Source organism: Polyodon spathula, chromosome 1, assembly GCF_017654505.1.
Source record: "Polyodon spathula isolate WHYD16114869_AA chromosome 1, ASM1765450v1, whole genome shotgun sequence".
In the NCBI taxonomy this organism is placed as follows: domain Eukaryota; kingdom Metazoa; phylum Chordata; class Actinopteri; order Acipenseriformes; family Polyodontidae; genus Polyodon; species Polyodon spathula.
Genome location: NC_054534.1, coordinates 20,158,120 through 20,288,817, shown reverse-complemented (window position 1 = coordinate 20,288,817; position 130,698 = coordinate 20,158,120). Strand labels below are relative to the sequence as shown.

The following is a 130,698-nucleotide window of genomic DNA, read 5'->3' as shown; positions in this document are numbered from 1 at the left end:
ACATAGCAAGTAATGCTTTAAAAACTAATATGCATATTAAATTGATTACATTATTTATGCATATACAGTAATAATATATATATATATATATATATATATATATATATATATATATATATATATATATATATATATATATATATATATATATATATATATACACACACACACTCACACACATATATACCGGCTAACTTCACTAAAACAAACCCTTCTTATAACGAGCACCTGTTTTTAACGATCCCAACAGCAAGAACCGATTTTTTCAATGCAAATTATCCCTATTAGAACGATCACGTACAAGATTGACCTGGATACAACGATCTCAGTACTGACTGACACCGAACTTTCTCCAGTGTCAAGTGTGTTATTCTCTCAGTGAAAACACAGACAATGGTTGACCAATTCAAAGATAACGCTAATTCAAAGATTACCTAATTGAATACGAATCATGCATGACTGCCTGTTCGTCAACTTCACATAAACTGCAACCAGGCAACGGGTGTGAGGAGAAATCTATGCTGAATAGTTTTTCAAGAGAAAGGACATGTAATTACTGTATTCAGCATGTAAGTGCACATTCTTTCCTTTTTCATTTCTTTACTGTTTTCTTTTAAACATACCTGTAGCAGTGTATTTGCCCTGCACATACACTGCTACAGGTACTTTTTTCTTGCCATATTATTTTAGAAAACAATTGTCAGACATTGAAAGGCAATGTGGCTCGGTTGACACGGTATTTGTAATTCCATCACACGCTTTTAACTCTTAACAGATCCAACCCCATCAGTGAACACTCACAGGGGGCGGGGCAGGGAGGTGACAGGGGGGAGAAGCTGAGCTCAATCGCATGCAGATTCAGCAAATCAGACCTGAGGGGAGCAGAGAAGCTCTGCAGCTTAATGCAAAAAATAATTTTAATCTTTTTTTTTTTTTTTTTTTTTTTTAAATAAAAAGAGCTTTTCTTTGCTTACACCCTTTACACAAAAACGACACATAGGTTTCACTATCGGTAGTTTTCAAATGATACGATGCATCCTCAGTCTTACTATGTTACAATTAATATTATTTCCAAGGATAAACAGACCAGTGAAAGAAAGCTAAACCTTTGAAAATAGTCCAAATATACTGATTTTGACTATATGATATGGTGACTGAGTCAGATCACATTTAAAAAAAATCTTAAATATATTGTTTGTTTATACTGTAGAAAAGTCAGGTATTTAGGGCAGTTTAAATTTCCACAATGCAAACTAAAAAGTGTATGTGCACGGGACGTGTGTTTCAACTTACAATCCACATGAGTGGAAGAACCACAAGTACAGTACAAGGCCATTCAAACTCAAGTGTTACTGAGGACAGCAGAACTATGACTGAAATACACAATTTTTCCTATAATTGACTAAATATATTGAATACATTTAATCCTAATACTATTATTTATAGTAATATCAGATATTAGACTTTTTTTTACAATATTGTAAGTTGCTTTATTTCTGCGCAACTGCAATCAAAGCAAATAATTAATAGCAACTCATTTCATATTTTAGTTGTTGCCTATCCCATGAAAATATGAAATAAAAACAAAAAACTAAAACACTTACCCCAGTCTAAGTCACTTATTCTAGCAAAAGAATGGTCTCACAGAATCCTACATAAAATGGAAAGATTATTAAAATAAAAATTAGAATTATATTTAAATTATATTTATTATCAGAATGTTTTTTTTTTTTTTTTTGCAAGATCAAGAGAAATTAAGATTCATGCATATTTTCACTTCTTTATGTTGTGGAGTTATAGTGTCTTTGAAAAAAAAAAAAAAATAAACTAGGTTTGCCTGCTTCATAATTTCCTTGATGAGACAGCAAAAAAAAATTAAAAAAAATTCTATTGCATAAATAGTTTTCAGGCTTTTTAGAAAACATGTGCATCAATGTCCAAATAACTGAGAAGTCATGCTTGTCAGCAAGATTTAAGCAGAAAATATGACTACATAACAAGACTGTTTTCTTTATGAAGCTTGAGGAAGCTTAATTTTCTGCACATATAGCAGACTATTTATCAGAGATCTAATCAAATCACACTGTGAATGCCTCTTAGGGTATACTTCCCTACGCACTGAACTGACAAGTTTACCTGCTGTACTATTCGAGCAACTATTCATACTACAAGATGTCGCCGCATTACCTTGGGTCACTGGGATAGGCACTAATATAGTATGCCACCCTGCCATATTCACTTACTTGACAGACTTGTAGTTTATTTTACAAGGGGAAAATAGCTTTTCTCTGTATGTTTACCTCCTACACGTTCAATTTATATGTCAGGATTAACAAGCACAGATCCTAGCAGGATAACTTCAGAGAAGCACTGATGTGACCCAGATTGTGACTCTCACCAATTTAAATACAAACAGGTGCTCTCAAAAAATAAAACAAACAAAAAAAAATATATATCAGCTTTCATTGCCCGACACAAGAGAGTAGATTCACACACAGCAACAAACTAACTAACTAAACAACTGCTAACTGGTGTCACCTCTACCTTCGTGGGGCAACAAAAATAAGACATTAAAAATGAAGGCAACTTTGAAGACAAGACATACACGACACAATTGAATTGACTGGATTGTAAATACTGCAAGTTTTTTAAAGGATGCAACGCTGCGAGATAGGTTAATGTTCCAAAAGAAAGACCATCCCAGAGGCAAATGGCTTAGCGACACAGGGCTCTAAGAACTCTGGCGTGGAGGCAAAATAAGAGCTAATTAAAAATCATGAACATCCATTCAATTGCACTGATATTGTTGGAACATTTTTAGGACTTTCAATGTTTCCATTTGAAATGCAAGCAACTTCTCCATCAGGTATGCCACAAAACACTGACTTACCCTGCATTGTTAATTACAATATCTCAAAAACAAACCAATTACAAAGGCAATTTAGAAAAAAAAAAAAAGCCCTCTAAAGTCATGCACAACTGTGTAAAGCCTAATGTATGTATAAATAAATTAAACACATCAAAAACCTTAATTAAAAGAAACTTTTGGCTTCCTAATACTACAGAATATGTGATATTACTGACTGGGCATTGCTAGCTTTCTGTTCATATTCATAAATAAATGAGAAGATAAGAATAGAGAGGATAAGAATAAAATAATTATCACCTGATCTCCCTCTACTTCGTTGCCCCCCCTCCAAAATCTCCTCCCTTCACTCTGGACTTAGCCTCTGCCACCCTATGTACAGCGCTACCCCCTTCCCTCAACTCCCTAGCACCCCCAAGTCCTTATTCTCCTTCACTTAGGCCTCCTCAACATGGCTTACCCATTCCCTTAAAACGGACCGACGTTCCTTGCCTCGGGCCTAGCGACTCTGGAAGTCCTCCCCCTAACCTTTGAACCTCCAAGCCTACCACTTCCTCCTCTTCAATTTCCTCTCTGCTCTGGAACTAGCCAAACACGATTACTTCCTAACCCTCATCATTGCTCTGGCCCCTCACCCCTGTCAGCTCTTCTCAACTATCAATAAGCTACTCTGTCCCCCTCCCTCATCTCAATCTCCATCCATCCCTCCCAACCCTCACTGCTAGTGATCTCTTACTATTTCACCATCAAAACCAGCATCAGTCACAACTGAAGAACTAGTTATTAGCCATACTGAAAATAAGACTTGCCGTTACTATGCCTCTACTGAATTAAAATGAAATGAAAATAAAATCTTTACCAATTCTCCCAAATGCATCCAGTGCTGTCTGAACCAGTTTTTCTCCATTCTCCACAGAATCTGTACAATACATTTAAATATTTGTTTAAACTGAAAAGAAAAAAAAGCATCACATAACATATATCTTTCTTAACCTTCTTATCCTGGATACACCTGCAGGTGCAGTTGGTGTTACAACTGTTTTTGTAGCAAACAAGTTATTTTTGTTTGCCTGTACTATGCATCTATTGGGTAGATTTCTGCAGAATTTGGGGAAAAAAGTTAACATCATTTTTGTTATTTGATGCTTTCATAAACAAGTTCATTGCATAATACTCATCAGTACAGCTGCAGAAATATTCTTCCTTCATTATTTTGTTAAGCTCAATAAACTATTTAAATTGTATTTTTTTTTTGACTTATTTTTTTCGGAGTTATTTTCTCTACAACATCAATGTGAGCCAGGATAGAAAAAATAAAACAAAAAACACAGAATACACAACATAAAATAACCAGAGTAAATGGGATTTACTGATTTTAGGCAACTGACCCCACCCTGATAGCACAATGCTGTAATGTACCTTTGTTGCCTGCAAAATATGTACAATTTAAGCGTGTTTGGGACCAGGCAGTAGTCAGGTTAATTGACAATCCAGTTAATAGACAGAAATAGAAAGGTATTACTCATTTAAACAACTAGGCAGACTGACATATTTACATTACTGGGATGAACATTATTTTGTCAAATTAAATGTGGAATATTAAAACAATGCAGACTGTGGTTTAAAATTCAGCACACAAATAAGAACCTGCTTCACACCGTTTTGGAACAGGAAACTGTAAGCCCCATTACACTCAGAACAGGTGAAACTAAACCATGTATTACACATGTGTAATGTAGGATGTTTGGTTCACAATTTCTAGAACCATTACAAAAAAAGCTCATCAAAACTAGGGAGGCTATGAACACCATGCATCAAACTTAATGTACTAAAGAAAACTTAAACTGTACCATAATTTGCCACAGCTTTGCCTCCTTTAGCTTTTATTTCTTCAACAACTTTGTCAGCAGCCGATGAACTTTTGCCCTCTCCTTTAATATCACCCCCAAGGTCATTTACTGTAAAGGATAAAAAAAAATTATATATATATATATATATATATATATATATATATATATATATAAATATATATATTATATATATATAATATATAGTAATCGACTGAATATAAATCCTAGGACTGAAAATAAAGGAAATAACCTGTTAAATAAATTAAAAATAGGACCAATGCAGCTTAATAATCCAATTCAAGCTATCTTCTAAGAACATGGATGTATGTTTACCATTTAAACATCATCAACATGAAATACAGTACATTTTATATATAAAGTGATTGTCTCTTGACTTAAGCTAATAAGTAAGGGATAGTCCTTCAAATGTCAGTTTCCCATGGCTGATCGAGACAACTAAGGTTGCATACTCAGTAATGTTCCTTAATGATACACAATAACTCAAAGATTAAAAAATGATTTTCATTTTATTTAAACAAACACAAGAGACTTTTAATCTCCTGTTTGTTTAAATAAAATAAAAAAAATGTTTTATCTCTTTTACCTTACTGAGGTCGGCACCATTGAAGCATTGTTGTGCACGAACACTATACTGTGAACTCATCTATTATATATATATATATATATATATATATATATATATATATATATATATATATATATATATACATATATACACACACACACACACACACACACACACACACACACACACACACACACACACACACACAGAGTACTGTGCAAAAGTTTTAGGCAGGTGTGAAAAACTTTATTTCTATTGATTTGATGTAGATTTTTCTTCTGTTCTCTCACTTTGCATTTTGTTAATTGATAAATATAAACTATTAACATGTCTATTTTTGAAAGCATTCTTACATTACAGCATTTTTTCACACTTGCCTAAAACTTTTGCACTGTACTAGGTGTGTGTGTTTATATATATATATAAGAGCCAAAACAACATTAACAAAAAATATTGTGTCTGGTGGGTCTACCATGTTACTGTTTTTTTTTTTTTTTTTTTTTTTTTTTTTTCTTAACCAATACCACCACCTAGTGGTTCATCCTGAGATACTTTTTTTACCCTTAACAATATTGTCTATTACTGTAGTTATGTGTGTTTTTTTTAATGCACTGTAAAGCAGCATAAAAAACATCCATATTTGATATTAATGTAATACTTTTTTTGCAGCTGTTGGCTCTTGACAGAAGCCAGAGAGACATTAAACAATTATTCTACTGTTAGCTCCCCAGAGACCTACAGCAATATATACTGCAACAGCTGGACAGCGTGGTTTGTTTGAACTGCTTTTTTTTTTTTTTTTTTTTTTTTTTTCCCCCCTTTGGTTTTCATTATCATTATTTTGGAGGTTGTGGACAGGTCATTTGTATACGGAGTGATTGTAATGTCAGTGTGCCACTTTGCAATACAGTCGTTGGGGGTTGGACAGTCCTTTGTATTGTCGAATTTCAGGTAAAACTTTCCACAGGCTGTTATGAGCCTTTGAAAGCACACATTGACCTAAAAGGCAATGCAGTTATTTCAAAGAAAATGCTGTAGAACTACAAATGCTGCTGCTTCTGGATACCAAATCATTTCCAATGTTGTAGCTCAGTTTCTCTCAAATGGTCTCGATGCAATCAGATGCCCGTCACAAAGTGGGTGACACAGGAAGAAGTTGGCAGTGCAGAAACTCTTGGTAATAGATTGTATTTTATTTGGCTCAACAAAAAGGCTCATGTTAAACAGATTTCTGGTATGACGACAAAGTATGTTTCAAGTTTATGTATTGAAAACTGTACTGAGAAATTATCTGTACATGTTTCTTTGATTGTAAGAAAATATGCAGAAATGAGCAGTCCTTACAACACAAGGAACAAATGAGAGTAAGTAGACTTGCCATGCGCTGACAGCACAGCTTTCATCAGTGCATAACACAGCACTGACACAGCAATGCGGATTGAAATGGCACAGAAACTGCAAATAGAAATTAGAGGCTTTATATCAAACTCAAATAATAGAGCTATACTTTTTATGTAAAATTATGACTAAATACAAACTGCTGGTAAAAAAAAAAAGGCCATGAACCTTACACTGTGAAGATTGTGTATTTCTTTTTGAAATAATGATATATTGTTATCCAATCATAATTCTCATAAATGTCATGACTGTAATCTGATATGTCATGGCAGAATATAATTTGATTAATGTTTCATTACTGCAGGGTTTACCATGTGTGTTAGATATCAATTTAAAATAAAAACATATATAAATCAAAATGGAATTATTACTATAGAAAATAAGAACTAATTATCAAGTAAAAATCCAACAGTAACTCTTCCAATTTAATTTCTAGCACCAAGAATAATAATAAAAAAAAAAAAAAAACACATAGCAAATGTTATCATTGTTTAAAAAATGTATTATTTACAGTCGGCTATACACTGATAAATAATCCCAACACGATTTTCAGATTGTTGTTCATGTGTTGTTCACCCTCGAGGCCCCCCCCCCTCCTTAAAGTGGTGTTGGCACATTTTGGACCATGTGCTAATTGGATGATGTTAAGTTACTCAAAGTAAGCTAACAGTGGAATTAAGTTATATTTTCCAAAAATGATTCTTTCCACTCAAAATGTTAATTGAACTAAACTGGAATATTTATTGGAATTAAAAATTCAATTGGCGTGGTCGTCGAGAGGGGCGCTAGGCCAGAGCTGTTTTTTTTTTTTTTATTGGTTGCTGTGACCGATTAAATCGGCATAGAGGACGATGCCGTGAGCACGCCGAGTCTCCTTACAGCACCACAACAGCTCTCCACACGGTGTATCAACTACACATGGTCTTGTGTAGTGAAGAGAGTAATGGCCGCTCGTCCAATACCTTAAGAGGGGGTCGAAACCAGCTCTAGTCAGAAAACTGACGCGAGAATAAAGTGGGAGCACTCTTACCAACGCTCGAGAGCGTAATTTTACCATGGATAATTAAATTTATTTGGTCAAACCAAACAAATCAGCCAAATGTGGTACCAGAAAGCAAAAGCTATCTACGACCTGTCTCAGTGTGATGAAAGAGAAAATGGCGATGTGCTGCAGTGCGGACGGGGGGGGGGGGGGGGGGGGGGGGTGGGGGGGGGGGGGGGGGGGGGGGGGGACTGGGGATCATGCCAGATCACTGATGTGACTCATTGCTACCAACTACTGGTCATAAAACAGAACACAAATATTGTGTTATTTCTAAATGGACTTGTATCTCCCTATATCCTTTATGAACTCAATTATTGTATTTTGTTTTATTTACTTTGTGGTAATATGTTTTTAAAAAGTCTAAATATTCAAGGCTTGTCAAGCCTTCCTGCCTCAATTTCCCCATCATCTTTCTTCTTTGTGGAATATATTTTGTACAATTACAAAAATAATGTTCACTGGATTCTGTTGTTTTGCACTGGTCACAATCTCCACCATCATGTTTGCCTAATATATTAAGGAATTTATTAATGGTGCAATGTCCTATTCTAATTCTACTCAAAATTATTTCATCTCTTCTATTTTTACATCTACTGTGTACCTTCCTGTCAGTCACTGGACAAATGCTAAAACAATGTCTCTCATCACTATTCCACTTTAAAAAATCAATTCAATTTTATCAAACCTTCCTCTTGACATACTGTGTACCTCTCTCCTACCCAATGAATTGTTCATGTGTATTGTACTTCTTGTGCTGTATTTTTTGCCATTAAATCTGCTCATTTAATTTCCCCTCATTCGGAAATGTGCAGGAATCCAAATAAAACACACACCAATTCCTTTATAAAATAACTCATGATATAGAGGACTGATTCCCCATACTAAATCCTGTCTATCTTTAGATACTCCTGATTCAATTGCCAAAATAGACGCCATGGAGTCTGAGACTATTATTGCTCTGTCTGGTCTGACATCATTTATCCATTCCACAGCTTCAAATCACATTTAAAGCCACGGGACAGGTTTAAAGCAGTTAGATTGCTCTAATAGTATAGTATGATATTTAAACTGAGTGTTATTGTTGTTTGACCAGTCCAGCTCTTGTCATTAGTGCAATTTGAAACAGGACAGGTTTTTGGTGCTGGATTACTGGTTCTCCTGCAGTCCCTCCATTCTTTATGCACTACATAGAGTTCAGTTTATTGCCACTGTTACATACTGTACAGTGAATTATTAGGTTCAGGAAGCAGCTGTTTAACTTTAATTACTGTGTTTGAAAAAATAAATAAATACATACCCAGAAGAAGCGAACACAAAAAATAAAAATATCAGAATGGGACAGTTGGTAATGCTAATATAAAGTACAAATGGTTGAAATATTTTCTAAACATGATGACTCTATTCAGTGTTCGGGACATTAGAATTTGCTGCACATTTCCACCCTAAGTTTCCTTGATGGGGTTATTGGCAGGGATCTACAAGGGGCGACCACATATTCCTCCAGAACATTAAGAAAATCTGTTCTGTCCTGGCAAGCCCTAATCTAGTGTTATGCAAGGATTGTCTACGTTACTGCATTTGAGCAGTACCATTCTGTAAGGGTTTTTATATGTGAGGATTACATACACATGCACAATACTAGGTTTTTATCTGTAATAGGCTACACAAGCAGCAATCTGACATTAAGTCTGCAAGTAGATATCTTATCCCAGACTTCTATATGCAGCACTGAAAAAGTGAATCATAAATCATCTGGTTTTACAGATCCCAAATGCACTAATCTTGGACTAACATAGTCCAAGATTGTAGTAGCCCTTATTGTAGTAACTTATTCTAAAGTAAGCAAGCTTATCTAAAAAGACTGTGACTCAGTGCTTTGTTAATAATAAGTATTGTTTCAATGCCACTAATACAGCATGTTAAAATAGCTTATAAAAAAAAACTGGTGTGTAATAGTATACAAAACAATAAATCTTTATGGTTATTGGTTTTACACTGGACGTCTGCACCTTTACTCTGCTTGGCAGTGCATAGGTCACGTTAATTACATAATGTAGTGCTATAATATAGAGAACAGAGTCAAGCTCGTTCTGGTTATAAATGGAGACCTTGAAAGGTGAGATATGCATGTGTTCATATAATTGGCTTTTGTTTTAGGAAAGCAAATATATATGTCAGATCAATTTACAGTTTATAACCTACTTTTGAGTCATTAGAGGACTGGCTAGTGGCTGCTGTACATATTGTTGCAGAAAGGTCATAGGCGGTAATACAGATTTTGAAAGTTATAATATTGACACTTTTTGCCCCCTGCTGGATATTCAGCTCATTACACCTGTATACACTTTAGGCATGTTCAAAACTGATCAGGTAGGTGGCTTAAGTAACTGACAAGGTTGCAAGTTCAGAGGACTGGACTTTATTTTCTCTGGCAAATACAAAGTGATAATACTTGACAGAAGTGTCTGTGGTATAAACAGAACAAATGATCACCCTACTGCATGTGCAGTACAATGCCCTTTTTTCCTCCAAACAGCTAGAGAAGAGGATTTTATTTTTTTTTAGGAATTGCACAAACCATGACAGTGCTCCATTAGCCTGGTTTCAGGTGTCTGGTGTTTCTAAAAGTTTCTAATTCTTAAAAAACAAAACAAAAAGAACACCACAATTTTACCACTCATAGTATAAAAGGTCTCTTGCCATTTTGCTTAAGTTCGCCAGTCTTCGTGTTTTTACTTAGTCCAATTTGTCCTGCCACCACACTACACATTTATTTGCTTTGCAATATGATCCCATCAGTTGATCATATTCATAGTTAGACTCAATGTGGGGTCTGGTGGGATCATATTAAATCACATGGCGAATTTATAGTGTAACTGCTGCATACAGTGACTATAGAAAGTCTACACCCCCTTGAACTTTTTTCACATTTTGTTGTGTCAGTGCCTCAGAGTTTCAGAGATTGGATAAGGCTCCACCCCCCAAGTTAATACTTGGTGGAAGCACATTTGGCAGCAATTATAGCTGTGAGTCTGTTGGGATAGGTCTCTAGCAACTTTGCACACCTAGATTTGGCAATATTTGACCATTCTTCTTTACAAAACTGTTCAAGCTCTGTCAAGTTCCTTGGGGAGCGTTGATGGACAACAATCTTCAAGTCATGCCACAAATGTTCGACTGGATTTAGGTCAGGGCTCTGACTGGGCCACTCAAGGACATTTACCTGGGCCACTCCAGTTAGCTTTGGGTCGTTGTCATGCTGAAAGGTGAACTTCCTTCCCAGTTTCAGCTTTCTTGCAGAGGGCAGCAGGTTTTCCTCAAGGACTTCTCTGTACTTTGCTCCATTCATTTTCCTTTCTATCCTGACAGTGCCCCAGTCCCTGCCAATGAGAAACATTCCCATAACATGATGCTGCCACCACCATGCTTTACAGCAGGGATGGTGTTCTTTGGGTGATGCGCTGTGTTGGGTTTGTGCCAAACATAACGCTTTGCATTTAGGGCAAAAAGTTCAATTTTAGTTTCATCAGACCACAAAAATTTTGCCACATGGCTACAGAATCTCCTGTGTTTTTTTTACAGCGTGGGTCATACTGTTGGTAAACACTGCAAATATTGAGCTTTTTTTTGTTCTAAAAGGCGTGCTAACTAAAATTGTACCTCTTATTAACTCTCATGATATTTCCACTGGTCTCCCATTTCTTATGTTGAAGACCTTTTTTGCTTGTATTTTATACTTCAAATTTGGAATATGAGAGTATTTAAATTAAAATCTATGGAAGCAGAGGTAGCTACTGTTTCTTGGTACAAACTAATTTGTAGCTGCAATAAGACCATGCGATTGATGACACAGGAAGCAAAATTAGATTCCAGGAAGAAACAGTTTAATATATATATGTTTTTCTCTACAGTTTTGTACTTGAAAATTCAGTATTTTCTGAATTAACGCAAAAAAGCAAAGAACCAGAATATATATATAAAAATAATAATAAAAAAAAGTAAAAAGGGGACCATTCATAATTCTTAAATATTGTAATAAAAACTAAAGTGTAAAAGGCACTTAACCTTTAACGTTGAATGTGGCGCACACACACACCCATACAAATAATCATGCTCCACTCTCTCTATGACATTTCGCAATTAAGATGGATTAGCATTACTTCACATTGGGATCTATGACATCACATTAAAAGAAAGAAAATGGCAAAAAGAAGGGTTAAAAAAAAAATCCTTGAAAAAAATACCCATGGATTTAATTTGAAACATCAAATTAAGGAAAAATATATTAAAATCATTAAAACAGTAAAATGCATACAACAGTTATACTTGAAAACTTACGTTTTTTTAGTTTTTAGTTTTTTAATAGGTTAGCCCCCTCCCCCAATTGTTTTATATATAAGTACAGGTTTTGCTTTAATAAAAATGTATTAGCTTTACAGCATTGACCAGCTGTGTTTAATTTTTTTTTTTTTTTGTTAGATAACATCTGAAAAACAAACACTTAGTTAAACACTCTCCTATTTGCAACATAATATTTCATATTACAGTATATAATTTTTATACTTGTTTTACTGCATCACACAGTATATTTGCTTGGAGGTCACCGAGTTTCAAATCCAGAGTACTTACAAAAGGAATGTATTAGTAAAACTCTTTATAAATATTTAAGTTTGTAACAACAAAATACATTTTTGGAATCATAATGAATATTACACAACAATGTACTGTTTTAGATTTAGCAGGACACAAAATCTAACCATCTGTAAGACAGGGCAAAATAAACTGTACAGTAATACTGAGACGTGTTACTTAATTTTTGGTACTTTATGTTTTTTTTTATGGATGGAGTCAAGTTTGACCAGTTTTCCTCAGTGCTAGTTAGCCAAGACCCCCAGTCTAAACCACTATTAAAAGCAATGCAGTAAAAATATATATATATATATATATTATATATATATAATATATATATATATATATATATATATATATATATATATATATATATATCTTTTCAGCATAGCACAGCAAAGAGGCATTCAGGCTTCTGCACAACAATACATACATTAGCATATATAACCTGATCACAAAGAAAAATACAGCAAGTGATCAATTGTAATGTGCACAGATAAAATACAGCAAGTGATCAATTGTAACGTGCACAGAATACATACAGCAAGTGATCAATTGTAACGTGCACAGAATACATACATACACTTTATTTCCTGAAAATGTTCCTTATTCTCTCATACGTCTGCAGTGTTATTTATGCAAGAAAAGTAAATCCGTAGAAAATATAGCAAGTGCTCATATGTGCCCCTCGTCTAGCATTTTGTTGACACCATCACATAGTTTCAGCAAATGGTGTTTGTAAGGTCCAAAGGGGTTGTACAAAACAGCAAGAAACTCGCAATCTGAAAAATGATCAAAGACAATATTGACTCGTCCATGGGATTTTACTGTTAGATGGCGATTGATAACCTGGTGGAGTAACTCCCTGCATTCATTCAAAAGTTTGGACAAAACATTCCGGTCAAAAGTAAAATCAACTTGGTGGAAACTGACGACAGTCATGGCCAACCCATGGACTTTTTTCTTAAACTTCTCCATGAGTGCTAGCTCTTCTTGGTTGAACTGGTTGTTCCTGAAGAGAACGGCCAGTTTGATGATTATCTTGATGAGGTTTTTGGTGATCTTCTCTGCCGCCTTTTTGTTTTGCGTGAACTCTCTGGTTATTCTGTACAACTCATCCAGGACCTCACTGCTGGTGTCGTCTATCAGTATTGTAGCGATTGACTTGGAGGCCATTTTCCCCAGTATCTTCTTCTGAGCCTGAACTGCCAGGCTCTTGGAACTAAAGACATCTGTGGCCACTGAAATAAATAAACAAATAAAAACATTGTTCATATAATGTCCCAGTGTTGTCTTTTCTTACAAAGCAAACAACTATAATAAGAACAAGGTCTGACAAAGAAAAAAAAAAACTATCTAAACTTAATTTCAGAATAATCACACAACCTCCTGCTGAGTTTACAAAAAAACATTTTTTTCTGAATTCATAGCTAATATGTCTGTTTAAACTGAGTCAGCCACCAGAACTTTCTGCCAACTTCCACTTTGAGCAACATTTACATTTGTTGAAAATCTATATTAAAGGTTCACTGGGTTGAGAAACAATGTATTTTTGTAAATGAATTAATTAATGCTTAATAAAGCCGATGTGGGACAATGGCAGGCAAGTCAGGCACAATGACGGCAGAACACACCTTACTCTTGACGCTCTCTCATTCAGTCCTCTCAAGCAGCAACTGCAAATTAAGTGGAGGTTTTGTGATGTAAAGACTAATGTCTTTCGGGGGCTACATTGCAACCACCATAAGTATTCCAATATCAATACCCAGCCTGACATCGCAAGGAATCTTCCTAGCATCTGCTAATTTCTACCTCAGTCTCCTATCCTGTTCTCCAATCACCGAACACCCAACCGCGAGTATGTGAAAACGTGCCTCTATATATACTGTTGTGCTGGGATTCAATTACTAATCAATTATTCACTTGAACCCCAGCATGTGAATTAATTATGTGCAACCTCGTGCTCACATTTAAACTACTTTAAATTTACGTGAAGTGATGTACAATCCCGTGCCTAAATACAAATATACATTTTAAACACTCGTGTTACAGACCCGTTTATATCCCGTGTACCAATGACTATACACCAACATTTAACACACCACACGCAACATATGACAGATAATATACACAGGGGCGGGCACTTTGTCACAAGTTCATATAACTGTTTACAAGCAATCATAAAAGTAACATGTACTGTATTTATTCTCTGAAAACACATGTGTTTAGCCCATCAGTGGGCTTACTGCAATAACTGACACCTACTAATCACCCAGAGTCTCTGCTTTGCAACATAACTCAATGCTCTAAGGATGCAACGATCACGCATTTCCCAAACCGACATCATAATATTCCAAACGGAACAATACCAACAAAAGATAAAACCAAAAACAATTTTTCTGTTCAATTAAAAAAAGCGGTAGCACATTTTGCTGCATGTATACAGATCATATTAACATCCCTTAATTTTAATATGGTAACATACATTAAAAGTTAGGACAAGACTTAACCGATTGATTCTGACTGCCTTCAGTAGGAATAGAAGTGGCTTCGTACTTAGTCTGAGCGTTCAGGTTTGTTGATGAAAGGTGCTCATGTTACTGTAGTATTACCAGACACAAACTCACTTGGCTGAAGCTGTATGTTTGAGTTAAAAAAAAAAAAAATTTAAAATTGTTAACTGTCGTGTCTGTTAAATTACTGTGTAGACCAAATACAAATACAAATGAAAATAATGATGCTAAACTGACTAAAACAGCCAAATACAAAAGTATTGAAAGAAAGTAACATGCTAGTTGATGTCCCGAACCATTGCAAAGCAGGAAAAGCAGTAAACTGAGCGAAGCTGCAAAACAAAACGACAGGGTATCTGGAAGCTGCTTTAAAATGAGATGCTTCTCTGAGCAGATTAGTTTACTCATTTTAAGGAAGATTAATTTACTGTGTATGTATTGAAATGAGTTTGGTTTGTCTGGTTCCTTTCTTGCTGCATTGTAAAATCAACATATTAATTGCATTAAAGTGTAAAGGCCTTATCCATAGAGCCATGTGCATTATAACAACAGGCTATATATAATAAAAAAGCATACTATACGACATCTGCATATGTTTTTTGGGGAGAGTTCTAAATTAAACGTGAAGTTAATATTTAAATAAATAAAACAGAAAAAACACCAAACTCAATGCATTTCTTTAACAGCAGCAATGAACTCAAGCAACTCATCACAAAGGCGATTGCCAGTAAGGACGTTTGCACAGGTGTTGAAGGTGAGACGAATAGTTACCTTCTCACCTCTTGTCACATGTTGAGGGTGCAACAATAATTGTGGGATACTTGTGGCTGCCGTACTGAGCTTAAACTATCAAAACAAAAAACATTTTCAAAAAGAAACAAGACAAGAATTGGAAAACAAATGACGTGAGTAAAAGAATAATCAAGTTGGAAGATAAAAGGGCTTCTGTAATATAGATATAAAAAATAAAAATATAAAATACTTTACCTGGAGGATCTAAAACAATAAAAATGTGCACATTAGCAAGTGTATCTTTCCTCGAACTCACAGTATTCTGGACACTTAAAATGTATTATGAAATAGAACAGTGAATACACCATCTTAACAGAGGAATGCAGAACACAGACAGGGTGTTATCTAAATATTTAAATAGAATTTCAATATTTTTATGTGCAAATCCAACTTGATTTTTAGTACCCCCGCCTTCATTTGTCTACAAGAAGTGTCTGACCTTTCGCGATACTTCAGCTGTTTTCCACGTATGGTGACGTCTGATAATTAAGAAATTTTCTAAGAAAAACACAGACTTATTTGGAAAACTACATGAATATGAACCTTGTCATCTGAAAATGTAACTGAAGACCCACCCAATATACTTTGCCAACATTTCTATTGCACAGACAATTCCAAGGCACCTGGGATGTGCTAATCATGTCCTGTAAGATTCATACATTTAAAAATTGCTGCAATTAGAGCACAACCTTTTTTACATTGAAGATATTTATATTAAACCACATTAGGGTTGCATTGAGTCTACAAGGGGAATAACTACCTTCTGCACAATGTTGGTAGAGGTGCTAAAAGCTTTTTTAAAAATCATGACAAGAGACCTTTATCTAAGGCCAGGACAAAATAATGGAGGTCTAAACATGTTACTAGCTAAAATGATATTGGGATTGAAAGAACTCTACCCACTTCAGCGGCTGCCAGGCTGAGTAAAGAAGCATGACAGGCAGTTTTAGCAGGCATGAGTTTCTGAGCTGATATTTGTTATGAAAACAATGTCAATAAAAAAAATAAAATGTCAATATAGAAATTGTGGCATGGAATATAAAACACACTTGAAACAGTATCATGCATCACACATATTCACTTGACAAATATACAGTCATTCGTAAGTACTGTTATCTTTGGCAAAGCACGCATATCCCAGGTGACAGGGATATACACTAAGGGAAGATGTCTATAAAACACTGTACATATACGTAATTATTACCCATTTTGTACTCCCTACTAGAGATTCAGTTATCCTTTGTAATGAAACTTGAAAAAGGACCTTTAATTTAGCATATGCCTTTAGATCTATGTGTAATAGATTCAACTGTAATGCTGGTTTCACAGACCCTGATTAGCACTAATCTTGGTCGACTAAATCCAAAATCAGGGTCTGTGAAACCAGCCAGAAAACCTTTTGTGTAAACAAAGACTAGATGAGAGATTTTAGTGTGTTTTGGTTTATGATCAGAATAAATCACTGAATCTGAACAAGGTCTGGTACCAACTGGTTTGGATTAGCAAGAGTAATTTACAGTACTGATCCAATGTCATTTGATCTACACGTAATTTAAACTCACATGTGTGTGTTAATGTTCTAACTGACTTGCCGATCAAGCATATACACACACACGCACGCACGCACGCACGCACAGGAAATAACAGAACTCAAGTTCCTCATTATTAAAGCACAACACATGTGACTGCACAAATATGCCTGAAAAGTTTGTTTTTCATACTTAAGAAAATGGATAATTATTAATCCGTCACAATACAAATATTCCAAAATCATATAAAATGGCCTAAAAACTATAATTTGTATGTTATCAAATTTTACATTATGCTGTACAAACCCATTTTCTTTAGGATGCCTTATTTAAATAAGCACAGTTTAAAAGAATGGAGACATGCTGAAATGTTTCTGTCAAATGGTTGGACTAGCAAGTATTTTTTCATTTTTATATGAAATTCAAACCCAGTGATTATTTATTTCTCTCTGTCAAGTGCTCAGTTATATTCTATTTTCATTGTTCATTTTTTTCCATGGTTCCAGATATCAGTGTAAAAACAAACAAAAACATTCATTTTCACATATGAACAAACCCATTATTTATAGGAGTCAAACAGATCTAGACCTTTTATAAATCTGATGGCTTTTTCTTTTTTTTTTTTTTACATAGTTGGCTGTCACACAGCACTGAGCCTTTGTCACATACATAATGTGTTATCAAAACTGTACTGTGGCCTGTTATGGCAGGATAGCAGGATTTCAAACTATCTCAAAAGGCCTCTTGTCATATAATTAAGAACAATATGTTTTTTCCTCTATATAGAACAGACAGCTCCACAAAACAAGGGCCCAGGGGGTAGTGTATGCTGCACAAACAATACTAACTGGAGTGGGGCTGATTCAGTCTCTTCTTGGCTTAGCAGTGTGGTCAAATGGTGTATGGCTACTGAAACAAAACATCCAACACCACTTCATCCACCAACAGAAATCAAAATATGTATTTTAGCTAAAGCATAATCATGACACCTCTGACACATTTACATGAATATTTTTAAGCAGAACTTGAATCTGTTACTCAAAAACAAACAACGTGCAGTATATTGGAGGGGTAGTTACTTTTTCATGTCCCCCCCCCCCTCCCCAACAATGTTCATTTCTTTACACCAACTAGTCATTACTGTGTTACAGGAACCACTTTTTTTTTTTTTCTTGCAATGATGTTCATTTTCAATTATTGTCAAGTTTCTTGACTGCAACCGAATTTTAGAAGAGCTCTCAGCTTGCAGTCTAACTATAGTGTAGACAAAAACAGATATTCTTCAGAGGTCAGATTGTAAATTCAATTCAGCAGTTAACCTTGTCTGCCTGCATTATCATTTCAGGAAATTCACATGTGCAAGAACAGAAGTATGTTTTTATATGCTGTGGTAAGCCCCCTCGGATTAAGGTTGGGCTGCGCCCTTGAAATGTTACCCAGACTAGAAAACTGTGGTTTAAGCGCTCTTCTTCATTCATCTCCCTCTCTTTCTCCACTTCTTCACCAGGGGTATCAAAGTCCAGTCCTCGAGGGCCGCAGGGTCTTCCAGTTTTCATTCCAACAATTGATCTAATTATTTGTTCAAGTGACATTTAATATTTTTCAAGGTCTTTTACAGTTGGTTTTAAAAATGCATTTGATTCACGGTACTACCTATGAAACATTTTGAGGCCTGAAGAGAAGTGACCACTGAAGTAATTCAGAGCTCAGGTGGAATGAGAGCCAGAAGACACTGCGGCCCTCCAGGACACCCCTGCTCTTCACTCTTCATTGCTCTGCTACGCACTCTCACAAACAAGCACTCTTCTTCCTTTTATACCATGAGGCCACGGGTTGATCGACAATGAACCATTCAATCACCCACCACCTGGCCACATTCCACACTCTTCCAATCAACTAATAAAACAGTCTAACAAAATACCAATCACACAATTTATCACTTAAACAGTTAAACAATCAAACAATGCAATGGGCTGTCAAGATGGAGTCAAGATGGCTGCCAGCCACCAAACACGAACCCACACCCACACCCACACATGTACCCATGCCATGAGCCTCTGCTCTCACATATACAGTAACAAACTCTGCCACGACTTTTTTTTTTTTTTTTTTTTTAAAGCCTGGCTGATCGCTAACCTGCTTGATCTGTGGCACTGAGATAAACCAACCCCAGGTGATTTTCCTCCCTAGCCCACAGGAGCGCAAAGGCCAATAACAGCCCTCTCTGTGGCTCCCTAGACAAGACCAGGAAGACCAGCTAGCTCCAGACCAACTGTAGTGCTTTTACTACTGTAGGCCAGCCTGAAACAAATGCATTGCAACAATTAGACCTAGTTCTCAATAAATGTAACATGGGAAACAGATCTGACATACAGTACTATATTTCATGTTAACTATGCATAAATGATAAACTTCACTGTTCTTAGAAGAGAGCTTGATTTGGATTATTAAGCTGTTTGGTCCTATTTTTTTATTTCCTTTATTTTCAGTCGATTATTAACCGGAATACAAAAAGGTTTTGAAAATATGCCCACAAGTTTTGTTATATGCAGTACCTTGTAAGATCCTTCAGGTTTGAGATACATACATATACATATATACACATATACACGCACACTCCTTTTAGCACATATAAAATATAAAAGAATACTCTTTTCTTAGATCAGTGTTATTTATTTTCAACACATTACACTTTAATTTTACTATCCATAACTACCTCCTTACTTCTGCAAAAAAAAAAAAAAAAAAAATCACATTAACGGAAATGCAACAATTTAATGATAAGAACTCTGCAACTATAATGATCTGAATCTTTCAGCAATGTATCGCTACTTCCTCAGAATAAAGCACCATTTCCCCAAAATGTCCCCTCACTCTCTCTTATACACAAACAGAAGCTCCCTTTGTACATCCAAATATTTCCAGAATATTAAAACAGTCACTAGCAGTGAACAATTGTGTTTTTGTTGGACACATTCCATAATTCAAACAAGCTGAACATCATTTATATATTTTATTTACCATCATGTATTCAAATAAACTGCTAAATAATATCGCTGCAAGTCATAATAGTAGTACAGTATTTCATGTACTACTATGTCACATTTTTCAATTTGTTAGTTTTTTCATAAGTATATAGAAAACTAGAAAGCGGTATGTAATTCAATTTTGAAGCAAGATCAGATAATTCAATAAGGTAATGCAAAACTTTTGGCCATAGCTGTACCTTAAGATAAATGTCAGCACCTAAAAACATATGTTAAAAAGCTCGAAACTACACATAAATCCCTTGGGCTTTTACCTTTCCTTGCTCTTTCCCTTGATATATAAAATACATAATAATAATAATAATAATAATAATAATAATAAGTTTAGCATTAACACATAATCCTAGGCTATCAAGTACTGTACACTTTTCTTTAAAACAGATTTATTACAATAGGGTTCAATTCAGTGCTGGGCTAGAGCAAAATATGATGTGGAAGTGTTTTCTGAAAATAAATACAGCTTACCAACAGAAACAATATAGTTGGTCTGACTTAACAGCTGCATAAACCTTTTCTTTTGAAACACAGAAGCAACTATAAAGAACATTCTTAGCACAAAACAGATTTACCTACAGACCCTTATTCCTGCTTCCAACAAGTTTACAATATTGAAAACATACCTTCTTTTGATTCATCAGCTTCTGAGCCCATGGTTTCAGTGTAACTCCCTGGAGACTGGATTACAGGTTATGTGCACTTAAAGCAAAAGAACTTCTCAAAAAAAGAAAGAAAACAAAAAGAGCCTGAGCTGGATAATTCTGTGATGTCAGCAAATGAGAAATTAGCTCAGGAAAACTGATTCCACTTCCCCTCAATTCAACTTCCAGCCAAGCGCCCGAGACAGTCTGCTGTTTTCACGTGTTGACAAAACGGCAACAGATTCTAGTTCTTTATCATTCTGCTACTCCAGTTCCTGGATAGGGTGGTGTTAATTTGTCAGTGCTTTTTTTCTGGAGTCATCACTATGAAAGCAATGTATTAAGTAGAAGGGTAAGGAGGCTCAGCAGGGAGTGCCTTCCTCGCAGTTTAATTACGCTCAGCACAAAAGACTTCTGACTGCAAGGGAAATACATTAAATACTTCCGTTAAATTGCACCTCTCAGCAATGCCAGCTATCTGGAAATGTGTGGCATTTGCCAACAGCAGACTTTTAAAAAGAAGAGACGTAGTGAAGAAGTGTCTAAAATGCATTAAAAAAAACAAAACAGCAGACATCATTATCAAGAAAAACAAACAAGGAGGTCTGCATATAATTGTTTTGTCTACAGTGGATTACCTTCTTTTTAAAAGTTGATCAAAACATATTCAGATGTGTAAACCATAAAATTACTTTAATAAAAAGAAAATGTACAAAACACTATGAAAACTTGAAAATGCTGAAGCCTTTGAGGTACATTTATTTAAATATATAATGATTTAAATATAACACACTAAATATGGTGGTTGTTGGAAGCTTGTGTGTTCACTGGATTTTCCACGTTACAGAAAATGTAGCTGGTCACAAAGATCACCACGGTAACATTTCAGTACAGTTTATCTGGATAAATAATGTTGCTATAATTTCTGCCTTGTCCCCATAGAGTACATTGGCTGGACTGTGTGGGTATGCCGCCATACCTGCTCTGTTGATAGACAAAGGATTTCAGTCTAAAAAGCAGTGGCTCTGGCACCAATCATGAGCACTACATTAAATCACTAAGATGGAATGTGACGTTTCTGTTTCATTGTAACAGTGTTCACTCTCATTACAATTTTACTTATATGGGCTACCTGTTAGCTCTTAGTCATGAATTAACAATTGGTGAGGATTGTTTTGTAATATCGAAAAGATACGAGCATATTGACCCTGCTAAATATAGCCCTTCCTGAAGGGGAAGTAGCAGAAAACCAAATGTTCTTTACTATTGCCATCAGCCTTCAGCTTGCAAGCATTTGTCAAATTGACATTTACTAATTCCAAAACATACTTGTGGTGCAGTACATTAGTATTTAAAAAATGTAGAGTATCTGCTGTTCAGAAAGGCAGATCTAAGGTCAATTATAGTTACTGTACCTTCCAAGTGTCTTTGAGTTAGACAGCACAAACTGTACGGTACTATTCATCCTTGCCAAGTGATTACATATTGCACCACCCTGCAGATTCTGCAGCCTACACCACTGTTGTGTCATAAACAGCATTATATTGTTGCTTTTTGATAACGTAGCATGTTTTATTATTATTTATTTATTTATCAGATATAGTCAGATATTCTTATTTTTAAACATTTCGTTTGCACTGTACTTTACCAGACCAGAAAATGTATTTTTCACCATTCTGATCACAGATGGGATGACCAGTTACTGTTCAGGCTGCTTTTCCCCATATTACTCAAATCTCAAAACACTAAGTGATTACACAGTCACTTTGGTGGTCGTTCCATTTTCAAGGTTTTATCAAGAATACAAGCTAATTTAAACCTCCATAGGACCATATCACAAAGACAGCCGGAGTGGGTGACGTCAGCCCAGAAACAGGAAATAAACAAAGAGGTGGAGTTTGGTGGAGCTGAGCGAATGGCTTTGCTCAGCATTTAATGAGTGAACAGAACAGACAGAAAATAAACAGTTGTAACAAACAAAAAACACAGGACACAGCACATTAACCAAAACAAAAGAGACAAACAAAACGGACTATCACTAAACAAAACACGGTGAGCTTCTATTTAACGTGTATTATTCTTCTTATTATTCTTATTACCTCCGTCTCCAATCCCGTTCTCCACTCACCAAACACACAACCCCGAGTATGTGAAAACATGCTGCTTTTATGCAGCTGTACTGAGACTCGACTGCTAATCAATCATTCAATTGGAGTCGCAGTACACGTGAATTAATAAAGTGCAATTCCCCGTGCTCATATATTATTACTTTTTACTTGCACGTGAAGTGCTGTGCAATCCTCGTGCCTAAATACAAATATACATTTTAAACACTCGTGTTACACAGACCCGTTTATATCCCCGTGTACCAATGACTATACACCAACATTAACACACAACATATAATACACACAGGGGCGGGCACTTTGCCACAGACCAAAAACAATTGATCTCTGAATCAACCTGCATCGCAACTGTTTCAGCTAAATAATAACAATGGTTCCAAACACTTTCTTAGCAGCAATAAAGTGATTTAGTGGAACATACTGCACTCTTTTTGAAGTCTACACAAACATGTCAGTCATGCAACATGTAAGTGCCTTGGCCTGAGCCATCATGGGCAGTCAGGAAGGCATTGAGTCATAATGCAACTCCATCCTCAGCATTACTGAGTCTTAATTCTTCATGAAAGTTGGGACTAAAACGAATCACCTACAAATCAGAATCAAAGCCTGTCAGAATAGCTCTCTCTTTAATAGTTCACAATCTACACCATGTTGCTACATACTGGCTTCAATGACAGTTTTGACTTCCCACAGTCAGTACAGTGCTACTGGACATCAAACAGGACTAACACTATAACACATCAGTCACACTAAGGTGATTCACACATCTACACTTTGAAGAAAAAATGCGTAAACACTTGGAGACAAATCACCAGAATATGTCTAGCAGTAATAATAATAATAATAATAATAATAATAATAATAATAATAATAATAATAATAATACTAGACCTGCCAGGCAGTTTTATGGCTCCCAAGCCCCAGTATCAGTACCTGTCTAAGCGTGTTTAGTTCTCAATGCGCCAAGTTTAAAATCAGCAACTTCAACAGTTCCACAGAAGGTGGTTTTGAAAGTTTTTTTTCCCAAAAATGCATCAGGCGGCCATCTTGTTTAACACACAAATGCCATTTTTGAAAATGTTAATTTTACCGACACAGGAACCATGGTTTCCAAGTGAAGTGTCTCAAGTGAACCATTTTTAAACTGAAGCAGTTTTAAATATAAGAAGAAAATGTAGGAGTGGCAGCCATATTGTTTCATGAAACATAACCATTTTAACATATTTGTATTCCGTTATCACCGGAACGATGACTACCAAGTTTGGAGTCTGTTGGTCAGACGGTTTTCAAGGCGCGTTTCGGTGAAATTTGCGGCAGCCACTTTACTATTGAATTGTATCACAGCAGCTTCTGCTTTGCAAGCAGGTTTGGTTGGTGATAATATCTGCCAAGTGTCAGATCAATCACTTCAACTGTGCCAATGAAGAACATTTCGGGAGGTTTCAAGAAGAAATACGTCACATGGCCATTTCAGTATAACACCAGTTTCTTAAAAGCCAGTTGTATTGCTACAGTGTCAAGGATGATGCTTGTGAAGTTTGGAGTTAGTCAAGTAAATTGTTTGTCAACTGACGCAGGTTTAAATTTCAAATGTAAACGTACAGCTGGCAGCCATCTTGTTTTATAAAACATAACCATTTTGACATATTTGTATTCCATTGTTACTGGGACAATAACTACCATGTTTGGAGTTTGTTGGTTAAATGGTTTTCAAATAGCAACAGTTTGCTGTTAAGGGCGTGTTTCGTTAAAGTTTATGGCAGCCATTTTGACACTAAAGTTTATCGCAGAAACTTCTGCTTCACAAACTTGATGCAGGTTTGGATGCTGATGATATATGCCAAGTTTCAGATCAATCACTTCACCGGTTCCCAAGAAGAAGATTTCAAAAGGTTTTATCGAAAAATGAGTCACGGCGCCAATTGCAAGAATGCAGCAGTAAAAAATTTTCAGCACCAGACAGCCAATGTATCCAGCTTGTTAGCTGCCAAGTCAGAACCTGATCAGTCACACAGCTTCAAAGCAGCAGCAGTTTAAAGATTTGGGAAGGAAAAAAAAATTAAATAAAAACAATAAATAAATAAATAAATAAAAAGAAATCTTAACAATAACAATAGGTTTCCCAGCCTTTGGCTTGCAAGCCTAATAATACCAAACTAACCATGGTTTCTATGGTTTGACAGATACACTACTACATTTCCGCTTCAAACACGAACACAAATTTTATAAAATAAATATAATATGTGTGTGTTTTTTCTATGGCTTTACACCATGTCAGTGTTTTCAGAATGAGCACAGTTTATGGACTGTTTTTAGTAAAGGCATCAGCCTTACTATTTTGTACTTAAAACCAACGTAATCAGCTGATCAACAGCACTTACAATCTTTCTCTAATTCTGTTTTAAATGCATGTTTTTTAATTGATTGTACTTTAAACCTCTTTACACTAGCATAAAAACACTCCTTTCTGGTGAATATCTTTATTAAGCCAGTTTATGCCCCAGACCAGTGGTTCGGAACCTCTGGTCCATAAATAAACCCCAGGTGGTCCGCAAACATCTCCCAAAGTTCGGTTAAGCAGTTCTAGCATAACCCCATTTCTACACAATCACACATAGTACTGCTGCAAGACCTGTATTACTAAGCAACACAACAAACAGCTTTAACCACATTATATAGAATTCTAAGATATGTATGTAGTCTGTACCACCACCCCCCTTATCTGTTTTATTTTAATACAGCTGTGTTTACAATTTATATTAGCTCCCATTGATGCAATACCAAACGTTGTCTTCAAAGCCGCCATTAACTGAAACAGCTTTTTAGTGTGAAACAAATACTAACTAAATAGCTGGCACACTTGTCTTGTGCATCTATGTGACCAACAATAGTCACGTAAATGCACCTCTTTCTAATCTGTGCTCTCATTCTACTGCTTGTTTTCACGGTTCAGGTGAAAAAAAACAAAAACAAAACAAAAACACTAATCTGTTTCCAGCTTTTTCACTCCGCAAAAGTAGCACAGTATTCAATATTCCTAACTCGGTTGGAATGACTAATAAAAAAAATAATAATACATTAATTAAAAACCGCAGTGTTTGTACATTTTCAAAAATATAAATGATGTGCCACAGTGTTGCCATATAGGACTATTCCTATTATTTCCACATTAGACATTTTTGGAGAGGTTAGCTGCATAGTAACAGAGATTAAGGTGAAACAAAAATGATCGATTTCATGTTTAATTTCCATGTTTAATTTCTCACAACACTATATGTCAAAAGGAGATTCTCTTAAAACTTCCTCTGGAAATAATGAGTACAGTCTGTTCTTGAAGCGGTTATATTTATCCAAAACAGGAATTGATGACTCTCAGCCACAAGCAAATAAGGCCTCTGTTTCAATTACAATCCAGAATATTTAGCACCTTATTTGTCGGAGGTTTTATCAAACAAAGCTCTTAAACCTGCAAACTTGAGACGTCATTTATCTACAAAGCATTCAAAAAATGAAAAGAAAACAAAACAAAAAAAAACTGGACTTTATTAATTTATTGTCTACATGTATTTATACATATACACATACAAATTAGTTTAAAAATGCTGTTGTGAAATAATACATGGCAAGTGGTCCGTGGGAAAAAATCTAAATACCAAGATGGTTCCTCACTGAAAAAGGCTGGGAACCACTGCCCCAGACCAATGGCACTCTGTCCCATGATATATACAGGAGTCCAACTCATTGTATATGTTCCAATCAACAATTAAAGCTAACCTTTTAAAACACTCATGACTGCACAGGGGCTTTGCTATGCTCAGTGATTTGGGGAGTTTGTTTCACATTGTCATTTCATCCCTTAACAGCTACAAGAGGCAGTTCTCTTTTACTGTTTCACAGTAGGTCTCTGTGGTGCCAGGGTATGACCACATCAAATCAGCTAATGCAAATATTTTCTGGTAAGTGCATGGTAGTTGCATGTGACATTTTCAAGCAAAGTGACTCAAATTAGGACTACTGAATTTCACAGACAATAACTAAATTCCTTCAACAGGTGTCTGAAGGTTCCACTTACAATTACTAGATTTTCTATGAAACTGTAACACGTTGTAAGTTCACTGAAATATTCAAAATAAATGGCAAGGTATAAGCGAAGATCTTTGCACCACTCTTCTGACAAAAAAATGTTCCTAAAACCTCAGTTCAGTTTTGCTAAATACATGACAAATTACAGGATCCTGGGAACCTAAAACACATCCAGTGCTAGTCCTTACCACTTACTGTAGACACAACGGTGCCAGGCCTTCAAATAAAGGTAGAAAAGGCCATTCCACTCCAGGTTTAACAGGTGCAATTATATATAGGGCTTCTGTTTTTCGGGTTTTATTAATTGTATTTCTAAGTGCTTATTTTTTAGCTATTTTCGAGTTTTATGCAAATTGTTTTTTTTTTTGGGGGGGGGGGGGGGCTTTTGTTTTTGATACACTGTATGCCATTTGTGTTTTCGGTTACTTTCCAAAATGCTTGAGCCTTTTATTTTGTGTCAAAATATGTACAGCAACTCGACAGTACTTGCACACTTAAGTTGTACCCTCTTTCCTTCGCCGTCTTCCACAATAAAATCCTGATGGTCACGGGCAAATTCTTCTTGGGTTTTTGTGTGTAGGCATTTCTGTACATTTCGTCACAATTCTGTTTTAAAACCTCCATATCGTTATACAGCTTTAAATCCCGCTAACAAGCCTCCATCCTGATTGTAATCTCGTTTTAAATCTTGCAAGCAGAGTCTCCAATAGAAATGTAGGAATGTGCTGTCACTCAGTAGTTGGGGCAGGTATACAGTATTCAGAACTAATCAATGATAGATACAAGTCAGGAAGGCCAGACATTGCCCAGCAGCACAGGGAAATGTATTTATTATTATTTTTGTAGTAGGTTTTATTTATTTTTTTATTTGAAAGGGTAAGGTCAATGTGAACAGATTAATTTCTAGTTGTTATAGTGTTTCCTGTCTATCCACCGATTAAAAGCTTTTTGTATCGAGGGTGTCTTATCGGGTTTTATCGGTTAAAACAGAATATCAGAAAAGCCCTAATTATATAATTAACTACTTCAATGTCTGGACGAAGGTTTGGCCACTTCAGAAATAAGGTGTACAACATTAGATCATTTTTTTCACAAGAGGTATCACTCATGCTATTTGGTTTCCAGTTCTGTTTTCATCACATTCTTGAAACTATTTTTTAAAGTTTGAGTTTAGCAAGGTTCATAGCTTTGTGTACAGAGCACAACATGATACTTCTAGTTAGTTACCTATAAATACTCTTTCATCAACATAAAACTAAAGGTAGTAAAGTGAGACTCATCTGATTACTAGTCTCACCCTCTACACCTGTGTGAGCCTCCTGCTGACAACGACATTCCGATGGACTAGCCGAGTTCATTTCAGCTGCTAACGAGATGCAAGGAGTCTTTTTTTTTTTCATTACAGGTAAGCTCACACAAACGTGTAATGAATACTGAGTCAAAGCAATGGAAGAAGTGGAAACCAAAGAACATGATATTACGCAGGTGTGAGAATTATTTCAGTTTGTACTCCCTATTCATTCTACCTTTAAGTATCTTAAACATGAAACAACGCCAATAAAACAGCCAACAGTTTAAAAGGTGAGAGGGAGGTAATCTGAGTACACATCACTGAAGATACATCTGGAATCAATATAAACTAATTATACAGAACCCCCAAAGCTAGTAAGCCTATCAAACTATTTATATGCTTCGTCTGTGTAAATAAAACATTTGGGGGGGAGACTCAACATTGCTGTATCAACAGAAGAACTGGTGGCAGCACTACAGTACTGTATAGCCCTGGTTAGATGCAATGCAAAAAATAAAAATTATTAATAATAATAATAATAATAATAATAATAATAATAATAATAATAATAAATAATAATAATAAAATACTGAAAATGAGAAACATCAATTTGGCTATGTTGCCCCTTCTTTCCTGGAACAAGCAACTATTGAAGCTAGTAGGAGCATTACAAGGGTCTCAATATCTTAAACCATTAAACAGAAACTCCCTTTTTAAGCTGAGCATCTGTTTTTAATACATGCTGGTCTCCATGTGGTATTGTATTGAATAAGTGAATTAGGAGGATTCTTTTTTTGCAGTAGCAGCAGCAGGACGAAACACACTTTATTGGTGAAAATAAATAAGTAAGTACATTAACATTTCATATTATAATTGTTTTAGAATTAAAGTGATGGATATTATGTAGCGTAGTAAAAAGGTGAGACTTATTTTTTACATGTAAACAAAGCTTATGTCACAGTTATTCCAATGTGTTTAATTTACATTATGCTAGTTAATTCAAAGAAGCATTTGAGATTTTTTATAACATTACTTTTTACTGTGTCAGCTTCACTTTAATGTGGAGTTGATGTGAAGCAAGTCTGAATATTTATTACATTTTCCATGAAAATGCCATTTCAGTTGCAGTCCTAGTTAATTCCAAAGGGGGGGGGGGGGAGCCATAAACACAGGCTGAAAGGGATCAATGATAAAAATAAAAATAAAAATGGATGCATTTGCACTAAGTGCACACACTTTTGTGCACTGGAAATGGGCTTTTCTTAGCATTAATTTGTGTTGTAAATGACATCCCCTTTGGCTAATGTAAGATATCAAAGATATCCTGTTGCAAATCAGTTTCAATCACAATGGACACACCGGTCACTGCATAATGGAGGGATTGACATGTGATCGTTTGAATTACTGCAGTATATGGTTAAGCATACAAGTTCAGTATAAAGCAATTTTATCAGGCCACTATCAGTCTATCCATGACAACAACCGACAGGCTGCATAGGATCAGAGGATGATTCAAAATGAGAGGCAGAACCACAATAAATGTCTTGTTTAAAGTAAACTGTAAAATTGTTGAAATATTTGTGTTGGAATATGCTTTCAAAATTGTATAATGCAACAAAAATATATATTAAAAGTGTTAATGCGTTACAGAAGGTTTCTCACTGATAAGTTACCTTTTCTCAGTCAAAACAGCAAGTTTCTCAGTATCTAAAAAGCTCAGAGAGAATGCTGATTATGCATTATATATCAATGCTAATGATATTGTTTTGTTTTACTTAATCAATGGGGTATGGCTGCTACCTGACTGATAACATTTTCTCGTACACAAAACCTAAATCACCTAGTGAATAATAAAAAAAAAAACAGATGTAGGTTAAAATCAACTTCCAGAGTTTTTGTTTAACAAATGATCACCGCTATATTAATGACTGATACAACTGCTTTAACAACTTTACAGTTAGAGAATCCATAAATGTTATTATTTATTATTTGTATTTTTCTGTTGTCTGTGTGTGTCTACATATATATATATATATATATAAAAAAAAATCAAACCATTATGCTACCTGTACCAAAAAAGTGGACAAGAAATTAGAATTTCACATAGTGGGGTACATAAGAATACCAACAGTATGTTAATTCAATTAACCTTTTGGATTTAACCATTATTGGCTGTACAGGCAAAACGAACAGTTCAGCGTTCCTTTTTCTAAACATGATATTTGCTAACTATAAGCCCAAGTGAGATTTCTATAGTGCTGTTCTTGTTCACATAAGCGTGCTACAGCAGCTGTCACATTCCAGACAGTGCATGCTGCACCAGCTCCACTATCAATACATTCCAGTGCATGCTGCACCAGCTCCACTATCAATACATTCCAGACAGTGCATGCTGCACCAGCTCCACTATCAATACATTCCAGACAGTGCATGCTGCACCAGCTCCACTATCAATACATTCCAGACAGTGCATGCTGCACCAGCCCCACTATCAATACATTCCAGACAGTGCATGCTGCACCAGCTCCACTATCAATACATTCCAGACAGTGCATGCTGCACCAGCTCCACTATCAATACATTCCAGACAGTGCATGCTGCACCAGCTCCACTATCAATACATTCCAGACAGTGCATGCTGCACCAGCTCCACTATCAATCATGCTGCATCCACTATCAATACATTCCAGTGCATGCTGCACCAGCTCCACTATCAATACATTCCAGTGCATGCTTCCACTATCAATACAGACAGTGCATGCTGCACCAGCTCCACTATCAATACATTCCAGTGCATGCTGCACCAGCTCCACTATCAATACATTCCAGTGCATGCTGCACCAGCTCCACTATCGATACATTCCAGACAGTGCATGCTGCACCAGCTCCACTATCAATACATTCCAGACAGTGCATGCTGCACCAGCTCCACTATCAATACATTCCAGACAGTGCATGCTGCACCAGCCCCACTATCAATACATTCCAGACAGTGCATGCTGCACCAGCTCCACTATCAATACATTCCAGACAGTGCATGCTGCACCAGCTCCACTATCAATACATTCCAGACAGTGCATGCTGCACCAGCTCCACTATCAATACATTCCAGACAGTGCATGCTGCACCAGCTCCACTATCAATACATTCCAGACAGTGCATGTTGCTATTAAATAAGTCATTCAGAAATATTATGCAGTCCAATAATGCATGTTGGTCTCTCCGACTGCGAAGGACATAGCAGTAGATTCTTAACATCTAGCCATATACTGCTCTCAGTATTTTACTTTACTGTACCAGTGTTGTAGCCTCTGCTGTAGAATGCAATCATTGTTTATTTTTATTTTTTTAAACCGCAAATTTCACTTTTAATCTGTATATGTGACACTAACATAATGAAAGGATACTGAACAAGAGACCTGATCCACCATTTACCCTCTGTATGCACGTAAAAACGGATATGACTTAAACAAATCCATAATTGACACATCACCCTAAGGTGTTTTTTGTTACTGATTATTGGTTAGGCAACAGCAAAACTGACTATTAAAATATTTGTCAATTTGTGAAACCTGACATACATTTAAATACTTAATGTAGAGTTGATGTATAACTGTGTTTATAATTGTGATATTTTTGCTGATTATCTATCTAAAACATCACTGCACAACACCAGCGTTAATAAGAATGCATGTATGGTTTGGTGATATTTTAAAACTTTTAATACATTGCATAGAGGAAATACCTACAGTACTTGTTTAAACTACCTTGCTCTGGGCATTCAAATGGCAGCAGCACACAAAGGGATTTATGCTGTAAATATTGCATTAACATCAAATATTAACTACTATTATAACATATTTTAATGCAAGGAAATGTAAATCTGCTAAGTAGGTGTTACAAATAAATGATTTAATGAGACACCATTACTTCAATATTTGATTACTTGGGCACAAGATTAACCATTTAAAGAACATTTCTCTTAAAGGAGTGCTATCAGACATTTTAAAATTATTTCTTTCCTCCTTTTTCAACATTATTACTGGTACTCACTTCACTGTGGACCAGTGATAATAATGCTAGCGCTAAATCGATTTTAACTACGATTTTTACTACGCCTGTAGTACTCCTTTACCATTCATTTGAAATTGTAATCAATTTAATTTATTACCTTTGTCAGTGACTGACCTTAGCTTAACATATTAATTTCAATGGACAGCCTTCTTTTGTCTCTCTAAGATCCACCCAGACACCTGGAGAGGGACCACATAACTCACTTCATGTATGGCCACCGTGGGCTGACAAGAAGGCACTAATCTGACACCGAAGCAGGTCTGAAGGAGTCCTGTTAATCCTTTCAGGGAGGCTGATGCTTTCATGCATTACGATATAAATACAAAAAAGTAGACTCTTATGTTGCTGAATGGCTGCTGAAGTGACACGATAAACAAACACAAAAAATCCCTGACACACACTTGAAATATTTAACAGAGAATGGTGCTGCATCTGCTCCTACCACCTTTTGCTTTCTTTTGTTATTGAGTACCTAGGCATGGCACAATGGGAAGCGGAGGGGCTGGGATGTTTGCAGTGGAACAGCAAACACAGCTGATATCCATCTCACCGCTGCACTGACCCTCCTCCAAGAGAACAATGGTTTTCGTGCTGTTTGCATTGACTTTTTATTCAACGCTTTGTTAGGATTTAAGACCAGTTTGTTTTATACCTGCTTGTCACTCACCTTCAAAATCTGATATACTGTTTTCTGCGGGAGATTACAATAATAATACAACTGCAGTGTTCATAAAAGCAAACAAATCTGTTTGATTATTGTAGTTGTTCCACATATTTAAATGAATCTGAAAGCTGTAACCGTGGCAAGTTGTAGGCGTTAAATATGAGTGTCTCTGTTTAATACAACTGAGGAAGGAAGCTGTCCAGGATGTGGGAGGCCTGCAGTAAATTCTTACTTCAGAAAAGACACCTTTACCATGACTCTTATCTTTAGTCATAAGCACCTGGTATTATACTGCACAATGTATATCTTTTATGCAATACTATATCTTGATAAAAGGCATGTATGTAAAATAGTACTCAAGCATGAAAACAATATTCATTGTACAATTCATTTCTGGACTATCTAAAATAAACTGTATACCATATTCAAAAACTCTGTTAGCTGCCCCAACCCAAGTTGCCCCTTAGAAACTTGCAGTCTTGATTTTCAATTGGGCTTTGGATCCTGGTTCTATCTGACATTTTTTTTACTAAGTACCAGGTGGTTCAATGAAAATTAGTCAGAGTTTTTTTTTTTTTTTTTTTTTTTTTTATGGTAATGTTGCTAGTGGCACAGATTTTTTTTTTCCCATGCACACTGCACAGCTGCACGGTGGAAATGTTTTTGCAGAAGTACAATGTAGGGCTGTACAGAAAATAAGAGTTTTGACCTCTTCTCACAGCAGGATTTTCAATTAAAAAGCAAAGCAATAGTATTTGTTCAAATAGCAAAACACAATTTATATTACATCTGTCTTGCAAGGGGTGTTTTTTAAGGCTTTATTTTATTTGAAGGAGTTGAAATGCACACTGTAAGGGGTATACTGATGGAATACAGGCCTGAGTGGTCGCAGTGGCTCAATACAAACAGTCCTTGTACGAGAGATTCTGCATCACAAGATGTACCCATTTAGTTTGTTTCTCAGTTGTGTTGCCGACTGGGGTCTGAATTTACACCAAATGTATTTTCTGACGCAGTGATTTTGGACCAAACCCTTTTTTGACAGTACAAAGCTGTGTCTAGAGCTAGAGATCTAGCTTGCATAAAAGAGAGTGAAAGTGAAATATTGTAGATACTTCACAACTACTAAATTTGGAAGTGGAAGGCTCAAAGGCCTACTCCTCCATCCTGTGCATTCCTCTGTTGGGGTAGATTAACGCCTCTGAAATGTGCTAGCAACTATAAAACGTACCAAATAAATCATTATTAGGATATCACATAGATTTTTACAAGCACTCTATTTATAGTATACTGTCTGTGACAATTATGGCATGGTTTAGGTTTATTTATCATTAAATATATTTGCATGTGAACACCACAAATGTAAAACAACCCATGTCACATTACTGGGGGTTTAACTTCATGCCTGACTCTGAACTTTCAGCTTTCAGGTGACTTGACACATCACTTTATACTAGGGCTGATTAAAACAACAATCATGATTAATCTTGAGATTTAAAAAAAAATAACCTCATTTAATCTTGGTTTTAGTCGCATATTTAATTGATACACTTACTGCACTCCATCTCATTTAAGTTTGTTTCAATACTGGTGCTATTTTATTATTATTATTATTATTATTATTATATTATTATTATTATTATTATTATTATTCAAAAAACACAACCTAGCATAAAAATCCTGTTTTCCTATTTTCTGGATTCTCTTTATAGTTTTATATTTATTTACAATCCAGTTTGTTGTTAAATTGTTTGAACCAACTGCTAAATCACAATGGAGTCAGTTTATTACACCCCTTACTGCATTTACAATGATCAATTTCCTTTACTCTTAAACTGATGTTTTTCATTGCTGTTTAAATAATAATAATAATAATAATAATAATAATAATAATAATAATAATAATAATAATTTTAAATTTTATTGATAACTTGAAATTGCCTAAAGAAAACAAAACATTCACTTAGTAATGGTTACATCCTCCATAATTGTAAAAATATCATTTAAAAATAAATGTAGTTGAAATAGAACAAAGCTACAATTTGAATGGGTCTGCAGTCGGTATCTCTCCAACAGCACTGTTGTTGTATTTTTGTCTGTAACAGAAAAAACTACTGGACTGTATTTTGAGAAGTGAAAGCATGTTTAGCACGCAGGTGGTACAGCAGACTAGATCCACGCCTGTGATACTGGAACTCACTTTGACAGTGGATACAAGTAACTCTTGTTATATCCAGCGAACCATCAGAAAGATTGTAATTATGGTATGCCAAGAGGGACAAGAAAAAAAAACAAAAAAAACAAAAAATGTACGCGTTAATCGCAGAAGTTAACTGTGATTAACTGGCAGCCCTACTTTATTCAGTTTTGACATGGCAGTGGCTAATACATTTAAATTGGGCCCTGTTGGTTCCAATCTGTTTAAATTCACCCAGCTGATTTTACCATTTGTTTTGACAATGGAACATGTGATTAGATGCCCATATTCCATAGTTGGAACAGTTGCCAGTGTCAGCTACAAGTCCCTTCATTCACGATCGCTGCAAATCCATGAATCAAGCCAAATATGATACTATAAGTATAACCAGTGCTGTTGGATAGGTACCAACTGCACAAGTCGACTGAGAAGTTGCTGAACAGAAGCTAGGCTTTAATTGTTGAGCAGTTTTGTCTAGTGTTTAGAAGTGTTATCTGAGGCTTATAGTCTAGCAATATTCTTAATGAAAGCTGTTTTAATTATGTACACCATGTAATGTAACAGAGCACTTAATGAAATGACTAGTAGTCTTGTGATGCTCTGTTTATTCAACTTCTATATTATGTTTACCTTTAATTTAGCTGCTGGTGACTTTGCTTAGCAACTAGGGCCATTTCAGTATGGCTAGATTTTTTTTTTTTTTTTATTTATTTTTTTTATTTTTATAAGGAATCTTATAGAATCTTGTATTTCAAAATATATCTCAAGGCTGAAACCATAAACTGTTACAAATTAAACTTTACAATGGCTATTTTTGATTTCTTAAAAAAAAACAAAAAAACATTAAGACTGCAACTAGGCCAATCAAGTGTTCAGAAATATTTATTTGTAGTATTCCGTAAGGGGTCTGTCTCTTTCTGATGTTTATGTTAACTGTACTTTCATAATAAAGAACACAACTAAATAAATAAATTGCATATATACATACATATGCATTTCTCTCTGAGGACCAAATAAAGCAAGTTCCTTTCCATTCCTAAAATGCCATTCATTTTAGTCTCTGTTGGGCAAGGTAGTAACAACTGATGCAACTTCAAGCCTATGTGTTGAAGACTCATATATAAAGAACACAATCATGTGTCTAGAAGGGAAACATTCTGTGAGTGTTAAGTACCTTTATAGTCTCAGCATGTAAATGCCTTTCTACATAAACTAGAGTAGTTATTAGTCCACAAACCACCCATTTAACACGTTTGCATACCCCTGTTACTTTTGACATCTGTACTCCTTAGAAAACATAGTTAATTAAAACATCCTTCATACCATTTCCACGCTGACCTGAATGCTTTGAAATACTGCATAGCATTTCAAACAAGGACAAAAATACATTTATATCTCACCTGTGAGAAAAGGGTGTAGTGGACGATTGTGAAACATTTTGCTTTAGCAGCACTTACTGAATCACATGTTGACTACAACTGTACCCATAGTAGAGAGCATCACCAGTAGAGGATCCTGCAGTTACAACACAAATTAAATATGCAAACCCTTTAAAAACAAGTCGTAGTCCCATAGCCTTATGCATGCAAAAACGCATACGTTACGAGAGTGAAAAAACAACTATTGTTTTATTCGTCACAATGGTTACGAAAACAAAACAACAACAAAAAAACCATCCCTAATGGTAAACACACCTAGATGCACTGCACAGCTGTCCATACACGTTTTTTTTTTTTTTTTTTTTTTTAACCCTTTCCCATGCAACATGTCTGTATAGCCCAACACCGGGGTTTTAGTCATGCAAGTTATGTATCCAACTACCCATAAGCTAAACTGACATGAGTGAGATAGAAATTGAGACTACAGTTCTTTTTATTATTATTATTCATAAAGTTAGCATTTGTCAATCCAAAAATATTCTACTTACACACTGCTATGCATGATATTGAAAGGTCAGTCTTGTTACATGCCCGAACAGATTTAGCCTCACATAGTGTGTGGTTATTGTTCTTTTCAATCAACTTTTCGAACAGCACATCTGTCTCCATAAACCACATGCCCCAACAGGTCATTTACATTGTCGATTATGCTGGTAAACAATCTCATTGCAAGCCAGGGCGCAACAAACAACAATCTTTAATTACAGCAGCCCGCGTCATTTTAATTTAAAGTAATCTTAAAACATACATTTATAAAGCATACGACAGTCTTTACTCAAATAACCTTTCACGATACACTTTGCATTGCAATTGAGAACTTTTATTTTATCAACATAATCAGAACGTTTGAGAAGTATCTGCCAGATATACACATCTACTTTGATTACAGTATTGCTGACCCAGTGCATTCAGACGTACACTGACACTACCATACAAAGCTATATGTGTGTTCGTGTTACTTGTTATCACGCTAAAAATACAATATGAGACACGGGTTTCCAACACCGAAAACATACTCCTTTTGAATTTCTAAAAAAAAAAAAAAAAAAAAAAAAGACAGTAATAATAATGATTTAAAAAACAAAAACAGAAAAACCCAAGAAATTGCATTTGGTAAGTACTTACTCTGCTTGAGTTCAGCAAAGTTCGTTTAATCCAATTAAGAACAGCACGAATTACACCGCTTGAAAAAAAGTATAACGTCCCAGCTCTGGAACCCGATGTTCCAAATATGAATGTCTGTGTAACTTAACGAGAGCAAATGGGCGATTCTGAAGTTTGACAGCGGAAATGCCTCCCCTTTCCAGAAACCCAATAGTACCCGACTGACAATCAGCATCACCAATCGACGTTTTGAATGTACTTTAAACCAATAAGCAGACACGGTGGGGAAGAAAGAGACAGCTGCAGACACTGAACGTTTTACAGGGACTTGCCGGAGTTTACCGTGGCCTTCTGGCTATGCCATGGAATAGTTTTGATATATTGTGTATGCTTTAGAAGCATACTAGTTTACTAAAAAAAAACAAAAAAAACATTAAGTCTATAATTTATTAAAACAAAAATGTGCAGTAACAGCCCGACATGACTTAACATGACTTTTAATTATATGTTTTGTGGGCTGGAATAACTCTTTGAAGCAATAAGTTGAACCACATCATTAATCATACCTTAAATGCGTCTTATGAAATACTTTCAGCACAGTATGTACCAGTATTCTTCAAGGCCTATTTTTATTGCCATGCTGGTTAGTAGTTATGTTTACCTGTTTTCTTCAGCCTTTTTTAAATTACATTTTGAAGTTAGGCTTGTATGTGTTTCAGATGAATACATTGCTAAGAACTGTTGACCCATCAGAAGGAATGTCTGAATGAGGCAGGGTTAAGCCATGTGGATTTGATCCTGGTATCAGACTCTTAAGACTTATGAATGGTCCTTTGTATTAGGCATCAAAATATTAACATGTGTCCTTGTTATATACTCAATTACCAATGTCAGTGTTGTTCATTTTTAGAACCAAGCAGCAGTTTAGTTTGGTAAAGTATTGATTGACTGCATTGAATCATTGCAAGATGCAAGCACAGCAAAATGTGATCACCACTCTGTTTTTCAGGTTGCGAAAGTGAGGACTTCCATACATACATTCTGTAGTAACAGCTGTTTTTCAGAGAGCCTACCACTCTGCCCTGATCAAGATCACAAGAGCAAAGTGGAGGGTACTTGTAGCACTCACAATGTAAGCGGCTTATAGTTCCACTTGTCCCACAGTACTGTATGTCACTCATATCCATAGAATAATAGCAGAAAGGAAAACATTCTCTCTTCCCCAGTGTTACATAAAAGCTTGGAATACCTATCATTATGTATGAAGACATTACCAGGATTTCAAAACGAAGTAATATTAGACTGCTTCTCTCCCAGACCTTTACCATATTAATCTGAATTGCAATTGCCAGTCAACGTAAGAACCTAGTTTGGCAAGCTTTATTGTTTAAATATCACAAATCACACTTAATGCATGTATTTACAAAATGTTCACCAATTTGGAGATGGTACACAGGGGCATGTGAATGAACCTTTTAGCTGGATAATAATGTTTATGAAATGAAAGATTAAGTAGCTTCTCATTTGAAAAAAAAGTCCCTTTTTTATGATGTTTGTAATCATTCTTGGCATGTATTACTATATATTATATGATATATTATATATATATATATATATATATATATATATATATAGATATATATATATATATATATATATATGCGTCGTATCCGGAGATCAGACAAAGGGCTAACAAAGTTATTTACTCCAACTGGCCTTTTGAAAAATGTTTAATGAAGGAAAAAAAACACCACATAATTGAATTCTAAAATGACTAAGAAAAAAAACAAAAACAAGTAGGACTACTTACACACCCCTATGTTTAATTAATTTATTAATTATTTCTGGTTTGACAACTTTATTGGGTGTGTTTTTCCTCTCTTAAAAATGTGCCAGTGACAATTTAGAGTAAAAAGTTTGGAGAACCTTGCTGAAGTGTCTTTATTGAAGTGCCTTCTGCTGACCTGCCTCTTTAGGCTTCCTTTTGTGCTCCTATTTCTGAAGCCCCAAATCTTCTATGGACATGCACCCTATTCTTTACAAAGGATAGATAAAGAAATCTGGTAAGGATCAATTAACTAGTTTTGTTATTCTTTGTTGTTTGGCTGCATGCAACAAAAAAAAGAACAAAACAAAACAACACTACAACACAACATGTATAAATGTAAAACAATGTTTGTATATTTTTTTTATTTAAATGAATGTGATCTTGATTTTTGAACACCAATCACTTACAATATAATTTACAAGATTACACTTTTTAAAATGAAAAATCGTACTTGTGATTAAAAAGCATTATTAGTTTCATTTCATAAGGTAAATATCAGCACAAAGTTACTTTATATTTTATACTACCCTCCACTGTTTGAATTATCTATATTGTATGTTTATACACATTATTTAGAATGCAAGAGTTATGTATTTACAAGGGCAACATATTCTTCAATCTCCATTTTAAATGCAGTTTACTACAATAATTATTCTTTCAGATGACTCATTTAACAGTTAAATATTGTAACCCTATCCTACTCATTGTTCTGTTTCAATGTGTTATTCACCTACAAACTTTTTCCTCACTTAGTGTTTGCGACCTTTACATATACAAGTACAATTTGTATTCTTGTGATGAATTTACAAAACGTATTTAACGCAAATGATTTAGTTAAAAAAAAAAACCAATAGCCTGAGATTATTTACATACAATGTACTTTCACTGCAGCAAACCATTCACATATTTAACACCTTTTCTTTTTTTCTAAATATTGCAAATCAAACAGTTCCTCCTTCAATAAAAACAAACCTCACCAAGTATTTCCATTAATCAAAATGACAAAAATGTTAAATTTGTTGTATAATAAAGTGACTGTTTGTTGTTACTTAATGTATTTGTAGTTTACACTGGTTCATCACTATTGGATTAGAGGTTTATAGGTATATGTATACAGTACAACTCTAAATTGTGACATACCGTATGTAGAGATGAACGTCCTACTCTACTATATACCCTTCACAAGTAAGATATATCCCTAGCGAGGTCTAAAAACTGAAGATAGCCCACTTTGATCATAAAAAATACTAGCAAGACTGAATTATGAATTATTGGAATAAATGAAGGAAAATATATGCAATGTAGTAAGAAATCTAAATTATGGCGTTGTGCAATTTTAATGTGGTCAAAACTCTCTATAAACAAAACAAAATGCACAATCACTGCTTGTAGCACTTGCCAAAACTTACATTACAAGCTGACTGTTTACACAGAAAACCAATGTCACTTTCCAAATTAAAACTAATAGAAGTATCCAAGACAAAGACATTTTACAGTGTTATATACGTTATATATATATACGTATGTTTTACAGTGTTATTCATATTAGATGTGCTGTGGAGATTTAATATATCATCTCAATGGACTTTGCTCAGAAACGTGCTCAAGAATCATTGTCATTTCCTGTCAGTTTAAAGGCCTTGGACTTAATTTTCAGGCTTTCTGACACAATGTCTCATGTTAGAAAATAAATTAAACAAAACAATAAAGAAATAAGTTATTGAAATATTTTTAAAAGCCATTCAACATAATACTGCGACTGCCTACAAACATGATGAACATACTAATAAGGTATCTAATAAGAATATATATACTTAAGAGTTTTATTTATGTTTCTATTTCCCCAAACATTCAAACACATTTATCTACACACCTGTGTCTGTTGGCCGATATACACCCTACATAAAATAGCTGACTAAGCATTCAAACAGCACAAGGTCAAAACAAAGTATATTCACAGCCAAAAATGAACAAAACTGTTCCATAAACTGGACCCGTAGACTAAAAGAATAAACAAACATTGTTTTGTCTTAGTTTTATATCACTGTATTTTTTTTTTTTTTTTTTACAAATTTAAATGGCAAACTCAGAAGGTGTAATCATTTCATTATGTTCTTCAAAAGTAAGACTGTAAAACTGCCACTTGCATACAACCGAATCTTATAATAGTACATATATATTACACAAGTTATTTTTACACTTTCTAATTAAAAATATGTGTAATCAATGTGCATATTCCTTGACACCACTAAACAAAGTCAGCAGCAAAAACATTTTATTTGCAAGTTTTTTTTTTTTTTTTTTAATGTTTTTTAGAGCTTTACTAGTCTTCGAATCAAATGTACCCTTAACAATCATCTTAAGGCATCAGTGTTTTAAAAATAAACCACATTACTTCAAATTAAACTTTAGCTTTAAATGTTTCTTAATTATGTGGCACAAGTGTATGGTACATAATAAAACTCATTACATGTATGCATACTATGATGATCAGATTTTTCTTTACTATATTACACAGAGCATTATGCATAATTAGATTACACATTTCACATCATTTTTCACACCATTCATTGTGCTAAAGCAGTCTGGCAGAATCCTCATCTTCACTGTGCCGTCTGCTCCGCAAGAGAAGATGTGGTTTGCAAGACCAGCCTCTATCTGCATTACCCCAGTTCCTATGTTTCTAAAGATGGACTGCCGAGCATGCTCATTGATGAAAGTGTGAATCAGACTGTGCGTGGATAAGCTCCATACCTGTAATAAAAAGTAAAATAAAAACAATAATATAAAAAAAAAAAAATAGACCAAGTAACCACTGTATGTCTGGCCCTTGATGGTGGCTGCTTTCCTGAAGATTAATATAGTTAAATTTGAAGAAAAAAGCAAACACTAATGCAGACAAAAGTTTCTGTGCTACCAAGGATTGAAGCATATTTAAAAAAAAATAATAATAATGATAATAAAAATAATTGTTTTTCACACACACACACACATATATATATATATATATAGTAAGGGATTGGTCAGTTAAAAAACGTAAAAGACAATGCAAACAAACTGGTTGGTAAACAAATTAATTAATATAAAGTGTTTGGGATCAAAACTAAAGATGGGTTAATGAATACACTGTTAATTGATAATGGTTTGTTAAATAAGGGAGATTAAAAATAATCAAATTAGGTTTAAAATAAATAGTTCTTATTGTGCATAGACAATACATGGGGGCATTAGGGCCAGGTAGAAGCTACTGGAGTCAGGGGTTGGCTCCAGTTCAACTAATTATACAATTTATGTCCTGTCAATTGTCTTTAACAATGTAATTGTTTAGCATTTAAAAACTCTGTTTTTGGGTGTTGGATGAGGGTGATGGTAGGAGTTTGGTTGGAGAGTTGGAGAGAAAGATCTGGTTATTGTGAGATTGGAAACGGTATTTGGTTTACGGCTTTGGATTGTGAATTGGTTTTTGACGACGAGGGAACAGGCTTAGCCTGCCTTGTTACTACTTAGAGAAAGAACTGTTTAGATAGGGCCCGAGAACAGGTTAGTTTTGTTTATTTTTCTTTTTATTATTGTAAACAAACACACGTTACAGCATTTCCTGGCATCCTGTGTTTAAAGTGTTTATTTGGAGAAGAAAAACGTAATTTCTTCGACGTGTCTCGTTAATCCATCACTAATTATATATATATATATATATATATATATATATATATATATATATATATATAATATATAATAACGTAAGTAATTTAGATCTTCTATTTAACATTGTGTAGGAAGTCATAATAGTAGTACAGTACTTCATGATAGATTTCAAAATGTCACAAAACTACAAAGCATGTAATTCAATATGTATTCAGCAGGGGTGTGTGTGTGTATGTGTGTTTTGTTCTTCAGAGAATATAACAGAGGAAAATTACCTGAAATTATGCTGGTCTGTGTTTCAAACAATATAATTACAATGGCCCTTTATTTCCATTGATATTATACAAACTGTTAAAAGCTCTCAGGAGACTCGGTCTCTGTTCGATAAAGTAATCTTACCTTCATGCTCCCCTCTGCAGAACCAGTAATAAAGTACTCCTCTGTTGGATCTACAGCAACAGCTTTAACGGGGGAGTCATGCGCCTGAAAAGTCTGCCTCTGCTGCCTCTGATGGAGCTCAAACACACAGACGAAACCCTTTCTGCCACCAGAGATTAACAACTGGTGCTTTGGAGCATAGGTTAGCACTGTGGCTCCACTATCGTGGCAGATAAATGCTGGAACAGGGAAAGAAAAGATCAGATTCAGCTTCATTGAAGCTCCAAATATAACACAACACAAACCATCCCAAAAGCAAAAGCTAACTGCAATATTGTAACCCTCACAGCGACCCACAACCATTATAATTTCATGCCTATGCAGAATCAGATTGCTCTAATGTGTTTAATACATATTGGTTTAGCCTTGAAATCCTAGAAAATTAGATTCTGGGACTTCTGTCTAGGGACTACTGGAAAAAGCCATGCAGAACATGCACTGATAGATACTGTGCATGAAGATTGTCTCCAAACCATACAAAAGTGTAGCAAACAGGCTGAAAACATGTATAATATTAAAATATCTTTTACCAATATTCTATGAAACATCAGCCTTACCATGAATTATGGGTAACATGCTTCACATGAATATTGGGTACTCAAAGAAAATAAAAAAATTATAAATTGTTCAGTGTAGATGAATTCAGTCCTCGACTTCCAAACTAACACATATCCAGGATAAACTGACCTACCGTGGACCAGACTGTTGGCTGGTGTCACCAGAGTATCCCACAGACATACATTTCTACAAAAAAAGGAAAATAGAATATTTAAACCGAAACACAATTACATCTGTAATGTGTATCACTTCCTAATACCCATACCACTGTGTGCTATACTTAAAGATACAATAGTCTTTTGTCGACATTTTTATCTATTGAATGTTTTTTTTTTTTTTTTTTTTTAGTATCCTAATAATTGTCTGCCTGTGTTCATGTTGTAGAAGGTTGCTAGGCTATGATGTCTTCTTAATTAAAGAAGCTTACCTGTTATCACTAGATTGTCCTGCGGTTGCTATCAAGGAGGATGAACCCACAAAAACAAAGTCATTGGCTGTTTTGTTATGACACTGCAAGGTCTGTAAAACAACAAAACAGTTCCACTGTCATTTTTTTATTATTACAATTATTATTAAACAAAGGCATTTGAAATCAATAATATGCTTACCAGATATGGTTTTGGTGTGCTTCCTATTGTGTTGGTCTGCCAAAAGCTCAAACATCCATCAGCATCAACAATGCCAAACTACATTAAAAAAATAAATATACATTTTAAAAATGCGCTCTGCTTTGTAAAATTAAAATATGTGTTTGTTATTTGAGTTCCAAATGCTTTTCTAATTAATGTACAGATTTCATTTTTGACACTGACACATTTTTTGACATTGGGAAGCATTTAGTTCAAGGATCAAACTGTTCAAGGTTATGTGAATTGTGAGCTAGTATAAAGCAGGACATAGTTCCATATCTTCATTCAGGTTTACCCATGCTTTGTTCTTGTGTATCTATGAAGCTACTTGAACTAACAGTAGGTGTTTGCAAGCCAAGTTAACAAATGATTGTGGATAATGTAATCTTATATTTCTGTCAATCTATTGGAGATATGTGCGCTGAAATACTACAGGCACAAGAGCACAATGTTTGAACAGGATGTGTAATACACACATACTTCCTGAGTTTTTCGACATCACTAAGACACTTGTAAAGTAAAAGCGAAATTGTCTACTGTACAAGCAAAGGTGTTTTCTCTACCAAGCTTTCACCCACATCAGACAAGGCATGTATTTAAAACATACAGCATAACACTGAGGAATTTTTTTTTTTTTTTTTTTTTTTTTAACCACTCAAGCTAAAGTTTGCATGAGTTAATAATCAAAGTGATATTCAAAGAAGTGAAAAAAGTGAAGAAGTGTACCTTGTTACCCTGATAATTAAACCGTATCCTTGTGACCCTTGAATTTCCTGGAGGTCGAAAGCAAATAATCTGCTGAGAATGACCCCACTCAAACATCCGAACACTGCCATCTTGTGCACCTGTGAGATCTAAAACAATAAAGGACCAGTAAGTAAAAGCTAGGAAGAACCACACAGACACAAACACACACCAAATTAAAAAAAATAAATAAAGTATAGTACTGCAAAATAAATTACAGTTTTGAGCAGGCAGGAATGTTTTTCATAATTAATGAAAAGATACACGCACACACACAAGGGTAAGCATCCAACTCACAGTATGGTAATGTTGGATGAGAGGCCATCCTTCTTGCATTGTTTATATTCCTTTTGATCAACTGTTTAAAAACAAACAAAATGTTCATAAATTGCGTATCGCAACAGAGCTACATTGCTTGCATACCTAGTAGAGGGTGATGGGATTTTTAAAATTTTTTTGATGTTATCACAAAATACTGTAGTGATGAAATGAGGCAAAACACAATCACATGTTGGCACTTGAAAATGCAAGTGAAAAAACAAAACAATACCCCCAAAAAAACAACATCAACACAAAATTAAAATGAATTCCACAACAGTCAAGCGCACAATATTGTACGAATTGCAGCCTTCTCACCCTTCACTAGTATGACCCTAGAAAACAGAAGCAGAACTATTTCACCGTACATGTAACAAGTGGCCAAACCTCTTCACTTACTATACAACACTGCCTACACATACCTGAATGGTAAGTGCTCCTGGCTACAAGCTTACCTCCTTTGTCAAATCCTTTCTGATCCCATTTAATTTAGCTGAATATTCCTGAATATTGAATGATTAGCGCAACACAGAGGAAGAGGCATGTAAAGAAAACAGAGGTAAACAGAAGTGGTTTAACTAAAAGGGTTGAGGGAAGACAAAGTATAGAACGTGGAAGGAAGCAGCAAACAGTACATGCTGTCATTCCTGTAGGAACACAGTTAACAGGGATATAAAGGGAAGTAATGAAAACAGAGAAACAGGGAATTTAAAACTTTCTAATTTTTCACACAGAAGCTTAAGGAAATTTTAAAAAATGTTATTCTACACAGATTTAGTTGCACAAACCAATAATACTTTCAATACTGACTTTAATTGGGCCAAACACGAAGTTACTAGGGTATGAAATATCATTTATCTTAACTATGTGTTTTGCTATTCAAATTGACATACTTTTTAAAAAGTTTAGAGTGTAACCATTAGAAATCACTAGGCTTTGATGGTTGAAATTATATAAACAGAATCTAAAAAGACATTAGTTCAGATAACTCTGATACGTCTCTGTTTTTTGTTTAAGAATTTATAAAAATTTCACTTGTTTCTCATTCTGGGAAGGCTACACCTACATCACCTATTTCCATATGGCACCTCCTAGTGGATGCTTTATAAATACTATGAACTAACTGTACTCTTATTCACACATGCAAAGCAAAAATATATTGGGGGGCATGTAACCAGATCGACCGACGCAGAGCTAAATTGGCTGAGTATAAAGTAGCGCTCTTTCATTGCAAAATTTTACTCCATCCCGAATGTATTAACTGGCTCAAAATTAATGAGGTACGGCATAAGCTGGCACATTTAAATGCATAAATACCCTGTGTCTGTGTCCTGAAACCCTCAAAATGAGCTCTCAGTAGCACAGATTAACAGACTAATCTGAAAAACAGCACCTCCTCTCCGAATGGGCTGCCTCAACTGAACAATAGGTAGGTAATCTGGAGAGGCTATGAGCCGTGTTGACTAAGTGTCTTGATTTAATAAAAGTGTTATTATTATATGACGGACCAAATATACATAATGAAAAGGATATAATGAACCAAGTTTATTATATGACGAATACAAACAAGTGTACATAATGAAATGGCTGGTATCGAGATATAATTGTATCCTCAGGGAGATCAAAAAGGGTAATGCAGACCCTAAATACTCCCCCTTCTTCTCAGCACTCTCCCTCTGTTCCTGGGTTGTTCAGGGAGGTTAGGAGTCTGTACTCTCCATCACTAGAAAGGCCCCTGTAAATTCACGATATCACAATTTCACGGAAATCGTGTATTTGACTGCCTACCGTGAAAAATATGAATTTTATTTTCCTTACAGTATTTTACATTACTGTACTCTTCACCTCCCCTGTTAATTGTTTTTTTTTTTTTTTTTTTGAGCAAACACAGACCATTTTAAAATGACTTGTTTCCAGCAGAAGTTTGTTACATTTTTAAAGATTGTTTCAATAGTGACTCGAGTTCCAATGTACATGTTTAAAGAGTTGACTCAGTAACAAGGCTATATGTTAAAATGTTTCAGCCTTGGTTTTTGGGTGATGTTCTTGATGAACTACCAATGATAACACATTTTAGGCAACTTGCACAGTAGAATATAATGCAAGTAAAAAATGTGTTTTTCTTTTAAATAAAATGTTGGTTTTGTGATACTCTAAAATTATTATTATTTTTTTTTTTTATTGTCATTTGTGAATTTCCTTTAGAAATGCAGTTAATTTTTCCAGGCCCATAGGATTGCTGCCATAATGCTCATTCCTATCAGGTGCTTTCTTATTTGGGCGCAAAGAAAAAGTAAGACCAATTTGAAATCTGCCTTATTTGTGGACCCTTTAATGGCTGGCATTGCTGTTCTGCTTCATAAATCTAATTTTAATATCACAGACTTCTTTTACAAATGAGCCCCACCTACAGTTGCCTATGTATATAATTAAGGAGTAACATGCCTTACAATGCATGGCTAATGGCGCGGTGAAGCGCACTGCACGGTGGAGCGCATTTTGGCAGTGCTAACACGGCCTTAACTTGCCAAAAGTGCCATGATACATACGGAGCACTTTTAAGGCCGGCATAAACTTGGTACTATGGCCTTAATGCTTGATACATAAGAACATAAGAAAGTTTACAAACGAGAGGAGGCCATTCGGCCCATCTTGCTCGTTTGGTTGTTAGTAGCTTATTGATCCCAAAATCTCATCAAGCAGCTTCTTGAAGGATCCCAGGGTGTCAGCTTCAACAACATTACTGGGGAGTTGATTCTAGACCCTCACAATTCTCTGTGTAAAAAAGTGCCTCCTATTTTCTGTTCTGAATGCCCCTTTGTCTAATCTCCATTTGTGACCCCTGGTCCTTGTTTCTTTTTTCAGGCTGAAAAAGTCCCTTGGGTCGACACTGTCAATACCTTTTAGAATTTTGAATGCTTGAATTAGGTCGCCACGTAGTCTTCTTTGTTCAAGACTGAACAGATTCAATTCTTTTAGCCTGTCTGCATATGACATGCCTTTTAAACCCAGAATAATTCTGGTCGCTCTTCTTTGCACTCTTTCTATGTCTCCCTGTTTATGTCCCCCAATATATTAAAAAAATAACTTTATATTTCAGTTTATCCTCCATCATTTATCATACATTTGTTGTCTGTTTCAAAGCTCTTTTCAAAATGTGTGCTCTAGTGCACTGATGTTTCAGATCTGTCCTCTAAAAAAAATAAAAACAAAACAAGTGCTCTGGATTTTCTGTTCCGTACCACGTCATGGATTGTTACTGCTGTGTTACCTGTTTGACAATGTGGGCAATAATCCTTATGTTATCAGAGCACTAAAGCAGACAATATAAAAAGAGCTATGAAACAGACTTTAAAGTTCTAAGTGTAAAAAGTTGCCAGGATGTTATCAATGAAAATAAATTATAGGTCTGTTATTTAAACAGGTGTAGCAACACGTAGGATGTGTAACGCTTTCTTCTTCAGAAAACCCTGCTACTTACTCTTTAAATGACTGCTGTTACATAACAAGTGATATTGAATGCAACGGTATGCGCAGTTCTGTAAAATACTTACCGAATAGCAACACCGTTCTGTTACATTGTGAATTTACTGTTTACGTGTTTCAGTGGTTTAGATTATCAGTGGAGCGGTTTCACAATACATGCATGCAACAGTTTTATCAACTCTTCTAGAATATACAGTTCACACCTGTAGCAACCACTTATGTCTTCAAAGACAGTTTGCCATTTAAGTTTCATTTAGTATTTGTAAAATTATTATTATATATGTTTTTACTGTTTAGGTGTTATATCTGTCTCAGTACTATTTACAAGTCTCATTTTTACCTACCAAGAGACACTGTTTTATGTAAATACAATCTGACCAATTAGATGATCTTTTGGATAAACCAAGTCCAAAAATGTGTCATTGCTGTTGGTTGCTAGAGTGCTAGATGTATTTAAATCCAAAAAAGACAATCTTAACCCTAAGCTCTACTACTTTAATGAAAGTATCCTTTCATCATTTGATAAATACAGCTAAGCTTAGACCTATTATCTCTGGATCTGATGCTGAAAGACTAATGGATACCTTTGTTCCATCTAGGATTCATTATTGTAATGCACTTTTCTTTGGTCTGCCAAAATGTGTGGTGTCTCACTTACAGCTCGTTCAGAACACTGCCGCAAGTATTCTAACTATAACCAGAAAAAGTGTTGTCTTTGGATTCCCCATTCCACAAAATAATGTGTGACTGGGAACTCTGCTGCTTCCACTGGCTCTATAATATAATATATTCAACTAATATGCTAATCTTCAGTCAATTCTGATATTAAGAACCCTTACCACAGAAGCTCCTCTGCCAGTCTGCATGCCGCCAAGCCAGGGCATATTAATGGGTGTTCCAGGACTGCTGTGTGTATATGGGGTAGTACCTTGGATACAGCTGAGATCATCACGTGCATGAATCATCAAGAAATCCTCACTGCTGAGAAACAATGCAGCAAACACACAGAGGACACAACTCAATAAATATCCCATTAGATGCCTAAAATGGAGCTGTGATGACTGTGGATGGCCAGCAGGTGGCATTATAAAGGGCTGCACACATTTTGGCTTCTCAATTTTCTTAGAGAAATAAATATCCACATTATGGTTACTCAGACAGATTTTCTTTTTTTTTTTTTTTTTTATTAAACTATTTGTAAAAGAAAAGAAACTCATTAAGAAACCACGTTTACAAGGGAAAAGACAAAGTCCTACAGATACTCTTTTATCCAAACTGCTCTGGAAACATTACAGAGGTTTGTATAAAAGGACATTCAGAATTATTACTGGTGGGAAATACAGTTCAAGATAGGATAAGATAGTTCAGATAAATGGGTTAAACTAAATGGTACAGCAGCATGTTTAGACACAGTTAAGAAACAGTGAAGAAAAACTATTCACAGTGTATGTTGTAACATTGACAGTCAGTTACATTTCAGTACTCACCCTTTATTTTCCAATTCTACCTCATCGTCGACCCACGTTAATATCTGAGTTGCGAGGATTGCAGACACGTCCAGCTCCTGAATGTCATGAGTGGAAGCTATTGCTATGCAATTGCGGTTAGCCTGGCAAAACAAAGGCACGTTCAGCATTCAAATCATTAAAATGTCAAAACATACTATGGGGTTTATTCAACTGATCTAAACAGCAGAGGTATTTCAATCTAAATACCGCCCCCGTGAAGAAAGATCAAACTTTCAACAGATAAAGTTAATCTCTTAAGTTTATTCATGTCTACAAAAATTATGACATGATTTATATTTGCCACTGTTAATTGAATAGACCTATGTGTGTTAAATTGGACATCTGCACAACACTTAGATGTGCACTTGTGGTTTCTTGGTTGTTTTACAGTGACACATTTATTATGTGAACTGGGACCAGTGGATGTTTGTAAAATTGATTTGTTCTGATAATCAAATTACTGTATAATTGTTAATATGGCATTCCAATCTACCAGAATGCCACGAATAACTTCAGTACAATTGTACCTATAAATATAAAATGCACTGTTCTGTATAATATTTTAAATACAACAGAGGGCTGGTTAGTGCACTCTCTATGATAACAGGGCAAAACAGCATTGCACATCACAGGTTACCAAGGGGCTGTTAGAAAAACAGGTCATCTTTATGATGATACATACACTCAGCTTCTTTCTCAGTTTTTTTCTTAAAGTTTACCTTATTAATAGCAAATGCTGTAATGATGTCTGACTCTTTATGGATAATTCTTGCCTTTCCACCAGGATATCCAAGATCTGCTTCTATCTGTGGTTAAACAAACACAACCTCAAAATGTAACTTGCAACAAGTAAAAGCCTTTAAAAAGAGCTTTTTGTTAAATTCTGAAAACAATCTTCCTTGTGGAGCTACAACAATAAGACAATAGCAAATACTGGGTCAAATGCACAAAGCCTTTACTGGGAAAAACATAAAAACAGGGCTCTTCAAATAACCACTGAATTATTCATTTATACGAATCCACTGTAAATTAGAAAGGTTTTAAGAAAAGTTAGAAATGCTGTATCATCTTCAAAGAAAGAATTGAAATTAAAAAAGAGAAGTGGTACAAATGCAGGGCTGGATTAATGCTTTGTGAATGTACCCAATATGTTTCTATAAAATGTTCTGTAACAGTCATTCATCCGTTGTTTGGTACTGTACACAATGGATGGATGAATCGATACCCACCAGTCACTTCTCCTCTAGACGAATGACAGCTCAGTCACCAGTGTTTGTCCTACTGGTACTTATTTTTTTCTCACAGAGATGCAACAGTTCAAATATCCAATACACATGTAATCCTTTTTCATTTAATTCTGATAACTGCACAATACTTTAACAGTTAATGTGTCTATTAGATAAACATTATTTCCATGTATATGACTGACTGTCATTGTAAATAGTGTAATCTCATATACTTCACACACATGTACCTGTCAGTATCTAAGAAGTGTGTGTATTTTACAAGATCCTCCAACACAATTATGTGCGAAACAAAACACCAGAACATACTTACAAATAACACATTATAATTATATCTTAAAAGGATTAAATGTATTGTTGTATGAACATAACACTCTGCCACTTACAGTGCAGAGAAAAAAATTGTGAACCCCAACAATAATTGTGGAAATTTCATAGTTTTACCATGACAGCCTTCTTGAATCAAAACCAGTCTTTTCTTAAATATCCAGTAGGGTTTATATTACACAGTCCCATGTCTTTTGAAACAAAATGATGTATTAATTATACAAACAATGAGTAATTAAGCTTCAGAGTATGTGAAAAAGTAAGTGAACCCCTGGTTTTATCAGCTCAATTAAGGGGATAATTACTATCAGGTGCTTACATAATTAGCTAGATCTTCAGGGGTGAGTTTGGGAGGCCCCACCCTATATAATGATTAGAAACTTGTGAGTTTGGTCTTCACCAAACACATCATGCCATGATCAAAAGAAATCTCTAAGAATCTCAGAAAACACAGTTATTGATGCTCATCAGTCTAGAAAGGGTTACAAAACCATTTCTAAGGATTTGGGACTCCACCAATCCACTGTCAGACAAATGGAGAAAGTTCAAGACCACAATCACTCTACCCAGGAGCGGTCGTCCTACCAAAATCTCTCCAACAACAAATTGGAAAATCATCAAGGAAGTCACAAAGAACCCCAGAGTAACATCCAAGGATCTGCAGAATGTTCATGATTCAACTATCAGAAAAAGAAAGAAACAAGAAAGGTGTTCATGGAAGGATAGCCAGGAGGAAACCACTGCTCTCTAAAATGAACATTGCTCCCCGTCTGAAGTTCACCAAAGAGCACACAAATGATCCAAAAGACTTCTGGAACAATGTTCTCTGGATAAATGAGCCAAAGGTAGAACTTTTTGGCCTCAATGAGAAACGTAACATTTGGTGTAAACCAAATACTGCGTTCGAACAGAAGAACCTCATCCCAACCGTCAAGTATGGTGGTGGAAGGGTGATGGTTTAGGGCTGCTTTGCTGCCTCAAGACCTGGACGGCTTGCTATCATTGACACAACCATGAATTCTGCATTGTGTCAGAAGATTCTAGAGAAGGATGTCAGGCCATCAGTCCGTGAGCTGAAGCTGAACTCAAAGTGGGTCATGCAGCAAGAAAATGATCCTAAACATACAAGCAGATCTACAAAAGAATGGCTGCAGAAGAAGAAATTCCACATTTTAGAATGTTCTAGTTAAAGTCAGGACCTAAACCCCAATGAAATGTTGTGGCAGGACCTGAAGCGAGCTGTCCAGGGAAGGAAGCCCTCAAATGTGAGTTGAAGCAGTTCTGTCAGGAGGAATAGGCCAAAATTCCTCAAAACCAATGTGAGAGACTGACCAACAGTTACAGGAAATACTTAGTCATTGCTGCTTAAGGGGGTGCCACCAATTACTGAATCTAAAGGTTCACATACTTTTTCACACATGGATATTGAATGTTGAATCATTTGTGAATAAATAAATCTTGAAAAGTATCATGTTTGTGTCATTTGTTTAAACAGGTTATCTTTATTTATTATTAGGACTTAGAGTGAGATCTAATAACATTTTAGGTTTGAAATATGTGAAAATCCTAAGGGGTTCACAAACTTTTACTCGGCTTAAAATTTCCAATAAATCCATTCATAGAATTCTTATTATACTGTCACTTATTACTGTTACTTTTAATACCTGCAATTGTGCCCAATTAGATGCTACTGAAGTAAGGCACTCACTGTTAATATTGAATTAAACTTTAAAAGCACCATTGGCAAATCACATACATTACTCTGCTGCCTCAATACTCAATTACAATTTACAAATCTACACTTTAGAGATTCAGGGTGCAGGACATTTCAATTTATATAAGCTGTTAATGGGATTCTTATATCAAAATTACTTTTTACTGGAAATTGTAAGCTTTTGACATCTACTTTAAAATTATCATCAGGTTGTACCTTATTGATGTTAGGTTCCTCCATCATAGTATTTTTGGCATTTTCATTGTGGTCCTCTATCAACTATATCATAGGAAGAATACCCACATTGTATAAAAGAATGAGATGAATCATGCAAAGCAAACAGAAAATAATTAAATCACTCAGATTGTATTAATATTACCTTTTTTTAAAAGCATGCAATATCCGGATGTGAAAGAGAAAAGATCTTGCTTAAGCTTCACCACAAATTATATAAAGGTGTACACAAGCAAAACACTTAAATCACAGGAAAGGGTAAGTAATCCGATGGTGAGCATAATTTTCTCTAGAGGGAATGGCATTCATATTTAACTTGAAACTTAATGCATGCTAATCAGAAAAGCGTAAGGACCATGCAACAGAACTGTTAAATGATACGAGACAGAAGGTACCCATGTAATTAAAACATGCTTTCATATGTACCTCATTTTGACCCCTTTTCTTGGTGAATATATTTCGAATGAAGGTCTCCTGCACCTCGTCCTGCTTCACCAGGTATTGCCAAAGCCTTTTCACTGTGAGTGCAGAGCGTTGCTTTGACCTGAAGCAAAGAACAATATAACGTTAGCGTGCAATATTCAACTGATTATTAATTAGTGTGCAAGATATAGAACACTGTCTATTTGTGATGGTCATTCATTCTGACTAATTCCCTGTCACTAAGAATATTTATTTTTTTATTTTTTTTAAATGGAGGGAAAAAACAACCTGCAGACTACTTCACTAGCCCAAACCTTCTAGACACCCAAGTGATCTCAATTTGGCTCCCAGTGATCATAAGTCCAAGCTATACGGCACAATTTTATGGCAGCATTTGCTTGACAGATCAAGAGTGATCAGACTTCAAATGTCCACAACTGCACAATACCTCCATCACATTTTCAGAGTAAAAATCAGACCCTGCAATATCACAAGGAAGAATATGAACATTGGGAATGCAATAAAATGAACGCTTACTCACTTGAAAGGAGTGTTAGTGGGCTCCAACAGTGCTTTGTGGCGGAGGATGGCAGGGCCAGGTGATACTGCATCTTCAAGAGTGTGTGAGGAGATGAATTTGGAGGGTGGGCCACCAAAAATCTCCAGCCTCTTAAGAAGCACTTGCTCCCACCTCTGCAGTGTCTTCAGAATTGAATGGCAAAGTGGGGAGCCAACTGGCAGTTCTGCATGTTAAAAGGACAAAGATTTTACAGCATATCTAGCTGAAAGAGTAATACGAATCTTGTGGCAGAAAGGAGTGTGCCAGCTACAATTAAGTCATTGACAGAAGAATTATGAGATCATTGACAGAAGATTGAGATAAAATTGATTTATTAAACAAAATACATTCTACCTTAAAAAAGTGTGTACATTAATGCAAAACCATTATTTTAATTATATGGCACAAGGGAGTCATGGATGTTACCTGAAAGATCATGTCCTGCTATAGGATAGAAAGTCTTCAAGTTGTAAAGAACCATTTGCACCATGGCCAAACGCATAAGTGACCAGCTGAAATAGAGCCATTAATTAGCAACACTCATACGTGTAACCACTAAAACAGAAGCAACCTAATCCTGAGCTATGAAAGAAAATAATTCCAAATATACACTTGCAGAAATAAAACAGATTGGTAAAATAAAAAATCACCTTAGCATAATTTCTTCAAGCACAATTAACTAGATTAGATCATGTCAGTCTAAGGGGGGGGGGGGGGATCAACTAATGAGGGACAAAGACTTCAGTTAAAAACAAAACAAAACTATCAGATAGTACAAGCTGAAATACAATCCCTGTCTGTTAGTACCTATGTTTCATAATCCAAATTAAATCAGAACATTTTTTTCTCAGCAGGTTTTACAGTATCAGCACACATGCAATATTCAGCATTGTATGTAGTTTACTGTTCTTAAACCACTGTAGACATTTCTTATAATATTAGTAAAAATGTTGATCTTGTTAAATTACTCAGGTGCACTGTATTGCAACTGTCCTTTTATCACTAAAGCAGCAGATGATGATCACACTACAGTTCCAGTTCCATTGAATAAATAAAAAAAATACCTATATGAGTTGGGATTGGAATGTTCTTGAAGTTGGGTTTCTGAAACATAAACATCTTCTTCTTCATCATCATCATCTTCGTCGTCACTACCTTGGCTCTCCTCAGAGTCATACTCCACCCTGCTTTCCGATGGTGGAAGAAAGGGCTAACAGAGACACAGACAGATATCCCTTTAAGATTGGCCTTTGCTTTCTGGACAATTAGGCTAATGCCATTTTTACATCACTATTTAAAAAAAAAAAAAAAACACAATTTGTAAATGCTAGCAATACCTTTGCTATGAAGTAATCCCAGATACTAAGTTCCGGCGGAATGAATTTCTCTCTGAAAACAGGCATTTTCTGGTTCACGACTGGCGAGGTCGGGCTCTGTAGACTTTCTCTGCTTGCCCCTTTTGTTGACAAGAGCTTGAAACGCTTGTGGTGCTTCTCCGATTCATCATTAACAGTAGTGACTAAAAACAACAGTAACAATGTAATATACACATTAAAATACCATCATGCAAAGAAATACAATCTGCTTTCACATCCTGATAGTTGCCCACACACTTGCATATGCACATTAACTTATTTCCTGTTATACAACAATTAGGTGCCTGAAGCAAAGCAACATTCTAATGCTACATGCTTACCCATGTAAAACTAGGATAGTGTCCAACAAAGCATTTTGTAAATATTAATTTCCTATTAGCCAAATACCAATGAAGGGCATATTTCCTTATTACTGAATTTTTAAACTTTAAGAATTACACCTTTCCTGACATTTGACTTACTGCTGTAATAAACTGCAAGGGGCAGCTAGGTTTAATAAACCTGTTTCTGATTATCCAAAATTTGTCATTCTTAAAATTGTCCTTACTGTGGGTAATTTGTACTTTCCTGTTTTGCATTCCTGCAATTTTGTTTTACAGAACTGGAAGTATCACTGTATCTATGTCTTAATACTGGAAGTAATTATTTGCAACTTTATCTACTATACTTTGTCTGATGTATTTCAGTTCCTTCAACTCTTTTATAGCTATGGGGGAATGGGAAGATAACAGAATTCTCACAAAGGAAAGATGTTGATTTCAAGATTCTGTTTTATTACAACTTTTATGGCAATGAGGACTGACGTATCTCTTAACATTAACCGGGAGTTAAACCAGGAGTACAGTGGCTTACCTGGTTTAATTGCTCATGCATTAGTTTGAATGCGTTTTCTGCTTACTTCAATATTTACACTGTTTTTAATTAGTCGATAAAATGACAGCATTTTAATAACACAAGAAGGAATAGAAAAATGAAAAAAACACAAAACGTTTAAAAATCACAATATTTTCACAGCACTGCTTATGTCAGGAATGCATACTTTATACTTCCTTGGAGAGGAAAATAACAAATGATAATAATGTTCTAGCATTTCCTAGTTTATATTTAGCCTGTTCAGAAGAAATGAAAGAATATTTTACACAACTATGGAGAAGACCAACACATTTAAAATCCATGCACATGCAACAGGAGAGTTCAGTGTATGAATACAACGGATAACAACATTGCATGTTTAAAAACAATCATTTTACAAAATACACACACAAAATACCTGATACTGTTCAGCCTGGAAGCTTTTAGCCCATCAAAAATAATACTGAATCTGAAATGTGCAGAAACACAGTACTACAGTACCTGACCAAATCTGATGAATAATTTAAGCTAAGTGAACAATCTTTTTCTACATAATTTGTAGATTCTGTAAATTAATAAAGACAAACCTTTAAAAAAAAAAACATACGTCTTTAACTGATATTTGTATTACACTGCAGTGTGTGGCAAAATGTGTTATAAAATTGTGAACAAAGTCCATTAAATTAAAGATACTGTTGTGCTATTCTTTCTCTCATAAAATACAATTGGCAAGGCAGAACACAATAGAGCATATTATTTTCTTAGCAAGTCTAAACCTCTGTGCAAAACGGCAATCCTGACAGCCTACTCACCAGCATCTCCAAAACCCTGTGCTATATCAGTCTGAGAGAGATCCCAGGCAACTTCACTGTCTACTTCTTTAAAAGTAACAGAAAGTAAGAAAGTAAGGATGAAGAAAGCAAGAACGGGGGTTTATAGACACAGTCGGCGCTGCCTAATTGGGATGGTGATGGTTCTTCCCAATGCTATTTATGTTGTTTAATTGGGATACAGCATTTTCAAATGATGAATGGAGATTGCTTTCAGAGCAAGACAAGTTCATGTAGCATAGTGCAGTGAGTACGTGAGTACGCTGTGACTTGCATAAATTACAAGTCCTGACGGAGATCCCTGTGGTTTCTCAAGCTGCTGTGGCTAAGAAAGTTGTAAAATAAAAAACTAATTCATTTTGTTTAGGTATAAAAATAAAAACAATTGACTTGTATTTTAAATTATGCATTTAACATTTAAATTATTTTTCTTTTCATTTAGAAACAAAAAAGCGTGACTAAGGTTGTCTCAAATGCCTCTCATTTAATTGGGACAGCAGCTTATTCGGGATATTTTATCCTGATATTCCCGACAAAGCAGCACCGACTGTACGAAGAGCACATTCTGTGATTCCAGAAAACATTCAAAAACATTAAGTCACACGTATTTTGCACAGTTCAAAAATTAAAATAAATAATCACTAAACATAATGGTCACTATTCACAAACTAACTTTTATTTTTTATTTAGCTTTGATTTATTAAATAAAGATTTATATAGGCTAACCTTTATGGTAACTGTTCTTTCATAAATAAACAGAAGTCTACAACAGCTTCATGGAATTCAAATGGTATTTAAAAGAGAAAACCGTATTTGACTAATTAAAAAGTTAAGGGTGTATCCAAATGCTTTAAATGTAGACAGATCTACAGTAAATGCCACTGTCCTTTAAGTCACAAAATAGCACCCTTTCTGACATCTGACACTTCTCCAAACAGAAATGCACTATTGAGATGGAACTGTTTGGTTTTTATAACCTTGGTACACAAATTCCAATCAAGTGACGGTATTTATATCCGTCACTGTTAAAATCAATTGAATGAACAATGTCTTTTACGCTTCAGTCATACAACTTGTAAATTGTGCACAAGTCTGTAATGTTGAGTGTAGTCCTAGACTATATTACATACTCTAGACCTCTTTAGATGTTTGCAGTGCGTGTGCGTGTGTGTGGTTATGTGCGTAACTTGTGAGTTAAAGCTTTGTGGATTGGTTCCAGTGATGACAGGTTTCCAATTAAACTCAGCAGAAAAATAAATATAAAACTAGAAGAAAACCAATAGCAACTAATTATATATCAAGATAAATATTTTAAAGTCAGGAATGGTATATCTAACTAACACAATACAGGTTTAACAATGCTTCCTCTTCATACTCCAGCCTTTAAAATTGTCGAACTAATACAGTATGTGTTGTTTATTCTTGTCACTTTTTAGAAAAGGTATCTGGATTCACAGAAAGTATTTTTAAATTGCACAAAAAGACACATGCCAAAAAGGAACATGCCACAGGTCGCATATGATCACATAGACACAAGCCTTCAATGGGATCAATACAAGACAAAGAATAGCAGCCACTCCACAGCAAGCACGGTAAGAATGATTTTGTAACTGGTAAGATTTGTTCATTCCATTCCAAAATAATTCAGCTACATAGTGCTGTAACATTTGTTTTTTTCTCTTAAAAGAATTCCCATGTGTTTCTCGCCTTGTCAATCTGCATTTAGGCACTCAAAAGTTTTGGAATTGATCTAAATCTTACATTTTTAAATGCACATAATGTTTTTATTTATATAAAAAACATGTCAAAGAATTGCTTCTAAAATATATCTTCCAATGTATGCTCATTTCAGTAACTACTACTTTTAGCTTTTAAACAGTGAAATGCAATAAAGTAGGTGTCTTATTTGTGTTGTATGATGCAAGGCTTTCAAGAAACACTGAGAAATCCTGTAATAAATTCACATAGGGTCATGCACACAATGGGTAACCAGTCTTCAGCAAGCAAAAGGAGGTCTCTAAATACTGGTTAAATCATTTGAAGCATTGGTTTAACAAGGCTGTCCTCTTTCTACACACACACACACACACACACGGGCTAAGACCTATATCTGTGATCGAAAGTCTTGCCTGCGGGACTTGTTGGTCTATGGGTACTGATGGCTGTAAGGGATTTAGAAAACCCCACACATTCCATGGAGAACACTACTACCTGATGAGGGCTAGGGATAGAAAAGGGTCTTCCTGCCAAAACAGAAAATACATTCTTACACATATGGTGTTACAGATTCGCTACTAGTGGCAAGCACCTTAACAAAGGATAGCATCACATTATGTTAAGACAGTGTTTTGCTGTACTATGTGATATACAGTTTAACAAGTAAAACAAAGACTGAAGACATAGTACCATTACAATGTGTTTTTGTAAGCCTTGGTTAATACAAACATGATTCTTTCTTAGTCATTTATTTCCTGTTTAAGGATCTGTACCTTTTAAAACAGAAGGCTAGTCCCAACTATTTCAAGGAAATATTTGAACACTATCCTTTGGTAACAAATTAAATTGTAAAAGTTTATGACCAGTCCTTACAGGGATACAAGCATGACATGTCTTGTCCTCAACAAACAAATTCAACACTAGATTTGCTAAGCCTTAACTGATGTGGAAAAAAAGAATGGTTAAGATTCAAAACTTTAATATTAATATTAATTTGGGGCTCCTTTGTAGATTTACAAAAATGTATCAGCAAAAAACGTGCTAAATGCATAATATTTTTTGTAAAAAAATAAATAAACACACATGTGCAAAGCAAGCAGCATTACTTCAAAAAGGAAAACAAATTGGTCATGTTACTGTACAGTATACAAATAAACAAGAATAAGCACATTATTAGCATTACATATTGTTGAGAAAAAGAGTGGTGCAAAGCATGTACTGAAGCAAATCTTTAGTAAAGATTTCATGTAGCCCTTTTAAAAGGTATGTTTTGCTGTACATATTCATTTATTTAACTTTGTTCTTTAACTGTTAATACTAAACAAGTATTTAAAACTAAAGAGTGAACGTCACAAAAACATACAAATGCAGGAAAGAAGGGTACCAACCTGTGGCAGGCTTTTTCGGGCTCTGTTCCTTCACAGGAATCCGGGCTCCACCTCCAAACACTGCAGCCCACATCTTGCTGTTCAGTGGATGGGCTACAATGCGAAAGAGCTCATTGCTGGAATGTGTTGCAAGCCCATGTACAAAGAGACTCAGAAAAACTGCTGTTAAAATCTCACAAAGCAAAACAGTTAATCCAGGCTGGTCTTCTTTTCCAGAAGAATTTAGAAGACGTATCAGGGCTACAATACCTGGAAAGCAAAACAAACATTTTTATTTTTTTAATGAATAAAACAAACAGTATTTATAATTAGAAAAGTACACCATTGGCTATCTTTGCAATGACTTCTGGCACCCAGAATGGAACGTTCTATTAAGATTCATGATGTCATAAAACCATCATCGTACTTTTTTTGATTTTGGAAATGCGTGTTCTAAGTGTAGGCCAGTGCCAGTAATCTGTAATCCCATTGCAAATCTTTTATTAAGGAATGCATATCGCACTACACCAAAACAAATAACAGAAGGGCCAATGAAGGGTATAAAAAAATGCCAAACAGGGACAGGGCAGAGCTACATCAGTCATCGGTGCTTGCTTGCGATTATCAAAAGTGCATTCTCAGGAATTTCAGAACATACTTTGTCAGAACAGGTTAATCTGTTTATTCTGTACATTATTTTATACATAAAAATTCTAAATGCAATACACAAGTTGACATACAGACTGATTAATAAATCACTAAAAATCACAGCAATGAGCTGAACTCTCAAATTAAGACCATATCATTGAATCCTGCTGTTGAAAAATGTTTTAATACAAATACTTCTCACAATAACTATAGTAGTTCTGTTCTTTCATTTGAAAAAATTGCTGACTTAAAAGTTAATTGGACATCTTTTACTGGACACATTTTTATGGAGTTCAAGTTACAGTGTAGCAATCTGATATTCGTAATGCTGAATAAACTTCATTTAATTAGTAGTAGCAGTAGCATGTTTGCACAACTTTAGCACAGCACATTAAGGAATCCTTTTTGTGCTGTGAGACATTTAACAAATATTCACATTTAACCACCCTTGAAGATATAAAAAATCAGAGATGACCAGTAGATCTGTTGTAAACTCGGACGGTCACAGTTAGGTAAGCAGAATTGGAACGTTTCTGCAATATCATTCTAATATCTTACAAAAGTGTTGTAAACACCCTTTGTAAAGCAATGCGTGTTTAACTACTGGTATGTTCTTACAATGTGTGTTATATGAAATATTAGCATAGCCCCACCTTAATTATTATAAAATGACACCCACTGGCATGGCACTTGCTATAAACCCTTGTCAAAATAAAAAGGACAGGGTCAAGGTGTGAAGGGGTCAAGCCAGCCCCCCCCCCATGTAGCCATTGAAACTTAAAGACACACAACTATCACACTATTTAACATGTTAAAGAGTAATGGGGTAGTTGGGTTCTGAAAAATATAGCGTAACACGTCCTCAGATGTACACTGTTTAAATAACATAGCTGTACAACATCTACAAAGTTACACTGAAGAATAGAATTTAGGAGGTATATAGACATGTTCTTTTGTTAAATCATGTATTTATTTGTTACCTGGCCATTGGGCTGGGGATGTATTGGGTGTTACGGTCTCATCCAAACTCATTGTTCTCACAGGATGCTGATGTGTCAGCAGAAAGCTCTGGTAGATGATTCCTGTGAACTGGTTTGCATGTGAGGCACTGAATAAATAATAGAGATAGTCAGCCACAACAGATAACTGGGTTTATCATGAAATCCAGTCCAGGCAGAATTTCTAAATTACTCATTAGTCATTCAAATATCCCTCATCAATCCCAGGTCAATCGTATAAGCAAAGAAATGCAGGAATACACGTCATTTTCTTTTTTTTTCTTTTTCAAAACAGACATAATAATGAATACAGACTGAAAGCACTTTGTTTTCTTATGGGTTTCATTTAGTTGTCACTATTGTACCAAGAACAGAAGCACCATTATTTTTGTGAAAATGTTTGGCCTCAAATGGTGTTACCTGTATCTACCCTGCATATGATTCTGCCCAGCAATAACCACATATGTAGTTCAGCGAGAGAGCATTAGAGAAACTGCAGACCAGAGAGAGACGCAGAGCAAGAGCTTTATCCATTGTGTCTTGTGCCAGACAGGAACTGCTTTACAGAGTGGTACAGAAAGTAATGGGACATGGCCTGAGCATGTAAAATTGTAAATAGTTCTCTTCAGTGTTCCATATACTGTTTTGTTAAAAAAAAAAGTGCTAATAAAACAGTAGATTTTCACCCAATTTGCCTCATTTCATACTGAAGTTCAATGGTGCAGTATTTTTTTTTTTATTATCTACGATTGCAATACATATATAGCAGTGACCAAACATGATTTTTTGTTTTTTGGAAAAGCGTATTTTTTGTTCATATATTTTCATCTCTACCACATATAATGGCCTTTCATTTGATGTAAGTTGCCTGCATGCAGCACAAACTATCCAGTAGTTACACATACATAAATGAAAACCGTGAATAACAGGCCGAAATAGGGCTAAATGTAGAGTGTAAACAAATCTGAAAAAATGAAGCGTGCAGAGAAACAATTACCTGTAGCTGTGACTATTACAAAGACACTGGTAGATACAGGCAGAAAGTGATGCTGCTAAGGTGTGCATTACATAGACCTGAAAGAAATACAGGTTTGAAATATTTAGAAAGCGGCCAATGATTTTTTGTTTTCTGTAACTGAAATACATGTACTAGAATACATAATTGCAGTTTAACATAAAACATTATCTGAAATGACCTCCATGGCAACCATCTCTTCATCTGAATTCATCCTCCCTTTTCAGATAAGAGGTCTGGGTTATATACAGTGTTAACAAGGAATGAACTACATAGCACTCACCTTGTTATTTTTACTGTCTGGATGTGGTGGGGAGTCCAGGTCTATTATCGTATGTAGTATGTCATGAGCGAGGTTGGTCAGGTATACTACAGGATTGGCAACAACTGTTTTTGCACTGGCAGTACATGCTAATAGTAGAGGTATAGATGTCTGGTGTGGTACAGGGCTAAGGGCAGTTTGTGTTGAGCTTTCCTAGAAAAAGATGGAAAATTGTTGTTACTGCTGACACAATAGCCACAGCACTCCACTGCAAAATAGCACCTTAGCAGAAACAAGCTGACACTGGCCAAGAGTCATTTGTGCATGTGTCACATTTTTTACATGAAAAAATAAAAGTACAGTACATCCTCCACCTACTGTTGACATGTTAATATTTAATCATGTGTATTTACTATATTAAGAATACAAAAAAATAACTTAAAACTACAATACTGTATTTTAGTGGTTTGTATTCAGGGACAGCAACATATACAGGTAGACCAGTCGTGTACAACTCGGTCCTGGAGGGCTGGTGTCCCTGCAGGTTTTTATTCCAACTGCACCCTAAAGTACTTTGTTGGACCTTATTAGAAGCTTAATTGAACACCAATCCTCCATGGCCTGAGTTGTGCACAACTGCAGTAGACCATGGTCAGCCCACTCCCCCAGCCTGCTCTGACCTCTCGAGGAGTGGATATTAGCTTGTATCATACTTAACCCTATACAAAGCTGAACTATCATTAAAGGGTTACACAACTATACAGTGCGTATTGCATAAAGGCCCATCCATTATCAAAAGCCAAAAATCATGTACATGAGCTACAGAGAATGAGATTGTCTATACGAAGTGCTATCACAATTCAATTAGCAGTGCTGCAGACACCTAGTGTGAAATGCATCCTCCTTCATGTTAATAAACTATTAAAACAGAGTGCACGGTACAGTACCTGCTGGGACTCTTGTAAAAGCAGAATTAATTCCATTCTGACTGATCCAAGCCCTCCGCCGTGAGACCCATGGAGACTGCAGTAGCTGAGAAACATCCTAAAGAGAGGCTGGTTCTTAAGAAGCCACAGTCTCCTTTTTTGAAGATAATCCTTTTGCTGTATGGATCTCTGTTGGTGAACAAGATCCTCTGCTGACTGTCCTGTGACAGTTTCATCAGCATTTCCAGCTATCCCTTCTTCAAGATCCTCCAAATCAGGGTTGTAATCACAAGCCTTTTGCAAGGCCACAACCTCCCTCTCTAACCAGTGGTATAGTTGGTACCTAAGCTTACCACCATCAACCTCATAGCCAGTTGATAACGTTCGGAGTTCTGTAGTTAGGATCTTAAGACATGCACTGAATTTCAACTGGGCAGCTATCGTGTCTTCTGAGGGGGTTATAACGTCAACCTCACCAGCTGTGCGAGAATCTGTGTAGGCAGAACTATTGTCCGGTTCCCCTTTGATGATTATGTTGTTATTTTTAGTTTTTATGTCTTTCATGGACAAGCCAGATTCCTCATCATCAGTCTCATGTTCTTTATCACTGTCCCAATTTAAATCCAAAGCTTCATCCTGAACAATCAAAGAAGACTGGCTCCAATCCAAACTGAGAACAGATTCTGACTGGCCGTTTGTCAAGCAATGAGAAACCAATCCAAAACCATTTACCACTGTCTGAGACCAATCACAATCAGAGTCTTTTTCCTGTTTTGTTTCTGGTGAGAGCAAAGAGTCTTTGGTGCCCTCAGAGAGGCTGGAACTTTCTTTACTCAGCAGCGGCTTAGATTTCTTGACCACCTTTGGCATCTTAGACAAGACCTCTAGTGCCAGCATAGGGCATCCAGCTTTAAAGTGAGCATGTGCGGCTGTAAAGAACAACCTCCTCTCAACCAAGTTGATTGTATCTGCAAAGCTGTTTTCAACAGTTAGCCCCATCTTGGTGGAAGGCTTTTCTGAAGAAGCAAAATGGCGGCGCAGTAGAAGAGGATGGGTCCGTAAGTAATTGTAAAAGTTGAACACCATGGGGTTACAAGAGTAGGACATGGTACCAACACCTAAAACCAGTAAACATGAGGGGTTTTATTTATCCATTGTGGGTTAAACACATCTACTGTTTTGCAAAGGTTAAAAACATGAAACATGGCATAATATTGAGTATTACCAACTTTTGCTGATATAAATACAAACACGCCGAGTATGTTAGTAACATACATCCACTGACATGTATGCACATAATATATGGGCCAAATATATGTTCTCAAATTTTAATATTAACAGTAGCTTGTGAAAAAGAATATCCTAAGCAATCACAACTGCATTAGCAATTCTTTAAGAGGCAAACCAAACTTTTAATGTGTGAAAATCTTATTTATCTCCAGTGGGGGGGGGGTAATTAATAAATAAATAAATAAATCAAATCAAGCAAAACCATGTTTGTTGTCTAGTTTACCAGTGTGTCCTGCATCATCTTCCTCTCTTACAGGTTGCTCCAATAGAGTATCAAGAGCCTTGCTATAATCCTCCAGTATCCAGTAAGCCATGCTGCGGAAAAAAGGGTCCTGGTGCATCTGGGAGAGGGTGAATGTTCTCTCATGAGAATCATACCCCAAGATCCGTTTCTGCAGTATATTCTTGTATGTGGACGACACCTCAAATTCAGACTCATACAACCTTGATATCACCAGAGCCAGCTGAATATCATTCATTTTCTCAAGGCAAACCTGAAAAATAAATTAAAAGAAAAAGTTCACATACTGAATGTTGATGCAGGTTGTGAACATTATTAGCTTCTTCTAGGCATCTGCTTAGATAGGGCCAATGTTTATTGCAACCTCTTAATCCTGCAAAATGTAGTGTTTAAAGCAAAGGACTAGGAACCACCAAATTATTATTATTTTTTTATTTCTGAAGTAAAAGCTAACTGTCAAACTGAGAAACCCTGTTAAGTCTTGTTATCTCATCTAGGGATAGAGGAAGGGAAAACATACAATCTAAATATTGGTAAATAAACCTATTAATCCTTTGCGATCCTATGTCAGTCCAGGTCCGACATTACATTTTTTCCTTTCCGGTCCAATGTCGGACCCGGTCCGACATCATCAAAAAGACGTCAAGCACAGGTCTCTAATAGTTTTTTATCCGGAAAAAGCACAGAAAAGCTTTCAATTGCCAAGTGAGGCCGATAGAAGCCGAAAAAAAAGGAGATGGATCCGAGCAATATGCATAGTCCCTTCACCACGGACATAACAAGGACACAAACAAACAAGATAGCTGCTTTCGCATCCGGCACTCAAACAATATCACAGACATCTGCCAAGCTTTTTGAGATGTTATAATAATAAAATAATGACTTGGTTAGCATTATTGAGGAGTTTGGTGATAAAACGAGTGATCAGGAAATGATTTATCAGTATGCAATACTATGAAGAGATAAATACAGTGAACAAGGGGTGAGGCGGGGCTGGAGATGCAGTACTGAGTGTCCTGTTGATATGCAGTGCCTTTTAAAGATTTTTTACTATGAATAAAATCACTTAAGCAGTATGTGTGAAAATAAATTGGACCTGATGTGCCTGACAGGCACTGACTGCAAAGGGTTAACCTATTTGCTAAATAATACTTGCAGTCCTGCTTGTTGTTACCACTACAATGCACTGGTGAGACCGCACTTGAAATCCTGTGTCCAATTCTGGTGACCACAGCACCAAAGGGGCATTGTGGCCCTGGCGAGAATCCAAAGAAGAGCAACCAGACTAGACTAATCTCAGAATGTAAAGGACTGAGCTATAAAAAAAGCCTGAAAGAACAGTCTATTTAGCCAGGAACAAAGAAGAGTCAGGGGGGGGATATGACTGAAGTCTTCACAATCTTAAAAAGAGATGGCATAGTTAACCCAAAACCATTACTTTAGGTGTAGTACAGAAACCAGAAACCATAAATGGAAATAGGCAGGAAGGAGACACTTCACACAGAGTGGTGAGGGTATGGAATAGACTACCTAGTCATGTTGTTGAGGCAGAAACACATGGACCATTTAAAACACAACTTGACAAAGTCCTGAGATCAATCAACTACTTGGAACCAAATAAGCATAGATACGATAAATGGCCTTCTCTCATATGCACATTTTCTTATACTGTACATGTACCGACTACAAGTTATCCTAGTGTAACCAGGGCCATGACAGGTGAAATTCCTCAGTTAACAAAACGAGACAAAATGGTTTTGAACGCTGCCCTTACTTCTACACCAATATTGCCATCTGTATTATGGATTATTAATTTACCTCAACTGCATCGTTTAAGGAACCAGCCAGAAGGAAGAAAGCTGCAGAGTGCTCAAAGCGCTGCTTTCCCAACAGTGCAAAGGCATTCTTTAGTGCTGCCTTCCTCCACCTGTCTTCACTGAAGTTGTTGTTGAAAAATGGAGTCATCTTTGAGTCCCTCTGAGACCTGAATGTTAATGTTAAACATAGTGTAAATTAATGCAAAACAATAGTATACCTTTTCAAGTTAATCATTTTGCCTGCATTCCTGTACTGCATTCCTTTGCACCAAAAACAATATGTATAGCTGACTACTTGGCAGGATTCACAAACAGCTCAATGACACCTTAGGTAAGGTTGATCAAGATTAGTTTGAATCAGGGTCTATGAAACCAGTCTGTAGTTTCCCATAGTATAGTCAAATTAATCCTTTTAAAAGTTATACAAGAATAAGGGCTCCCGAGTGGTGCATCCAGTAAAAGCATTAGTGTAGAGTGCAGGATGTGCCTTATAGTCTGGACGTCACCGGTTCGAGTCCAGGCTATTCCTTTGCCGACTGTTGACAGAAGCCCCCAGGGGCAGCGCACAATTAGCCGAGCGCCACCCGGCGGGGAAGAAGGGTTAGGTTGGCCAGAGCGTCCGCGCACCAGCGACCCATGTGGTCTGGCCGGGCGCCTGTGGGCTTGCCTGTAAGCTGCCCAGGGCAAAAAAGTTGGTGGCTAATGGCACACGCTTAGGAGAACAGCATGTGTTCATCTTCGCCCCTCCCGAGATGGGAGGTAGCAGTGAGCTGAGATAAACAAAATAATTGGACACTACTAAATTTGGTAGAAAATAACAAAAAACAAACAGACGACTCCTAAAAAAAAAAAACAAAAAAAAAAACAAAAAAAAAAGTTCTGCAAGGATAAATAAAATTACTTTGAAAATGAACAGCTTAGCTATTACTGGTATTTGAACATTGTAATCTGCTGCCTGTCTGGAAACGTACCTGTAAAGACCCCAAACCACAGCTTTCTTCTTCATAGCGAGATAATAAATAGCTGCATCCAAGGGATCATTATTTCTCTGGAATGCTGCTTTTGCTACCTGTTGGTAGAAACAGAATGACTAAATGAAGTGTCTGAGGGATCACATTTGCTATGAGTAATATATATTACCATTAAATAGCATGTATTATTCAGGTACACAGAGAAGCTGAGAAGACAAACATTATAAATAGATTTGTTTTTACTCTATGCATTACAGCACTCAGCAACTTAATTTGCATAGCAGTGATTATTGGGACAATACCACACAGTTTTGTTCTTTTTCCTCCTCATATGACCGATTAATGTATTATACAAAAACCATACATTTATTCTTTAACATATGAAGGCTGCATCTCCTTGTTGCAAGCCAGACTCAGTCAAGCAAAAAAGACTTTGATATATAACTTTGTTACATTTTGAATAAAGTTTTTATTACAGAAATAATATTACAATGTACCCCCCCCACCCCCCACAGCATACCTTTTCTATGCATCTTCGCAGTGTGTTGGTATTTCGTACCCACCAGCCTACTCCCATAGCTCTCAGCTCTGACCAAGTAGGGTTTCCCTTCTGCATTGCAGGCAGCATGTTGAGCAGCTCCTCCTCTGCCTCAGAATGAAAGGCCCAGGAAAAATGGCAAGTAGATAAGCCTGGAGCAGAATATTTGAGCAAAAAACAATAATCTTTAATGTGAAAGACCATCATATTCATTTTACACAATACAACATACACAGCATGTCAACATCTAACAACCACAACATATTGATTATGATTAGAATCAAGAAATAAATACATATGTAACAAACCTGACTTCCCCATAGTATGGACATAATGTCCAAGTGAGGACATGTTTCAAAAATGTAATTTTTCTTGGTATAAATTACCTTGGTGAAGAAGCTGGGATCGATGGGCAGGGGGCAGAGATGTTAGAAGAAAGGTATGAAGCCGCATGGCTAAAATGAACTTTAGTCCACATTCATCAAGAGTCTCGCCACCTTCAAACCAACAAACACAAAAATATATTAATAAATGTTGTTTCAATATAATTGTTGTCATTGATAATAATAATAATAATAATAATAATAATAATAATAATAATAATAATAATATACATTCTTTACCTGTACTTTTATGTCTGCTTTCTCCAACATCAGTACTGGTGGTTGCAATTGTATCAGCCAAAGCCATTAAAGACATCTGCTCCATTCGGGTAAGTCCAGGTAGACTAGAATGCAAGAGATGACTGGAGAGAACTTGAGCATGCTCTGGGCCAAAGTAGGTGGGGCTGTACTGGGAAAGGTCAATGACCTTTGGTTTAGTATCTTCTTCATCATCAGTATCCAGGAGTCCAAAGTCATCAGTGCCCAGACTAGGAGTCTGGAACAGCTCATCATAATCATCACCTTGGGCTTCACGGTTTTCCTTGTTCATGATGGAGTTTGTGGACTTATCTATTACCTTATGAGAAGTATCCTCATCTGCTGCTAGCAGTGCATAAAGTGGGAGGGGAGGAATAGAGTCAATCTCTGTGTAATCCGAGTTTTCTGTTTTGCTAAATGTTTTGGGGTCCCTGGCTGTACTGCCGCTGGCACTGATTGACAGAGACCGGAGGCGCCGTTCATGATTTGTGCTGTTGTCCTTTAGAGCCACTACTTCCCCTGCAATGCACTTGACCAAGTGAGAGAGGATGGCCTTGGCCCTACGAACCTTGCCCAAGTCCATCAGCTCCATCAGCTGAACAGGGTGGTACTGTGGTAATGTGGGGAACAGGTCATGGGCTGCTTCAAAAAGGCCATTGTCTTCCATCTCAACAGGAAGATCGTACATGGTCTTCATTCCACTTAGCTTTTGAGCAAGGCTTGTCATTGATCTTGTCAGAGTCTTCTTGGCAGGCTTTTGGTTTACTCCATTGGCATGACCTTGTCTTATTGAAGTTATTAATGACGTGGTGCTACCACAGTCAGTCTCTGCAGTTGTTAGCTCTGATTTGGCAGGTGGTTGCCACTGAGAATAAACGTGCATTTCACAGTCCATACCAACCACAAGGATACCGTCTCGCACCCATGACAGAGAAACAGGCAAGGGAAGAGATCCCTCAAATGAGGCAACAAGATCTACAGACCGAAGAAGTACAAATCTGGAGTAAGAATGATCTTTTGCTCCCTCCCACATAGGCAAAGCTGAAGCTGCAGGCCCTTCTTTACTGCCTTTCTCTGGAATTTTTCCAGAGAGCTGTCCATACAACAGGAGTTTGGAGCCAATCCCCACTGTTAAAATGTGTGACCCATCTTCTCTTGAAACCCAGTCTAAGTAAATCAGATGCTTGGCACTGGGCATTACATGGATGTCACTTGACAAATACACATCTTGTTTGTTATAAACTGTTAAATTACGATCAATGCTTATTCTGGGGTCCAACATTGTGCTTGGTTCATCAAGGTTAAGTGTCTGTTCAAGGATCCACTGTGACCCACCAGTAGATTCACATTCAAAAATACCCACGTGCATTGTAAAGTATTTCCCACAGTATTGAGAGGATGTCTGTTTGTAAGCCACTGCTATGCGGCTTGTGTTGCAACAGCTGACCTCAATTGGTCTTCCCATCACACTTACTGTACTACTGTTTAGAAAACCATCCTCAATCAGCAGTGGCCACTCTTCCCAAATGTACGTATAGCTGCACCGTCCACTGTCCTCTACTTTGGAGAATAAGGACTCAGGGTCAACTCTGCACCTCCAGAAGCGAACTTTTCCATCAGAACAAGAAGTGGCCAAAAGATAGGGAGCAAGGCCTGTTGGATGTATGGAACAGGAACTCAGGTGCCCTGAAAAAACATTGTTGACATTTAATGCTGTCCAATACAATAGACATATACTGTGACATATACTGTGTGCTTCAAGTGTTTGCAATGTATTTGTCCAATCACTGCACATTTATTTTTTGGTGCAATACAAACATATTCTAACCTGCTGAAGGTGTAGCTCGAATAATTTCCACTCTATCTGGCAGCTTCATTTGTTGACTGTAAACTCTTTCTGAGATGAGAGTTAGCCTGCTGGCACTATGTAAGTTAGTCCTGCAGGCCTTGTACTTTTGAGAGAGGGGAGAAGAGGACTTTTCGGGAGAAAAGCTATTCTGGCCATCTTGTGGGGACAGGAGAGATTGCGGCTCAGTTTTGTCATGCTGGTCATCTGAAATGAAAAAAAAAAAGACCTGTCACTTACTTACATGTTTAAAACATACAGCAGAGTAATAACTCTTAGGGGTTTCGTTACACAAAGTGGGCTGTTCTTCTGGCTATTACCACATTGGCCTATGACTACAGTATATGTTATGATGATGCTGATGCCGATGCTAGAACCCCTCCCCTTTAGCAGAAGAACATCATGTGGTATTTTGTTTGTCAATAATTCAATTACGGGACAGCAGTGGCCAATGTGTTAATACTCCATAAATTGCAGTTTGATGAATGTGGCCTATTGTGTTTAGAACATACACATTAAAAAGGCCTTTAAAAGAATATGGAAAATGTAACTTGCCTTCAGTGATCTGGACTGACTTCAGGTGCAGGTGCCACATGTGTAGTAAAGAGCATCCACTCTGAGTGTACTCAATAACAACCAAGTAGAACTTCTGAGAGAATCCCTTCTGGGAACCTGCGACGAGCACAAAGCAGGCAAAAATGATTAGAACTGGAACAGTAATGCCATACAGCAAAAGCAAAAGACAATTACATTATGAATAATTAATAGTATTGTTAACTTTGGAAGATCATGTATTGCACTCAGTTTTGCATGTCATTCCTGTTATGAGTTTGTTGAATTACGTGCTCCTATGGAAAACATGAACTGCTTCTTTAGACTATATTCCTTTGCATACTTGACATAGCAATGAGATGTAATGCACAACAGGTGGGCCTGAAGAAACTGTTTATCAAATGTAATAGTTTGGTACTGAAACGTTGAACAATACTGAACAAAATGAGGTTTCAAATTCTGTGAACCGTACTTGCTTAAAGTAAGCCCTTCTGCTTATAGTAAAAGCAAGTTTTTTCATATTTTCTCATCTCTCTCCCTGCACAGCTTCAGGAAACATTAAACAGTATATTTTGTTTAATTTTGTGTTTAGCATTTCATAACAATAATTGTGGTGAAAAGGGGGGTTTAACAGTTTTTTTATTTTGTTATCAAGTTGGACAATATTTTTGTGAAATGTATACCTGTTTCAGACGATGCGATTTCCTCAGTTTCTTGAATCCCATCTCCTTTCATCTTTTTACCCAAGATAAAGTCTTCTTCAAAGACATGGAGGAGCTGCGTTTCTCTCCCATGCTGAAAAAAGCAAATTATAAAACAGACTATGTCAGCGCCTTTGTGAATAATATGAACATCAAAATAGCAGATGAGCATGTATCCTGTACTGTACATTTCAGACAGTTACATTATGAAAGAAAAAAAGTGCAGTCTTATCAGAACTACAAGACCCTAAAACAAGAGAGGTGGTTAACAGTATATTACTAGTACATTTTCCATCTAGATGATTATAATAAACTATATTATAATAAACACTAATGTCTTCAACTGGAAATTGGATTGCTAGTAAGACTAATTAATTTCAACATATTCCAGTTGTTTATTGTAAATAATATATATATATATATATATATATATATATATATATATATATATATATATATATATATATATATATATATATACACACATACACATACACACACACACACACACACACACACACGATTAGAGTTTAACATAATATTGAAAAAGAATATTAACCAATATTTGTACATACAAGAGCGGTGATAGCATCAAGTTCTATTATGCATCCTGGCCTTGCAGTTGATTGTTGACTTACGATGTTGAAAACCTCACTAACATATTTCTAAAATGAAAAGAAAAGAATTATAAATAATGCATTCAACTGCATTTTTTATGTGGGGAATATTTCAAATTAAGATTTACTGACTACAGTATATGACAAAGAACACTTACAAAACATAATAAACCAAAATTATTTTACATTATAAATAACGGTTCTTCAAACAAACAAAAATAGTTTAAAAGAACAGCAACAAAGCTTTTCTTACTGAAATGTCTGGGTTAGAGAGCTCACTTAACAGCGTTTTGGCCTCAATGACAGCCTGGTATAACCTCAGTGAACGTCCATCACTTGCAACAAAGCAGGCAGATGGGGAGTTACCATAAGCCCCTACAAAAACAGAGCAAAACTGAATTAACAGTAAAACAGTATTCCTTTGTCCATAGTCCCCAAGATCCCCACAGTAGATGCAGCATGTCCATTTTCACCCCCTGCAAAGTGGATATAGCGGAGGCAGTAATACACGTATGACATTTCATACATGTTTCCATATATCTGGAGAATTGTTTAGCCAGTTGTCATGAAATGTGGTTTTAACATTATCAGAGATTTTTGATTTTATAATACCAGACTATGGATATAGGGGGCCTCTGTCTTCCACACATCCATCCATCTGCATGCCACACTTGCAGTTTCTCACATGTCTAAAGAACCACTAATTTTGACAGCAGTGGCAGGGGATGCATGTTATAATACAGACACAGGCATACTTGTTTCTGCTGTAACTGCAAAGAAGCAAGCTTGGGTAGCAAGGCAACAAATACATTAATATCTTTCCATTTCTCATAAACCAGTAAGGTTTTGCCTATGCATACTGTACTTAATATCTAGCAACAGGCAAACTAAATTAATTACTGAACAATAAAGTACATTTAATTTATATGCATTCACATCCAAATCTGTTTAGGAACGAATGACAGCCACAGTATCAGGCATTTCCATAAAACACTGTTTTATTTTTCTTCCGACAACTGCTTTACCAGCTTTTCATAAGTACCCAAACAGTAGCCAACACTAAGACAAAATGTGTTTAATGGCATTTTACAGCACATAGCCTAAATATAGAAAGATTTTCAACCACAACCAAATAGTTGACTGTAGCCAAATGAAGGGATGTATCTTTTACATTTTAAATTTACAGTAAATATTTCTGATTGTTCCAAGTGCAGTGGAACTCGTCAAAACACTCCTAAAACCGAATATCACATGAATGGCGTATGAATAGCATAGGCACTGTAATACCAAATGATGTAAAACCATGCATCTGTTGTCCATGACTAAATCATTCACTGTTTTTATAAACAATTCAGGACTTTGACGAGCAACTCATCTACCTCAAAAGCTCTCATAGAACCAAAATGATCAACAATCAGCAAATTGATACGATCAGATTATGTAATGTAGTATTACTACCTACACTAACAGTAACATAGTTAAAAAAAAAAAATAGTAGTAGTTTATATATATAGATCATGAGTGAGTGATTAACATGGTAGATGTTAAGTTCCTTTGACCTCAGAGTGAATAGTAAAACACTGCCATGTCTACCAGTATCCTTTCCTGTTTCAGTAACACTAATTCCAAAGCACAAAAGTTCTATTCAGACATTTTTTGACAAATATATAATACTACCATGTGACATTTAATTAATTTGTAAAACGTCCGGGGACACTGCATCTATATTCCACATCAGTACTGTACCTCAAAACCCCGTTTATCAAATAGGTTTTTGTTCCAGGGAACCTTCCTCATAGCATTTTTTTTTTAAGACAAACACTTACCTAAACAATCGCTAGGGATCAATGTAGGAAGCCAGGCCACATTGGAGAAGGCAGAAACATGCAGCGAGTTTATCCTGGCTAGCTCTGAAACTCCTCCGGAGAATGACAGTGGTCCAACTGGATCCACTCTCCAAAGAATCAGCTCACTGTATATCGCATGGGGGTCCTGGAATGTTGCATCCACAGATACTCTGTTAAGCCTCTTTGAAAGTGGGTCACGGGGCATTGTATTGTCAAGACCCCTGTTATCATTCATACTGTCCACCTCTGGGGTCCTGAGTGCATTGTGATGGGACGTTGTTAGCAGCAAAGGTAACACAGAGTGGCAGGCCAAATCATTGAGGTGAAAACGATGACCACAGTATCTAGATTTGTGAGAAACACTCAGGACCGTAGAAAAGGCAGATTCCTCTGCAAAGCTGACGGCCCACTGGTTCAGAGATCCATCTGCATGCTTTGAGATCATAAGGACGTTGGGAGTGAAGATACTGAGTTTTAGACTGCTGGAAGATTTATTGTTGCCAAAAGATATCAACATTGAAGAGGAGCGGATCATACCAGGAGGCTTCTGTTTGCCCTGCTGAACAGCAAGGTCCACGTTCTTGGTGCAGGCGTACATTACTATGCTTCTGCTTAGGGAATTGGCATCACCAGTTGGAAATGCTACTGGGATTCTAGAGACGAATGAGACCTTGAAACACATGAAAGAGAAAAGCCATGAACACTTGACAAACACCTCAATTGTTTCAATAAAAAAAAAAAATACATTTGTGAAATTCAACATCTATAAAAGTAAATAAGATGCTAGGTTTGGTCCTATTTTTTTATATTTATAGTCTTTAGATTGTCAATTGTCTAGATCTACTGAAGAGAACCCTATGATCAAAGTGTCCAAAAAAGTCTGCTAAATTTTTTATTTATTTATTTTGCTCTTCCATTTTAGGCAGGTGTGATTCATTTTTTTAAAACTATTTTTCAGTTTCTTTGTATTGTCATGGATATAACTTAGGAGAAGATTATTCTAGGAACATTCTTTGTTGCACACTAAAAATACATTTAAAAAAAAAAATAAATAAAAAAATAAAAAATCAACATTTGCTTGTTTTACACAGCCAAAACATAGTTACTTTTTAAGGCTTTGGTCACTATACCTGAACTTGGCGAAACATGCCAGGCTGGTACTCATCGAGCCAGTCAACATGCCATACTAATAAAGAACCATCCATGGGATGAATACTAAACATCATGTCTGCATTCTTGTTCCACTCCGCAAGCAGTATTTCAATCTCGTGATCAATAGTGGCAGCAGGTAAAGGCAAGGCGCCAGCATTCAAATATTCGCTCTTCTTTGTAGATCCTTTCTGTTCATCCTTGTAGATTGCATCTAAAACAAAAGGCAGATACACTCCTAAATACCATGGCATGACAACTGAATTAAACAATCTACTTTTCCTTTTACTCTCCTCCAAGTAGTAGGGGGCAGATTCATACACAGCAGTTTAACATTTGAGGTTTAACATTGTTAATCCAATCCTTTTCTCTCAAAACCTGGCTCATAACACAACAAATGTAGATTTCCATCCAATTTAAAGTCAACATTTTTTGAGAATATGCTGAGATGATCAAGAAAAAGTTTGCTTTGTTGACAGCACAGTTCTGTACAATTACCATATATCTTTTTGGTATATATTTTTATTACAACATCTGTTCTCAAAGATAGTATGGTATGTGTCAAAAGTAATATACATTTGATAAAATTGGTGGTGGATAAAAAAATAAAAAAACAGTGACTAAAACAGGTTTAGAAAACACTGAATTTGATGCTGACTTGTGCCACATACTGTACCTTCATCTGGCTGACAGGGCTCCTCTCCGCTGGTCTCAGGAGGCTGCTGCTCAAGACTCTTTCGCAGCTGCTGTAAGAACACTTCCATGGACAAAGTGAAGTGTAACTCTTTGTTATTCAGCCAGTGCACTACAAAGGGCCCATTCTGGTCTTCACCATCATCATCAAGGCTCATGGATGTTATGGAGGGAAGCAGTGGAATGTCTACAAAAAAAAAAAAAAAAAAAAAAAAAAAAACACATATGCACAATGAAAAGATGTAAATGCCCAACACACACAAAAAAGAAAATCAGAATTATCTGAAATTATCGGAAATACTATATACATTTTACATTACCTGTCTATTATCCTATTACTAAGATTCTCTGCTAAGGTCATTATTTAGCAGGTCTGTAAAATCACGTCTTTATCTGGAAAGACCTTTAAAAATGTGACCTTCTAAAAGACCTTTTGAATTGTTTTCAGTTACTTTTAAAATGGTATAGCTAACTTGAAACATGCAGCTGTTAAAAGCTGGAAACAATTCAAAAGGTCTAATTAACTGAGAGCTCAGTTGGAATGAAAACCAGCACACAGGGGGTCCAGAACTGGAGTTGGGAATCACTGAGATAAGCAGACAACCACTGAGCACAAAACAGCTAAGAAATAAAATGTATATTATATAAAATACACCTTTAAAAGGCTTCTCAAACTCGGTCCGGGGGACCCCCTGTGGCTGCTGGTTTTCATTCCAACTGAGCTCTCAATTACTTAACTAGACCCTTAATTGAGCTGATAATTTGCTTAATTAGACCTTTTTATTTTTTTCCAGCTCTTAAACAGTTGCAGTTCAAGTTATTTATCAAATGTTATAACTAACTCGAAATCTGGTATGTTACTTAAAAATTTACTAGCAAATGTGTTCCAGACTTCACTGAAAGGAATATTTCCTTAAAGTATGTTATAAATTTGTTGAGGTGAGGTGGGGTCACAGGGAACCTTGTGTGCATCTTGAAGAATTTAGTGAACCAGTCAAGGTACAAGGCTAGATCCGCCCCTATTAATCACTAACTGATTGACTGTGTTCACTGTTAAATAAAACCAAAATGTTGTGTGTGTTTTGTGCGTTGGGAGGGAGCAAGTAGATTTTTCTAGCATTTTGTCCCTTAGACTACAAGTTTTTATCAAAAATTACACACCCCTGATATACTGAAATCAGTCAGCACCATTAATTTGATATATTTAGGTTGGTCATTTGTAATAGCCGACTTATAGACTATAGTTGCAGTATATAGATTTATGATGATGCATGCATTAACAAAATTGTGCAGATGTATAATAATAATAATAATAAATAATAACAATTATAATAATAACAACAACTGCAGATTATTCTCAAATCAATTTTAAACTCTCTGCACTGTGAAACAGCAACAAAACAGTTTATGCATGCATCCTGTTTATTTTAATCGAAAATGTAATTTTGAAATTATCCTTTTCATATTCATGTGTCTGATCAAGTTTTTCATTAATAACATTAGTGTACAGTTTTGTGTTGCAGCAACGAGTGAAAACGGCTTGCCTTGGTTTGAGTGTCCATAAACACAATGAAATTCTCCTGTTCCTGGAATATCTGAGAGAGAGGAGCTCATTAAATGTTTAAAAACTGTCTAGTTTTTTTTTTTTTTTTTTTTTTAAGCACAACAGTAGACCTTTATGCTGCACAGGAACACATAATATCAGTGGTTCCTGCTCATACATGGTTACTACTGGTGGAATAAGTGTGTGTCATGGTGTTGCCATTTAATTTTGTTATTTCCAGGTAATTACACTACAGTGATCAGGAAATACCTGGCTATTGCCCTGTAATCTGATGCGTTATTATTGATATCAATTCACATGATCATCTACTAATATATATATATATATACACACACATATAGACACACACACACCATATTGGTAGATCCAAGTGTTCTTTCTGATTTACTGAATCACAACCGGAATCCTGTTCTCTCCAGTAATAAGTAGATGTGTACCACCATAGGAAGCCATTCCTTTATGTACTGGAAATTCATGTCCAAGATTACGGATGCCAATACTGTTTTATTTAAAAGTTGAAACAAATTTATTCCCCTTTGTTTTAACAGACAACTTTTCTGTGAGGTGCTTTGTTAAGATAAGACAGTATATAATCCTAAAATGATGTTGACAACAGTTTGTCACAATGAGGATCAGGGCTAAATACAGCTAAAGAAGAAAGTGTTTGAAGCAGCCACATTTCTGGACTTTGAGACTACCTGCCTTAGATACTAAATGTTTTACCTGCACAATAGAATACTTTCTTTGACAAATAAACACTTTCAAAATGAGAAATACAAATGCTTTTTTTTTTTTTTTTTTTTTTTTTGTTTTTTTTTTTTTTTACCTGTTGCAGGGTTGATGCTAGCAGCTATGTGAAAGTGACAAAGTGCATTTGCATGTACGCTTGAGTTGTTCCTATGGGCCTCATGGGTGTCCTGTTGGTGAGGTAGACAGCCTGTGTCAGCAGCCATGGCAGGAGATTTCCTCCCTCTCCTGGAGTGCTTAAGGTTGAGCTATAAGGCAAATCATTTGTATAAAACATAATTTGCAAGAATCATTAGCCAGCAATATTTTTTCCAAAAACGTGTAATAAAAAAAACAACAAACTAAATAAATAGATACTTCTAAATATTCTGCTTTTGTTACTGATATAGTTCAGACAATGACAAAAGAAATATATAAAAAAAAGAAAATAATAGTCTTATGTATATTTAAGAAGGTATCTAGCATTTTAATTCCATAAATCGTACCTGTTGTACAATTGTTACATAGGCTCCAGTGTGCAGAAACATATTTTCCTTTTAAAACAACATGATGTTTGCAAGCCATGCTTTCAGATGGTCTTCCACCTGTTCAACAGCTTCTTTCTTGCAGGTGATATGAGGCTAAGAAGTGCAAGAGTAACAGACTTCCTGGCATGGAAATTGAGAACTTTCTTAAACCTAATGTGTATAAGATATCACATGAAATACAGTTGGTGCTGCCTAATTGGGATACTGATAAATCGGGAAGTATCCTTAAATGGGATACAGCTCTGGGAGACGGTTCTTCCCAATGCTATTATGTCGTTTAGTTGGGACTTCACAATTTTTAAATTGGATACAGTATTTTCAAATGATAAACAGAGATCGCTTTTCAGAGCAAGACAGGTCAAGTAGCACAGTGCAGTGAATACGTGATTACGCTGTGACTTGCATAAATTGCGTAAATAACATTGAACTCTTGAAGAAGGAGGAGTCTCTTGTGGTTTCTCAGGCTGTTGCAAAGAAAGCTGCTGTGTATTTTTTCATTTCATGAAGAAACAAAAAAAAACAGCGACTCATTTCATTTAGGAATTAAAAAAAAAAACATTGACTTGAATTTAAATTATGTATTTAACATTTAATCATAATGTGATGTGATTTCATTCTTTTTCTTTTCATTAAGAAACAAAAAAAATGTAACTAAAGTTGTCTCAGCTGCCTCTCGTTTCATTGGGACAGCTGCTTATTAGGGAAACTTTTCCTTCTCCCGAGGCATCCTGCTAAACGGACACCAACTGCACAAATAAAATTGCTATGATATGTATTTCTTTCAAAACTGCACTATTGAAACTTATGCACCTGATGGAAGTGCAGAACAGAACATTATGGTGGAACTCTTTGGTTTGTTACCATCACTTTTTGTGCTCAGATCTTTTCTGCAAGACACGTACTTACCTCCAAAGCATTCTGTACACGGTGTTTGTTGGGGGCATGCCTTTTCAGACCACTTGTTGATGTAACGGGGTCATTACTTTGGCTGGGGCCATGTCCAGACAATAAGCTGTCACTGGGCAGCAACGTCTCTGCCCAAAGCCGACAGACACTATCTTTGCAGCAGGTGACCAGGACATTACATACAGATCCCCTGAAGGAAAGGAGAATGTGATGAAACCCCTTATGAAACAGGTAAGTATTACATAATGATGGTGATGTACATTTTAAGACAATTACAAAATGACTAATCATTTCCCCGTTCAAAGCACTATAGTACATAAGGCCTAAAGGTGTCAAATGGGCAAAAGCAAAGACTTCAGACTGAAAGGGGCACAACAGTGTTTGCCTTACTGTACCACAAGCTGAACCTGTACTGGACAGCCATAATCATGCCCCTGTCTGACTCAGTAAATATTTATCATTTTACAGTCAATGTCTGAACTGGTAACTAATTTAATCCTTATATACAAAAAATTCACAAAGACACGTGTAAAACAGCATACCAACGTTAACGTCTGACCAATATTTGTATTGGGAGTTCAGAGCTTTAATCCCAAGTTAAACATGTTAATAAAGTAGAACCTGTCATATGCAATCCTTTTTATTAACCAATGGACCTCAGGTATGTGCTTGCAAATACAAAAAGTACAGTGTATATTTAGATAAGAAAGTTGAGAAGTAAACCTACAAAAATTGGAGAAAGTGTAATACAATTGGCCAAGACAGTCAACAGAATCAGAAACTAAAAGCAAGACAAAGATCAAATTCAGAATTAACGGTACACTGCTGTATTACAGTAAAACTACAGTATTTTACTGACCGTGGCATATATTTACTTGTTTTCCTCCATGAAAACCCTGTAACTGTGCGTGGATGGGCCAGATACACAAAGGAGTAGTTCACTTCTCCCTGTGCTGCTTTCTCTGGAGGGCTATTAAGTGATGTCACTCCAGACTGCCAGCTGCTGGTATGGTACCACACCTTCACCAAGCAGTCATCCTGAAAACAAAATGGTGCCATATCAATTCACAACTTTCCCGAGGGTGGAGTGAAAATGTAAACATCTTACTTATTAAACACACACACTCATATGTATATATATATATATATATATATATATATATATATATATATATATATATATATATATATATATATATATATATATATTAATATATATATATATATATTATATATATATATAAGTACTTGTATGTGTGTGTGTTTTTTATTTTTATTTTTACTGTATTACATTAGAGTTACTTTATACATTAACTTCTACATTTTCGTAATTCAGTTTCCAACATGTTTAATAGCCTATTTAAGTTCTTTATCTAGCAGTAAAAACACATGACAGAGGAGTCTGCACAGGCTACATACAATCACATGTTAGCAATATTTTCTTGAAGACTAATTAACCAACTAGAGACAATATCGAAAAGGTAAAAAAAAAAAAGGGTGTTGGAAATTGAAGATTTCATATTTAAATTATTTTTTTAGAAAGCGAAATAAAAAAAGCCAAGAAAACAATCAGACAATGTATTTCTATTTACATTAACATGACATATATTTTATACACACACACGTAGTGGACAAAAAAATGGAAACCCCAATGCAAAGTCACTTAATAGGGCGTTGAGCCACCACGTGCGGCCAGTACGGCCTGTATGCGCCGTAGCATAGAGTCTGCCAGCCTCTGGAATTCTGCAGGAGTGACGCGGCACCATTCTTCCACAAGAAAGTCAATCAACTCGCCTGCCTAATGGAGGTGGAAAGCGTTGTCTCAGGCATCGTTCCAGAATATCTCATAAATGCTTAATTGGGTTCAGATCTGGTGACTGAGAAGGCCATGACATATGGATAACATCAGTGTCATGCTCACCAAACCATTGGGCGGCCATAAATGCTCTGTGGATGGGGGCATTGCCAACCTGGAAGACCCCCCCACCCCCCACCCCCAGCAGGAAAGAATGGTGAAGGATGATTCATCTGACCATATCACATTTCTCCACTGCACGGTAGTCCATCGCCTGTGCTCTTTGCACCACTCAACTCACAAACGTACATTGCTAGGTGTGATGTGCAGTTTGTGCACTGCAACCAGACTATGGTATCCTGCTTTGTGGAGTTCTCGGTGGACTGTTTTTGATGAAACTGGCTGCTCACGCCCCTGGTTGAAAGTTGCAGTCAATTGATCTGCAGTTGCTTGCCTGTTTTGCCTTGCACTTCAAATTAATGCACGGATATCACAATCCTGGAGTATGCAGTTCCGCCCACTGTTGCCCTTTGCTGATGATGTCTTTCCCTCGGAGTTCCATGCCGACATCACCTTAGACACCGTTGCTCGTGAAACATCAAGTTGAGCTGTCTTGGTCACTGAAGCTCCTGCCAAATGCACCCCAACAATCACCCCTCTTTCAAAGTCACTGAGGTCTCCTCTTGCAGCCATGCTAGCCATAACTGTAGGCAACCAGGCCTGTCTAGCATTTTTATACATGACCCTAAGCATGCTGGGATGTTATTTGCTTAATTAACACAAGAGCCACACCTGTGTGGAAGCCCTTGCTTTCAATATACTTGGTGTCCCTCATTTACCCAGGTGCTTCAATTTTTATGTCCACTACCTGTACATATGTATATACAGGCTCTCTTGAGAAAGATATGTACAACATATTAAAACATTGGGCAGCTGGCCCTTTGAGTGTATGTATGTATGTATGTATGTATGTATGTATGTATGTATGTATGTATGTATGTATGTATATACACACACATATATATATATATATATATATATATATACACACACACATACATAATCTCAAACAATTAGTACTACTTATTCCATCTTTGAAAGGATCGAAAATTATGTAGAATTCCTCACATAGGGTGAATAAACGCTCCCTAAGTAAATGAGCTGATCGTAGAAGTCTTGTGTAGCAGTAATGAATCATTGAGAAACTTCAACAGTTAAAACCATGTCCTATAATGAGTGCACCGTTTTCAAAATGACCTATATAAAAAGAGACACTGGTGTTTTTGTTGACTCAGCAATGTCTTCATCTAGACAATGTGGGGAAACTCGGATATATTGTGAAAAGTGTTGAATTTAACTCAAGGTAAGTAATGTTAAAACTGTACAATGCATTAGTAAGACCTCATCTTAAATATTGTGTTCAGTTCTGGTCACCTGCAGACAGGCTAAAGAATTGAATCTATTCAGTCTTGAACAAAGAAGACTACGCGGCGACCTAATTCAAGCATTCAAAATTCTAAAAGGTATTGACAATGGTCGACCCAAGGGACTTTTTCGACCTGAAAAAAGAAATAAGGACCAGGGGTCACAAATGGAGATTAGACAAAGGGGCATTCAGAACAGAAACTAGGAGGCACTTTTTTTACACAGAATCGTGAGGGTCTGGAATCAACTCCCAAGTAATGTTGTTGAAGCCGACACCCTGGGATCCTTCAAGAAGCTGCTTAATGAGATTCTGGGATCAATAAGCTACTAACAACCAAACGAGCAAGATGGACCGAATGGCTTCCTCTCATTTGTAAACTTTCTTATATTCTTATGTTTTGTGAACAAAGTAGTACTCAAACGGTGTTGAAGCTTTCCTTGTGATAAATCCTTACTGTCAACCCAATTCACATCATTGAGCTTTGTTGGTTTCAACTTTAATTTGGTTACTTTTTCAAGATATTTCAAGTTACAACTTTCCAATATATTGTTTCTAATAATAACCCTATAACCATCAAAATGGTAATATCAACCCTGAAGTAATGAATCTTGCTTTTCAGAACTCCGAAAGGAACTTCACGTTTAACTATAGCATAGTTTTTACAGCAAGGGTATTCTCAAACAGCTGCTTTAATACTATAACAAGGGCATAACGCAGTTCATGGGAAGTGGTTTTATACAGAACTGTAAACCCACAAGAGATATACAACATGACAGTCCAGACACAGCAAAAAATAATAAGAAAAGCTGCCCGCATCATCTTTAAGGTGAACTACACCACTGCTAACCATAAAATCGCTTATCAGCCACTACTTTTTGCCGTCTTGGAATCCACAGTAACAACTGACCTGCTCCCTTGCAATATTTATAGTTAAGGATAAACACGCTCATTAACATTTACATGTGAAATGCAGGTTTCCATGCAAAACTGGGTGTGCATTTTCCTGTGTAAATGATGAAACACACAAGCAAATGAGATTTATCCTATACTTATCTTTGGCCATTTTCTTCAGCCACAAACCTTATTTACAGGAGTAATTCTCCCAAACATGCACGTGCATCGCCATTTCACGTGGAAATTGACCCGCATGGAAACCCCATGCATGTTGTCAAAAGCTATTGTTAAACATTTCAATCTGCTGAAGGCAACAGCAGTCAATAAATGGAAGAGAATTAAGAGACACTATAAATATGGGTAAGTATTCACTTCCACAGGTCACAGGGCAATGAGGTCAGCAGATGTAAGTTTTGTCATCAATTGTATTTTCTATAAAAGGTTTTCTGATAAGTCTCATGATAAATCAGTCTTCATTATGAAGCTGCAATTGGTCTCAATGGACTTTCTGATTTATTTCTGGGATTTTTATTAAGTGTAAAGTACACACACTATTAATCCTGACTGTAGGGGTGTTCTATCTAAAATGTATAACATTATATTGTCTTACATTGCCCTTCTCTGTCTACACTGAAAAATGTGTGGAAAGAGGATTTAGGCTCCAACCTCACAGAAGACACTGGTAATCCATTCTTGCCTGTGTTCATTCCTCTTCAGTTTGTACTCGACATGGGCTTATTCAATTTGAAGTTTTACATTGCCTCCACTTGTCAAAGGTCAAACTTGCCAAAATCTACCCTGAACTGGATCCAACCTGTGACAGATGCAAACTAGCTCCTGCTCCTCTAATCCTCCTGTTCTGGTCTTGTCCCAGGGTGGCTCCAAACCTTACAAGTGCCCATTGACCCTACCCCATTCATTGCACTTATCGCTAATGTTAAAGCTAACGTCTCCGATTTGGTTTGTACCTTTGGGATGTAAGGATCCCAAATTAAAACATGTATTATCCTTTAGAAGGCAGGTTTTTTTGTTATTAAATAAGCCCAACGAAGAAATCAATGTAGCTTGGACCTTCAATGTAGAAGGCAGTCATTGTGTAGTTTTTGAGAGCACCGGTACATCTTCTGTAATTTTCCTTTGAAAGAACAAAGTCAGTCTCAGTCTCTCTCTCTCTCTCAAATAAAAACAAACTTTAAAAAAAACACATACACATTAATCAAAAACAACTGCCAAAAAAATGAATGACAAAAATGCCATTTTAAAATTCCGAATGATTCATTATCAACTTCCTTTCCTTCCAGCATAAGTCAGAATTGAATTGCCCTCTGTAAATTTGCTTTCTACAAAAAAAACATAAAAAATTGACAGTCTTTTTGCCAAGAAAGCTTCCAGGGTCTGAATGAAAGTTTTAAAGTGGATTCTGTGTGGTCTGAAAATCAATTCCCTATATCACTACATCTTGATGTTCTACATCTATGGCAAAAAGTCTTGCATCACCCTATAGAACTAAATCTGCTGAATGTTACAATTTACATATTGAATTACATACCCCTTTTTAGTTTTTCCCACATTCTTCAGGAAAAACTTAAAAAAATGTGACATTTCTAAATCTAACATGAAATACTGTATCAGTATTATGGCTTCCAGTAGACTTTTATGATATCATTTAGTAGTTTCTTTGATTACATCATGTTAAATAAAATAATGTTACAAATTATGTTCATTATTATTATTATTATTATTATTATTATTATTATTATTATTATTTTTTTTTTTTTAATTAATGTCTCAATCCAAAAATTCTAGGTGATGCAAAACATCTGGCCACAGCTGTACAGTTTCACCTCTCTTCACAGGTTTAGATTTCCATTCTGCATTAACTTTAGCAGTCTTTCTGTCCTCAGAAAGAAATGGATTTACAACACAGTCCCATCACGGCAGAGGCTACTATAAATTTGCAGGGAATATTCTCCATAGTTCAGAATTTAGTTTAATACTTCAGATGACAGAGTTCCGCTCTTTCAAATCACACAGCAACTTCTGCTTCTGCTTTCAAGAATGTTTACAGTGTGCTAACTGTGGGGCAAGGGCTGCAATCATTGCTGCAATTTATACTCATACATTTTACACAAATGCATACCATTGGGGCTATTGTGCAATTCTTGAGGAGGAACACTGTAGTTATATTAGCTTACCTTTCCAGCTGTAGCAAAAAAATCACCTTCTGGAGAAAATTTCATTAAATGGACTGAAGATGCAGTTCTGAAAAACAGTAAGAAAATAAAGAAAAAAACATTAGCAACATGTTCAAATTGGTCCTGTTACGTCTTTTTTTTAATTAATGCACACACAATTTCACCACTCCAACAATGACTTTCATAAGGTATCTTGTATTGACAGAGTATATAACAGTGGTGTACTTATGTAAATGAAAGCATTAATTGTACAGCTGTGCAAAAAAAAAAAAAAAACTCAGTTAAACTGTAATATTACTAGATAATAATGACATGCATGTCCCAGATGAAATAGGATAATACACCTTCAAAAGCTGAGCTCTAACACTACTTGCAATGAATTTCAATAAACCGACTGAAAATGAGATGAGCATCCCAATATACAATTGTATCATTTAGCTGAAAAAAATGCCATGTTTTAGGCAAAGGCAAAGATGTATCTCCATTTGTCTCAGAGAGCTGAGATTAAAGGTGGCTTGTCCCTGTAGTTTTGAGAAAATAAAATAGACTTTTACTGAAAGAACTTATTGCTACAAGCACTTGGTAAAATGCATGTTTATCTAGTGCTTGTGAAGGGGACCATCATTTTGTGTCCTTCAACTTCACCCCAGGCTTCACTTTGCCTGCCAAAAGCCCTTGACAATGTGAGCATACTTGCAAAACTTTGCACAACAAATGATGTATAAACCATAGAATGTTGAGACCTGCATACCCTTAACATGCATACCCCCAGCAGTACTGCTTCCTGGTTCAATGGATTCCGAAGAGATATTTTAGTTAAAGCAATGTTTAAACAAATGAAAAAAAAAACACCTTCCACCTCATACTGCTCCAAGAAGGTGAGTCTTGACAGAGAGAAGATACTGTAGCTCAGTTCTAAAACTGAACTAGGGAAAACCAATATGCGTACACATTACGGATGGCAGATAGAAAATTATGTAAAAACAGTCAATCTTTTGGTTATCTGCCAATTTTCCTGTACTATAAATTATTTAATTGTTCAAAGACAAATTTGTTTTCTTACTTCTATTGCTGGCTTTTTAATGACTTTAAATAATATCCCTCTTGCTCTCCAATCTCCAGCTCCTCTGGCTGGCACATTCCGGTACATAGCTGCAAGCTCTCACAAATTCAACAGCTGATCTATACATTAGGCCCGATTTCAGAACTCATGTGACAGTAACACATTTTTTATTTAGGATCGTTCTATAAACCCAAAGTATGTATTCCGTTATAAATGAACCTGTTGTCTGTTATATTGATGTGCTACACAATCATATTAATAGATATTTTAACATATACCACATTCTGCCGAAGGGGGCTTAAAGTTGCTATTAAGACAAACGTGTGTGTGTGTGTGTGTAGGTTAGATTTAGGTAGATGGATTAAATTTACAATTAGGCCAGATTCAAAAGGTAGAGCACAGCACACAGTCAGGCTAAAGAATCAAGAAGAGCAGTTAACGTATTTATTGACTGGTGAAACACAATTCCAAAGCTGCTGCAGTATGTCCACTGTTTTATCATTTCAAATATTTTCACAAAACAAACATTAAACTTTAAGGCTGCAGGGTAAAAGCACTTCATGAAAAAAAACATTTGTAGGTGAAAAACGCTAGAATAAAAGGTTGCCACATTTAAATAATATAAACACGTGAAATTTCCAGTCCACTAAAATAAATGGCTTTACATAATCTCTGTAAGTAAGAAACTGGAGTGTCCAGTGGAAAACACAACATGAAATAATAAATTAACCAGCTTCCAAAGTAGCACTATAGCATTAAAATGTTCTCAATACAAAAAATAATACCTGAGTTACAGGCTGTTGCAGAGTCTAAAAAAATAAATAATCCAAAATATGCGCATGGTTTTTTAAATGTTACATTCAGTTAAAAGTTGGGGAATCCAGTAATACATAAAAATAATCCAAGAAATACATCTTTTAATAAATTAAGGTCTCTTCAAAAAGGATAATACAGCAGCGTAAAAAATGCAGGCTGGCAGAGAAATGCGGTGGTAAGGATGTTTCAAGCAAAATAAAAATTAGCAATGCGAATCAATAAAAATGCCAAACTTTCTTACTTGGAAAGCCAGATGCATTTCCAGTTGCCAAGGCCATTGTTGATGGTCATTGCCTGTTTCTCCTCTTCTTCGATACATGATCTTAAGCCAACATTGGACCAGAGCTGTAAACTATTGGACCCTGTTAGGAGATTTGTTCCTAAAAAAGAAAGAAGAAAAACACACTAACACACACACGTATATATATCTCCAAATGTTTACTACTGTAACTCCAATATGATTATAAAAAGAAAAAAAAAATGAACTTATATTTTTAAATTAACATTACTTTTCCTGGATTGTTTATCCCATCAATGTTGTTGTCTTTTCTATTAACTATTTTCAGCAAGGAGTACATTAAAAAAAAATTACACAGATGTATATAGATAAAACTTGTTAACACATGATATTTTTCTTCATTGCAATTTTAGGGTGTTTTTTATGCTTGCTCGGCGATTAAAAAAAAATGTAAAAAATCTGCTGGGTTCACAGTGCAGCTCTTTCAACAAAAAGGTGCGGAATAAGCCTGAGCTTGGGGGTAGAACATTATTTAAGATTTAAGCCTTTTTAACAGATTACAGTAAATGGCTCTGGAACAAAAAATACAAGAAGTTACACAAGCGAGAAGTTATATATTTTTTTTTAATTTTATGAGAAGACTCAGCCGAAAGCTCTGAACATCTCAGGGTTGCTCCGAAACCTTCCATATACTGTATAAACGAGCAAGTTACCATTCTGAAATAGAGTTTATAAATGAGATATAAAAAGAACAGATAACAAGTTATGAGGACTTCTGATATCAGGAAAATTGCTATGTAATAACTAATACAAAAAAATCTAATTAATATTTGCATGTAGAACAGACAGCATCTATTGTCTGGTGATCATAATAAGTTACCTCATCTTATACACAGCAAAAAGCAATGATAATTCCACTGCATTTACTCAAAACTGGTTATTATCTTATGAAAAAAAGGACCATGAACATTCACAAACAGTAAACAGCAAAATACTGGACCAGAAAAGAATGCACACAGTGTCCTGAACTCTAATCTCTTCTGCCAAATGCACTTTTCCTTCTGTCTTTTGACTGTACTCATTACAGTATTTGATGTGGAGCTACAGCCTACATGGGCATGAATCGGAAAAAGTGCAGACCACTTTATCTGAAGTCACTGCTTCTCTAAACCAGAGGCAGTGTGCAAGATACAAGAGCAAAGGCAACATACTTCACTTTAATGTTACTGCATAGTTACATTTTACCCATATACACATATAACTACACAATGTGATTGGAAATCCCCTGTTCGCTTTCAGCATAATCAAATTCAAAAGCTACTGCATGCCTCATTGTGAATGATCAAGTTTTCTGCAAGAGTTCAGTCTCTTACCTGTTGGGTCCCATGCTAGATTATGCACTATAGACTGCAATACAAATTGGCCACTCCTCTGCCATTGACAGTTTATTCTCTAAAATAAAAAAAAAGAAATATGTTATCATAAATAATATGGTTAAACTGATAAGAGGCAACAGAATAACAGACATACAATTAAATTATTAGAACTACAATTATGTTGTGTGTTTGTATACAGTTTACACAAAATAGAACTAGGCTCAATGGACAGTGAACAATTTATATGAAACAGTTTAAATAAGTTTATAATTTTTTTGTCTTTATATTAAAGGGTGCAAAATATACATTTTGAAACCATTTTAACCATGTTAGTATACATATGGATTCATGCAAAACACTTACTGATGAATCTGTATTCTTCCGATTTAAGAGTTGCACAGGCTCAAAGATGCAAACCACGTTCCCATATGATGCTGCAATCTGCCAAGAGAGTGAAAAGTAAAAAAAAAAAAGTTTAAAATGTTTAATGTTTAAAAAAGGAAAATAGACATCACCTCACTTTATGGCATTACAGCATGTTAGGCTCAATATGTAGAACAAGTGACTTTTACCTTGGAGCAACATGAAATTGTTATACACTGGAAAAAATATATCAATTACAGTACTACTTAGGTTATTCAGATAGTTTACAAAATACAATGGTAAATGCACGCATTTTTGAAGGATATACACCATACCTATGCCTCCGAAACAAAAATAATTTCATCTTGCAACCAAGCTGGAAACTATACTGATCATTTAAAAAAAAAAAAAAAAAAAAAAAAAAAAAAGGAGGAGTAATGCAGGCAAATCTCCCTCATGATTATGGGTTGTCAAAAAAACACTGTTTTTTGGCTTGTTCAGCAACCATGTGGCAAAGCAAAACTGATTAAAGAAACAACAAGTTCAGGATCTCATGAACTTTTCATGTCAAACTTTTCATGTCATGTTTATTTGGAATAAAAGACCAGTTTGGGATTCTTGCATGTTGGATTAAGATTTGGTGCACTTTGAAACGATTCATGTCAGATTGATTTTGAATAAAAATTCAGCTTCAAATTTGGGATTTTTGCTTTTTGTACTGCATTTTAATTTAACGAATAGGATAAAGCAAAGGCAGAATACTGCATATATGATGCAAACAAGTACATGTGATTCTACTTGTATTCATAATCTCATCTCATTAACACACTCCAACAGTTTATCATTCTGTCCTTTCGCTATAGCAAACCCCTCGAACAAAAGGCTTGGACTCCCAACAGGTTTGTTCTAGCCAGAGTGTACCGTACTTCTCCAATACAGTATGCATATAGTCATTCTGGGTGTTTGAATAACAGAACAAATTTTGGTACAGCTCTACAGTAAACAGCTAAATAAAGTATTATACAATGTTTTACAGGATCAATACAATATTTAAACTAATGGTTCTTTTAAACAGCGCAATAATTATAGAAAATATTCATTGATGACGACAAAATGTAGTTTTCAAATATTCTGAATGGCTTTAATGACATGTCCCTTCTCAAGATGGTTACCAAATGATGCTTATTATTCAAGATATGTTCTGTAACAACCAAATAACACATTTTATTATTATTATTATTATTATTATTATTATTATTATTATTATTACTCTACAAAACTTCAAACTATAATAAACTGGTTATTCCATTTTCAGTTAAAAAAAAAATACTGAAGCTTATGGTTTTTACAAACAATTTAATAATAAAAATAAAAAAAAACACATACTAGCATATACATTTTCTGAATGGCTTATTTTGAAGTTTTGTTTTATTTGCAGACAAACTGTGAAGGCACTGCCTTAAAAGATGTTTTAAAAAGATGCCCCGGGAAGCTGACTGCACAACAGCATTCAGTTCAACCATTTTAAAAAAGGCAGGCTGCAGGCGGTCTGAAGGGCTTCATCAAATTACAATCTTCTCATCTTGCTGCTGTTTTACACAATTCATGGTAATGATTTTGCAGACAAAAAGAAGAAAAAAAAGCCCCTCGAGTTGAATAAATGAATGAATGATTGTGTGCAATATTACCATATGCATTGCTCACTATTACTGTATACTACATCGTATTATAGTAATAGTGAGCAATGTAACCCCCCCACCCCCAAAGTCTTTGGAAGCACAGAATCAAAGGCAGCGTTTGGGAATCTCTTTGGAAACAAACATACATACTTTTTAATTATAAATCATCTAAAATAGTCTGCACTGTAAATGTTTATCACTTAACCATTTACTTCCCACCTCAACATAATTGTGTGCCGTTTAAAATGTTTACAATATCAAAAACATTAACCTCATAGTAAAACTATAATAACTAACAATGATAAACTTTTTGTTAAAGCCAATATAAAAATGATCCAAAGGGACTTTGTACTTTCTGTAGACTGTCGTGTTTTCTTCCTTTGTTTTTGTAATAAATAAATGTATACATTTTTTACTCAAGAAACGATACACAGGATAATCTGGGTGTACTTTTATCAAACACCGTAAACAAATTCAACCAACAGCAGTACTCTGGTAGTTCCTAAATGTGTGAACAGTTCTGCTGCAGACCTGCTAAGCTGCAATCTTGTATTTCTCATAAACACAAAAGGAAATGCGTGTGGTTTGTAAAATGCACATCTGCATAAACTGGTGTTGCAACAAAGTCAGCCAAAAAATACATTTCCTCATCTGCAGTCCCTGTATGTCTATAACAATGTTTGGCTTAAGTACAACACTGTAATCTATAACTGCAGTCATCTTCATGAAGCCATAAATATGGGTTGGAATTGTGCTAAAGGAAAGTAGAATGAAAAACCTTTGTGGTCTTAAAAACACAGTACACTTAGTTAAATCAGGTTAAGACGGAACTCACTTGTTTTAACAGTTTGTTTTAAGTTCTGTGTGGTTTCAAAACATCAAGAGATGGCTTTGGTGTCATGTGACCCTTTATATTTAGGGGTCTACCTAAATCGCGATATCAGGAAATTGAGGGTTCACCACGAAATTCACCTCTTTTAGGGGCCAATGCATACCGGACAAGTACAGAGAAAAAAAAAAAAAAAAAAAGAAACCTCATTTAAATTAACTACTGCACAAACCAAGAGACGCAAACTACGTATTTCCCTTCTGTAGATTGGCTTTTTTAAATTTCTTCGCCATTCTGTGTGCATTGCACTTAGGCAAAAAAAATAAAAAATAAAAAAACACATCCTAATAACACTTACAAAAAAATACTCCAAAGCGGTTAACATTCTTGTTTACTGTTCAAATGACAGAGATGCTTTAAAATCAGCCTGTCGGTCTGTGTCGTAATCAGAGCTGGCATTCTACAGAGGTCAAACAATGGTTTCAAGCTATAGCTAGCAGTATTTATATGACTGCTTGGTATTAACTATTCAACCTCCAAATCTACGTTACATGGCAAACCAGCAAACATAATTAAGGAGTCTTTTGTACTTTACCAGAATTTTTATACAAGCATCAGTATTTATGATGCAAAAAAAAAAGACAAAACAACCGTGGACACAACCTTGGTGTCCTCATAGCTAGTTACGGCCATGCTATCAGTGCACCTGCACTGGCATTTCTGTGACCTGTACTGTACAGTAGGGGGTGGGACAGAGTCAGTGCTGCATTGTTTTGATTTAGGTTGCTAAAATCTCATTTTCAGCATTGGAGGTAAAACAGCAGAAACACGATCGATAGCTATTTCGCTTCAGAAATCACACATTAAAAGGAAAGGCTACTACAGAGGCTGCTGAACAGAACATAAAATAAACAGCTTTCAGAAAACAAACGAAAGTCAGCTCAGACAAAAAGTATTGCTGTCGGCTGTAGCCAGGTTAAATCAGTACTACAGGTACGACCTAGCACACCCATCTCACTTCAAACAACCTGTTGTTTACTTTTTAAATGCAGTTAGAATTTTAGACCCGAATAGGCCCGTTTTCTTTGTTTTGACTCTGTACTAATAAAAGTGATTATTGGACGGGACAAATAACATGAGAATGAACGTGCTGCATATATTGCTGTTATTAAAGTATGGCAGATGCCCTTGGGTAACCGAGTTTTGACACTGGTACTAATCAATTTCCACACCTGTAATAACTGGCAAAGCTTTGCCTTACACCTTCAACCAATTCAGTGGATGCAAAATGTGCAGTCTCAATGTATGGGCAAGTCCACACCAGACATAGAATGATAGAATGTCGACAGCAACTGGGGGATGTTGCATGCTTGCCTTTAACAAATGACAGCACTCTGTTTTAGTAAGGAACCAAGAAACACTATTTTTAGGATTTTATAGTACTCTGAAATAATTTAATAATGTTTAAACAGGTCAGTGAAAAGTCTGTGAAATCCTAACTTTATTCCATAACCTACCCACGAAAAATATGTAAATTTACAGCCATTTAAGTAGATCCCTACTTATATTAACACATTTTTATACCTACAACAATCAAACCACAGATAACCTAATCAGTCTTATGAGACTTAAGCTCTGGATTTAAATTAATGCAGGCAAGCATCTAAATATACAAGTCACACTAAAGCATGACTGGCACAGGACTAAAAATCCCCACATAAACAGGTCCTCTGATTATTCTTTTACAGGACATATGGACCTTCTCTAAAATGTCAAACTCAAACATCCTGTGTCTTTTTACTCCTGTGCGAATTGACCATGTCAGTGTTATGTTACAATTGATATAGCATTTCCAGGGTATTCGCCTCAAAGCAATAATAGCCTTCACAATAAAACCATAATATAATATTAAATTGGGTATGATCTGTCATGACATTCTACATTTCAGAAAAACGCTATTATTGGGCATAACCAAATTGGGGACGGGCAAAAATACAAAACATAATTGCTTTTAAATGGTACATTTGAAAATATGTATGGAAATACATATCACTCAAAGTACAAAATGGTTATAGTAGCCTTTGGAAAATAAGGTACAACAAAATTAGTTATTTACACCCAGTTCACTGTTTACAAATCATGCACAAAAGCACCTTCTCTGGCCACAACATCGCATTTCATTTTGAATTTACTGACTTTCCTTGATAAAAACTAATCCAGGTCTGGGAGGTTATTTAATGTTCTCTGCTTTTGACCACCTCTGAGGACATCTGGTTTTTAGTCCAGTGCAAATCATAATTAAGACAACAGACCAACAATAAGAAAAGGTTCAGCCAAGTAAAGAATGCTACAAGCAAGATTGTTAAAACTAATTTAGCTTGTTTTGGTTAATTTCCCAGTTATACAGTACTGTCTGTGTTTCCTTTGGGTTTCATTTTTATTTCAATTTCTAATGTTTTTAGATCTATTGTATGCAACTGTATACTATTGTAACAGAATAATGAAAAAGTAAGTAAGTAACCATGACCTCATAGGTAGCCAACACATAAAACTGAAAGTACCGTCTCTAGAATCTGATATTCTCAATAACCTGTGGTAATGAATGTCTTAACTAGTACTGTCAATAGCAAAAAAAAAAAAAGAACCTTAACAAGTTTCATAACAATCGAATTGTTGAGATAAAGAACCAGTATGTGCAAAGAAGGGTAAATATGATTTAAAAGAATGCAAACTGAGACATTGTTTAAAGCACACACAATCCAAAAAGAAATGTGAATCTCAGAAGTGCACATACTGTGTGTGGTTCTTCATCTCAATGCACAACTGTAGAGAACCGCTAGAGAACTAAATACATAATATCTGGGTAGCTGTCTCCACTAGAAAGGGATAATAAAAGAATGTTGAACTCCTTCAGACTTTCATTTCTAAGAACTGACAATATGTATTTGAGCACAAGCACAGATTCCCACGAGGAAGGTAAAATGAAGAACAGCAGCCCATGAGAAACAGAATGTTCTGCAGCGTCTCATCATTTTAATTATTACACCTGTAAATTTGACCGAAAAACAAAACCAGATTACACATGTTGACAGAAGCACTTTGCTAAGCTTCTGCTCAACTTAAAAGCACATGATGCAATGCTTTTAATTGTCTGTATTTCAGGACATGTTTTTTATCGTTCCACATTTCACTTTCCCTTGAGTTTTATAGGAGTCAGATGTTGAAAAATAGCCATATATTTCAGGACGCAACATGCGTGTACATTATTCGCCTTTTTGTTCAGTGTTTCCACTAGCTACAAATCATCTGTCTTCTAAAATAACTTTTTAAATATTGTAGCAGCCCCAAGAGATCCTCATTGTTACAATCTATCATTTAAACAGTGTCTGACAACCTGCATGGTCCCGCTAGTGTTCCATAATAATAAACTGTAACAAAAAAGTTGATGTATGACACAGGCCCGGTTTTTGGGATGGAACCGCCTAACAGTCTCGCGTTTTGAATGGTCCATGTCTGTCAAATGAATATGTCGTCACACGAGTGGAAAAGCTTGCAGGCATTTTTAACATTGCGATCAGAGAGAGAAAGAGAGCGAGAGATCTACTTTCCACAACCTTTCAATTAAAATATAACATGGTATTTTGCTGTACTAATATAACAAACTATGGGTTATTACTTAATATGAATCATTATATTATGCAAGAATGTAAGAATTTTTTTTTTTTTTTCTGTAGTGGTGTACTTTTTTCTTTCAAACAGCATATATCTATAATCGTTTGCGCAATGTATTTTAATATCAAATATATACACTATTGCAGTTTTGTTACAGGATACATTAGTTTATCTCTAATGTAATCACAGTCTTAAATATAGACTGCTCCTGTTTTCATTTACATCCCAAATTCTGGGCCGCTGTGCTTTTCAGATAACGTCACAAATTCTGTGTCGCTTTGGTTTTTAGATCAGTTTTCAGGACCCAGCTGACAGCCGGGTTTCTAAGAACACACCACCATGCAACCCCTGCACGTATCACCCACCATGCAACCCCTGCATGCACACACCACCATGCAACCCTTGCACAACACACACCACCATGCAACCCCTGCACGTATCACCCACCATGCAACCCCTGCATGCACAAACCTAGCCATCACTTTTAGTGCATATTTCTGGAACAGAACCACCTAGAACCACCATTCAAATGATTCTAGACTCAGGGGACCAGCCTGAATGTAACATGTCCAGTTCTGTAGCAAATCTTTGCAAAAAAAATTTCAGGGCGTTCAGCCCCATTCATGTCTATGGCAGGGTTAAAAAATACATTTTCAGTCATATCTCACGACCCAGAGCACCTACAACATTCATACGGGCAGAGGTTAAAACAGTGTCAATGAAAGAGTTATTTTTTACTGGACAACACCAAAAACAGAACTTACAGTAATTAGGAAATCTATACAGCTGGGTATTAATTTTAAGACTTAAATTCAAGTATAGTGTCTTCATAGAAAATAAACTTAATATCAATGCATACAGGTCAATGTCAAAGTAACCAACACAGTTAAGAAGTTAGTATATATAACCCTGAAAATAGGAAGTTACTAACTCAAATAAATTCTGAGACAGACGACTTTGACACTGTGGCAGATGCAAATCTGTAAAACTAGAAATAAGTTTTTTTTTTTCAGTTTTTCTGAGCACCACCTGTAATGGAACTTTAAGAGAATCATAGATGGTGTACTAACTAAAATACCCTATGCCTGTACCATCTACATGGCCAGAGTATCATTTATATGTAGCGTTTAAAGCAATGCGGTAATTAAAAGAATACAGCTGTGTACTAAACGTTAAAGATAAAATCAGTCTTCTGACTGAAAATATGAAGTTGCCAGCTTAAAGGGTATAAGGGATATTAGCAGTACAGTGCAGTGGGTGTTGCAGAGATAGGTTGACAAACTCATACAAGCCCCCTTACCCCTTCTTATAGGGAAGCTTAATAATTTGCAATAAATGGGCTACTTTTTCCTACATTTGCTGCTTTACAAAGAACATGCCAATTAATGTAATGATAGTGTAGGCCTATATGTAATAGATTAATGTGACAAGAGTTTGTTCCTTTCTTCAGGGGAAAAAAAAAAAAAATTAGAACTTTGAGAGGTGCAATCAGACTGTTACAACCACCTTTAACCACTGAACAAAAAGCTCTTCCACTTTAGAAGTGGCAATGAATCCATGTCCATGTCCTTTTATGATATAATACTGTGAGGTCTACCAGTGTATTTAAAACACTAAATACTGTAAAATACTAAATATCAAATGTTTAAATAATTCCATGAAAGGAAGTGTGATTTGTTGGTTTTATTTTTGGGAATTACAGTCATTTAAGTTATGTACATTAGTCCTTCATTTAAACCTTTATTTTATAACTTGTACGATGTACTGTATACCGTGTATATATTAAGGTTACCATGGTATTTTTTTTTTTTTTTTTTTGTTACGGTTTATACCTTCCCATCCATATGTTGTTATGTGTCCCGCGTCCCACAATTATAACGCTCACATTGAGTGTCCCGCGAGACCTGCATCATAGTGAGGAAGAACTGTACACACACACACACACACACACACACACACACACACACATATATAGAAGAGTATGCAGTTAATGACAGGCCACATTCTACTCGGTACCTAAAGCAGACAGGACAGATGGCACTATTGGAAATGGAGATTGCTGTTCAATACATTTTGTCTGTTAATAAAAACAAACTCAAACCATCTCAGCTTGAAGTGATGCAGTTCAGCTGAAGTTAATCAGATGCAATTCAAAAAAATGTCCTTGTTTGATTCCTGATAACACAGGCTGCATTGTCATGGGTTCAATGAGAAAAAGACTAAAGACTATGCTACAGCAGTGTGGCAGGCTGGCGAGTGGATAGAGGCCCAGAGACAGACTGCAGTTCAAAAAAATAACTATTTTATTATAAATAAACACAAAAGCCAAAACAAAACAATTTAAACACAAAGAAAGACAAAAAGCAAAATTTACAAAAATAACAATCTCCAGGCTGGGCAATGCCTTCACTGGATTCAAGCTCTCCAAACAACCAAAAAAAAAAACCAACCTGCTTCCTCAGCTCCCTCTCCCCAAATGAGAAGCAGAGGCCTCCTTTTATATCAGGTGGCTGGGCGCTGATTGATCGTTAATCAACCTAATCAACCCCAGCCACCTGAACATAATAAACCCAGGCAGGTAGGGGAAGTTAACCCCATCCCTGCCAATTTCTAAAGAGCAGAGCTTTGCTCTGCCACAAGCAGTCACACAGAAAGAAGAAATACTTTACATGTACCACATACTAGAACAAATAGAAAAATATATAAACCATATACCACAGACATTTAAATTCAAATGACCCCAGGCATCATGAGACTTGACATTTTTCTAAATGAAATATTCAAGCCTGCGAACAGACTGTAGACATTCACTGTTTCTACAGTACAGGTTCTGCAGGTCTCATCTGTAATATTTTCAGAAGCCAGCTCAATTTTCACCTTACCTTGCCCTGCTGCATGGAACAGTCTACACAGCCAACCAGAATGTTTCCATGTTTAGCCCCAGGGATGATCTGTAGCCTTTCAAAGTTGCTACCTAAAATCACAATGTCACATCCTGATGCGTATGCCTGGAAATAAAAAAAAAAAAAAACAGTGAGATAATAATTAAACACATCACCCCCATTTCTTGTGCAAGGAGTCAGCCCTGCTACAGTGGCTTTCATTTGTATCTCCACAATTTAAACATTAGGAAACATTTTATTCCAGTTCTGGCTTGATTACGACTATAAGTTGTATATAAGGATGAGCAACTTCAGTCGTGGAGGATCATTATAAAAGCAAAGGTTAAAACAATGTGGCAATGAAAAGGTTCATTTTCACTGGCATGGCCTTTAAAATTAACTAAATGAGAGAACCATATAATACAGGTGTGTTCCAGCCATAAAGACCCTGGCTCTGATTTCCCATAGACAAATGTCCTACTTCATAATTTGCCTGCAAGTTACCCATAGTGGAAAATTCTGGGCCCTATTTTAAAGCAGGTGGTCTGTATCATTCATAATGGCACGAGGTTAAAACAATGTGTCAGTGAAAGGGTTGTTTTTTATTCACTGGACCACACCAAAAACTAATTTACTGTAATCAGAAAAATCAATACAGCTGTGTATCAATTTGCAGACAAACAGTGTATACTGTTTCAGTACAGAATAAATGTCATAGTAACCAACAAACTTAGTACAGATTTAGCATATATAACCCTGAAAATATAAAGTCACTACCTCAAATAGTTTCTCAGACAGGAGGCTTTGACACTGTTGCAGCTGCAAATCTGTAAAACTAGAAATCCGTTTTTGTGAACAAAAACAAAGCAATCCCCGGTAGCGTAACCTAAGGGGCATGTCATACCATACAGAATGGTTAAACCTGTATATATTGAATAAACCAAACTAACATCTAAAGAAAAGGACTGTGCATTTCTTTCATCAAGGACAATTACTCGCTATTTAAAAAAAAAAAAAAAAAAAAAAAAAAAAAAAAAAAAACTACTTCAATTACAAACATGGCAAGATCATGGAACCTGCAAACTACAGCTCTGGTCGTCTACTTTTAATGTATTAATGAGACAGAAGAATTCTTGTTCAAGGTGGAAGTCACATTCTAAAAACTGGTTGTCATCCCTACGGCATTAGCAATAAGAAAGACATTTCATGCTTTATTATTTTACTTCCTACTCCTCACCTTTTATCTTCATATCAAAAAAAGCACACAAATTATTTCAGGACTTCTGGATCTTATTCCCTACTTTAATAACATCCTACTTCCGATTTTTATCCCCCTCTATTATTTTTAGAACCGATCGTTATTTGAGCTTTGAAATTTAGATATGGCACTGATACCCTTGAATGCTAAGAATAAATCTGAGAAAGCTACTGTATATTCGTTACTGCAAAAACAACCCGCTGTCAACATCCCCTGGTTTGACTAAGGGTGGGAATTTCTACGGCCCTATGAACAAAATATGTATCTATTTAACAAATTACATTGAAATAGCACGGTGTTTGTATGACAAGAGGCTTGAAGAAACACACATCATGGAAACACATGAAAAAAAACTATTTTTGCACCACTCAGCCACCATACACAACCACGATTTTAACTGTAAAAAGCTCTGCCTCTCATGACACTTCACTTGCTGGCTACCGTTATCATTTGGGGGGGGGGGGGAGACGGATGACTACCTATAAGTTATTCTGAGCAGCTAGTACTGTAATGACTACTGCAGAATGTAGTGTCTAGTTGCTGTATTTTTTCTCCAGAGTTCTCAGGGAGATATTATTAAGTGTATTTTTATTAAATTAGAACAAATCAAAATATTGTACATAGGAAAAAAGAAGTGCTTTAAAAAATTAACTACCTGTTGTGTAATTCATTAGTAATTAATTGCAGTGCTGGGTTGACAAACTCATGCTCCCCTTAGGATTCTTAATTATGTTACTGTGGCTGGGGGTACTATATATTTAATATACTGCATAACAGTTAAGAATATTCCTTCACCTATGAGAGAATAAACCCCCTTAAACCTGGGAAATAATACCCCACTTTGTATACCAAAACAAAGCAATAACACATTAAAACTGCAGAACAGTTTGGTATGGCAACATCATACTGTTACACTGTACAACTGCAGATAACTTACTATGCATGTTGCATGCTGCATTACACCTGTCAAGAAAACAAGTGATGCAAAATCTTCCAAAATGTTTTCCTACCATGGTTTCTAGTCTCATCCAGCAGATGGTCACTTAAAGTACATAATTATTACTGATTGCTGGTTTGATACCACCTGTAATAATCTTGAGCAGTTCACAGTAGACTTGGCAACAGCTTTATTGCTCAAACTTCTAGCATTTGGTAATTTTAGTACCAAGGTTGTTCTAAAATACTGGACTGGGTGTACAGCATGGGCTCAGCTAATATCCCATCATGGCTTTCTTCTTAATGGCGCACAGCCTCTATTAGGCCTGTAACGATAATATATCTAATTATCAAACGATTGGGACCCCCACGATAACAAATCGATAACCTTTTTCATTTTTGATTGCTGTCCGAGTATCAATGCTGCTGGATCACAGCTCAATATATGTGATCCAATGAAACGTTGCAGCTTGTGCAAAATAGTTTGCCACCATCACCATATAGAATGCAAAATCATTGTACATGATCCGCTGCAGTAATGATTTAATTATTTTAAGTTTTTTTTATTCATTTTGGACACTCGCTAAAGAAGACTAGTTGAGATCCCCTACGATACTGAACCCGCCCCAGATGCCCATATCTACCAATCGGTGAGGAGAGCCCAGAGTGGTTATTTGCTGCTGTTAAGTGTCATTCAATAAATCCTGTCCAGTTTTCTTTTTGAAATTGAAACAAGCTTATAATCACACCAGAAACCTGGACCAATACACATAACTTAATTAAATAGACAAAATAGACACAGGTGTGAAATAGGTAGGGGTAGAATGTATGTAAGCGAATCCACGTAGGCCTAATGTTGCTGTGTAAAGTTCCATTGCAGGAAAGGGTAGGCTACCTCTAACGTATTGTTTGGAAAAATGACAATATAGTGGTATTCACTGAAGATAATACAAATCTAAGTGTAAAGGGCTATGCAAAGTCATGTATAGTTTTGATTAAAATATGACAGCAAAAAATGAAATTAATCTCTCCAGCCGCAGCACTGGCAAGGTCTGCTGCATTCGCTAGAAGCTGGGCTATGTGATTCATAAATTGTAACCAACAACAAAAAAATGAGATTTAATTATTTCCATGTGAATAGGCAATAGGGTTAACAGTTTTCAAACCTTGTTTTTTTTTTTTTCCTCTTTTGAATAGTGGAATTTTTTTTTTTTCTTCATGTTTACACTGGAAATCTGTCAGATTTTACTCTTATTTAAAAAAAAAAAAAAAAACATTTTAACTCGATAATGATCGCTAATCATCGTTAGAATTTGCATGACAACCGATGTCAACATCACGGTTGGATTTATGACACTAGCCTCTATACAAGAACCCTCAATATCTCCGACAAGCACCTGGGTACATATTATTACAATATCACAACAAAGGGAATGCGTTTTTTTTTTGGTGCATATGTACTGCATAGCTATTATGTACTATATGTGGCCTTACAGTATGATGATAAAAAATTGACAATGATAACACCGAAAACAATCTTAATAATTTATAACAAAGTACCTGGCGCAATTATAGCATTAGGTTATTTTGAAAAAAACTCTGTCACAAAAATACTGATACATAGTTTGTCCTGTTGGAAAAGTCACATGGTAAACTACTCATCATCCCCATATCCACTTTGAGCGTTAGGAACTAAAATATTATACAAATGTCCTAGATTCAAACAGTTTCAAATCAAATCAGTCCTATAAAATGAATGAATCCATAAAGTGATGTTAAACAAGATCAAAGCACTCGCATCAATACCAGATCAAAGGGCCACACACTCTCATGAATGACTCTTTCATTACTGTCAACACAGATGAGGTCAAAGCTTACAGTATGTCCACCAACACACAACAAAGAACCACCCAGTCAAGGCATACCATTTCTGTCTCTTGTAAACAAATACCAAGCTTTTCAGTTCATGTCAGGGTGTTCTGGTACAGGCCTGATCAACAACACTTTCAAGTAAAAATGATATCATATTTACATTAGGTTAGTAGCAGAATTAATGGCTGGTCAGAGTAAACAGACTAACAATTGTTCTAGCTATGGTCATTCTAGCAGAGTATTGTCACCCCCTCTACTCCCCTGAAAAAAATTGTGACCATCTTGAGCGAACAAAGTAATTTAACTGCCAAATTACAGTCCAGAAAGTACGCTTACAAAAGCTGCTTTTGTGTTTTTTTTCTGGAAAAGGACCATCCATATGAAACGTTCTGCTATATTGCTTAAATACTGCCAATATTTTCTGCTTCTCCGCTTTTAAAATATACCCAGTTGTACAAATATACACTGTATTGTAGAAGTTAAGCTCTACTTATTTAAAGAATGCCAGTGGGACGTGGAGTGTGCACTTTCTTTGAAAGTCATCATCACATGGGTTGAATAAGCTTTGCAGAGGGAGGTTCCAAAAAGGGTTAATTATCAATGAATACTGCAAGTCAACTCATCGGGTACAATGTAGTGACTAAGCAAAAACAAGTTGAAACTGACTTAAAAGGCAAAACAGCAATACATTACTTACTATTGCAACATGCTGAAACCGACTGCAAGTGTGGTTGTATACATCAAAGTCAGACACAGGTATCTATGTATTGAATACTTAGTACATAACAGCACATTGAGAAAAATAGAAAGGTACCTGGGACTCAAGCCCAGAACCCTTAACACCATGCTGTGCTCTTTATGGCCTGCCAGTTGGCATTCATTTCCCACTGTTTTCTGAAAAAAAAAGTAAATAAAATATATGAAATGCGGTCAGTGATAAAAAGCAGATGTTACAGTGCCTGTATTAAGCATCAAGATAGAACATTTCCATATCATGCTGGAAAACGATTAGCTGTGCTGCAGTGACATCAATAATGCCAATGCTGATTTTGTCAGAACAATGCAGCAGTGAAACTGTTATTTCTGTCATCTATAATGGAACAAAGAATCATAGAATACAGCTTTGTGCCAAATATGAAGCTGATATCTCAAAGCGAGTTCATCCAAAAAAGACAATATGGCAACCATATCAGGTTAAAGATTGAAGAGAATTGTTATATTTTGCACAACAAGTTTCCAAAAAATTTAAAATATGAAGTTGGCATCCCAATTCTTACTTCCAGGGATGCTCAATTAGAAATATTGCAATACAGTGCATTAAAACAATATTGTAATACAAGACATTTAAACAATACAAGTCCTACATTTTAAACAGTAAAAAAAAAAAGTGTTGATAATTATGCATTCCCAGATTTAATAACTAATGGTCTTATACTTTGGCCAATTTCTGAGAAAATATAATTACTTCTTCGGTTTCATATACAAGCCTATGGTAACTAATGTTGATTGTTTACCAAACTTATTTTTATTATATATACCCGAGTAAACTTACAAAGCAGTGACATAATGCAAAGCTTCCCATCCATAAAGCTCAAATAGGAATCCAAATAGTTTAACCAAGAAAAAAAAAAAAAAAGTATACTTCCATTTTGTTTTGTGAGGGAACAAATCCTGAAACAAACTGTTGTGTTCTACCCTTCAATCATTTTTCAACCTCCAAACTACATAATATGGTGTTATGTTATGAACTTAACACCATGTGTGGTTATTCTTATTGATTATTACACCTGTCACTTAATCAGGTTTTGGATAATTATCTGAAACTAAAAAAGTACCATTATATTTATCTTCCTGTATAGTCGGTACAATCTCTAAAGAGACACACTATTGTACATTTAATTAGGGACCGTTTAAGTTTCACAGTGACATTATGTTATCTGTGTAACTGCATTATCAATGTGTGATTGTAATTAACCTGCTTTATTATAACTGTCTTACTGTATATTCTTTTTTGTGATTTTTGCAGAAATGCTAAATGCTTTTTTTTTTTTTTTAAATAAACCAAAAATCTCTGTTAACTGGCCTTTTATTTGTTTTTTCATATCAAAAAGTGAATTGACCTATTCTTAGAGGTTTTTTCCCCCAATGTGCACTTCTGTTTTGATGTTAATGCATCTGGAGAACTGTTCAAATCCAATAACAGCACATATATACACAGTACACTGTACCTCTGTTGCTGGGGTTTTGATATGACTCCTTTAATATACATTGCTGTAAAATATGCTGCAAAAACATGAACTGTTGCAACTATATACAAAGTTAATTCAAAGTGTACTTTTTTTTGTTTTGTTTTTATCAGCTAAAACCTAAAACAGTACTTACAAAGCACGTTTTGGGGAACAAGATGGAAAAGAATGCAGAGTAGTACACTTGTCTAACAATTTCAGATCATTGGATTTTATTTACTCATGCCAAGGAATTTGATCTTAAGTACACTTATTTTTAAGTCCAAAGCAGGACGCAACTTTGATCTTTAGCTGTGGGAATTAATCTGCTTTGCAGAAAGAGAAAAAACACATGTCTACACAGCAGTTTTCACAGTGGAGCAGAGAAAACCCCCTTCAAGGACACTCAAGTCATGAAGTGCATTCAAGCACATTGCAATGACATGGCTTTAGGCTGTAATATTGGGGAACTAGACTAGTGTAAAAAGAGTTAGAGACCCTCATAAATTTCCTTACAGAAGGGATAATATAAATCCACTACATTCAGGTCTAGTTATTTACATCTAACAACTGTCAGACATTGTGCTTAGACAGTTCCAAGATCATTTGCTCCAAGAATATTGTGCAAACACTGCATTGTTTTCAGACGCTGAACCTCAGATGCAGGTACAGTAATGAATTGTTGCACTTCTAAAGACATGCCCACAAAGCTTCAGACTCCAAGGATTCTTTAGATTGTCGCCTTAGAAAATGCTAAAGATGATACTAGATCTTGCATATGCTCCGAGTACAAGTGAATTAAAAGGTTTAAGAGTAAGACAAAGACATAAGTGATTACAGGTTATTGGCACAGAACACAAGTGCATTTTATGTAATTCAGTGATCATGGAAACTTAATTAAAATAAATACATTACTAAATTAATGAATAAGGAGGCTTTAAAAGTGTTCTTAAGCCATTAACTTTGGCATCCTTATAACTGTCCCACTCTACATTGTGATACAAATCTTTTGGTTCTTTGTCCCCCCCACAAAAAAATAAATAAATAAATACGCAAAAAAGAAAAACAATTCTAATAGTGCTAGAGCTAATAAGATGAAATTGCTTTAAAAAAAATTTAAATTATACCATACATTGCTGTAAAATGCTAGGTTATTAAATAACTGCAAAACATAATGGATTTCCCCCCCATTGACACTCTCTACCACGAGAGCATGGCACAAAAGAGAATACTGCCTGATATTTAACTAGTGAAGTTATAGGCCTGAAAGCAACATTTTCAGTATACAAAACAACTACAGTACCTCATCACAGTTGGTGGCAAACTAAAAAAAAAAAACAACAACAACCTTCTGCATTGATGATTATCAGTGGTGGAATGCTGCAAGCTAGCGATATTTTTACAGCAGTTTATGACAAAATTGTATTTTTGAAAAAATATAATAGTACCCGCTAAAGGCTTAAAATCTCACATGGCCTTTTTTATTGAGTACTATAAGGAAACATTTCTGTCACTACCTTAAATCAATCCTGTTTTTATAAAATGTAAGGAAATTGGTAACCAAGACATTGGCACTGACTAGACAAAGTTACTAGAGCCCCTTTCACACTGGCATACCCTACCCAGGTTGGAACTTACCCGGGTCAGCACCCTGTGTCATGCTGGTCAGCTACGCGATTTCACACAAATATGGCTAAACAGAAACCTTCCAACAGGCGTGTCTGTTCGTTATTTCGTCGGATTACAAACGGCACTGTGCACGCATTGTGTCTCGCTAAACCCAAGTCAAAGTGTCTCGACCCACATTCTGAGGGGAGTTGCTGACTGTGATCCAGGTAGCTAGAACCCAGGTTGGGACCCGGATAGGAGTCCCAGTGTGAAAGGGGCTTAGGAAATTGCCTCCTCTCATTCATAACTTGTATTATATTCTTATACAACATTGCTTACCATGCAGAAGTGTATTACCAGTTATGATTATACAATTATTCAACATTTAACAGCATGTGTTTTATATATCTAATGCATGTACAAATGTATTAGATATATAAAACACAACATTTTCAGTAGCTCCAAATTATGTAGCTCAACCAAACCACCTGATTTCACTACTACTGTATATTATGTACAAATGGTACTATCACGGTAAACAAAGACATTTAAATATTTAAAATATGGAACACAGCTTGATGTAAAAAAATCTGATTTAGAATATAACATATTATTACATTCTCAGTGATTATCAATACAGAGCTAGGCAAAAATAAAGTTAATGAGGCATAAAAATAAATGTAAAAAAATCACAGAAGCATAAATAAATATTTGCATATTATTTACAAAATACTGCAACTTTTTGTCTTTCTGTATTGCAGTTTATAGAGTCCTACTACCTGTAAATTCAAAATATAGCTTGGAAGGAAATACTGCACCGTGTCCGAAATGTGCTGGGTAAAAACGAGAACAACAGTACACCAGGAGTCTCTGATGCTGCTCCTTAGTCATGCAGTAATTGCTTGGTGTTATACAGTATTGTACATTGTTTATGTTCATTTTTCGTTCCTGGCATGACACTGAAATATTGTTCCGAACTACATATTCAAATGAATGGATGAAAGCATGCTGTTAGAACCTGACTATGTGCTCTTTAAGTAGGATTATTTAAAAAGTTTACAAATAGTCCTATATTGTAAGTTGCAGAAAAAACATCGCCACTTCATGCAGTAGTATTCAATACCAGTAATTGCACTATCTTGTATACATATAAACACATACTACTTACTGGTAAAACTAAGCCCTTATTTTCATGTTCACGGTTTAATGGCTTGATTACCAAGAACATTATTATATCAAAGGATGTGTAAGCTTACCGTGAAAGGCTGGTCATTAATGTTTCCCACTGCAAAACAGTTATCTCCTGGATTGACAGCTCCTGTAAGTACTTGGTGTAGATTCATTGTATTAATGTCCCTTTATTTCTTCAGTGTGAAAGGAGATTAAAATTCAGTAGCTGTGGGATGATGAGATAGCACGGACAACCTTCATTCTGTAGCACTGCAACAACCAGGAACTGCGGGGGAGGAGTGAGACTTCTTTTTTATGCTTCACAGTTCACCCACTAGATCAAAACCAAAACAAGCACATAATGGACAACTGAATCCAGTGAAAACAGTTCAGGCTGACGACGTGGTGTACAATCATGTTTGCTTACAAGTTAAAGATACAGCCTCGTGAATCTTTGTATCGATATAGTTAAACACAAAACCCAATTACAACAAGGTATTGCTCAGCCGAAAAGTCACGTAAACCGTCTATATTATAGTTGATGCATACTGCCTTATTCAAAGTTTCGACACTGACATAACATAGTGACACATCAGCATGACGTGGGTATGCTCCCCTTTAGATTATTAATGTTACTTCATAACTGCTTAAACAAGCCAACTTGAATTCCCTTTACATGAGAAATACACACATAAACAAGTTTAAAGGCGATCCAATCCACATGACTCAGGATCAAACGACCGGGTCGAAAAGGTCACACGTCACAAGATAGGTTACCCAGTGGAAATAACGAACCTTCACAAACACTTCTTACAGTTGCGGTTTCTTTTGATTCCGTTTATGTTGCCACCTCATAGTAAGGCTGTCAGGAACAGCCTCGCCTTGCTGTATTTCCACAGTTACAAATGTATCTAGCGTACGATACAGTAAACTCTTCTACATCAGACGCAGGTGACACAGAGAAAGTGCATTTCACAGCAAAAGAGAAATGTGTGCAGTCTTCACAAGAATAATAGTTGAGAGTTCTGTCTTCAAGTGTTAAAATTTCCTCCACAACGTTGGAACTCCGTTGTTATAAAACTGACACATTAACGTTATATCATTCCCAAATCATTTCTCCTGCAGTTTCGCCATATCGCCTCGTCACCAAAACACTCAACTCTGGTATCGCGAGAACTGCAAACCAGCGCCCTCAGTTCTGTACTGCACTATCACTCCCACATTCTGCTATATAAACCTCTGTAGTCAACCCAGTCCCTCCCCCTACAGGTGCCATTTCATTGCAGTCACCATGGACAGGTTGATATAATATAAATTATTAAAACTAATTCCAATTCAGATTTAAGACACGCTAACATATGTAAATGTATTCTATATATATATATATATATATATATATATATATATATATATATATATGTATATATATATATATATATATATATATATATATATATATATATATATATATGTGTGTGTGTGTGTGTGTGTGTGTGTGTGTGTGTATATATATATATATATATATATATATATATATATATATATATATATATATATATACTGAACAAAAATATAAACGCAACATGCAACAATTTCAAAGATTTGACTGAGTTACAGTTCATATAAGGAAATCAGTCAATTGAAATAAATTCATTAAGCACTAATCTATGGATTTCACATGACTGAGAATACAGATATGCATTTGTTGGTCACAGATAACTTTAAAAAAGGTAGGGGCGTGGATCAGAAAATCGCCATGCTTTGCGGCAGGTTTTGTGGAAATTCTCAGATTAAACATGATCCACTTTGAAAGTCAGCCGTGTTTTTCCACCGCATCTCAGTCGTTCCACAGGCATTTGCTTCACGTTTCCCGGTAAGCAAAACATTTTTCTCATATACTTTTCAGTGTACAATTTTACAGTATCTTTTCACTTGAGAGACGGTCGAAATGTCCCTTTTTATTTTAAAAATAAATTAAATAAATTAGTTGTAGTTCCGCAAATTGAGTAACTTACTGCGTGAGAGTTGGAGCTAAGATAAAATACAAATTCATTCAGCGAGGAGGAGGGTGTGCGTGAACCTTTCGTTCATGGTGGGGGTAGGGGGGTCTTACTAAATATGAGATAGGGTTGAAATACATGAAATTCGGGCTCAGCATTTTAGTCAATATGACACATCTAAACTCACCTGAACACTGCCATAACTACCTTTCCTCCACTCCCCCCTTTCCCCCTTCCGGTCTACCCACCTTAAAGGCCTTAACACCTTCAAAGATTGCAAACCTGGATTGTGAGGAAAGGAACGAGATCCAATTACAACTTCAGTAGGCTAAGTTGAGTAATTTCAATAAAAACATCAGGAACATTTTTTTATTTTATTTTATTAACCATCTGATAACATTTTGACTAACTTTATTGATTTGACATTTTAACATTTTGATTTCATGGTGTTTTAGACATTTTCAGAAATACCAATAATTGAGAATCGCATCAAACGAAGGACCTTCTGATGAGTATTCCAAAGCTTGCCAGGAATTTGACATTGATGTTAGAGAAGACGCAAAGACTCTTGGCTGAAATGGAGGAGGAGGAGGAGGTAATATTGTAATGTACATAATGTTATGTATTGTTTATGCCCTATGTGGAAGGATTAGGTATTTGCATCTATATGTACTGTTTGTTACATTTTCACAGAATGGGAATTTTTTTCAAGGTAATGACAAGCACACATTAATTTGTGTGTTGCAAGTTTGCTAAGAAACTGTTTACTTTGGTAGTAAATTAACATGTTGTTATAGAAAGCTCAGAAGCAAAAGGAAAAGGTTGAAAAGAAGCAAAAGGCAAAGGAGGAAAAAGCAAACTGAAAAGCAATGGCGAAGACAACGCATACAGATCCTACAGATGCTAAAGTCCATTGGTGGAAAAGGGACAGTGAGGGATACAGAGTGTTTGAGAGCTGAAAAAAAATTCAGGAAGGCTACAGGAACTGGTGGGGTTGCTGATTTCTCATTCCAGTTTGTTTTTGTTTGTTTGTTTTTTTTTAATTTAGGCGTTGCCAATTTTTACCCCTGTTTTTCTCCCCAATTTGGTATGCCCAATTATCTGTATCCTCGGCTCACTGACAGATAGGATGCTATCTAGAGAAGCGATGTTGGTCGTACCGGGTGGAATCTGGATTATTAATCGAATCATGGTGATCGCTGAACACCCTCTCCCCACAAAAAGCCCTTCTTATAGTTATAGCACCAAAATCTACCACTTTCGGTATAAAAGGTGACACCTTTTTTTTTTTTTTTTTTCAGTTTTAAAAGTCAGGATTAATCTTAGTTATCCTGCTCCAAAGCAGGTTTATTTAAGTGTGATACATTACCATGGTTTTAAGCCTGAGTTATTATTATCTTGTTTTGTGCAACAGACTAAGCCTGACTTTCACAATTAAACCTGGAAGTTATCAGGATAACTCTTTAAACCACTTTTGTGCAACAGGCCCCTTGATGTAATACAGCTGGTCATTTGAATTATTGATGTAGAAAAAATAAAAACAGTGTAATGGTTATATCTGTCAATATAGAGTCACACTTCTGATTTCATGGGCCCTAAGACAATTGTAAGTTTGCCTAGCTAAGGACTTGTGCTAAGTGACTTAATAATCATAATAATATTAACAGTAAAAATAAGAAATCGCACATTGGTGGTTACATGTAATGTATTCGTGGGTAAATTAGGTTGATCAAAGGTGTAAAGGTAAATGATGTGCCTTCAACTTAATGATACCACAGTACTTAAGATTTATAATTGTATATTGTATTACATACATACACACACACACACACACACACATATATATATATATATATATATATATATATATATATATATATATATATATATATATAGTATATATATGTATATGTATATATATGTGTGTATAATTTATTACACACCTTTCAACACGTGAATAGAATTGGTAGCCTACTTTACTGTTAGTCATGCATATCTGTTGTGTCTCTCAAACTTCTTTTCTGAGAAGTATTTGATCATAGGTATGCTGGCTAATGCAACATGGTTCTTAATTCCAATCCCTGGTCCTCCCTGTGTCTCCTGGTTTTTGTTCAACTGAGCTCTTAAATACTTAATTAATCCCTCAAATAAATTGTTAGTTCAATTAACGGTTTAAGTAAAAATGCAGTCCTCAAAAGCCAAAATGTGCTATTTATGTCTTGGATATCTCATAAGAAACAGTCCCTGAATGCCATTTTTAACAGTGCTGTCCCAAGCAAGTTTTTTTGGGGGGGGGGGGGCATATCTCCAGTTTTGGGTGTCCCAGATACTTGAACTTTGGACCAGGGCCCCTCTTAGTTCCCCAGTCCATCCCTCAGGCCCCCTGAGTCTCCAGTTAAAAAAAAAAAATCCCAAATTTGGTCCAGTTCACCCCTGAAGATGAAAAGGCTAAGATCCCTCATACCCCATCTGAAAGCACCTATAAATACTAATGCTATACATGTATAAGTGGTGAAACTATGGCAGGGTTATGGCTGCTAGGAACAAAATCTCTTGAGACATTTGACACATTTATTTCTGTTTAAATTCCATTTTTAAAGTAAAACACAGAAATAGTCTTACTTTTGAGAAGACTTTCATAAAGTGACTGCATAATGTCGACCATTTCCAGTTCTTGTAGGGTTTCTGACAAGGGAGACACAACCAAAACCTCTGTCGTGAACTCGTTCTTCCCAGTAACCTTTTTCCCCAAAAGGAGCAGAGGGAAAATTTCCAGTGCCTGAAGTTTATCTAGCTGAAAGTCACAGCACTGAGTATACAGTTGAGTTTTGACTGGTAATTATTATGCAAATGCATCATAAAAGACATATATATGGTACATGCTTTAACAAGGATAGTTTTCTGAGTCAGGACAATGCAAGATTTCCTTTAAAACAGACAATTGTGCAACACTGTAATAACTCAACTACAGGCTCTCCCTTTAGAAAATCCAGTCAACATCATGCATCTTACTGTACAGTTAACTGCTTCATCCCTGAGCAATGATTGTGTGCTGCAGCAACAAGGAGAGTATGGGCAAAGTCAAATGAACAACACAGTCTCTGCTACAGTACATTCGGAGCAGGTCTAATACATCAAATATGTAAGATACAAAAAGAAGACTTCAAATATATTCACTATGGCAACATGAGTAATTAAATTTAGTTGTGCTTTTTAACATGCTACTTAAAGAAGTTATGTAGTTTTTTTCTTTTTTTCATAAGTGTGAATAGTATGTTATTCTTATTACATTTAAGTCACAACCGGAAATAGGTGTCAAAGCCACCTAACAGCTCGCCTGCTCTGTAAGAAAAATCTTAACATAGGCTACACTTTATTATTTGTAGATGACACTCACAATTACACCAGGGGTACTGCACTAGCTCATCTCCACTTTATGGCAGGTGAGCTAATTAGTCCTCACAAAAATCTTAACATGTACCTTATCAAGTTGTTGCATATCAGTGCTATGCAGTGATCCTCAAACACGTCACATGTAAAATAAACACTGAATAAGTACTTTTAAAAATCTTAACATTACCTTATCATTTGCTATAACACCCACCCAGGGGCATAACCCAGGAATCTCTGGGCTTGAGGGCATGAGATTATGGGTATCAATGCTACGAAATGACCCTCAAACACATCACAAGTAAAAGAAACACTGTAGCAGTTCATATAAACATCTTAACATAACCCTTATAATTTGTACATGACGCTCAGGTCGAGGGTATTGCATTAGCTCTCCTCTACTTCATGGCAGGTGAGCTAACAAAAATGAGCAACATGAGGCCATTGCTATTACTACATATACTTACCATTACATGTGCAGAATCCAAAGTACGGACCTCGTTTGTTATTCTTGGGTTTCGAGGTCCTCCATTCCTCTTTTGTGATCTGGAATTTCCCCCTCGCTAATTTCAGCCTGGCCTTGTACAGTTGCTGGTCCCGGCAGTGTGGGCATGTCTTGCAGGCATTGTTGACGAGTTGTTGGCGTGTCTTGCATTTTGTTTTAACTTGATACATGCTCCACCTTATCCCTACTGCGCCGGTTCGCCCCCTCCACTCCACCCCAGCCGGATAGTTATGGTAGTGTTCAGGCCACGACAAGAGAAATGTAATTAAAAAAGTAAAGGTGAGTTTAGATGTGTCATACTGAATAAAATGCTGATGCCGAATTTTATGCATTTCAACCGTATCTCACTCTCACGTTTAGTAAGACCCCCTATCATCCCCCCCCCCCCCCCACCCCCCTGAATGAAAGGTTCACACACACCCTCCTCGTTGAATGGATTCGTATTTTATCTTAGCTAATATATTAGTATTTATAAATAAGCTTGCTTAATTTATGTTATGGCAACTATGTACACAATACAAATAATTACCATATCATAATAAACACTGTATATTTGTAATGCCAAAAAAGATTATTTTTATTTGATTTGACGTCCCCACTGCACCACTTCACTCCACCTCTGCCCGCCCTCCAACTCTCACGCAGTAAGTTGCTACATTTGCGGAACCACAACTAATTTATTTAATTTATTTTTAAAATAAAAAGGGCCATTTTGACCGTCTCAAGTGAAAAGCTACTGTAAAATTGTACGGTGAAATGTATATAAGAAAAATGTATTGCCTACCGGGTACATGAACCAATGCCTGTGGAGAAGCTTAGATGCGGTGGATAAACATGGCTGACTTTCAAAGTGGATCATGTTTAATCTGAGAATTTCAACAAAAGCTGCCGTGAAGCATTGTCTGCAACAACAGATATAAACGAGGCAGTCTTTCCAGCGACAGCAAGTGGAAAAGATAGCGTGGGAGAAGTACAGTCATGGAAAAGTACAGAGCAGTATCCAGGATTTGCTTGAAGTAGTACGTATGCTAGAAATGGAGCTGCAAGATATGAGACACCAACAGGATCTTGAGGAGCTGGCACACCCACAATTCATGGGAGTCTGCACCACCCCTAACAGACTGAAAGCCACCAGGGAGATAGAAGATCAAAACAGCTGGGTTCAGGTAGGCAGAAGCAGGAAAAAAAAGAAACTTTGTCAAACACGACCACCAGAAATCAAAACATCCATCAAATTTGAGGCACTTCAAAATTTACATGATCAAAACCAACATCAAGAAACACAAGGAACAACATCCAGGACCCTATTAACAGTGGTGGCCAGACAGCAAAAAGAAGGGAGCTCATGGTTGTTGGGGACTCCATATTGAGAAACACAGCAAGTTGAGTTTGCAGTTTGGACCCCCTTACTACAACAGTGTGCTGCCTTCCAGGAGCCTTTTTCACGCATATCACTGAGAACGTGGACAGGCTCCTAGAACAAACAAGAGATGACCCAGTAGTAGTTGTCCACATCAGTACAAACAGCATTGGAAGAGACAGACCAAAATCCCTGCAAAACAAATTGAGAGAGCTAGGAAGGAAATTAAAAGACAGACAAAAACAGTGGTATTTTCTGGAATACTGCCGGCACCTTGCAAAGGAGCATACGGATAGCTGGAAATAATCTAAACTCATGGCTGAAAATGTGGTGCACACAGGAAGACTTCACCTATCTTGAACAATGGTCCACATTCTACAACAAAGACTATATAGATGGGATGGACTGCACTTAAATAAAAAGGGAACCAATCTACTTGGAGAAATTAGAAATGTTTATAGCAAAATGTGTTACTAGAGGCGCAAAAACAATTACATCCCAAAAGTAGACAAATCTAAATCTAAAACAAAATTGCCAAAAAGGTTTAATAGATCAATTAAAAAATATATATATATATATATATATATATATATATATATATATATATATATATATATATATATATATATAGATATACTGAACTTACTAGAAAATGCAGCATACTCATATTCACAATATGGCCAAAAGGCCAAATATGCAGAATACCGCACACAGATTTTCCACTCTATTATTCACGCTAGTGTTTTCATCCACGGGTGAATATAGTACTATAAGAGATTCTCTTCAGTGTACTGTATGTAAAATTAAATAGTAGAATGTTCACTGTATTTATTTACTGCTTATGTTATTACTGTATTAGTATATTGCTTGATGTTCTGATTACCGCACTAGCAATAGGACCGAATACCACACTTATAAGAGTTTATCATAGTACAAACATAGCAAAGTGTAGGCTGTAAATCATAGTGAAAACATGGTAGAGCATAGGTAAGCATTGAAAACCCATAGAGGTATGATAAAGTATATTAAATAACATGATAAACCATGGTAAATGCATAGTATAACCATGGTAAATGCATAGTATAACTGTGGCATTTCATACCCATACAAAGTTATTCTGCAAGGATATTGAGCATTGAACTTTGAGCACTACTTTGAGTCAATGTGTGGTCACTAGGTAACCTTTATAATAAGATGCAAAGAATATAAAATAATACTATATACTAATGGTTATAAGGAGTCATTAAGGTGTCAACAATGATATTCCAGTGCTATACAAACTATAAAAAACAGTGATACAAAGCATGCCAGATGACTTTGCAACTTGATGTAAAAGCCCTTTGTTTGAGCACATGTCCATCTTCCAGCCTGGCGGGGTTCCTCTTGGTTATCCAACATGGCCTGCTGGCTTTACCAATACATCTCTATCAGTAATTAGTACAGTAAATACAAACATATACTATCACTCCTCCAGTCAGAATTAGAATGAGGATTGATAAACCTGAAAATATTTAATGCCATAAAAAAAATATTGTTTTGCCACTGGATTAATAAAATATTTGTAAGCTCATAAGACATATCTGATGTAAATATCGCAAATAATTAAAGTGATCTATTAATATAAATTTTAAATGTATACTTTAGGGTTGTTAAGAAAAATAAGTAGTTGTGACTATTATCTATTAAGTAATACAACACCTATTTAAATATAACAATAATCATTTTAATACCATCATAGTAACAGAATGGAGAATCACACAATAGAGAATCTACAGTACACGAATATAAAACCACATTCTTGTCTTGTCTAGACCAAGACGGCTGGAACGCAACGCTGTGTCGAATCTAGCGCAATGAAAGGTTTTAGTGACATCTTGTGGCAGTTTCAGGAATTGCATGAGCAAATAGCTGTGTACCAGTGCATGTTTTCTCAGCAACATGGAGACCGAGGGCATGGGCCTTTCGTCTCTCTGCCTTACCGAAACTACTTGCAGACAGGATGACAGTTGCTTTGTATATTGCGAAGAGGGCGATATTGAGAACAATTTGGGAGGCCTTAATGATCTGTTAGATTTGCTGGTTGATAGGACTGAGGGGGCGACCCACGTGTTCACGGCGCAGATAAGAAAACACATGGCACGCTACGTACGTTCACGATATTTGCAGTGAAGATTTGCGGCTGACGTCACGGTCTGTGCAGACGGAAGGTGAACAGCTTTGGTACAGGAACTGCGGAAGAGCAGAATGAGTGTGAGGGGGGTTGCTGTTGGAATTGCTTGTCAGTCAGTTACTCCCATTATATGTAGAAAGATAACGATAAACGGAAATCATTCACTGAATCATCTTTCGTAAAAGACGCTTAATACGTGACATTGTGTTCAACAATCGCCAGAATTATTCTACAGTCACACGTATTAAACTTTACGGAAATTGTTTTATAATTTTCTGCTGTACTAATTTTCCTTGTGCATAAGTTTATGCTGGTAGACCAAACAAGGGTAGAGGAAAACATCCACATACAGTGTTTTATTATGAAGCTCTTTAAGAATTTAAACATATGTATCAGTATTATATCATTGGAAGGTACCATTAATTTTATTTGTAATAACGATATTAGAAAATACCTTTTAGTCGTTTGCAGTGATACTTTTAGGAATTGTTATATCAATGGCATTTGTGAGGCTGTGATTGTAGCGGCGTACTTATGTTTTCTGTATCTAGTACTATGTCATTCATAAAAATAAAAATAAATTCACACCCCCTGACTAGGGGGCAGTAGCAGGTTGAGTGATGGCCGTATGGTTGCCGATCTCCTTTGTCAGTCAGCGCTCCGTTGTTTGAAGCCGCAGCTGCAGCACAAAGAAATATCCACGAGAAACGAGAGCTTGGTGTGCCGGCTGCTCTTGGCTGCTTGAAAACATAACACAACATTCCCAAATAACACTTGCAATGCATTTAAGTTATAACTATAATGCTGTGACATATATAATTATATTATTTATTGATTTTAATTTTGTTTTATTTTGCTTTATGATCACCAATTGCCATTACAACCCACTCATTTATGTAGTACTTATATTAAGGTAGTAAATAAACCAAATTGTCTATGGATTTTTTATTTTATTTTAATTATTATTATTTTACATTTCGTTAAATTATGCTTGTGGGAGTCTAGAACCAGCTACCCAGTAACGTTGTTGAGGCTGACTGCCTGGGACCTTCAAGGAACAACTTACAGATTATAGGAACAATAAGCTACTAACAACCAAGCGAGCAAGATGGGCCGAATGGCCTCCTCACGTTTGTAATATTTCTTATGTTCTTATGATAAGATGTTGTTCACCTCCACTAACAAGGGGCAGCTGTTGTTTTACTGGTTATTTGCATTATTAGCAGGTCACTTGTGATCTCTGCATTGACTCTGTGCAGCCCTCAAAGAATGCGCATCTCTGCGATTCTGTGCAGAACTGCGGAAATCTGTGCTATAAAGACACGACCAATGTCTTCAGGGCATCAGATGATTCTTTAGGGTTAGGTATTGGGTTAGAGTTACGTTTTAGGCTGGGGTTGCGTAGGTTGCGGTTGGGTTAGGGTCAGGGTGAGTTGATGTCATAGAGTTGCCGAGCTTTGGAAGTAAAAGTTAGGAGTGCTTGGCAAATGCCCTTGAATCATCTGATGCCCTGAGGACAGTTTCTAGTGGATATTCCTTTCTGCTGTAGCACATTCAACAGTGGAATGCACTGTTATATAGGTGTACTGTTCTTTTTTTTAATCAGTTTTGTTCATAAATACTAATTTAACAGCAATTCAATAAAAAAGGGAACATTAAATCAACATATAAGACAAATAACTTGGGTGTTTTTTGAGAATCAACAACAAAGATGAAAATAAATTTGTGGAACAGTACAGCAAGAATATACATGTTACACTGGGTATCATTAAGTATCAAATGTCCTGGTGGTGATGAGTACTCCAATCCAGCGCATCAGTATGGATACACGGTTGTTAATATTCTTTGGTCTGTACTTTTAAAGTACAGGGAATCCATCACCTCAAGCACTGCATTTTTATTTAGTAGGTTTAAAAACTGAAGACATATCTGAATTCTGCACGTCTCTATTTTGTTTACAATATGCTCTTCCCTCATATCAGAGTATTTTGTAGACAGTTGGGTAAAATGTTCTTGAACTAATGTACAAAATCAGAGAAAAAATTGTTTAGTCATCTTGCCTAAATTAATTTCACATGCTGTTGAATCACAGAAACCAATAATGCAAATAAGCCTCAAGTTAATTTGGCTTCTTTAGGTGATAAGTAGTGCATATTTATACTGTAGCCAGGGCCGGATTAAACTGCATGCAGATTATGCTATAGCGTAGGACATCCCAAGCAAAACTGGGGCCCCTGCGGGTCGCCGTTTGTTTGGGACATTTTACAAAAACTGCAATCGGGGGCGTACGGGCCCACACACACAGGAAGAGAGTCACACAGAATCTTGCTTTTGGATCATTTTGTTATTTTATGACGGCTAGGCATTTCTTTCTCGACTACAGCATACCTTGCTAATGTACAAGTCGCTAGTCCTATTAAGTCAGAGGCATCAGTCTGCAGGATAAAATGTATGAATCAGGCTCAATTTACGTATTCCTTTATTTCAGTTTTAGGGCCAATTTAAAAACCTGTCCTGTCTCAAATGTGCACAGTATGCCTCTTTAAATTTTAGAAAGTTTCCTTTCTCATTTGGGGGTTGGATTTTAGAAAAAAAAGGCAGGTAAAGGTAAACCTGTACGTTGCGGGAGGCTGAAGGGAATTCAAATGTGGATGTCTGCAGCCGGCAAGAACGGTTTAAGCCCACAGTGTTTGTTTCTCTTGCTACAAAAGAAAACCCAAATAGGAAAGGACGGAAAAGTTAGTCCTTTTTGTTTTTGTTAAACTACATTTTTTGTTCTATTGGATGCAGTGCTACAAGTGGTCCGTAGAGGGAATCTATGAATAAGTTTGGGTAAAAAAAAAAAAAAAAAAAAAAAAAAAAAAAATATATATATATACAGCTCTGGAAAAAATTGAGACCACTGCAAAATTATCAGTTTCTCTGGTTTTACTATTTATAGGTATGTGTTTGTGTAAAATGAACATTTTTGTTTTATTCTGTAAACTACTGACAACATTTCTCCCGAATTCCAAATAAAAATATTGTCATTTAGAGCATTTATTTGCAGAAAATGACAGCTGGTCAAAATAACAAAAAAGATGCAATGTTGTCAGACCTCGAATAATGCAAAGAAAATAAGTTCAGATTCATTTAACGTAGGAAGAGTTCATAAATCAATATTTGGTGGAATAACCCTGATTTTCAAGCACAGCTTTCATGCGTCTTGGCATGCTCTCCACCAGTCTTTCACATTGATGTTGGGTGACTTTATGCCACTCCTGGCGCAAAAATTCAAGCAACTTGGCTTTGTTTGATAGCTTGTGACCATCCATCTTCCTCTTGATCACATTCCAGAGGTTTTCAATGGGGTTCAGGTCTGGAGATTGGGCTGGCCATGACAGGGTCTTGATCTGGTGGTCCTCCATCCACACCTTGATTGACCTGGCTGTGTGGCATGGAGCATTGTCCTGCTGGAAAAACCAATCCTCAGAGTTTGGGAACATTGTCAGAGCAGAAGGAAGCAAGTTTTCTTCCAGGACAACCTTGTACTTGGCTTGATTCATGCGTCCTTCACAAAGACAAACCTGCCTGATTCCAGCCTTGCTGAAGCACCCACAGATCATCACCGATCCTCCACCACATTTCACAGTGGGTGCGAGACACTGGGTTGTAGGCCTCTCCAGGTCTCTGTCTAACCATTAGATGACCAGGTGTTGGGCGAAGCTGAAAATTGGAGTCATCAGAGAAAATTACCTTACTCCAGTCCTCTACAGTCCAATCCTTATGGTCTTTTGCAAACCTCAGCCTGGCTCTTCTTTGCTTCTCATTGATGAAGGGCTTTTTTCTAGCTTTGCACGACTTCAGCCCTGCTCCTAGGAGCCTGTTTCGAACCGTCCTCGCCATGCACTTCACCCCAGCTGCCGTTTGCCATTCTTTTTGAAGGTCACTTGATGTCATCCTACGGTTGCTGAGTGACATTCGAATTAGTTGGCGGTCATTCCGGTCAGTGGAGAGTCGTTTTCGCCCTCTGCCGGTCTGTAGCTTTGTTGTCCCCAATGTGTGCTGCTTGACCTTGTTCTTATGAACCGCCGTCTTTGAAATTTTAATGATGGAAGCAACCCGACGCTCACTGTATCCCTCTGCCGGTAAAGCCAGAATTGAACCCTCCTTTTCCTCACTCAAAACTTTCCTTTTCAACTCTTTGGGCATGGTCAATAGTTATTTTTTGATTCCAATTACTTTTGAGGTACTACTAGCACTGTTTTGCCATCCAGCTGGTCCTATTGCAAGAGGATAGTGATGACCACAGGAGTGGTTTTTATACTTTTCCTCGTTAAATAAGATTTGGTTCAGGTGATCCCCTAATCAGTACCTCATTCAGTAGAATGAGGCGTGCCTGTGTTGGAATTCAACAGACACTGGAATGGAATGGCTGCCATACATGTAGAGATGCTGATTTAAGAAAAATTTGCAGTGGTTTCTTAATTTTTTCCAGAGCTGTATATATATAGTTTTTGTTTTGCTATATATTTAAGACTTGCTGGTAAACTAATGAAACTACTTGACCTATTAACCTCAGTGGATGTTATATTATGTACTTGCTCATGCTTTTGTACTTTACTGCCTGGGACTGAAGCTTTTTTTTTGTGTCTTTGATCAATATTGCATCATTTTGTGTTCTGTGTTCCCATGGATGTTTGAATGTTAATTAAATTCATTAACAGTGAGATTTAATTATTATCACTCTCATACGATTTCTGTCGTATGGTACAAGGCAATGAAAGCATACACAGTTTAACACGCAATTGAAGCATTGCATTCAAAACCTAAGGATTAGCATAGCATTCAAAACAGGATTTTTCTATAAAAATGAGACGTTGGAGAAGCTTCAGTCTGGTTTCTGTTCAGAGACTGCGTTAGAAAGGGTCTGTAATGCTGTCCTTCGGTCTGCTGATTCTGGTCAGTTATATATTTTAGTTTTACTGGATCTTTTGGCCGCTTTTGATACTGTAGCCCACATAATCTTATTGGAGAGAATGTATAATCTTACTGGCATTGCCTTGGAGTGTATTTGCTCACCAAATTGTTTCTTTTGGTCATTCATTTTCTGAAACCAGTGATGTGAAGTATGGAGTTCCACAAGGCTTTGTGCTTGGCCCATTGCTGTTTAGTGTATATATGCTCCCCCTTGCATCCATCATTGTTAAATATAACCTTGGATTTTACTGCTATGCTGAAGACACACAAATATACTGTTCATTTCCCACTACATCAGAAATGGCAGTTGCTGTTCTGTCTCAGTGTTTGAGTGAGATCTAAGCATGGATGACTGCTGACTATCTGAAAATGAATCCACAAAATACAGGTGCTGTTAGTTGGCTCCAAGCACAGTTTGGCTAAATTGCCAAAGAGTGTGAAAAATTCGGGAGTTATCATGGATTCTGAATTATGTCTGGATGCCCACATTAGTTCAGTACTTAAGACTTCTTACTCTCAGCTGTGTAACATAGCTAAATTGAGACCAGTCTTGTCTGGCAAAGATGCTGAAATGTTGGTGCATGCTTTTGTGATAAGATCCTGCTTCTTACTTATAAAGCGCATCATGAATCTGGGCTTTTGTATCTGCAGGATCTGACTGTACCTTATACTCCCAGCCGCACTCTACGGTCAGCAAGTGCTGATTCTTTGGTCATCCCTCGCAGTCACTTAAAATCAGGAGGAGGAGGAGCTTTTGGTTGTTGCGCTTCTCATCTTTTTGGAACGCTATTCCAAGTGATGTCAGAGGTGCAGCTACAATGTAATCTTTTAAGTCAGGTTTAAAGACTTATCTGTGTTGTTAGCCGTTTGTTTTTTGGGTCTTGCTGTAAAGCGCCCGAGATGCTTTGCATGAAGAGCGCTACATAAGAGCAGAGTGTATTGTATTGTATTGTGTATAAAGTGTTCAGATAAGTTATCTAATTCAATTCAAAGATGTTTCCTCATTATTATTGCTTGGTACTGAAAAAAATGTGTAAATTGAAAATAAAGTAAGTGTCAGGAAGTATCATCTTGCAATTAACAGGTTCCTACAATGTTGTGTATGGTGTACTTGCCTATTTCACACTTTGCATGTGATTCGTATCAAATTAGCTTTATGCTGGGCTTGTTTGTATCCGAATATCTCATAGGTAGCTATGAATAATAAATGATGGAATGGGTACCGTGTGCAATGGCCTTTAGTTTTAGTTTTAGAATTTTCAGCAGATTGATTGCTGACACCTGATCATTTTAGCAACATAACTCAAGAAGGACTGGGTGCAAGGAAAGTGAAGTGATGCAGTCCAGAAGGGTGATAACCTTATTGCAATTTTCTTAGAATGTTTGAATGCAAGACCTATACCATAGGTTTGAAGCCTGGGGAAACTAATGCTGTAAACCGGGCCATAAACAACTGTTCAAAAGGGTTAATTAAAGGATAGAAAAAGAAATGATATAATATAAAACTGAACATGAGTTCTGGATGTTGCATCTTCTCCAGTTTCCAATGGATTTGTACATCCTGTGGGAATTGATTTGTTCCCGTTGTTCACCCATTACAAATCAATAAGCAGCTCTATTAAATCTTTTTCAGAATGATCAACTTCATATTTTTTCTTCAAGTCAATATAATAGGCATCTATTAGAGCTGTATTTAAGACAGATGAAGAGGCACTAACAAAATCTACAGTGTGAGTGTCTGGATTATTTTATGTTTGAATGATACCATCACTGGGTGAAATCAAACAGCAGTTTTAGACTTGGGGATACACTGCATGTTTGCCATTATATACAGCTGATGCACTTTTGCTTTGGAGAAAGGCAGTTTCAGTAATATTTCGTAATGTATTGCAGAATTTAAATGGATTTTAGGGTGTGAATAATTAGAGCTGCTGCTTGGGGAGATTAGGAATTGGGAGGTAATAACACTGGTGATCTGGCTCCCGTTTTCTAGAGGGTTGGGTGATTACAGCTCCTTCCAGTTTATTAGATGTGACCTTTTCAGGCCATTCACTCCTGGCCTAATCAGTTTGACTTGCATGGACTTGACCTGGCATGAAAACATTAATAACAGGCTAGGGACTGAGCAGAGCCCCTGACTGCCATGGAGGAAGAACATCACAGGAGTCCCAGCTGCTATCAGCCAGGCACCCCCGTGACTTAACATGTTTATCTATAGGGTGTCAGTGCCTTTTGATCAACTCCTTCTTTTTTAATTACATTCTCAGTGATTTCCCCTGCCTGCAGATACAGTGAAGAGCAGGCAGGGCATATCCACCTAAATTAGGCAGCCTTGAGATGAGTAGGGTGGACTCCTTATGAATAATAAAAGAGATGTCTTTGATTTTAGCATGGTTTAAGGACATGTTTGACAGGAGTTGGTATAAGCAGCATATTTTTCATAAGTAGGTCACAGTGTAGTTAAACATGCAAGTTCTCCTGAATACATTGCCATGATGAATTAAACCCACTTTTCTAACAGTTCAAATTGCCTTTTGTAGTCTAGTCCTATTATGACTTCTAGAGGGAGTATTCTGACCTTCCACTTAAAATAAATAAATAAATAAATCAAGACAGTTATGAAGATATAAACCCAGTGCATTATTAAGGCCACATAGAAAAATACATTTGGTTGCAGATTTAGTTCTTTGAAGTGAAGCTGAAATGTCACAGGTTTTCAGATTGTAATGCTTCAGTGTTCCTTCATTATGCGCACATACCACACCCATTTATTATGTTCTAGGAAGTGCACAGCTACCACTTGGTATGGGTAAAAGGGGTTGGTAGCTCACCTTTAAAAAAAAACACACAAATTGAAGGACAGTTTGTGATGTAACCTTGCGCAACATTCTATTCTAACTAAACTGCTAAAATACGCGTACAAGGGCTTTAGAGACTTACTCAGTATGTTTATTTCTTTAAAAATGTGACACAATTTATTCAACGATTCAAATTATTTCCATTTGCAGGTGACTCCTAAAATGTGCTTGATTTTAGCTCTGTTCGTAGTCTACCATAAGAATCAGAATCCATCTTTAAAGAACCTTGTAAGTAGTGTATATGTATTCAAATATATGCAATAAAAAAATGTTTAACAAACAGTGCATGGATCGTACAAAGTGCTCTCTCATGGAATGTTGGTATTTTATGAGGCAGATAGACTATTTCTTCAGAGTTTTATCTACCTTAAGTATCTGTGCAATGCTATGTGTGGGCTTTTGTTTTACTCGTGGTTCTGCAACACAAAAAACTTCCTGTAAACCCAGTTTAAGAAAGCTGAACAATATCAGTAGTCGAGCAACGTCAAATTGTAACATTTAAATATACCCTTCCATATTTTAATATTAATTAGGTCATTTGAATTTTGAAGGAGAATTTCTACATTAATCTATTTAGTGCGTATTACACTGAATAAAGTAAAATGTGCAATGTCCTGTTCTTGTGTTTAATTGCAATTGTTTTTAAGTAATGACTGAAAACATACTTTTATAAAACAGGTTTTAATGTAACTTTTAAATTTAAGTTTTTTAACATTTACTTCAATATGCTATTTAATATGTAGGAGTTGTGTGTGTGTGACATGCCTGGGGGCCGTTATACAAATGTATTGTGTTATGTGAATGTACTTTCTACAATGTACTGTACAGTGCTGTGTCGTACTTTTGAATGAAAAGCGCTCTATAAATGCAATAAATAAATATGTGGACTAAATTTGCCCAACAATAATACAGTACAGTCTATGCACCATTTTTTGGTTTTGTTATGCTGAGTACTTCCCATGATGACGCATTATCTTTGTTACACTGAAAACTGTGTCTCACCAGTGTCCAACTGGTATTACAGTAGTCTCCGCGTATAGGAACACCTCCTAAGAGAACACTTCGCCTAAGAGAACACCCTTGTGGTGAAACAGATTTTTTCCATTGTAAATGCTCCAGCTAAAGGAACAGGAATTTCGCTTAAAATAACACTTTCTTGGCACCGATAGCGATTCATTCACAACGGATACAGTACTATTTTGTAAACTGATAACTCATCACCATCAAACTTAAAATAAAATGGTTTAGTCTTTTTAAAAGTGACTTGTCATCGCGAGAGTGTCTTGAGGCACACTTATTAGTTTACTAAATCTTTCCAGAACCACCGTTATACCTGTGTTCTGTTTTCTGTATTCTGATTTCCACGAGTGCACCTCATCACTACAAAATGGCATATTTAAACGGCAAAATGCGCCAGCTGTTTCTTATGCTACAAAAAAGCTGGAAATTGTTCAAGCACTTGAAAAAAGCCTGAATCAGACACAAGTTATCCAACAATTTGGTGTTTCCTGTTCTGAGTTGCTTCACCATTATGTTACATAATGTACATGTCTTGTATATTGCTGCTGCATTTTTTAGCGTGTGTAGGGGTGCGGTGTTAATTTAGTTTCATAGTTTATTACCGTTAGTTTGTCTGTTACTTTATTATTCTAATTTATTAATATACATTTGCCTATTGCTTTTCTTTTACTTATTCAGTTAATTTGATGCTGAGGCACGTGCGTCATGACAAGTAATAGGTACATATTTATTTATTCATACTGTGTCTGGTGGCTAACTGTCATAGAGAACACTTCAGCTCTAAGAACACTTCACTTGCTTCCCAAGGGGTGTTCTCTTAGCCAGGGACTACTGTACCAGTACTTTTTCAATTATCTTGGCTGACTGTAGCAGGTAGTGATCACAAATACGTTTTTGTTTTATTTGGGCTGATTGAGTTTTCATAAAATATCGTTCATAAAAAGGATTTCAGGAATGTCTGTTAATGTTGGGATTTATCTATAGTGAACCCATGTTTGTGGCGAAATTGTTTAAATTGTTCTTACTTTGTCTGGCATTTCACTTTTAAGTCGATTATTCTAGGTGGACTATTAATGCATATTATTCTTGGTTGTTGTCTGCCAAGATGTATTCACATGAACAATTTCTAGTCAGGTGAGGTTGCTAACAGTGAATTATTTTTAATTCAGTATGGTATGCTTTTAGAAGAGGGCTCTATGGAGACATACCTTGCTTTTTGCAAGTTTACTGATAGAGACAGCAAAGGGTCTCCCTGGGAGTTTCAGCATGTCACCTTTCCATCAAACCAATATGGATGTTCTCAAAGCCTGAACTGTACTCACACATCGACATGGAACTTGAGTTAAAGCAACATCATTTTTGAAAGGATTAAATATTATAATGGTCTTTCAACCACATTGTATGCACTGTATATAGTACAGCTTGGAATAAGTAAATGTGGTTTTATAACGGGATGGAAGGAGTGATAGAAATGATGATTGATGATTGGGATTGACATGCTCCACAGGCACACAGGTTTTATTTACATATAGTACAGACATACAGGAACCCCGTGGGACACTACCAGCAATGGTAGCTCACAGGGGACACTACCAGCAATGATGGCTCACAGGGGACACTACCAGCAATGGTGGCTCACAGGGGACACTACCAGCAATGGTAGCTCACAGGGGACACTACCAGCAATGGTATCTCACAGGGGACATACGGCCCAGCATAGAAAAGGCAAAATAAACACTGCAAAAACTATCAAATGAAATATCGCCCTACTCCGCTAATAAATGGAGGTCCCGCTTCTGCTATACTGGGTCCCGAAACTAACTTCCTGTCCTTCGGACAGTTCACCCAACCTCGGAATACACACATGATTGTTGGTGCGTTGCAGCTTCCTTCTCCTGGGACAAACCCCCGATCGCCTCCCGACCTCGGATATACACATGATCGCCGTTATAGGTGGTCGCTTCATCTCCTGAACA

The 130,698-nt window shown here is 36.1% G+C and overlaps 2 protein-coding genes across 11 annotated transcripts; both read right to left on the bottom strand.

Moving 5' to 3' along the window:
- Positions 1 to 12,173: 12,173 nt before the first annotated feature.
- On the bottom strand, positions 12,174 to 38,048 carry LOC121315376 (tumor necrosis factor alpha-induced protein 8). Of its 3 annotated transcripts, none has more exons than XM_041249418.1 (2): positions 37,893 to 38,048; positions 12,174 to 13,615 (listed from the first exon to the last, which is right to left on the bottom strand). In XM_041249418.1, coding segments are annotated over exons 1-2 (567 nt in total). In that variant the 5' UTR covers positions 37,894 to 38,048; the 3' UTR covers positions 12,174 to 13,049. The 3 variants fall into 3 exon arrangements, with proteins under 3 accessions (XP_041105352.1, XP_041105341.1, XP_041105361.1); XM_041249407.1 differs by lacking the exon at positions 37,893 to 38,048 and adding an exon at positions 20,876 to 21,303; XM_041249427.1 differs by lacking the exon at positions 37,893 to 38,048 and adding an exon at positions 17,143 to 17,266.
- Positions 38,049 to 40,046: 1,998 nt separating this feature from the next.
- LOC121315319 (dmX-like protein 1) lies at positions 40,047 to 111,594 on the bottom strand. Of its 8 annotated transcripts, XM_041249363.1 has the most exons (46): positions 111,256 to 111,594; positions 110,547 to 110,794; positions 101,392 to 101,517; positions 92,330 to 92,407; positions 91,964 to 92,042; positions 90,594 to 90,732; positions 88,474 to 88,540; positions 83,023 to 83,201; positions 82,164 to 82,353; positions 80,810 to 80,978; positions 78,403 to 78,606; positions 77,708 to 77,940; positions 76,557 to 77,247; positions 74,984 to 75,105; positions 74,689 to 74,778; positions 74,096 to 74,207; positions 73,416 to 73,532; positions 72,843 to 73,067; positions 70,997 to 72,700; positions 70,760 to 70,870; positions 70,356 to 70,525; positions 69,836 to 69,933; positions 68,866 to 69,031; positions 67,030 to 67,300; positions 65,538 to 66,634; positions 64,612 to 64,803; positions 64,311 to 64,387; positions 63,296 to 63,423; positions 61,689 to 61,937; positions 60,714 to 60,827; positions 56,864 to 57,045; positions 56,591 to 56,736; positions 55,953 to 56,038; positions 55,509 to 55,710; positions 54,971 to 55,088; positions 54,527 to 54,589; positions 51,745 to 51,831; positions 51,005 to 51,126; positions 50,357 to 50,498; positions 46,011 to 46,071; positions 45,696 to 45,823; positions 44,949 to 45,026; positions 44,768 to 44,859; positions 44,474 to 44,526; positions 43,744 to 43,961; positions 40,047 to 42,453 (listed from the first exon to the last, which is right to left on the bottom strand). In XM_041249363.1, the coding sequence occupies exons 2-46, from the start codon at positions 110,631 to 110,633 to the stop codon at positions 42,232 to 42,234; spliced, it is 9,285 nt and encodes a 3,094-aa protein (XP_041105297.1). In that variant the 5' UTR covers positions 110,634 to 110,794; positions 111,256 to 111,594; the 3' UTR covers positions 40,047 to 42,231. The 8 variants fall into 8 exon arrangements, with proteins under 8 accessions (XP_041105297.1, XP_041105290.1, XP_041105304.1 ...); XM_041249356.1 differs by lacking the exon at positions 111,256 to 111,594 and having other exon boundaries at positions 110,547 to 111,241; XM_041249370.1 differs by lacking the exon at positions 111,256 to 111,594 and having other exon boundaries at positions 50,357 to 50,495; positions 110,547 to 111,241.
- Positions 111,595 to 130,698: the final 19,104 nt, after the last annotated feature.

Bases quoted from the DNA above. Each gene is read 5' to 3' on its own strand.
- LOC121315376 (XM_041249427.1), bottom strand. From the start codon at position 17,215: ATGACATTGGATCAGTACTGTAAATTACTCTTGCTAATCCAAACCAGT. The intron at 13,616-17,142 runs GTGATTTATTCT...TATTTATTTCAG, and splicing joins CCAGACCTTGTTCAGATTCA to TGGCCACAGATGTCTTTAGT.
- LOC121315319 (XM_041249363.1), bottom strand. From the start codon at position 110,633: ATGAATCTACACCAAGTACTTACAGGAGCTGTCAATCCAGGAGATAAC. The intron at 101,518-110,546 runs GTAAGCTTACAC...TTTTATTTCCAG, and splicing joins TTAATGACCAGCCTTTCACG to GCATACGCATCAGGATGTGA. The intron at 69,032-69,835 runs GTACGTTTCCAG...ATTAACATTCAG, and splicing joins GTGGTTTGGGGTCTTTACAG to GTCTCAGAGGGACTCAAAGA.